At 40.9% G+C, this 123,132-nt stretch overlaps 3 protein-coding genes across 4 annotated transcripts in view; all 3 read right to left on the bottom strand.

Annotated features, from left to right (window-relative positions):
• Nucleotides 1-24,413, bottom strand: part of LOC125247070 (interferon-induced GTP-binding protein Mx-like) — a 26,450-nt gene extending 2,037 nt beyond the window's left edge. Inside the window, exons 1-9 of the mRNA XM_048158240.1 lie at nucleotides 24,211-24,413; nucleotides 22,964-23,196; nucleotides 19,071-19,151; nucleotides 18,878-18,955; nucleotides 1,313-1,467; nucleotides 1,098-1,236; nucleotides 791-989; nucleotides 411-489; nucleotides 151-273 (exon numbers count right to left, since the gene is read on the bottom strand). Of these exons, the coding sequence (XP_048014197.1) occupies nucleotides 151-273; nucleotides 411-489; nucleotides 791-989; nucleotides 1,098-1,236; nucleotides 1,313-1,467; nucleotides 18,878-18,955; nucleotides 19,071-19,151; nucleotides 22,964-23,196; nucleotides 24,211-24,272 (1,149 nt within the window). The 5' untranslated portion in view covers nucleotides 24,273-24,413. The remainder of the gene's footprint in view (nucleotides 1-150; nucleotides 274-410; nucleotides 490-790; nucleotides 990-1,097; nucleotides 1,237-1,312; nucleotides 1,468-18,877; nucleotides 18,956-19,070; nucleotides 19,152-22,963; nucleotides 23,197-24,210) is intronic.
• A 9,144-nt stretch (nucleotides 24,414-33,557) lies between these two features.
• Nucleotides 33,558-69,274, bottom strand: LOC125247585 (interferon-induced GTP-binding protein Mx-like). Of its 2 annotated transcripts, none has more exons than XM_048158964.1 (14): nucleotides 69,075-69,274; nucleotides 67,852-68,066; nucleotides 63,667-63,747; nucleotides 63,474-63,551; nucleotides 50,617-50,771; nucleotides 50,402-50,540; nucleotides 50,095-50,293; nucleotides 49,491-49,569; nucleotides 49,230-49,352; nucleotides 47,249-47,381; nucleotides 46,997-47,140; nucleotides 46,773-46,849; nucleotides 46,477-46,686; nucleotides 33,558-34,677 (listed from the first exon to the last, which is right to left on the bottom strand). In XM_048158964.1, exons 1-14 carry the CDS (start codon nucleotides 69,134-69,136, stop codon nucleotides 34,453-34,455), a joined length of 1,920 nt encoding a protein of 639 aa, XP_048014921.1. In that variant the 5' UTR covers nucleotides 69,137-69,274; the 3' UTR covers nucleotides 33,558-34,452. The 2 variants fall into 2 exon arrangements, with proteins under 2 accessions (XP_048014921.1, XP_048014920.1); XM_048158963.1 differs by lacking the exon at nucleotides 33,558-34,677 and adding an exon at nucleotides 45,924-46,388.
• A 10,869-nt stretch (nucleotides 69,275-80,143) lies between these two features.
• Nucleotides 80,144-107,357, bottom strand: LOC125247619 (interferon-induced GTP-binding protein Mx3-like). Its single transcript, XM_048159019.1, has 14 exons — nucleotides 106,434-107,357; nucleotides 105,530-105,726; nucleotides 104,391-104,513; nucleotides 104,164-104,274; nucleotides 99,119-99,273; nucleotides 97,682-97,820; nucleotides 97,365-97,563; nucleotides 85,815-85,893; nucleotides 85,587-85,709; nucleotides 82,697-82,829; nucleotides 82,436-82,579; nucleotides 82,227-82,303; nucleotides 81,908-82,117; nucleotides 80,144-81,826 (listed from the first exon to the last, which is right to left on the bottom strand). The coding sequence occupies exons 1-14, from the start codon at nucleotides 106,511-106,513 to the stop codon at nucleotides 81,596-81,598; spliced, it is 2,001 nt and encodes a 666-aa protein (XP_048014976.1). The 5' UTR covers nucleotides 106,514-107,357; the 3' UTR covers nucleotides 80,144-81,595.
• Nucleotides 107,358-123,132: the final 15,775 nt, after the last annotated feature.

Genomic DNA, 123,132 nt, shown 5'->3' with positions numbered 1-123,132 from the left:
CAATTAGAGTTCTATTTTGCCCTTATTTTGAAAAATAAAGGAGAAAATCTGAACAAACACAGTGGGGATCCTGTAGCTTGGAGCCCTAATAATTCCCAGAAACAAAAAGAATTGCAGTGATCATCATAAAATGATGATTTGAGACCTTACTTCAGTGAGGAATTGTTTGGCCCCCTTAGGGTCATTTGGTGGTCCACCCTCACACTCTTTGAGGTCATTTTTCACGTCCCACAACAGCTTTGTTGTCTGCTCATTGAGCTGTGGCAGTGATTTCTGACAAAAAAAGGGGTAAAACTCAATTTAGTTATAGTCTCGCAATCCATCCTGCCACAAATTGCAGTTCACTTTTAAACTAAATTCATACTCAGTATGAATAGACATTTTTTAGGTTGAGAAATTTAGAAACATACTTTGATATGATTAACGAGACACTTAGTCAGACTGATGGCAAGACATTTGATAGTTGCTCTATCCTCAGTCAAGAGGCATCTGTAGAAAAAGAGAAGGCACTTTTTGTAAGGTGCATTAATAATGGCATTATTTTAACATTAATAAAATTATTTTTTAGGGATGCATTAGTGGAGGAAAACTTTTGCAAATTCAATTGTCATTCAATTTAATGACAACAAATTAATATTAATAAAACCTTATACTCGAGTACTAAAGGGAGGTCCAAATTCAGCAATTTTGAAATATTAATTTAGAGATATTACCAAAGAGGACAAAGTAACAGAAAACTTAGCATTAGGGAACAAAATTCTATTCTTTTCTATTCTTTTCTATCTTTAACCTGAAATGGTCATGATTTTGGAAGAAATCTCTCTCCATTTGAGCTGCCTCCTCCAGAGGAATTTTCTCATCGATCTGCTTTTGTCCTCTACACTTCACCATGACGTAACCTTTGCGGAGAGGAATCACTTTGTTGTGGACAATGTCCAGAATGTTCTTCTCTGTTCCCTTGTCTATGAGGTCTGGCTTGGTCAAAATGGCTGTGAAAATGAAAAATTGTAATTTTGTAAAATGTGCATTTGCAGACAGAGGTGCTCAAAGATATGTGTTGATATATTAGATGTTGTGTAGACCATCTGTTTAATTACCGAGAGTTCTTCTGCCCTTAGGATCTACTTCTTGGGCCATTTTTAATGCTTCTGTTGTTGCGATGTCAGTGTTACAAGGGACCACTACCAGGTTTATAGTTTCTGGCTTCTTAATAAATTGCATGATCAGACTTTTGGTCTACAAGACATAAAGACAAAGTTTAAAACCTGGATTGATAATAGCTCAAAGTGCAAAATCAGATTATACAGCTCACCTGGTTTCCAATATCCTCTGGTTGTCCTTGTACTGGGACTCGGGCAATTCCAGGTAGATCGATCAGTGTGAGGTCACACACATCTGGTGACATGACCTCTAATGTGATGAGCTCATCACATATTCCTACCCCTTTTCCTGCCAGTTCATTCTGGGCTGTAATACACAAATACTGTATAATTAACAATGTTTAGTATTTAAAAAAAATATACTGTATATATCGCCAAAAGTGCACATGAACTGTAATGACATCCCATTCTTAATCCGTACGGTTTAATATGGAGTTGGCTCACACTTTGCAGCCATAACAGCCTCAACTCTTTCAAGGCTTTCCACAAGGTTTAGGAGTGTGTTTATTAGGGGTGAAATGGTTCTCGGTAAAAAATTGAACCGTACTGTTCTGCACACTCGGCACGCACTTGCACCGTGGTTCATCTCATATCTGATGACGCATATGCATTTAATATATGGTTTGCAGAAAATAAGTAAAACAGACAGACAGACAGGGCTGGGGAGTAACAAAATACATGTAACGACGTATTTAAAATACAAAATTTGAGTAACTGTAATTCGTTACAGTTACATTTTAAATAGATGGTAATCAAATTACAGTTACATTCAAAAAGTATAGATTACCAAAGTGATTAATTTGAATTTTAATGTCATTTATTTCATTTAACAGGCTATTAACGTAAAGCTGTCTGTTAAAAAAAACAAAATACAAAAAAAAAAAAACAATGCGCGCACAGCCTGTTCAGTTAATAGAGTACCTCAGGGATGACATGTTTTTGTAGGCCAACCCGGAAGTTAGCGGCACACAGGTTCCCTCGATCAAAATCCTATTCATTTTTCCCATAGACTTTTGGAAAATTGCAAAAAATAAGCTCTGTTTTTAACAAAGGGTTATGACACTTACACGTTTTGTCTGTCAAGATAATCTTTACAAGTTAACACAACATTTGTACATTTTGAAGCCTACATAAAGTCGTCAGATATAAAAGGCTAACAGTAGGCTATAAACGGACTACAGCACACCATAGTCGTGGATCAACGTCACCACCACCAAGCGTCCTCAAACTGTATTTAAAAAACAACTCTATTTAAAAACATGCTCGCTGATTATGATCTGCGCCGTGTATGAATACTTATCCACTTTTTCATGAGCAATACTGTCCAAATGTCCTGTTTGTCATGATGACGTCTAAAGTCCCTGCCAAAAGAAGTAGTCCATTTTAGCACCTTGTTAGCAACCGCCGTTTTTAAGACACAGTAAATGTTTAAAAAATCACAAGCGGGTTATAACTGGTGTGTTTTATGTCATAGATCAAAACGTGAAAATATTTAGAGGCTTTGTTAACCACAGACCTTATTTCAGGCGATTTAGCAAAAACCCATTCAAAAAACCCATAGACTTTACGGCGTTGGAACCGGAAGCCCTAAAATGCTAACTCGCTTCTGGGTTTTGCCTACAAAAATGCGTCATCCCTGAGGTATTCTATACAGTGGTTCTCAACCTTTTTTCCCAGTGGGCCGCACAATGGTCCAAGTGCAAGTCTCGCGGGCTGCATATAATTTACATATGACATCACCAATGCAAACCAATCAGATTTAAAGTTATTGTATTAGCAGATAATACTATCATTATACCTAGATGTTGCACACAATAAATAACAACTTAAATAACTTACTGACATTAGCTTTACAATAATAATCAGACAGTAATGCTCAATGAACATACACAAACTGTATATACAATCACTTTAAGTTGCTATTTAATTCTGTATGACTGTATGACTCTCTTCAACAGCATCGCAATAGTCACTAAACAATCACACAAACCAAACGCCTTGATTAGCAAATTTTTACTCAGCTCTTTTTATAAACAACATTGAGCGCATTGTAATTACAATCTCTGACAATATCAAGCATTCTGTCATGTCACAATCCCTCGCGCAGCGTCGGATCAGCGAGCGCATGCAGAGTTGGGCTCATTCGAGTCACAGCCGCGCTGATGCTGTTATTTATTACTGATTTAAAATACAAGTACATCAAACAAACGCATCGAATTCACAGTTCAGTCTTTTGAAATTGTAGGTTTTGCTTGTCAAGTTAGTACTTTACTACAGAGCAAACAGGAAGGCTGCCCATCTCGCTCATTAACTGATTCTTCCATTCTTCTTACCTTTACTGCTGATGCTGCGACTCTTCTTGTTTGCATGTGTTCCTTCATTGTATGTTCCACATTTAGTTTTTCTCATCTAATAACAAATTTGACCATTTTGAGCCCTAAATTTACAAAAATAATGGCTACTGTTTGAACTCTTCCAAAGTGCATGCTTGTAAAAGTGTTCGTTAACTGAGTGATTGCGTCATTACTTTGCCTGATGTCTGAAAATAATAAATGCTCACCAAAATGATTTTATATGACAAATAAAGCATTATAGCTCATTTATATTTGTTTAATTCACTTTAAATAAATTTAAAAACAAAAATAAATTGTAATGCTATAATTTATTTTTTAAATTGTGGTCGGCAAGAAAATACGAACCGACGTCACGCCTCGTTGCATGCCGGGGCGGCGCCGCCATTTTGACAGGATCGCCCTCTATTACTCGTACTGAAATTAATATGGATTCTTGCTTACCTTTTGTTTTGTTTCTGCCATTAAGTGGAACGTTAACATTTTTAATGGTTTCGTTTGCAGGCAATAGAAACTATTTTATCGCGTCACATGATCATTTTATTTATTTATTTTTTTTCACTGAAGTTTTGTAGAATTTTATTTACAATGTTGATTTGTTTACCGTGTCGCACGCTGGACGCTCACCACTGCTTCAGCCATCGTATGAATATCCAAATAAATCTATGTGATCAACACTGAGAAAAGTCGATTCATTTATTTGTTGGAAACATTTAAATGGTGCTTAAACGAGCATACTGAGTAGGCCTACAACTGTTGTCATTGTAATCCCCCTTTTCCACGATCACAGATGAGGAGAATCAGAGATTATGGGTCAAATTCAGCGGACAGACGGACACGAACACAATGTATTTTTATATTTATTTTAACAAATGACAACCACACTAAGCAATTTCATACCTTTATAAAACCGTTATGAAGAAAATGTATAAAATGCTTGCATTTTAAGTGATACTTAAAGTTTATATTTTGGTCTCATCCGTTTTTCTGCATGTGCTTTATTTGTAAATAGAGTTTAGTCTCTTTAATATCAGTCTAAGTGCATTAAGCCTTTTCTTGAGAGGACACGAGAGGAAACCGTTTTTATAAACGTGTTGCGTTCATATTTTGGGCTCATTTGCGTATCTCCACGCAGTATGCTTTAATAAATATGTACAGAATTGTTTGTTTGTCACATGAAGGGTTTTTCTTGTTAAGCATTTGAATGTCCCCGTCAAGTTCTGCTAATTCACGAGCGCAGTGAGAGTCAGACTTGCAAAGGTAATGTTAATTATTAAACCAAACGAAATCAAAACGTTCAAAAACACTTAGCAATGCCATTCTTTTATTGAGTGATAAGCAGTGGGTTTAATCAGTGCCATTAATAATAGATTTGCCATCCGGCGTCTTCTCGTCATCTCCTCGACCTGCTTCCCTTGGTGTTTTTACACGTAGAAAAGGCGAAAAAAATGTTTTTCACTGTCTTGTTTTCTCTCAGAACGATGATCTGAGTTACTATCACAATTATCGATGCAGCATTAATGACATACAATAGTGACATTTTTCACAATCATGACAGAAAACAAATTACTGCACTAAACTCAATAACGGAAAGGCTGCGCGATCCTGTCAAGATGGCGAATAAACAAAGAAGTTACCCAGAACTCAATGCGGCGTGACGTCAGATTCGTATTTCGCGGGCCGCATTTACATTGGTGACGGGCCGCGGGTTGAGAACCACTGAGTTAATAGCAATCTGCAGGGTGCAGAAAACAATCGCACGCAAAAAATGGACGGGAAAACGGCATAACTCATTTCTCTAGTGGAAATTCAAAGACAGTTTTACTTGTAAACATGAAAAAGGACGTACAGTAACATCATAGTGCAATGCAAGCTATGTCTACCTGCAACAAAACTTCTAAGGATTCAAAAAAAAAAAAGGATTCAACTTCTAATCTGAAAAAGCATCTTGAGGTAGGCCTAAGCTGTCTTGGTCTTTGAAAATGTTTATTTACTCCTTATTTTCCTATTTACTCGTACATTGAGGTTTGTATGGTTATCATTAGCCTACCGTAGACCCTACGTTTATTTTTGAGAATTTATTAGGTCTTTGAAAAATAACACAAAATCCTCATAGAAATAACATCCACTTAATCATGCGTTAAATAATGTTTTATAAAGCCAATTTCTTGGTGTACTTTACAGACAAACTTTAAATCTTAGTTCCAAATATGGCGCGTACATGAGTTCATGATCAAAATAGAGATGCACTAGTCCACTGGTCATAAACCCAAAGGTTTTTTAGTTTTATTTTGGTCTATCTTTATTCCGGGCTTGCAAATAAACTGCTTTGTAACAATTTCCCAAAGTTTCAGGAAATATTTACTAAGCCTGTAAAAAGTACGTTAACACAGGCACACGCTGAAAACGGACACAAAGAGGAGAACAGACACGCCAGTGGAGAAAATACTGCACCATGCACAAGCTCACTGCTGGCGAAAAATAGGAAGAATAATATAAATATTAAATTGGGGTTGATATGAATGTATCTCTGAAGGGAACTGTCTTCAGAAAAGTTGTGATGGTTTTTCCTCTTATCTCCATAATGCAGCGCTGCTGTGTGTGTATAGAGGTAACCATGGAAACGCTACATCAGTGCTGTTCCATTATTGCCACCTACTGTCAGAGAGTGAATTTGCATCTTCATTCAGTCCGTCTGCTGATTTTGTTTTGTGCAGGTGTCTTACGTAGCATAATTTCACAAAGCTAAAGTCAGACCATGCTGTTTTTGCTGTTAATCTTGAAATTATACAATAATTTAAATGAAAAACAACTGATCATGCTCATTTACATAACACATACATTTACATAACCCCCCCCCCCATCCCCCCTACAAATCGCACCCTGTATATATATATATCTGGCCACTGTATATTTGGCCATCTGCTAACGTCTTCTATCCACTCCACTATAGTAAACGGATCTGGTAGCCGGATACCATTTGATAAAGTCAACTTTTTAAAATAACTTTCTCTGTCTGTGTTGCTTAATCCACTCGCATAGCTTGACACCATAGTTTCGTTGCCAAAATGTGCGCGCATACGTTGCTACGTCATCATTGTGCACAAACAGTAAAAGGGTCTATTAAACAAACAAATAAATTTGCTTTAAAAAAATCAGAATCAGCCAATTTGCTTTTATTGGCCATGAAAAATCAAAATAGGTGCATTACTAATAATAATTATAAAAAAATTAAATAAAGGATTATTTTAAAAATCAAATCGTTTTTTTTTTTTTTTTTCTCGCTGTCTGTTGTTTGTATGGTTAATATTAATGCAGCTATCAGTGCACTAAGGTTAAATATTAGTATAAACATATTTATACTAGGGATAGTTCACACAAAATGATCATATTTTTTTCCAAACCTGTCAAATGTGGTGGTGGAGAGATGCAAAAAACTGTTGAGAAACCATAGGTGAGTCAGCTTTGAATATAGGCCTTCTCTCGAGATTATTATCATTTCATTTTCTTTATAAACATTGTAAATGTTACAAACAAACTTTGTTAACAAAAGAATGTAAACCACTGTGTCAATTCGATTCTATACAACTATAAAACAACTTATATTATTCACAATATTTTATTGTTGTTATTTAATATTTTGTTATCCCTCTGATGCACATCTTTACAAATATAAAAATATAAATTAGGAATGATATATCAACAGGGCTGGAGTGGGACAAAAAAATGGCCCTAGCATTTTTGCTCAGACCGGCCCACCACAATTGGTCGGACACCACCCACCAGTACACCATCCTTGCGGTCCCTGTAAATATGCATACCTACTGTTCCATTCCCCAAAGCCCCTACAAAGCTGAGTAGTAAGTGCAAGTGGACCAGTGTACTCACTCTCTCTTGACTGACTCCCTGGTGATCAAAGGTGGCAGTGGAGTAGGGCCTACACACCAATGGACAGCAAAGATCAGGAAAAAAATTCTTATTTTAAGTGTTTAACTTTGCATTATAATCTTAATTCAAGAAATCTTGTCAAGTGAAATTATCTTGCTGCATTGACAGATAATTTCACTTATTTTGAGTATCTTTTCCCTTAGATTTAGTGTTTTTATCTTGTTTTTAGACACCCCTTTTTTGCAGTGCATATTTTATACTTACTTGCATGGCCCTCTGAACACCCTCAAAAACTATGAACAATGAACCACAATACAGGGAGTGCAGAATTATTAGGCAAGTTGATTTTCTGATCATATTTTTTTCCCAAGCACATTTTACCAATTCCAATCCACATCAATCTTAATAACTACTATTAATATTGTTTTTAATCATTTATAAGTGATATATAATTGTTCATGAAGGCTGGAAATGAAAAATACCTTATATTCAGGTGTGCAGAATTATTAGGCAAGTTTTCTTTTACAGGCAAAATGAGCCAAAAAAGAGATTTAACTCAGACTGAAAAGTCAAAAATTATTAAATACTCATGAGAAGGACGCAATACTAATGCAATACTAGAAATTGCAAAGTTAAAGCATGACCAAGGGACAGCAAAATGCTCATTGGGTCAGCGGGGTCAGACAAAAACAGGTGGAAAAGAAAAGACACATGTTAACTGCAAAATAATTAAGAATTAAGGTGAAGAATTAAGTGTGAAACCATCAGGAACCCTTTAGTCTCCAGCGCCACCATTTTCCAGAACTGCAACCTACCTGGAGTCTCCAGAAGTGCAAGGTCTCAGGATCTCAGAGACTTAGGTTAGCTAAAGAATCCTAAAAAATGACCTGCACTTGATAAGAATCACAAGCTGAAGTGTTATAAAATACATGAAGACTGGGTTTTAATAGGGCTTATAGACAGACAGCTTGAGAATGACTCCTGATGGACCAGCACCACATCCTCTTGTACCACTGTTTGAAGAATTTATCCAGAATCTGGCAGTAAGGTGTTTGAGTTCACTTTTAGTCCATCTCTTATCCTGAAATGTCTGTCTTGCAGAGATGGACTAAAAATGATCTTCCAAAACTTACTGCCAGATTCTGGAAGATAAATTCTTCAAACAGTGGTACAAGAGGATGTGGTGCTGGTCCTTCAGGAGTCACTCTCAAGCTGTCTGTCCATAAGGCCTATAAAAACCCAGTCTTCATGTATTTTATAACACTTCAGCTTGTGATTCTTATCAAGTGCGGGTCATTTTTTAGGATTCTTTAGCTAACCTAAGTCTAGGGGCTTAGGATAGATAGGGGCGTGACCCGAAAAAAACGAAAATCGAGTCAAAATCTCGTTTTTCCGTTTTTTTTAACAAACGAAAAAACGGGAAACGACCGTTTTCTCGTTTCTGCGTATTTCATTTCAAATTGGAAAACAAACTATCAAAACGTACACGGACCAAAGTAGTCTACAGCCTGTTCCTCCCTGTCTCTCTCCTCCACTGCTAACTTAACCTGGCTTGACTAGACATCAGAACAGAGAGAGGAGATTACAATTAATTGGTAGAGTTATTAAAAGTACACTTCGTAAGGATCCATTTTGGTTATATAGTCCTGTATTCTTGAAGAGTAGGATTTCTAGATGGACAATGTGCTCCATGTTATAAAAGCTAGTTAACCCTTATAACGTGGATGTAGAATACTGATAATTCTATAAAGAATTTTTTTTTTCTTTTTTTTTTTCAATGAAACAGACAGCAGAAAAACTATAATTTACAATTACAAATATTCTTTGTTTTAAAGAGCACAAACCCCTCTTAAACACATTTATTAATAGTAAATTAATAATTAATAAATTAGACAACACTGCAAAATCAAGCTGTTATATTTATAAATTTATTGTCCAACATTCCCAATTTTTCTGATGCATGTCCTTAATTTAATTTCATATGTTGGTAATAATTCAGTGTTTATAAGCCTTTGAAGAATTCTAACCAAAACTGACTGGGTTTCTAGAGACCAAAGGTTTTGTGAAAAAAATGGAAGACTTAAACACAAAGTGTGTAAAATAAACCGTTAAAAGGATTTGATGATCACTAGTGATAGTATTTTATTCTGTGTTGTCATCATTCAGGTTGGATTTCAGCTCTAATGTACGTTCCCTTTCAGTCGGTCACGTTCGACGTACGTCAGTAGTGACCGACGAATTGGGATATCGCTAGAGAGCCCTATCAGCTTCGAGTGAACTAAAACAAGCCAATGGAATTGGCGTGCGATATTTGCATAATGCGCACTGCCTCCAACAGGTGTATATAAATAGGAAGCAGATGCAATCGCACTCTGTCTTTCGCTTCGGAGCCAAACATTGGTGTCCTGCTTCAGACTTCACTAAAGTGAAACTAAAAAGTCTAGATTCAGCGTCTTTTTTGTGTTGGCGTCAAGGCACTACAGCGAGGTCGCGAGCTTCCCGAGGAGCCTGAGCTTAAAGCTCTCAACTGCTGTTTTTACAGCAAAAGTGAATTTCCCATTTAAAATGCAGTTTGTTGCGATTTGGGCCGGTTCCTCTTGGTGTGTTCGGGGAGTGGTGTACCCGAACACATCGCGTCACTCCCTGTGTGCTTCAGCACGACAGAGCTGACTCTTCCCTTTCTAAAAGAGCTTCACAGACGAACCCTGACAGTATGTCATTTCGTCTGTGCGTTACTGGGTGCGGTCGTTCCCTGGTCCCAGCTGACAGGCACAATCGCTGCATCACGTGTTTGGGCGTTCAGCACGCTGAAGCAGCTTTTGTAGATAGTTCATGTTCCCACTGCAGGAATATGACTATCGCAGTGCTGAGATCGAGACTCTCCTTCCTGAAATCTCAGGGAGCGGGGGTCCCCTCCCCTATGCCCCATTCGGCCGTTTTTTCCGGCTCCGGTCGGAATGACGGTTCGGCGGTGCATAGGCAGGGTGATCTGAGGATCACGGTTAGGGCTTCCCCGCCGAGCTCCGCTCCTCTGGCCTCTGCCGCCTCATCAGCACTGCAACCCATTGTGCTGCCATCGGTTTCCGCTGGGCCCTCTACGGACTGTCCAGCCGTTTCCTTTGGTGCACCTGATGTCGATCTCAGCATCGGAAGGTGAGCAGGAGTCCTCGGGAGATGAGGATTCGGCTCCGCTGCCTCCCTCTGGGACTGTAGCGCCGCCCAAGTCTGATCCCGAGTTGACGGCTGTGCTTTCCCGGGCGGTCGAGAGCGCCGGGCTCGTGTGGAACCCTCCACCCTGTCCCGGCCCATCTCGGCTGGATGATTGGTACCTCGGAGCGGGCCGCGCTGGTCAAACCTAGCGTCCCGCTCCGATGCCTTTCTTCCCGGAATTCCACGATGAGGTGACCAGATTTTGGCGAACGGCGTATAGCGCTCGTGCCAGGTCTGGACCCTCGTCCGCCTTCACCTCCTTGGACGGCTGAGAGGCTAGGGGATACGATCGGATTCCCCCAGTCGAGCGGTCTGTTGTCCAATGGCCACCGGCTGGTGCGGTGAACCGCGTCTCCCATCCCGGGCCTGTAAATTCTCGTCAGGACTGACAGAGAAAGCTTACAGAGCCTGTGGACAAGCTGCCTCCGCCCTGCATGCCATGGCCCTTTTGCAGGTTTACCAGGCAAAAGCGCTATCGGAAATGCCCCAGGGTGGGCTTGACCAACAGTTGCTTGGGGAGCTGCGTGCTGCCACCGACCTCGCCCTCCGTGCGACGAAGGTGACAGCGCGTTCTGTTGGTCATACGATGTCTACGTTAGTAGTCCAGCAGCGCCACCTCTGGCTGACCCTGGCGGACATGAGGGAAACCGACAAACATCGGTTCCTGGACTCCCCCGTGTCCCCGGTCGGCCTTTTCGGCGATGCGGTGGAGAGCTTCGCCCAACAGTTCTCCGCCGCACAGAAGCAGGCTGAAGCCATCAAACATGTCATGCCCTGGCGGTCCGCTGCTGCCTCCACCCTGCCTCCGGCGGCTCAGCCTCAGCACGCTCGTCGCCGAGGGCGCCCGTCCGCATCGTCCTCCGCCTCTGCTAAGCCGGCAAAGCAGCGGCCTACACCAGCCAAGCAGCAGAGTGCTGGTCGCGGACGTGGTGCCCAGCCTGTCTCAACCAAGCCAGGTGGTAAGCGGTTCGAGGAAGTCTCGATCCTGAGACGGGCAACCTGGAGGGGAAGGGTCCTGCTCTTCGGGAGAGTTTCCCATCATCTCTCCCACCCCTGGAGGAGGGCCGGGGGGAATTTGTGTGTATGTCTGTCCAGCTGCCGCCGCTGGCTCTCCGGAGACCAGCGGTACCCACTTCCTCACAAAAAGAGCAGTTTCCCCAACCTCCAGGTCACAAGAGGGCACGCCTGTCAGCATGTGAGGCCCCGCCTTGCCGCTTGCAGCCCCCTCTCACTTCGCCAGCAGGTGGCAGTGTGATGGTGCAGGCCGCGCCCCGTGCGCCGTCTCCCATACGCACTGCTGCCTCGCAGAGTCTGACCACACTCCGGGCCGCTCCCATGCCGTCCGAGTCGGGTCCCCATACTCTGCCTCGCTGCCCCACCCCCCGTGCGTCTGTGGTGCCTTTGGTCCCGTTGGCTCGGTGTCTGGAAGCGTGGACTGCGCTTCCCAGCCCATCCCGCTGGCTCATTCGCACCATCAGACTCGGCTATGCAATTCAGTTCGCCCGGCGTCCCCCGGTTTTCAGGGGTGTCCACTTCACTCAGGTGTCGTTGGACAATGCACCTGTTCTCCGGGCAGAGATTGCTGTCCTCCTGGTGAAGGATGCAATCGAGCCGGTCCCTCCAGCCGAGATGAGGTCGGGGTTTTACAGCCCCTACTTCATTGTACCGAAAAAGGGCGGTGGGTACCTTCACAAGTTGCCATTCAAGATGCTCACGCAGAAGCGCATTTTCGAATGCGTCCGTCCCCAGGATTGGTTTGCAGCGATCGACCTGAAGACCCTCGCCACAGACCCTTCCTACGGTTTGCGTTCGAGAGTCGAGCATATCAGTACAAAGTCCTACCCTTCGGGCTGACCCTGTCACCCCGCGTCTTCACGAAGGTTGCGAAGGTGGCCATTGTTCCCCTCAAGGAACAAGGCGTTCGTATTCTCAACTATCTCGACAACTGGTTGATCCTGGCCAGCTCGCGAGATCAGTTGTGCGAACACAGGGACATGGTTCTAGCTCACCTCAGCCGGTTGGGTCTTCGGGTCAACTGGGACAAGAGCAAATTCACTCCCGGGCAGAGGATCTCTTATCTCCGTCTCGAGCTAGACTCGGTCGCCCGGACTGCGCGCCTCACCGAGGAGCGCGTCCAGTCGGTGTTGACCTGCCTGAGTACGCTCAAGTGCAGGACAGCGGCCCCACTGAAACTTTATCAGAGGCTCCTGGGGCATATGGAATCTGCAGCCGCGGTCACGCCGCTCGGATTGCTCCATATGAGGCCGCTTCAACACTGGCTTCGCGGCCGGGTCCCGAGATGGGCGTGGCAGCGCGGTACGCTCAGTGTCCCCGTGACACCGAGCTGCCGTCGCACCCTCATCCGGTGGGTGAGGGTGTCACACGCCAATTCCATTGGCTTGTTTTAGTTCACTCGAAGCTGATAGGGCTCTCTAGAGATATCCCAATTCGTCGGTCACTACTGACGTACGTCTCCGTTCCCTCCTTCAGGGAACGAGGGTTACATACGTAACCGAGACGTTTTGTTTTAACAAAGCAGCTGATATTGCCATAGAATCTAGTGGACTGACGACTCGCTTTCACCCCAAAATGGCGGAAACGCAGGGCTGCTGCTGAGCGCCGGTGTTGCAATGGAACGTTCTATTGACTGTCGCTTCTTGTTAGTGTATATTCTTTGACCACACCCTCCTCATTATGGACAAAGAAATGTAAAAATACATAAATGTAAAAAAAAGAAATGTAGAAATAAACAAATATAGAAATTGAATAAATGTGGAAATTAACAAATATGGAATTCATAAATAAATAAATGTGAAAATAAATAAACATTTAAATGAATAAATGTATAAATAAATAAAAGAAAAAATAAATAATTGTGGAAAAAATAAATATATACATAAGGAAATAAATGTATAAATAATTATTTTGTTTTTTGCTTTTCTATATATATATTTATATATTTCTTTTTGCTTTTTACATTTCTTTGTATATTTATTTATGTATTTATTTATTTTTAATTTCGGCAGACTTGGCATTCCATAGTATAGAGACATCGGGAGAAAAGCTATGTCATGGAAACAAGAGCTGCTCTTTCTTCTTCTTCTTCTTTTTATTATTAGGAGTGCAAAACATACAACATATGGTGAACACAAAACACAAAAACAACAATAAAACAACAATGATAGTAACAGCAATGAAAACTAAGCAGAAATGACAAATGGGTAATAGTAGAAGTATTTAAGAAGTAATAGTATGTATAATAATAATGATAATAATATTTTGTGATTACGCCAACAGTAATATCAATAATAATAATAACAGTAATAACAGTAATAATAATAACAATAGTAATACTAAAGATGGTGATGATGATGATAATAATTTGTGTTGATGGCAATAGTAATATCAATAATAATAATAATAATAACAAAAATAATAATAATAATATCAATAATGATACTAATACTAAAGATGGTGATAATATTTTGTGATGACGGCAACAGTAATATCAGTAATAATAATAAAACAAGTAATAATATCAATAGTAATACTAATGATGGTGATGATAATATTTTGTGTTGACGGGAATAGTACTATCGATAATAATATAATAACGTTAATAACAATAATAATCATAATAATAATAATAACAATAGTAATACTAAAGATGGTGATGATGATAATATTTTGTGATGAAGGCAACAGTAATATCAATAATAATAACAGTGATAATTGTAATAATAATGATGATAAAATAAAAATAGTAATAATAGTAATGTAATAATTCTTTCTTCTTCTTACAAGCAATGCTTTTGCTCGCTTCTTAGCACATACTTTGCTGCTGACCGAAAGGTGGAACGAGAATCAAATGACTAGACGTAAAGAAATCCCGCTACAAGTTTGGAAAACTCTGCCTACTGTGCTCTGACCAGCGTAGCCCAAATCGCTTTGTACCTGAAGGGCTGCACTGAATCCATCAGCAAGCGCAGCGCATACCGTGTCCTGTGTGAAAGCCCCATAAGGAAGAAGTGCAGATGATCTGTACACAGACAAGTAAGTTGGAGTTCTGCGATCTTCATTTGAGTTTTTCTAATTAAATTAAAGTGTCATTCAGTTGGTCTATATTACGCTGCTTGTTTAATGTTTAAAATTAATGTTGGTAACTGTAGCTTGACTAAAAGTAACGACTAAAACTTGACAAAAATGCAATTACTTTTCGACGTCTAAAACTAAACTATATACGTCTGATGGTAAAGACTAAGACTAATTCAAAAATGGCTGCAAAAATTAACACTGCTGAAGCATTAAGTGTTCCTTTCACTGGAACTAAGGGGCCAAGCCCAACCCCTGAAAAACAACCCCACACCATAATCCCCCTCCACCAAACATTACACTTGGCACAATGCAGTCAGGCAAGTACCGTTCTCCTGGCAACTGGACACGTCCATCGGATTGCCAGACAGAGAAGCGTGATTCGTCACTCCAGAGGACACGTCTCCACTGCTCTAGAGTCCAGTGGTGGCATGCTTTACACCACTGCATCTGACACTTTGCATTGCACTTGGTGATTTAAGGCTTGAATGCAGCTGCTCTCTACGCAGAAGTTCTCTACGCACTGTTCTTGTGTTTTTACATGACCTACCACTTTGTGGCTGAGTTGCTGTTGTTCCCAGTTGCTTCCAGTTTGTTATAATACCACTAAAGGTTGACCGTGGATTATTTAGTAGTAAGGAAATTGGTAACACTTTAGAATACTACAGCCACCCAAAGGCCATCTCCGCAGGCCATCTCCGCAGTGTCAGCTTGGGTGCTGAAGATAGTAAATGAGGTTATGTACTCCAATTTGCTCAATGGGCCCCGTTATTCAAGGCCGTGGTCCAAACCTCTGTGGAAAGCAAGGACGCGCACATCATGCATTCCGAGGTAAACACCATGCTGGCGAAAGGAGCCATAAAGGTGGTTCCCCCAGCACTAAGCGAGTCAGGTTTTTACAGCAGGTACTTCCTCGTTCCCAAAAAAGATGGATCTTTTCTGAACATCTGAACAGGGCCCTGATAAAGCGCTCATTCAGAATGATCACTTTGAAGCAGATCTTCCCGCAAGTATTCCCGGGAGACTGGTTCTTTAACCTGGATCAGAAAGACGCTTATTTTCACATCCAGATAGGCCCCCATCACAAGCAATTCTTGAGATTCGCTTTCAAAGGGGTGGCATATCAATACACGGTCCTTACATTCGGGCTATCTCTGGCTCCCCGCATTTTTACGAAGTGCATGGATACGGCTCTCTCCCTTCTGAGACAGATGGGTGTGTGCATACTGAACTACCTCAAATACCCCTTTTCCACCAAGGCTGTTTGAGTGCTGGTTCGGAGCCAGAGCCTAGTTTCAAATCAGTTCTTTGTCTTTCGACACACAAAGCACCAGCTCCGAACCAGGAAAAGTGGTTCGTAAGTAGCACCAAAACGTAGCTGGGCTATAAGTAAGAACCGCTTGCGTCAGGGGCTGGGGACGGGGTTACCGTGACCAAGAAGACAACTGTGACCGCCATTTTTGAAATAGCAGCTAATCGAGCTAATAGTAGCTCGATTGTAATCTCCGTCTTTATACAAATTACGCCGAGCCGTGTTTGGATGCCCTTGTAGGTTCGCAAAGCCATGAGCATCAACAGTAGTGAAACATCCGTGATTGTTGATAGAAGGCTTGTTCGAGATGCATCGGAGCAGCGCGGACCGATTCGGCGGGTGCTGCGGATCCGCGGGAGCGTTTGTAGAGCATACGACTCCTTGTGCTTTTGGATCGTTCTCGCGGAGCTTTGATGTCATGCGCGATCTCTATGCGAGAAGCCGATGCATCTCAAACGAGCCTGGTGTGTTTGTGTTTGGCGCTGCAGCGCTAGCTTTGCTGTGAAATATGAGACATTTGCAGTGACGTAAGACCTGGCTCTGTGCTGCTCTCTGGCCCGTGGAAAGGCAAACCGGTTCTTAGAAGGCTCGTCAGTTGAACCAACTCCGAACTGGCACTAGCACTAGCTCTGAAGTAGCACCCGGTTCGTGCTGGTGGAAAGGGGTAAAAGACTGGCTCGTTCTGGCCCAGTTGGAGGCAGAGCTAATATCTCAGAGATCCACCATCCTCAACCACTTGGAGTGCTTGGGGCTCAGGGTCAATTATCTCCCAGCTCATTATCTCCCAGCCAACATGTCTTGGGATAATTTTTGTTCCTGGGAATAATTTTAGACTCAACCCAAATGAGGGCTGTGGTCACTAAAGAGCGATCTCTGGCCATTCAGTAGCTTGTGAAAACCTTCACGCCGGGGCTTCTCTGCCGCTCAGAGCTTTTCAGAAGATGCTAGGTCTAATAAATTCGGCATAACCGGCTCTGCAGCTGGGCTTGCTTCGTATGCGCACGCTGCAGTTCTGGCTGAAACCATGGGTCCCCATTCCAAGCCTGGCAACATGGTCGTTGCTCGCTCAGGGTGAACCAGGCCTGAGTCGCAACCCTGGCCCCTTGGACGAATCCCTGCTGGTTCATTTTCAGTTGCATGGCAATTGGGATGATGGACAAGAGGAAGGTTGTCTTCACAGATGCCTCCAAGATGGGTTGGGGAGCTCTGTGCGACAACCATCCGGCCTTTGGCGCTTGGAACGGCCCAGAAAACGAGCTTCATATCAACTGTCTGGAAATTATGGCAGTATATCGAGCTCTCCCAGCATTTCTTGGTCAGGTCGGACAGCATGATGGTGGTGTCCTTCATAAATCACCAGAGTGGGCTCTCTTCACTCTAGCGAAAACCATCTTAGAGTGGGCCCAGTGCAACCTGCTCTCACTGAGTACAGGGCATACTGAACACAGGGGCAGACATGTTGTCCCGGAGCAACCTTCCCTCAGAGGAAAGGTCACTCCGCCCCCACCGCAGAGTTACACTGCGTAAATGAATAAAGGCCCGCCGCAGAGTTACACTGCGTAATTGAATAAAGGCTTCAGAAATCAGAGAAAAAAGAGTTTTTGCCATATGCATCTTGTCTTATGTATAATAAGACATACAACGCAGTACTCGTTCTGTATCTAAGGGAACCAAGGTTACGTTAGTAACCGAGTACGTTTTTGTACAGTTTTGTACAGTAATTCCTTCTGATGTATTTGTTAACACTTAATTAATAGTGGGTTACCATGATCTTTACTTTAGAATGCTGATCCAAATACACTGAACAAAATTATAAGCGCAACACTTTTGTTTTTGCCCCCATTTTTCATGAGCTGAAATTGAAAGATCTAAGACTTTTTCTATGTACACAAAAGGCCTATTTCACTCAAATATTGTTCACAAATCTGTGTTAGGGAGCACTTCTTCTTTGCCGAGATAATCCATCCACCTCACAGGTGTGGCATATCAAGATGCTGATTAGACATCATGATTATTGCACAGGTGTGCCTTATACACAGAATAGAAAAAGTCTTAGATCTTTGAGTTCAGCTCATGAAAAATGCAGGCAAAAAAGAAAGTGTTGCGTTTAGAATTTTGTTCAGTGTAATTCGTAGTTCCTTTACAATTATGTAGTAACTCTTGAGTTATTACTATCCAATACCTCAAAAGTTTACAATGACTCCAGTAGTTACTAGAGTGTTAATAATGCATTACTCATTTGTTCCTGTGTAGTTATTCATTAATGAAGGATTAGTATTCTAAAGTGAAAATGTCACGCTTGAATTCACTGAGCTCCTGAGAGCAACCCATTCTTTCACAAATGTTTGTAGAAGCATATATATATATATATATATATATATATATATATATATATATATATATATATATATATATATATATATATATATATATATACATATGTATGTGTGTGTGTGTGTGTGTGTCCTTAAATGCAGCGTGAATTATGACACAGATTTGTCTTAGAGGCTGTTGTAACTAAAAATGTATACCACTTTTTGAGCACAACCAACACTAATTTGGGATGATTAAATTAGATGTAAATTATGTAAATCAAATGAACAATGTTTCAGTACTTAAACATTTAAATATGCATTTATGTACATTTTTTGCCTTAAAAACACATATTGTACTTTAGAAACAGTAAGCTAAATGTTAGACACAAAGATGATAGACCTGTTGATTTTAATTAAAGATGTTTCATCCAATACTGAAAAATATAAATAATAATATTAATATTTATTAGTTAATAGCTATTATAAATATTGTGAACTGTGTAGATTTGTGCTTATTCATAACACTTAACAAAATGCAGTTTTACTAACCTTCTGTAACATGTTGTTCAACTTTTGAAGGATCTTCAAATTCAAATTTCCTCTCATTTGTTGAATGTTCTTTAGGACCTGCAACATGTTTTAAATTCAGTTGTAAGATTAAACCATCAAGTTAAGAAAACAAAAGAGTTTTTCTAATCTTGTGCAACTAAAGATTAATCCACAAAATCAGTTTTCTTCTTACGGTAAGTTAAAACCGCTTTCCAGCTGACTCCACTTGTTACCTTCTTCAGCCTCAGCTCTAATGGACATCTGGTGACAATTCCTACAGAAAACAGTTTAGTTAACAATCAGAAGAAAACTAACAGTGGAAAATTGTGCAGGTCTGATTAAAGAAAATGAGCAATCAGTTTGAATAGTCAAGAGGTTACGTTTTGATTAACATAATTATGACTTCATATCTCATTATAATAAACTTTCTTGTAATAATAACTTTACATTTATAACAATCTGAAAATTTGTAGTAATAATGACTTGTAACTCATTATAATAATGAGAAACTTTCTCGTAGTTATTACTGCGCAAAGCAACAGACTAGGTGGACATGATGTTGACACATCAGTGACATGCACTGGTCAAAGCTGGTCAAATGCGAAAACAGAAAACATGACACCCCTTGCGGAAAATAAGTATACTTAAAGCTAATTTTAATAAGTATACTTAAGTAAAGTTCAATTGTATTTAAGTATATATTTTTTAATATGTATACATACTAATATCAATGTACTAGAAGTATACTTGTAAGTGTACAGTTTCAATTCTACTTGGGCCTAAATTTGACCCACATTTTAGTGTATAAAAGTATACTTTAAGGGCCAGATTTACTAAACAAATGCGGTGATGGGAGTGGCAGGTTTTGTGCACAATCTACTGCTGACGCGCAAATTAAAGATCACAGACACAGTCAAATGGGTCAATGAGTCTGGGCTGAAGTGGGCTCAGGGGCTGAAGCAGAGTCTGGAGCTGGCTTAGGGCTGGAGTGGAGTCTGGAGCTGGCTCGGGGTACTGGAGAGGAGTCTGGAGCTCACTCTGGGACTGAAGCGGAGTCTAGAGCTGACTCTGGGACTGGAGCGGAGTCTGGAGCTGACTCGGGGACTGGAGCAGAGTCTGGAGCTGACTCAGGGACTGGAGCGGAGTCTGGAGCTGACTCGGGGACTGGAATGGAGTCTGAAACTGACTTGAGGACTGGAGCGCAGTCTGGAGCTAACTCGAGAACAGGAGCCATGTCTGTGCCCCAGGACATCCCTTCATACTCCACTAACAGGCCTATAGGCACAAGTGAAGTGGCCAACTTGACTGAGGGTTCAGGCGTGGCGGTGGCCATCTTGACTGAGGGTTCAGCCGTGGTGGTGGCCATCTTGCGACAAGGCTCTGGGGTGGTGCCCATCTTGCGATGAGGCTCTGGGATGGTGGCCATCTTTATCGCTTTATCGTCCAGTCAGTGTTGAACTGTCTGAGTACGCTCAAGAGCAGGACAGCAGCCCCACTGAAACTTTTTCAGAGGCTCCTGGGGCATATGGCAGTCACACCGCTCGGATTGCTTCATATGAGGCCGCTTCAACACTGGCTTCACGGCCGTGTCTCGAAATGGGTGTGGCTGCGCTGTATGTTCCGTACACACGGTATGTTTTGGCACACAGCTTGCCCCAGGGCCTACACAAATATGCATTTCCCCCAGTGAGCCTTCTCGCACAGCTCCTGTGCAAAGTCAGGGAGGACGAGGAGCAGGTCTTGCTAGTGGCTCACGACAGCACCTCCTTGGCCCATTCCTCTGAGGAAGGACCTTCTGACTCAGAGACGGGGCACCCTCTGGCACCTGCGTCCCGATCTGTGGAAACTTCATGTGTGATCCCTGGATGGGACGCGGAGGTTCTAAGTGATCTCCCCCAGTCGGTTGTAGACACTATCACTTCCGCTGGAGATCCTTCCACAAGGAACCTTTATGCGTTGAAGTGGAACCTGTTCCGCTCACCGAGAGGACCCCAAATCATGTTCGGTGAGGTCTGTGCTTTCCTTCCTGCAAGAGGGCTTAGAGCGAAGGCTGTCTCCCTCCACCCTCAAGGTGTATGTTGCCGCTATTGCCGCACATCATGATGCAGTTGAAGGTAAGTTGTTGGGGAAGCACCACCTGATCGTCAAGTTCCTGAGGGGGGCGAGAAGACTGAATCTGCCTCGCCCTTCCTCTATACCCTCTTGGGATCTCTCCCTGGTACTTACATCTCTCCGGGGTCATCCCTTAGAGCCTTTGCAGTCAGCTGAGTTAAAAGTACTGTCCCTTAAGACCGTCCTCCTGGTTGCATTGGCCTCGGTAAAGAGGATAGGGGACCTGCATGAATTTTCGGTCGACAAATCGTGCCTGGAATTCATGCCTGGACTCTCACGTTATCCTGAGACCTCGGCCTGGATATGTGCCCAAGGTTCCTACCACTCCCTTCAGAGATCAGGTAGTGAACCTGCAAGCGCTGCCTTCGGAGGAGGCAGACCCAGCCCTGGCTTTGCTCTGTCCCATCCGCGCTCTGCGCCTGTTCGTGGATAGAATGCGAAGCTTTAGGACCTCAGATCAACTCTTTGTCTGCCAGCAGAAGGGAAAGGCTGTCTCCAAGCAGAGGCCCACTGGATAGTGTGGACGCCATCGCCTTGGCTTATCAGTCCCAAGGCGTGCCTTGCCTGCTCAGGTTACTCCACTAGGGGAGTTGCCTGTAGAGCTTCGGGCTGGGCGACACCCAAAACGTTCGCTAGATTCTATAGCCTTCGTGTGGAACCAGTATCTTCCTGTGTACTCGCTTCCAGTAGCCAGTAAACGCGAAGAAACCTTTCTAGTTTCGGCTTGCAATGCCACTCCCACCCCCTGGGCCGGATACCTGCATCCATTACTCTAGTAGAGTTCCCCGCTTGGCGAACCCTGTCGAGTTCCTCTGCCTCCCCTTGTGGCTCAGACATTGCGGAGTGTCTGATGCCAGGCCAAACGTCCGTCACCGACGTTGATGTTTGGCTGGGTGCCATATGTCTTGACCCCTCCATGTGAGTGGTCCCATATGTGTACTGTCCACGGACAAACTCCCCATGGTGAGCCCGTGTCTTTCTCTTAACAGAGCCAGCTCTGCTGTCACCTGTCAGATGAGTTTTCCCCTTATATCTAGGCTGGAGCCATCCCAGGAACTCAATATTCGTACTGCCCACAGCCAGTCCATATGTGTATTTCCACGTAAATTCCTCCTCTGCAGGGTAGGTTGTGGCCTCCGCAGTGTCCCCTATGGGTTCGCTTCCCCAGTGTTGTCTAAGTCTTACTGTAGTGGATCTTGCGGAACAGCAGTAGACTGCCTCAGTTTAAGCCGCCCCCCCCAGGTGCGCCGGGTGGCTGGAGCTTACGCTAGCCGCTGGAAGGGGTCAGTAACTACGGCGTTTTATTTGGGATCTCAATTCATTGTTCACTACTGACGTACGTTGAACGTGACCGACTGAAAGGGAACGTCTCGGTTACGTATGTAACCCTTGTTCCCTGAAGGAGGGAACGGGGACGTACATCCCATCACCACATTTCCTGTGCCCTCGCTGTAGTGCAGACTTAAGGTTGTCTCCTCAGCAAAAAACAGAGTGCATCTGCTTCCCTATTTATACCACCTGGTGGGGCGCATTATGCAACAATCGCTTTAGGTAGATCTAAAGAAAAAATACATTTCAGAACCGCAGCCACAGAACGGAAGTGAGGGGCAGGGCTTAACAGTCATATTTGCGCTACCCATACATGTCATTTTCTTTTGTTAAATATTAGTTGTTTTTACGTGGATTTTGATCGGATCAATGTCTAGAAAGCTAATCCCGTCCAAATGTCTGTGATTGCTGATATTGTATTATCCCAACACTTCTTCTCATTTGTTTTTGACTAATCTCACCTACACTTGCATTTTAATATCAGTATGAAGTAAGACACATGTCTAGATTTCTCTGTTCATTTACAGTACATGGATTTATTATAACCTATTAGTTAATTCTATAACCTTGTGTGAAGTTTACTTAAATATTTTTTATAATGAATTAAAATGATATAAAAAATAAGTCATTAAAACCAGTCCTCACCGCTTCCCCTTGGTAATGCAACTCCAGAAAGTGCTTCCAACACAGAGCTTTTTCCAGAACTCTGGTCTCCGATCACTACAATAGTCGGTAATGCCAGGTCCTTCTCCACACCAACTGACCGCAGAGTGTCAATCAGATCAATGTATGGACGAATAGTCTGCTCAAAATGACTGTGAACCTCTCCCTTCATTTCCCGCTTTTCCTGCCTTTTCTGCCTTTCCTGCCTTTCCTGCCTTTAAAGATAAAAAAATTACATTTTATTTCTAAAACACTGATTACACTAACCGCAATGTAAAAACAGTAATCAAACTTCTTGGTTTCCCAAAAGCATTGTTAGCCAACTAACATCACAAGTTCTGTCATTACTAACATAGTTCAACAATTTGGTGTTTCCCGAAATTACAATACATGAATTGCACTTACTAAAAAACAGTAAAATGCTGCAAATCTTTTTTTCTTACACTTGAAAGGTGATTTATACCTTTACAAAGCTTTTTTTGTGGATGTAAATTTAATTTACACTTGCAACATTATGTACACCTTCACAAATTTTACCCTGCGCATACAAATCTTTTTGGCATAATTTGACCTTCATACAGTTTGTTATTCCACACTGTTTCAGTTTTCTTTTTTTTATTAATATTAAGGTTTTTTTTTATTAATATTAAAGAATCTAATTTAGGTAATGCGTTCATCTTATCATCTGCCTTTTGTCATATCTTATATAAGCACAAAACTTTGCTTGGACAGGAAAGTTTTATGATAAAATTAATACATAAAAGAAAGTGCACTTGTTACGAACACAAATTAAGCATGAAAAAAATATTTATCATTATATATCATAATTTTATTTATCATTGATTAAACCACAAAGCTGCCACGGTGATATGTATACTTACAATTACAATTGTTGTTATTATTAATTATTTCAAAGTAAGGTGTACAATAAAAGTATGTACTTAACAGCTCCAGCTCTCTGACACCCGATGTATGCATCAGTGTTTGAATTTGCTTATTTCCATTTTATTTGCTTCTTCCTAATAGTACACTTAACTGCACTGCATTAATAAAGTTGACTTGTCTTGTAAATAAATGTACTTTTCTATTTTTGTTAATCCAGAGCTTATAACATGACATAAGCCAGGCTTCTAAAACCATAGAAATATTTATTTCCAAATAAATTAACAACATATTGACTATTTCAATTTCAATAGTATAATAATAATATAAATAGAATTTATACCAACCTTTCATCCTGAGAACTATCGTACTGAGAACTATCACTATTTTCATCATCATAAGTGGACATTTTCTGGAAAATAAAAAGAGAAAAAAATTCTAGTTCTAAGAATATTTGATAATGTCCTTCCTTTTGGATGCCTCTTATACAATTCAGGTTTTACCCAAACAGTGTGTTTGTAGTGATACTGATGAGAAATAATAATTTAAAAAAAGTTTGTCCGACTGTATTTAAAGTGTGTCACACCCATTATGTAAATTCCAGTAGACACAGATTGAACAAGTCAGACAGGTTGGCTCTTGTTAATGGTTCCATATCAGTCTTGGTATCAGGCCTGATAACAAGCTCATGTGGGGAGACCGGGGATGGTTGTAACACTTTTTGCTTCAGCACCTATAACTTGCTGAAATTTTTTAGCTTGAGTTCTCAAACTATTATACAAAGTACCCACATTTGTTTACTACAAATGGAACCAATTCAACCCTCTACAAGAATATCCTGAATTTGTTGGATTATGCAGATTCCATGCACTCTCATGGTCTTATTCTCTTTCTTGATTTTTGCAAAGCCAACGATTGAATACAGTTTTCTTTTAAAATCACTTAAGTTGTTTCTACGTTTTATAAAGGAATAAACAGTTCTGTTGTTATTCATTTTGACACTTCTCGTAGTTTTGATGTACAGCATGGTGTTAGGCAGGGTTGCCCTATTTCTCCTTTTTTATTTTTATTAGTTACTAAGTTATCTGTGAGCATTGTTCAGAATCAAGAACTGAAAGAAATTTCTGTTTTCGGGAGGAAAATTAAAATTTCACAGTTAGACAACACCAAGTTATTCTTAAAAGATGAAACGTGTGTCAAAGGCATGTGTGTCCACAGTGAAATACCTAGGTATTTATATTACTAAAAATCTTCTGGCAAGACAACCCTTAAACTTTTCAGCTAGGATAATTAAATCTAAAAATATTCTTAATATCTGGATACAGCAGCACCTGTCGATATTTGGTAGAGTCCTACTATCAAAGGCAGAATGTCTTTCTCATTTTGTATATCCATCTTTATCCTTATTTGTTGAGAACAGAATTGCCAAAGAAGTCAAAAAGATTTTTTTATATTTCATTTGGAAAAAGAAGTCTCATAAATTAAAAAAGAGGTGCTCTCTAAAAGCAGAGCAGAAGGAGATATTGATTTTTTTTTTTTTTTTTTTTTTTTTTTTTTTTTTCTTCAGATTTTTCTGACATGATAAATATCTTTAAATGAATTGGCTTAAAAGATGTCTTGCCAATCCAAGGTCGATTTGGTATTTTATCCCCAACCAAATATTTGAAAAAATTGCTTTATTTTAAACTGTAATTATTTACCTTCTAAACTACCTATTGCCTTGTCCAAATTTAATCAGCAATGTCCCTTTCTTGGAAGCTGTGTTAAGTTCATAGTTTTTCACCTTATAAATGGATAACAGTGATATCGCTGTCAAAAATAAATCTTTATTTTTCCCCAGGTGGTTTCAAAATAATATTAACGGTATTCTGTCTTTATTTGATGACTCAGGTAATCTTTTTACTTGAGCAATTTTTATATGAGCAATTTATGACTTACCACAATTTCCTGATAACTCCAAAAGAGTTTACCACAGTGATTAAAGCAATCTCACCAAGGTTAATTCATCTTATTAAAAGCCACTCCCTATAATCTAAGCAGAACAGTCACAATACAATTTACATTGATCTTGATCTTTTGGGCAAGAAATGTACCAAAGACACGTATGCCAGATCTTTCAATTCAAGAAAAAAAATCTCCAAGAGGAAAGTTCTATTGGAGATCTTTGGTAGAAGATATAGATTGGAAAAAGGCATGGCTTTTATCAGGAAAATACTGCATATCCAATAAAGCTAAAGAAATACATTTCAAAATTTTACATAAAATATATCCTGTTAACTCTAATATTTCTAAATATCTGGACATTGACAGCTCATGTGCTTTTTGTAAACTACCAGAGGAGACATTTGCACATCTATTTTATGATTGCCCTATATCCAAGCAATTTTGGTCTGACCTTGGCTCCTATATAATAAATTCTGCCACTCATTCATTCTGTTACTCATTCTTTCAGTCTAAAACACATTATTTTTTATTATACTGATGACAAAAATAGACCCCTTGAGTACAAAATAATATTCCATCCTACCGCCATTTCAAAACTGATTGGAAAGAGATCAGAAAACTAATCCATATGAGTCAAGCTGTTTAGTCCATATGCAGAAGCTCAACCGAACCTAAATAACCACAAGAATAAACCTCTTTCAGAAGCTCAAACACAAGAACATGTGTTGTGTGACACACGAGAATGAACCTCATTTGTTATGCAGCACATGTGAGTTTCTTGTGCATTATTCAAGTTCGGTTCAGCTTCTGCTTATGTTCGCTGATCAATGTTTACATGTGAGTAAAAACCTAAGTTAAATGGTTAGCTCACCCTAAAGATTAAAATAATGTAATTAATTACTCACCATCATGTCGTTCTACACCCGTAAGACCTTCGTTCATCTTCAGAACACAAATTAAGATATTTTGGATAAAATCTGATGGCTCAATGAGGCCTTTATTGCCAGCAATGCCATTGTAAATCTCAAGATCCATAAAGGTACTAAAAACATATTTAAATCAGTTCATGTGAGTTCAGTGGTTCTACCTTAATATTATAAAGTGACGAGAATACTTTTTGTGTGCCAAAAAACAAAACGACTTTTCAACAATATCTTGTGAAGGCCGATTTCAAAACACTGGTTCAGAGCTTTACGAATTGAATCAGTGATTCGGATCTCCTATCAAACAGCTAAACTGCTGAAATCATGTGACTTTGGTGCTCCGAACCGCTGATTCGAACTGCTCCGAAGCAATGTTTTGTAATCGGCCCATCACAAGCCACTTCATGCCACTGATGAAAGAGAGAGATGTACCAATAAAAGAGGTTTCACACTCTTCTTTGTGACACCTCTGTAAGCAAAGAATCTCGGTGTGGACCATATTTTAGCCTTTCAGAATGAACTGGTTAATCAAGACAAAGACAAACATTCTGTGTCAGACTTAAAGGGTTAGTTCACTTTCAAATGAAAATTAGTCCAAGCTTTACTCACCCTCAAACCATCTTAGGTATATATGACTTTCTTGTTTCTGACGAAGACATTCTGAGAAATATTAATAAATATCCTGACGCATCTAAGCTTTATAATGACAGTATACGTTACCAAACCAGTATGAGCTGAACAAAGTGTCTCCATCCACTTCCATAATAAACATATTCCACACGGCTCTGGAAGGTTAATAACGGACTTCTTAAGCAAAATTATGCATTTGTGTAAAAACAAAAATCCATATTTAACAAGTTATGAAGTTAAATATCCCGCTTCCGCCAGACAATTACATAAAAACGGAACTGGCGTCGCGTCAGTTATAGGAAAGGCGTAGGATGTACAGCGTAAGCTTTTCTGAAGAATATGGAAGTCAGTCTGGCGGAAGCAGGATACTTAACTGGAATAACATGGAATAGGTTTATGATGGATGGATTTGGATTAAAACACTTTGTTCAGCTCATACTCATTTGATAACGCATTACTGCCATGAATCAGGAGGATATTTATTAATATTTTCTGATTGTCTTCATCAGAAACAAGAAAGTCATATATTCCTAGGATTGCTTGAGGGTGAGTAAAGCTTGTAATTTATAGTGTATGGCAAAAGTTTTGAAACAAAGCCATAAAAGATAAGAATTTAAAAAGCAGGCATGCATTAAAGACTTCAGATATTTTCATAATATTTGCTTGAATCAGTATACATTGTGTGCATATGGGTGTGCCTAGTTTCTGAAGAGTAGGATCAGAAACATTTCTTTCATGCAAAACATTTCATTTGCTGGCCATGTTGCTTCTGCCCGTGGGCAACTATTGCCAATCACACATGTGAGTCATTCTATGAAACGGGTGCCATTTCCACTTTGCATTTTTCAACATTTTCATTAAGAACAAACTTTTTTTTAAACAAACCTACAACTTGAAAGATATGTTAATCCTCCAAAAAAACATATTTTCCCACCTCAGGCACAAAATCTTTATTAATATTATCCTTTTTATTCAGGCAAGGAAGCCATTCTTGTACCACCCCGTCACGGACAATATGTATGCCATTGGAGTAGTAAAACAAGAAATAGATTTTTAAAATCTAATGTTTTCCTAATAGTAAAATGTCCCTTTTTTGGAAACCATCAATAGAAAGTCTGTAATTTAATATATTTTTTTTTTTATTCTTAGATTTTTAATCTTGAAATATGATTTTGATGTTTCAATGGCCTCATTGTTTGTACTGAAAAATGATTTCACTTAAAAATACAAATAAAGTTAAATTTATCTGATTAGTCCACACAACAAGAACATCATTCAACATTAATTTATGCAATATTTCATTTTCTTTCCATAAACTTTTAACAAAATGACCCTGTGACGGGGTGGTAAATGTGACGGGGTGGTAACTGATGTGACGGGGTGGTATGGACAAAGTGTTTCTCTATATGATCTGCTGGTTTTAAACTTTAAAAACTGGGGGAGGGGAGACATTTAAATTGGGTAAAAAAGTTGTGAGTGATATAGTGAGTGAGTGAGTGAATGAGTGAATGAATGAACCAAACAGTGTTGCCAAGTCTGCAAGCTACTCTGTTGCCGCAGGTTGTTTTTCCTGTCCACGGGTTGAAGCGAGCCCAAATAACATGATATTTAGCCCTTGGAATGCACATTTTACCAAGAGAACCCTGCCAGAAAAAAAAAGTTTTACCCCCCAGAACATAATTTTTATCAGGGGGCATTTTGGGATGAAATTTACCACCCCGTCACATACCACCCCTTCACGAAAACGTGACGGGGTGGTAAATTTCATACCAAAAAGTCAGCAAATCTCCCATGCGGTCAAGTTTTTCACCTAGCATACATGCATTCAATCTTAAATATAATTTTCTTTGTATTAATAATGTAAAAAAATTAATAAAAAACATTTTTCCCTATCTATTTTGCGTTACGGGGTGGTAAGTTTAAGCTTGACGGGCCCTGTCTAACATGAAAAAGCAACAAATAAACAACGTAAAAAAAAAATTACATAGTTGCCTGCTTTTGTTCTTGGTGGCTATAAGGCTCAAATAATGTCACTTCGGCTTTGAGATGTCATTTAAAGGAACAGTGCATTATTTATAGATAAAACAAGTTATTGTGACGGGGTGGTAAGTCAAACTGAGGGACGCGCACAAATCATAAAATATTTACAAAAAATATAAGGTTTATTGTGAATAAATATATTTTGTGTAAACAGGGACCCAAATGGCACCCGTTTCATAGAATGACTCATGTACTGTACCGCTCTTTAATGGAAAAATATTAAAGTTAATAGTAAAGTTAAGTTATTAAAGTCTCGAAATATCTCGTTCACACAGCAACTTACAGTAGCGTCTAGAACACTGTGAACATGTAATGAGAGTCAAGCCCGTAGTAACCATAACGACAGTGACCAACGTAATATCAGAGATGGCGACGTCCATAAAACTGAAAAGTCTCATCATTTTTGACATGACATGAGACCGAATGAACCGTGAGTGTATCCATTCAAACTGCATTAACCAACAGCAGCATGTAAACAACACGCGATAGCCGGAGTGTTTAACTGTTGCACTCGTGTTTCACATTCTTTGCGACGTCTTGCGCATGACACGGAATTTGAATTTGGAAAAGAAACACAAAACTGACGGGAGCCGCTCCGGTGGAGAACAGTGACTGGATCTAACACCTTAAGATGACGCACAGCTCATATATCTGTCGCTGTAAGTTACCAAAAGTAAAACCACACACAAAACAACTTAGAAGAGCGGCTCTCTCGCACTATGACGTGACAGACAACTAGTTCAGTCCTGTTCCGTTCACTCAGTGCGAACCAGGTGCGAACATTCCGAGAATGCAGGTGTGAGTCAAAAAAATTTATGGGTGTGAGTTTGGTTAATGCGGTTGTCATTCCTGTTAATAACTGTAGGCTACTGCGTGTGTGAACTAAACGGTATTAAGGATTCAAATATAGGAATGACAACCTTATTCTGCTGCTGTGTGAATGTGGCCTGTTAGTACATGTAATTGCACATACTGTAAAAAAAATGTGCAACCCAAATATTTTTGCAATAACAAGTTATAATTAATTTTTCATATTTCCTTTTGAGCTAATTTTCTGTACCTTTCCTGAACAATTTTTGCAGTATGGCAGGGCGCATTATCCTGCTGAAAGAGGTCACTACCATCAAGGAACACCATTGTCATGAAGGGGTATACCTGGTCTGCAACAATTTTAGGTAGGCGCTACCTGTGAAAGTAATATCCATGTGCTATTATTCCCAGCAGAACATTGCCCAGAGCATAAAACTGCCATTGTAATTTCATAATCAATGTTATTCACTTCACCCAGGGGCGTAGTTTGTGGGGGGGGTTGGTTGTTGAGAAACATGAAACATGAAAATCACAGTTGATCAAATGGAAAAATATGTAGAATTCATTTATTTTGTAACAATAATTTAGTTTCTAATAAAATATGAGTTTGTCATAATAAATTAGACAAAAAAATATTCCCCCTCCATTGAACTGATTGGTAACGCCCAGCCAATGAGTATCACCAAAACAACGTGGGTGGTGCTGTACTGTTTGAAAGAGTAGCACCAGAAATGAAGAGAACCGCTGCCCAGCCAGCTGGTCAAAGAATGACGTTAAAAGGAATAAACTAAAGCATGTACTGAGAAGGAGGTATGAGAAGGTTATGTAGGCTAATAGCTAAGTAACACTCCACATATATTTTAGCTAGCTAATCCATTGCAATTTAGCCATAACTATCAGTGTAACTGTAACCAGTTACCAAAACAGCCATCTGTTTTGTTAGTTCATTTTTTAATAGTGTCTGTAATTATTAATGACAAAAGTATTCACATCGGTGTTTGTAATTCACACATTTATGCCAAAAATCCTAATATTCAAAGTAGTTGCGCTGACATTGCATTATTCTTTAAGATTAATTAAATATTTAACATTGTAAAGGCAGTTATCACATTCATTCAACTATTTCAAACACTGAAATAAAAGAGCACCAACGCAAGCAATATTGCTTGTACGAAAATTAACCATAGTTACTACATGTGACTTACCATAGTAAAACCGCTTTTTTAAGGGTGTTTATCAGTAGGGGTGTAAATCGGACAGTTCATCACGATTCGATACAATATCGATTCTCATAGCCAGCGATTCGATATTTTCTGATACCTCAAAAAGTTCGGTCCCACTTTATCTTAAGTGGCCTTAACTACTATGTACTTACATCAAAAATAAGTACAATGTACTTATTGGGTTCATATTGACTTGCAAAACACATTTTCAGCTATTGAGGTGGGGTACAGGTAGGGTTAGGGAAAGCTTTGGTGGTAAGGGTAGGTTTAAGGGTAGGAGTAAGGTGTAAGGGATGGGACAACAGTGTAATTATAAATGTAATTACAGAAATTAATTACAGATGTAATTACATGCAGGTGTTTTTAAAATATAAGTACAATGTAAAAACATGTATGTACACAATAAGTGCATTGTATCAAATTATTAATTTAAATGTAAGTACATAGTAGTTAAGGCCACTTAATATAAAGTGGGTCCAAAAGTTCTGTGATACGATTATGATATGATTCGATTCGATCAATATTTCGATATTTAGAGCCTATTTTACACAACCAGTTACATTTTTATTAACTCACAACTGCAACCAAAATATATAACAAACATTTATTTCAAAATTTCACATCCTGAACCCTGATTGGGACATCCACAAATAAAAAATTCATACAGTAATCTAATGACAGCTTATGACATGACAACAGTCAAGAAAGTATTTTAGTTCTGTACTAAAATGTGTAATGTCAAAAAACTGATAAACAAGGAATACATATAGCTACACACACACATAATTAAAAGACATTTCTTTTAAATGTATAGCGCAGGTTTTTAATGAAGCAACAACATATTATAGGTAGGACAAAACAAGACAGGCTATTAAGTACTTGATCTGTGTACTTCGTCCACCACTGCTGCTGTCCACCAGGGAACCATCCTACTTAAAGACTAATGAGGCAGCACCAGCCATAGTGACAGAAAACAGAGAGATTCTGCAGTACCAGAAAGGGAAAGCAAGGTTACTTAAGCTACCAGTCTCATGGTTGCTGTTAAAGATAGTAATAGAGCAACAAAGATTAGAGTCAGTCAAAAAACAAGTAACATACCCCAGGTGTTTCCTTACTTAAACACCCCTTTTTTATAGGGAAGGTATTGAACGTCTCTACCCTCAAGCCATGTGCCACACTTATCAGAAGGCAGATCATAAAATAAAGGAAGCATGCCATTTATATCAACCTCAGGTCCTGATGTAACCACTTGTTACAACCTGACAGCTGGGGTGTTACTTTTCCTTTTCGATTCAGTCCTGTTGACCAAATCGCTTTCTTTTAATCATACCAAGCCCGCGTTCAGACATAAACACTGAAGCTCTGCAACAAAAATGGCATAGCAGTATGACAGCAGACAGACGAATTTGTTGAATAAAGTTGTTATTTTTGTTTTGTTTTTGAACACAAAAAGTATTCTCGTCACTTCATAACATTAAAGGTGCATTCACGCCATAACATAATTCCTGTAACTGAAGCTGTTTAAACTGTTTTTGCTATCATTTTACGCTTTAGTTATCACATGGCCATATAAATACATTTTATATGTCCTACAAAAGGTCTTAAAAAGGTCCTAAAAAGGGTCTTAAAAACAAACCCCCCAGATATCCGTGGTGAGACAGGCGGGAAGAGTTGTCATCATGAAGACCTTTTTTCTTATATATGTGTTTAGTCACTGGTTATTTTCAGACAGTTTATGTTTTGCTACTAATTCCTACTATACTTTATTCAAGCACCTATAAATGTATTTATTAACTGATATGGTTAATACGCTGTTAAATCAGTATATTTTATCAAAGTTTAGCTATGAAATGTAAGGGCTCAAACCTTGCAGTTGATGCGAAGCAATCATTTGTTTTAATGATCTATTGCATTTTCAATAAAAGAAATGCAACAACATATAAACTGGAAAATTTTAGTTAAGTGTACTTTTACGTTATCTGAATACTTAAAAATATAAGTTTATTCAATGGGAAGACCACATTAAGTCAACTTAAAACAAGTTTTGAAGATAAAACAAGTATTTTTAGGTACTCAATTAAACTGCAGGGATGTGTTTCCTCAAATAATTTGAGTAGAAGCAACTTATTAGGGTTTACAGTGCAGTTTAATAAACAAAACCCAAACCAAATACAAAACAAACTGAACTAAACAGTGCCATTAACAAGAGTGCTTGACTATGACTTGAACTTGACATACGTGGTTACATGAAAAAAGCAAAGCTAACAAAAGGACTATGGAAACAAAAGGGTTATATATACACATGGACTATGACAAACAAGATAGACCTGAGCATGATAAAGACAATGAACAAATGACAAAACAGAACTGATTAACATATGACAAAATCAACCAATGAAAACCTAACACATCAAACAAAGGAAACACATGACCACAATGCATGAGGAGAAGCTATTCATCTGAAATTAAGCAACAGAATAATGTGGATACAGTATTAATATACTAAAAGCAATAAAGTGGAACAGTGGGGAAAGGGGTTTACAGCTTAATTAATAAAGTAAATTAAAAAATAAGATATGTAGGTAAATCAAGAAAAAAATGTATTTACAGTAGAATAAGTTTAGGGTATTCCAATTTAAACAGCACTCCCAAAATAATAGGAAAACATCCAAATGGATTTTGTGAACAATGGCAGGTTGAGGAGACTATATCATGCAATTACTGAATGTACTAAATATGAGCAGGAAAGGAACAATATGATAGAAGAAATGAGGAAAAACAGACCTCAGGAATTAAATATTAAAGCTTTAATAAAATGGTCAAGTGAGATAAACAGTAAAGCTTTCTTTGAATTTATTAGGGAGACAGGGCTGATGAACAGAATCTAAACTCTGTTCTGGAGCAGAAGGTTTTGGTAATGCACCTATGGATGCTAGTCGTCGTTAAAGAACAAATGAGGAGATTAAGGAATCACATGACATGAAAAACCTTAAACAGATGTGACAAGTCAGTAGGTCCCTCAAATAAAATCATTAAGTGCTTTCTGAGCTGCAGTCAAACGGTCCAGACGGGCATGTAGGTCTCTGCGTCTTGTACCAACTTCAGTGGCCTCAGACAGGAGCTCGCTCACATCTGCCCCGTCCAGTAAACTCAACATGTCAGTAGACAGGAGGTGGGCAGTCTGCTTCAGCATGAAAAAAGTGATCATCATGGGCAGTTGGTCAGCCATCCGCTGCACCACAATCTGAAAGAAAATCACAGAGGTACTAAGCACTGCAGTTCATTCAGTCTCTGAACAAAGCTTCATATTTGTTACTGAAAATTAGAAAAAATCTACCTCATAATACGCCTGCAGCATTTCACTGTACTTGCTCTTTATGTCAAAGACTGGTAACTGCTTTTCTGAAAATGTCTCTTCGCTAATCTCATTCAAGATCTTCAAGTAGATGGGATCTTGAGTGAAGACCATGTTTTCCATTTCAAACTGCTCTGAGATCCTCTGTTCAGTCTTATCTTCCTGACTTGACTGAATGTTGTTGATTTTGGTCTATGGTTTCAAATGAAGAGGAAAGAGAACCCAATTAAAGAAATATTCCAGGTTTTGGGGGTTGGAATATTGGCTTACAAAGCATTGGGTTACAAACACAAAAGCACACAGCAAGTGAGGCAATTACAGTGGAAGAGCTTCTCAATTTCGGTGATACCCCCTTTTAAAAACTATTTTAAAATGTTGAATAATTTAGGGACATTTAATGATAATTTCATTAAAAATTAAAAGGAGAGTACAATGAACAGTTTTTAAACTACTGTGAAAAACTATTTTTTTCACCTTTTTTTCTGAATTATAATAATAATTAAAATGCTCTTTCAGTTTTAACTGTTTTGTTAAATGAAAAGAATATGCCATTGAAAAACCCTTTTCAGTAAGCTTACATTGTTCTGTAATGTTTTTCTTTTTTCTATGTTGCAAAAACACATAACAGAACACTGAAATTAGGCCTATTAAAATGGATTTTATCCCATAATGAATAACTGAAAAATGATTATTGTAGCAATATTTACCTCAGTGATATTTTGAAGTACAGAGTAGTTCCGAAAGCATTTATAGGACACATCTTTGAATTGCTTGAGGATGATTTCTTTAGGAGAAATACATAAATAAACTACAAGCTTCACAATTTAGATATGCTAAAACTATTAAACATTATTTCAATTGTGATCTAATCATTTAGTTTTATAATGAAGATAAGATGAGTGATGGTACCTTTGATGGCACTGAGCAATTCCATGGCTGACTTCTTAAGTGTGGCCACTTGGCGCTGCAGAACCCACTCAAACATTCTGTAGTTGCTGAAACTGAGCAATTCCCTCCCTCTGTAATTCTTGCTAAACTCTTTCAAACTGCAAACTTGTTTAGGAACAAGATGGATTTTTTATTAAATTAACTGACTTTTTGTAAGCTTATAACTCTTAGAAAATCACAACAGCAGTGAATTCAAGGTTATAGTATGTATAATGTTGAAAATATACAGACAGGTTGGCTTTGTATGGTTAAGATGATCATTCCACTTCTTGAATTCAGCCCGAAGCTGGGAAAACACATTTTCTGGATTAATCAGCTCCCCTGATGATAAGGAGTTGATTTGATCATTGAATCTTTTTAATATCTGTGATAAAGAGATAATATTTGTTACATAAGCATGTTATTGTACATTATCATTTTACAGCAAAAGTGTTTTCTCTGGGGAGGTTAAAAAACACATTTGGATGAGAAAATAATTTACAATACAACAACAACAACACAAGGAAGATGCAGCGTTTCAATCATGAACTCTATTAACCATAGCACCACCTAGTGTCAGACAGTGATGTGTATGTGTGCTTGAACAGTGGATGAGATTTGGGACCATCTGACGGCAAGATATTTTTACAGCAGATACACAAGGAAGAAGGAGAATATCACAACAAACACAAACCGTTTCCTCCAATTTGGACACTAAATGATAAATCTCAGAAACAAAAAGTTGTGATGACTTGTGTAGCATATGCACACTTATCAGGACAGTCAATAAACTTTGGAATGTTCAGAACGCTTTTAGCATGCTGGACTGTGTGTAAAGTCTCATCTCGGCTCCGACCGGTCTGCAAAAGACGAGCCCATTTGACAACTTTGTGGCCTGGCCGAAACTAAACAGAGATGCCCACTTCCAGCTCTTGGGACATCAAAGGGCCCCTGCTGTAGACTGTTCCAGATCACATTCCACACACACACCCCACACACAGACACACAAAAACACAGAAACATGCTTAGAGATTGTATGTACAGCTACTCTTAAAATATGACTGTGCCAAAGTGTACCCGTCATATTTTAAGTGCATGTATGCTTCCTAGTGTTTAGACTTAGTTTAAATTAGTGTATTTGTGCTAGTGTTCATTTTAATGATGGAATTTTGTCTGTAAACCATAACTCCTTCTACATGCTTCTCTTATATATATCAAGTTTGGATTCATTTTAAAGCTATTTCCACGTCTCATTCATCTATGTATATTACATGGCTGTCAAATGCATTGTTCGATTTGTTTAATGATATTGTGAAGAAAGTACTCCATCTCGAAATCCGATCTGATAGTCATAAAGTATGCAAATTCAGCTAGGAGACCAAACAAAGGAACTTTGCCCACCAAATAGTGCTGCGCATCTATTGGCCGTTACAATTCAGGAGGTGTGTTAGCTTGGTTTTCCATAAAAACAACCACACACAATTTTTCCTTGGTCTCCCGATTGTCTCTCAACTGCCCCTGAACTGCCTCAGGCGACAGCGCTGTCATCATGCGCTCTCCTTCCGGGACGACCATTTCCTTGGACTCTCTCTCTCTCTTCTTTCTTCTCTGTCATCTTACGCGTCAGTTAAACCTCGTTTGAAAACCCCGCCGGAGAAACCCTCTCGGAAAGGACCAACCAAGCCAGGCGCATTGAAACTCTGCTGCACACCGACTTGAACCATTTGCAAGTATTATAATTTCTCTGAAAACTGGCTTAAACTGATTTCTGTGCTGGCTCTCAAAGGGTTAACTGTCGTAATTTGCCATTCTTTGACCATCCTTCCTCTCCTGTCTCTACGTTCCCTTTTTGTATATACTTTTATATTCTGTATTTAGACGTATAACCTCTGGTGTTGTAGTTTGCATATATTAACCACATTATTCATGCTCGATTGTTCTTTTTGCTCATTTCAACAAAAACCCGGTCACTTTAACGTTTTGATCCTATATCCTTGCTTTACGTTTAGATGCTAGAATAGGAGGTCCTTCTCGTGGCCAGAGAAAAACCTTCCTTTGATAATATTCTATGAGGAGCTTAGTTTACTGGACAAACGAACAGTTTCTCTAAATAATTATTAAACCAGAACTAATCATATATATAATTGATTATAATTCGTTATAATTAATTCACCATATATGGTTAATTCCCCCTTGGGTCGGTATGTGCATAATAATTATTCATAAAGCTTTATGAATTATTATATTCATATTCCACCCATAAATTGATTAATAACTGTACAAATCGCTACACTTGAGATCCTACTTCAATGAGGAACTGTTTGGCCCCCTTAGGGTCATTTGGTGGTCCAGCCTCACATTCTTTGAGCTCATTCTTCACGTCCCACAACTGTGTTATTATCTGCTCATTGAGCTGTGGCAGTGATTTCTGGCAAAGATGGATAAAAAAAAAAACATGATTTATTATAGTCTCTCAATCCACTTCCAATTCACGCTGCCATAAATTGCAGGGTTTTTTTGTACAACTACATTCATGTTGAATGTAAGCAGGCCTTTAGAGTGAGACATTTAAAAACTTACTTTGATATGATCGACAAGATTCTGAGTCAGTTTGATGGCAAAAAATGTAATAGTTGCTTTATCCTCTTTCTAGAGGCATCTGTAGAAAATGACTGTCACGGTTCATGGGTTCACTGACTCATTCCCGCTCTGTCTGCGTGTGAGTGTGTGTTGTGTTTGGGTGCTGTCAGTGTCAGTTAGTCATTAGCGTTGCTATTGTGACTGACTGCGCTGATCAGTCACAGGTGCGTCTCGTTATCTGTCCTATATGTAGTCCTGTGTTTGCTGTGTTCTTTGTCAGATCGTTCTTGTGCTCACGTTGTGGTCTTGTTGTCTCCAGCAGTTTCTTCCTTTGTCTCCTGTGTCCTGTGAGATTGTTTTCTGTTCGAGAGTGGATTCTCACCCAGCCCTGTTTCTCTGGATTACCGTCTGCCTGTTGGATTCCAGCCTGCTGCAGTCTCGTTGCCACCGAAGCCTGACGTGTTGCATGTGTCTGACCATCTTGCCCTGTTTTGTGGATTAATAAACTGTTGTACACTTGCTATTGAATCCGGTGTTTTTTGTCCATGACATAACGATCTGACCAGACATGGATCCAGCAAGTGCTGCTGAGCTACGAGAGATTCTGTCTTATAGCAACGTCCGTTTTGATCGCCAGGAGGAACAGATCGTGACAACAGGATGTGCTGTGCAGGCTTTGGTGGTGCAGGTCTCTGAACTGACCACACAGTTGCAACAACTGCGAACCGACTCTGCCCACATTCCCACTGTACCCAGTCCAATATCCGCGGTTCCGCCTGGTGACCACTCTGCTCGACCCATGGAGCCCCGATTGCCAGCCCCCACGGTTTATTCTGGTGAGCCACAATTATGCCGTTCCTTTCTGGCTAAATGTTCCTTGTTTTTTGCTCTCCAGCCGTCATCATTTCCCACAGAGGAGTTAAGGTGGCATTTGTGATAACATTGCTATCAGGACGAGCAGCGCTGTGGGGAACGGCAGTTTGGGAGCAAGGTCATCTGTGTTGTGTATCATTTCAGTCTTTCAGTGCGGAGCTCAAGAAGGTGTTTGATCACTCGGTCTCTGGGAGAGAGACGGCGCGAGCTTTGGTGGACCTCCGTCAAATAGAAAGAACTGTTACGGATTATTCCATCGAATTCTGAACTCTGGCGGCAGAATGCAACTGGAACACGGAGGCACAGTGGGATATTTTTCTGCATGGGTTGGCCGACCGTATCCAGAATGAGATCTACGCGCTGGATTTACCGACTACATTAGACGGATTGATTGATCTGGTGATCCAGGTAGATACGTGGCTGCAGCGTCGAGATCAACGTGCTAATTACAGTCGGAAGGCTGCTGTGGAGAGAGATTGTTCCAGCGCGGCTGTGGATACGGTCGTTCCCTCATTCGATCCTGAGCCCATGCAGGGGGGCGGAGCTCGGTTGTCCCGGAAGGAGAGGGAATGACGTAGAGTACGGGGACTTTGTTTCTACTGTGGAGCTGCACGACATTTTGCTGTTAAGTGTCCAGTTAAAAGACAAGACCCGTCAGTAGGCGTGAGGCGGGTAGCATTGCCTTCAAGAAATCTTCTCTTGCTGCGACTCTCCTCCCGGTAAGACTGCAGTGGGCTGGTGGAAGTCATCAGTGTGAAGCTCTCGTGGACTCTGGAGCCGAGGAAAATTTTATGGACATTAACTTAGCTTACAAGCTCAACATTACTGTGCATTCACTTACTCATCCAATATCCGTCAATGCTCTAGATGGACAGCCGCTGTCATCTATCACTCATTCCACGGGGATGATGAGTCTCACTACATCAGGCAACCACACAGAGAGAATTAAATTCTACCTGACTGACGCAGCCTTGGTTCCAGTGGTGCTGGGGCATCCATAGCTAACACTCCATAACCCCCACATTAATTGGAGTCTGAGAATGGTCTTGGCGTGGGATGAGAAATGTCATGCGTCTTGTTTGGTTTCTGCTTATTCTCCTGTTTGTTGTTCTTTGTTGCAGGATGAGCCGGTGAACCTGTCTAACGTGCCCGAAGAGTATCTTGACCTGAAGGGAGTGTTCAGTAAGTCCTGGGCTGCTTCTCTGCCTCCGCATCGTCCCTATAACTGTGCTATAGATTTATTACCAGGTACGTCTCTGCCTAAGGGCAGGTTATACTCGCTTTCTGCTCCGGAAAGGGAGGCCATGGAGAAATATATTTCTGATTCTCTGGCAGCCAGGCTCATCCGTCCTTCCTCTTCTCCCACTGGGGCAGGGTTTTTTTTTTTTTGTGGGGAAGAAGGATAGTTCCCTGCGACCGTGTATTGATTACCGAGGGCTGAACAACATCACGGTAAAGAACACCTATCCCTTGCCGTTGATGTCTTCGAGTGGTTGCAGGGAGCGTCCATCTTCACAAGAGGGGGATGAGTGGAAAACCGCATTTAACACCCCTAGGGGGCACTTTGAATACCTTGTTATGCCCTTTGGGCTATCCAACTCCCCCGCGGTTTTCCAAGCGCTCGTTAATGACGTGCTGAGAGACATGGCCAATCAGTTCATATATGTCTACCTGGACAACATATTGATATTTTCCTCTTCTCTCCAGGAACACGTTCAGCATGTCAGGCGGGTGCTCCAGAGGCTGCTCGAGAATGGGCTTTTTGTCAAGGCGGAGAAACACAGTCGGATGCACAGTCAGTTCTGTTTTTGGGGTACATCATCTCGTCCGAGGGAACGCGCATGGATCCCGATAAGGTTAGAGCTGTGGTGGATTGGCCAACCCCAGATTCCTGCAAGGCCCTGCTGAGGTTTCTGGGGTTTGCCAATTTCTACCGGCGTTTTATTCGCAATTACAGCCAACTAGCCGCTCCTCTGACCGCCTTGACCTCCACCAAGGTAACGTTCAGGTGGTCTGGTGCAGCGGAAGCTGCATTTACTAACCTCAAGAGCCGCTTTGTTTCAGCTCCCATTCTCATTGCCCCTGATCCCACACGTCAGTTTGTGGTGGAGGTCGATGCGTCAGAGGTGGGGGTAGGCGCGGTACCTCTCCCAGCGCTCTTCCTCGGACGACAAGATGCACCCTTGCGCATTTTTTTCACACAGACTGTTGTCTGCTGAACGTAATTATGACATTGGTAACAGAGAGTTGCTGGCAATCAAGTTAGCATTGGAGGAGTGGCATCATTGGTTAGAGGGTTCAGGAGTACCCTTTGTTGTCTGGACCGACCATAAGAATCTTGAGTTCATCAGATCTGCTAAACTACTCAACTCCAGGCAGGCTCGGTGGGCACTTTTTTCGGTTGTTTTGATTTTTCCATTTCCTACCATCCGGGGTCCAAGAACATCAAACCCGATGCCTTGTCTCGTATTTTTGACCATTCCGAACAACCGTCTACTCCTGAGTGCATTATACCTGAGAGACTAGTTGTCTCCTTACTCGTATGGTAGATCAAGTCAAAGGTCCGCACGGTCTTAGAAGGGGTAAAGCCTCCGTCCGGTTGCCCACCGAGTCGTTTATTTGTTTATTGTTCCAATGTTGCGTATCATCCAGGAGTGAATCATACCAGTTTTCTAGTTAAACAGCGATTCTGGTGGTGCTCCATGGCTCGTGACATCCGAGATTTTGTTTTGGCCTGCTCAGTTTCTGCTCGGTTTAAGACTTCCAATTGCAATCCGGAGAGGTTACTTCAGCCGCTGTCTGTCCCTTCGAGACCCTGGTCCCACATTGTGCTCGATTTCGTCACAGCCCTCCCGCCATCCCAGGGCAATACAGTAATTTGACTGTAGTGGACCGGTTCTTGAAGGCGGCCCATTTTATTCCCTTGCCCAAATTACCCTCTACCAAGGAGACAGTGGTTACGGTCATTGATCACGTCTTTCACATTCATGGCCTCCCGATGGACGTGGTTTCTGACAGGGGGCCCCAATTTGTATCCAAATTTTGGAGAGAGTTTTGTCGTTTGCTGGGTGCGAGTGTCAGTCTGTCTTTTGGTTTTCATCCTCAGAACAATGGCCAAACTAAGCAGGCCAACCAGGACCTTGAGCGAGTGTTGCGATGTTTCGTGTCACAAAATCCTTCCTTCTGGAGCCAGCAACTCTCATGGGTAGAGTACGCACATAACTCGTTACCAGTGTCATCCATGGGCCTTTCTCCGTTTGAGTGTAGCTTAGGTTACCAGCCACCTGTGTTTCCTAGTCTGGAATCCGAAGTCGCGGTCCCCTATGCTCACGCCTTCGTCCAGAGGTGTCGTCTCACTTGGAGAAGAGCCCAAGAGACTCTCCTCCGAGTGGGAGCGCGCACTAAGGCCCAGGCCGATCGCCACCGGTCGAAGCCTCCTGTCTAGTGGAACTGAATGAATCAACTATATTGGATATTTAGCAACTATATTGGATATGATTTTTAGCCATGTAATGTGTATGGCACAATTGGCATTTATAGTCAGTATCTAATATTTTCCAATGTCTTGTACCTTTCACAGTGTTAACCATAGTGTCACGTGGATGGGAATATGCATGGAAATGATATGCAGATGAGGTTATGCATAGTAAAAATAGGTGTTGTAAGCTCCGTATATGGTGATTTTGGGGAGGATGCCTTGAGCATCCGGTGTGTGAGGTCTGAATGCACTCTGACAACGGAAGTGATCTCTCACGCTCATTAACGTTCTACGTGCGAGAGATCACTTCCGTCATCAGAGAGCGTTGTTGTGGAAATTCTCAATACAAATCTGACTTCACTACTGACAATTTAAACAACTCCTAGTTGTTAATATAATTCTACAGTATCTCGTGGTAATTCCCTGAATTCCTGAATACTTACAATACAATCCAATACTTCCCTGAAGTATGGTGACGGCGTCCCGTCAAGAAGCTACTATCACTACCTCAATCACACTTGGCTGTTACTTTTGTTGTCTTTTGAGTGTAGAATCTTTAGTCCTTCTATTCCTCACTACCTCAATCACACTTGGTTGTTACTTTTGTTGTCTTTTGAGCGTAGGATCTTCTATCTCTTAGCTGCGCAGCATATACCTGACACGACTTCCAAGTTGCTCTTTGTAGAAATGAAGTTTTATTTACGGCCGGGAGGTCACTTGTCACAACAACAGAGTGAGTCTCAATGAATAGAAAGATACATGCACATTTAAGTCTTACAGTTGAGTAAAAATCAATGTCTTCATCACTGTGATTTGTTCTGGTGATTGGTTTGTAATGATCTAAGCTAATCATGTGACTGGTCTTTGACCTGAGCATCCTTAGTCTGCATTTTCTGTACATTTCATGTTGACATAAAATATTTCCATCACAGCGTTTTCAGGTTTTCAGGTTAAAAATCATCATTTGTGTTCTACTGAAGAAACAGTCACCTACATCTTGGATGCCCTGGGGGTAAGCAGATTTTTCGGTGAACTATCCCTTTAATATTAATTTCACCCATTATCTCTTTATTTACTTCTCTAAATTTAACTCTGCTTTGTCAATGTCACGATCACCGTCTGTTCCTGTCACATCCCGGACTACATTTCCCATGATCCTCCATTGCTTATCACCTGCACTCACTTCACAATCACTCCACACTAATCACCACACCCAGCTGCCACACATTACCTGGACTATAAAGGACTCATACACACACCACCTCACCGAGAAGTCTTGATTACCTTGTGTGTCATTTCCGAGCGTTTATATCCTGTCTGCCTGTTGTTACTGTTCCTGTCTGTTACCCGTTCTTGACCCGTTGCTGCCTGTCCTGACCCTTGCCTGTTATACTGTTCTGTTAATGATATCCGCCTGTCCTGACCATTGCCTGTTTCCTGATTACGATTCTGCCTGTCCCTTGCTGTTCTCGTCTGATCCTGATTGACCCTGCCTGTATGACTACGACATTCTTAATAAAGCTTGCAAATGGATCTCTGCCTCAGTCCCGCTTCGTTACAGTCAAATACCCATCCTCCTGATCTGTTTATCTCATTTGTTTCCACTCTTGTACCTATTTCAACAAAAATTGGATAATGGTCACTCCCCATCGTGCTTCCTTTTTTAACTTCCTACCAACATACCCCTGCTATTGACTCAAACAAAGATGACATCCACCACTGTCTCTTTCCAATTTATAACATTCTTTCTGGTACCATCTCCATTGTTAACACATACCAGATTTTTCTTATCCATAATTTCTTCTATAACCTCTCCATTCATATCACTATGATTATCCTACAATGTATTATGGCCATTAAAATCTCCACAACAAAAGACCTTACCTTCAAAGTGCATTGCTAATTCCCATGGTTAATTTCTGGCATGGATTATAATAATTTTCTATTTTAATATTACCATCATCTGTCTATACCTCCATTATGATAAATTCCAGTTCTTTCCCTCTCACCATTACCTTGTATTGTATATTTGGCTTAATAAATTTTGCACATCCTCCACCATTACCATTGTCTCTGTTTTTCTGGATGTTATCATAACCTGTAATTATAAAATCTAATGATGGTTTTAACCAATCATTCCGGTATGCAAATTATAACTCATTAACAAAACCTTTGAATTTCTCCCCATTAGCTACTAAACTAGCTAATTATTAGCTACTAAAATAACAGTGTTTCAGCTTATTTAAATAGGGAGATTTTATTTTAATTTTATGGTTTTTGTTTGGCAGCCATTTGACCATTTTATCATTTGTTTTGTTATTGTTTTAATTACAGATTATTTTTGTAATTTTACATTTGTATGTAATTTAAAAAAACAAATATACAGTATAAAAATACAGTCATTTTTTTTGTATAAAATTTGAATTACTGTAATTTGTCATTTAATTTTTATTCCTTCTGTGCAGAGTTATAAATGGAAGGTCATATTGAATTTTACATTAACTTTTAAAATACAGCCAAACAGAGCATGGGAAAGGAAAGTGGGCTGCCTGCACAAAACCTGCATGGGCTTAAAGGTACAAAAGTTGCTCTGGGCCTGAATGGGCTGGCCCACACTGAGCCTTCATGGGATAAATGTGGGCAGTCTAGTGTGGGCTGCTCACAGAGAGCCCGCATTGAGCCCAAAGCTGTGGGCCTCGCCAAGCCTGCACTGGGCCTGTTTAGGTTCGGTGTGGGCTGGCCCTAGCCCACGGTGCCCGCAAAAAGCCAGCAGGGCCATGTTTGCAGGGAAGAATTTGCCTATTTAAATTTCTTGTGTATGTGTTCAGGAAGTTTCAGTGATGGAAACATTGACAATTTAAGTTTAAAGGGAGTATGCTGATGCATATAAATTTAACTTTTACATTTAAAATTTGCTTTAAATAAATGTTCATTTTAAAGCAACCTACTTCTGTGTAAAATGTTACCATATCATCACCATAGCATCACGTTTAACACTGAGAATAAGAATTGTAATTGAGGATCAGGTGTGGTCAGATATCTAAATCAGAGAAAATCATAGGTTTGGGTGGGTGGCGGGTGGATGATTTATTTTTAACAACTGATTCTGGTGATGTTAGAGCTGATCAGCACATCTCTAATGTGTGCTTTTCCAAGTCTTCTGAATTCATTTGATTGCTTTAGGCCGTAATTTAAAGGGGTCATGAGTCAAGAAATCAAATTTTCTTTGAGCCTTGACATATAACAGGTCATCATACTACAAGAATATCCTGTAAGTTCCAGTACTGAAAACTTCCTTGTTAGTCCAAAAACAGCTTTTATTGAAACCAAACCCAGATTAGGACTCATTGTGGAATGTGCCTCTTTATTACATCATAGATAGACAGGTGAAAGACTGCCTTTGCAGAAGAAGAGCAACACTTCCATATCCTTACCATAGCCCCACCCCCAACACATGCATGACAAGTAGTACGAAAATAACAGATGTGACAGAAGCGATAAAATGCATTATACTCTAGTCAATAAAATTGTTAAGTTCTGACTGAGCAGTACTCAAACGGTCCAGGCGAGCTCGTAGTTCAGCACGCCTTATGCTGACCTCAGAGTCCTCAGACAGGAGCTCGCTCACATTTGCCCCGTCCAGTAAACTCAAAATGTCAATAGACAGGATCTGAGCAGTCTCCTTCAGCATGAAAAGGGAGATTATCATGGGTAGATGGTCAGCCATTCGCTGCACCACAATCTGAAAGAAAACAACAAGTTACCAAGTTACTTCCACACACCAAGAGCACTGTGCTGTAAATTTGTTACTGAAAACTAAGAAGATCTACCTCATAATACGCCTCCAGCATATGACTGTACTTCATTTTTTTGTCAAAGACTGGTAACTGGTCCTCTGAAAACCTCTCATTTGTAATTTCACTTAAGATCCTCAAGTAGATGGGATCTTGAGTGTAGATCATGTTTTCCATCTCTAACAGCTCTGAGATCCTCTGCTCTGCTTTCTCTTGCTGACTTGACTGAATGTTGATGATTTTGTCCTTTGGAGTCAAATGAATAAGAAACTTCTTTAGACTGGATTAAAAAGGGGCTATCTTTATTGCCACTATGCAGGAGCAATATTTACCTTAGTGATGTTTATAAGGACAGAGTAGTTCCTAAAACACTGAATCGCCACTTCAGTCAAATGTGTGGTGATGATGTCTTAAGGAGAAATAAATCAATAAGAAAAACAGCCAACTTACTAAAATTATTTAAGTAATTTAGTTAGTTATCTAATCTTTTGGTTTTATATTGGATGTCCTCAACAATAACCAGAAAGTCTTTAAACACAAAGATGTGTGATGGTACCTTTTATGGTATGAAGTAATTCACTGGCTGGCTCCTCAAGTGTGGCCACATGTTTCTGCAGAATTGTTTCAAACACTTTGTAGTTGCTGAAGCCAAGCAGTTCCCTCCCTCTGTTTTTTTGGCTCAACTCTTTCGCATTTTTAACTTTTTTAGAAACAAAATGGATTTCTTATTTATTTTCATTAGAACTATTAGAAAACAACAGCACATTCAAACTTATAGCATTTTTCTTAAAATTGAAGTTACACTGACAAGATGTCTTTGTACGGTTAAGATGATCATTCCACTTCTTGAATTCAGCCCGAAGATGGACAAACAAATTCTCCTTAATGATCAACTCTCCTGATGATAAGGACTTGATTTGATCGCTGAATCTTTTTAAGGTCTGTGAGAAAAATAATATTTGTTTCATGAGCCTGTTATGTTATCATTAAACAGCAAAAGCATGCATAGTCCAAAGACATGCAGGTTAGCTGAATGGACCCTTCGCTAAGCCACGCCCGAAAACCGCCACAGGCCAATCGTGGTTTAGCAACCGTTATTAGGCGTGGGAGGTCTGTCAAGCTTTCGAGCCAGGGGAACGTGCCGAAGCGTTGTGCTTTATGGATTGTAACCTGATACCCGGTATCCTAAAATAATTTTTTTCCCTTCCCGAAACCTAAAACCCAAGGGGAGAAATGCCGATGTTCTGACAATTTGTGCTACCCTGTCAGATTTTGCTACCTCCCATTGAAACAGTAGGTAACATTAGCAAAATCTGAAAAATGCTAACGTTACCCATCAGATTGTGCTTCTAGCGTGATATTAACGTGGTCTGTGGCTTTATTAACATTTACACCTACCCCAACACTAAACCTACCCTTACAATAATGCATATACAGTAATTTTGTGTTATTTATCATGACAACAATGATGTAATATTGATGTATGCATATGCAGTAAGCCCAGGTAGGACAATCTGACAGGTAGGTTAGCTAGCTAGCTAACTCAGTACATCATTGCTTGGAAATAATGACGGTTCTTTGTTCATAATGCATATATTTGAACGTGAAATAAAATGATTAAAGGCAAGACGGAGTTACGTTAGCCTGGCGTGCTAAAAATATAAGCGGGAGAATGTTATCATTGCAAAGTGGTCAGGCTAACGTCTTGTGTTTATTCCACAATACTTATGGATAAGCTGTTTGATTTATAATTATTAGGTTATTTTCACAAATTTCACTTAACCTGCTGTGGATGAACAAAGCTTTTCCTCAATAAATTGTGTGTTTCCCATTTGAATGGTCAGCATATGAGGCGGCTGCTGCTCGCGCTGGGAGCTTTAGCTTCAATTTTGATCAAATTATTTTCTAATCGGTTGCATATTATGTCGTGGATATATCCCTCGAATGCATACTGCAGTCCCTTTTGTCTTGCTCTCTCAGATATTTCACCTGTTCGCCAAAAATGACTTATTATCTCCTTGAAAATGTCTGACACCGGTGCATACATACTGTAAATGACTTGCCAGACGCGAAAGCTTGACAGGCGTAGCAACAGTAACTAAGGAGGGCGGGGCTTAGCGAAGGGTCCATTGGACCATAAAAATTGCCTGTGTGTGAGAGAGAGAGAGAGAGAGAGAGAGCCCTGTGATGGACGGGCCATCTGTCCAGGGTGCTTTCCCCTGCCAAAGTACAGAAAGCTAAATTGTAATGCTGTTGAGTTATTACTGAGTTCCTATAAATAAAAGGCTTTTGATGACATGAAATTGCGATAAAAAAAAATCTGCCATAAATGCAAAAAGAAAATAGATTATTACTTCTAAAAAATTTTTTATAAAAAAACATGTTAGTGGACCTCAGATAACATTATAAAAAATGTTTTAAAATGCAGGTTATGATCAACTATAAATGACTTAATATTACAAATTCTTGGCCAATCTTAAGTTTTCTTTTGCAATACCAATAAAAGGTGTGTAAAAGGAGAAGAATGAAGCTGCCTGAACTACTAAAAAGGGGTAGAAGCTCCAGAAGTGGGCAGGACCTCATATACAAACTATCAGAGAATACATACAGTATAGGAGACCCAACCCAACCTGCTAGAGTTAGAGTTCTGTCTTGCCCTTATTTTGAAAAATAAAGAAGGAGGAAATCTGAACAAACACAGTAGGGATCCTGTAGCTTGGAGCCCTAATAATTCTCAGAAACAAAAAGACTTGCAGTGATCATCATAAAATTATGATTTGAGACCTTACTTCAGTGAGGAATTGTTTGGCCCCCTTAGGGTCATTTGGTGGTCCACCCTCACACTCTTTGAGCTCATTTTTCACGTCCCACAACAGCTTTGTTGTCTGCTCATTGAGCTGTGGCAGTGATTTCTGACAAAAAAAGGGGGGTAAAACTCAATTTAGTTATAGTCTCGCAACCCATCCTGCCACAAATTGCAGTTCATGTTTAACTAAATTCATACTCAGTATGAATAGACATTTTTTAGGTTGAGAAATTTAGAAACATACTTTGATATGATTAACGAGACGCTTAGTCAGACTGATGGCAAGACATTTGATAGTTGCTCTATCCTCATTCAAGAGGCATCTGTAGAAAAAGAGAAGGCACTTTTTGTAAGGTGCATTAATAATGGCATTATTTTAACATTAATAAAAGTATTTTTTAGGGATGCATTAGTGGAGGCAAACTTTTGCAAATTCAATTGTCATTCAATTTAATGACAACAAATATCATGTGGTGTAACCATAAATTAAAAAGCCTTCCAAATATGTGACTGTACACATCTTTATCAATAAAATAGAATATATAGATATATATAAGTTTTTTGGTGAGTCATAACACAAAAACACCTTGTCAAAGGTCAAATTATCTAATATTAAGAGAATTACTGACCCTAGATATTAATAAGAAATGAAGCTTAAGTTGTTAAATATTTTTTTCCTAAGAAATATTAATAAAACCTTATACTCGAGTACTAAAGGGAGGTCCAAATGGGTAATTCAGCAATTTTGAAATATTAATTTAGAGATATTACCAAAGAGGACAAAGTAACAGAAAACTTAGCATTAGGGAACAAAATTCTATTCTTTTCTATTCTTTTCTATCTTTAACCTGAAATGGTCATGATTTTGGAAGAAATCTCTCTCCATTTGAGCTGCCTCCTCCAGAGGAATTTTCTCATCGATCTGCTTTTGTCCTCTACACTTCACCATGACGTAACCTTTGCGGAGAGGAATCACTTTGTTGTGGACAATGTCCAGAATGTTCTTCTCTGTTCCCTTGTCTATGAGGTCTGGCTTGGTCAAAATGGCTGTGAGAATGAAAAATAGTAATTTTGTAAAATGTGCATTTGCAGACGGAGGTGCTCAAAGATATGTGTTGATATATTAGATGTTGTGTAGACCATCTGTTTAATTACCGAGAGTTCTTCTGCCCTTAGGATCTACTTCTTGTGCCATTTTTAATGCTTCCGTTGTTGCAATGTCAGTGTTACAAGGGACAACTACCAGGTTTATAGTTTCTGGCTTCTTAATAAATTGCATGATCAGACTTTTGGTCTACAAGACATAAAGACAAAGTTTAAAACCTGGATTGATACTAGTTCAAAGTGTAAAATCAGATTTAACATTTCACCTGGTTTCCAATATCCTCTGGTTGTCCTCTTACTGGGACTCTGGCAATTCCAGGTAGATCGATCAGTGTGAGGTCACACACATCTGGTGACATGACCTCTAATGTGATGAGCTCATCACATATTCCTACCCCTTTTCCTGCCAGTTCATTCTGGGCTGTAATACACAAATACTGTATAATTAACAATGTTTAGTATTTTTAAAAAAATACTGTATACATTATATTGCCAAAGGTTTTGGGGCATCTGCCTTTACGTGCACATGAACTGTAATGAAATCCCATTCTTAATCCGTAGGGTTTAATATGGAGTTGGTCCACACTTTGCAGCCATAACAGCCTCAACTCTTTCAAGGCTTTCCACAAGGTTTAGGAGTGTGTTTATTAGGGGTGAAATGGTTCTCAGTAAAAAACTGAACCATACTGTTCTGCACACTCGGTTTGGCACGCACTTGCACCGTGGTTCATTTGCAGAAAATAAATAAAACAGACAGACAGACAGACAGAGTAAGGCTAACGTATGTTTCTGACGATGGATACGCATTCTGGCTTCTCCTAAACTTTGTTCAATGCGAGTGCTGTCATCACACAGGAGCTGATAGCGCACAAGTGCAGGTGAGACCTGAATAGCACACATTGCTATCTGCATTTAAACTAAACTTATTTAAGACTTGCCAATTTAAACATTGGAGTGCAAGGCACAAAAGAGAACTTGCGTGAGCTCTGTGAGAAGATTTTTGCACTCATTCGACATGTCGCAAATCGCAATCACAAATGTTGAGGTCTCTTTCAAGTCTTGTTCTTGAACGGACAAATTCACACAAAATTATGTCAACATGCCCATCTTTGTGAGTATCCTAGCAAGCATAGTCGGTTATGTCTTAAGTGAACTTATCCACTTGAGAAAGAACGCATGTGTTCAGTATCAGTGTACTGATCTGTGTATTATGTCTTAAAGAGACAGCAGCCCTTGCATTCCTGCTGTCTCAATGTGTTTAACCCTTTAACACGTACGATCACACCGGTGTGATCAGTCTTGTCTGGCCCCAGGAGCGTACGATCACACCGGTGTGATTAGAACGTTCAGTGCATCGTGTGATCAACTGCCAAATTCAAATGTGCGTGCGCGCTTTGGCTGGCGCTAAACCAGAGACGGACACGCGCAGCGCTTTTCATATATTACATATATGCAGTGTTTTCAACCAAATAATGTTTATTGTAGATTTCAGACATTTAAATACACACGAGTACTAACAAAACAATATATTTATAGTTTGTAAAATACACAATGGTGTCTATAGAAGCGGAAATAACAACCCTTTCCATTATAATTAGACGACACGTTTTATTCATATCAGATACACATTGTGAAAGTAACTTTAAAGTTTACTCTATTCTTCCCCAGTTCACTGAGTCACTTACTTTCATGTATTTCGGGAGAAGTGGATAAATTCACGGGACAGATCCAACAGATCTGATTCTCTGTGCGGCGCAAACTAACATGGCGGCGCCCATCGCGCATATGGCTCAACTAACATGATCGTTATAAAGGTGTTTAAACTGCAAAACACATCCACTTGCACATATTTGTCAATCGGAATATTAGATATTTCATGCTATAGTCAACAAATGTGAATATTTTGAATAACAAAGGAAAAATTAAATGAAAGCAGTTAGCATTCATACAGTGGTGCGGTGTGTCACATAACAAGCAATGACGCGTCACCTTGGAAACCATAAAGTGATACGTTCTAAATAACGGTCGCTTCAAAAAACTCACGCTGGGGGGGCAGCCAGAATATTTAAAACTTACGTGCGAAAGGGTTAATGTTTATCAAACAACAAAAGACAAGGAAATCACTCATTGCTCATGACTGAATAATAACTTAATAATTAATAATGATTGATATTTAATTTATACAGTGAAGATTACATGCAATGTTGTTTTACATTTTATCAGCTACTTTATTCAAATTCTACCTGAAAACTGGATGCATGAAAAACCTGAAAAGCTTTATTTATTTGTATCTTTGCTTTACTGTATTTATTTGTGTCGTTTGATTATTTGTTGTTATTTTCTTTATTTTTATTGGACAGTAGTAATTTTTTACCTGAACATCGCACTTACCGAACCGTACCAAAACCGTGAGCCTAAAACCGTGATACAAACCAAACTGTGAGTATAATCTTAACCGTTGCACCCCTAGTGTTTTATAGGAATTTTTGACCATCCTTCTAGAAGTGCATTTGTGAGGTGAGACAGTGATGTTGATTCATCCCCGTGTTCTGTCAGGTTGAGGTCAGGACTGTGCAGGCCAGTCAAGTTCATCCTCACCAAACTCGCTCATCCATGTCTTTATGGACCTTGATTTGTCCACTGGTGCATAGTCATGTTGGAACAGGAAGGGGCTATCCCCAAACTGTTCCCACAAAGGTGGGAGCATGAAATTGTTATTGCTTGTCATGTAACACACTGCAGAGCTGTGTGACTGATGGTCCGCTTTTATTAAATTTTTCCTTTTTATTCAAAATATTCACAAATTTGTTAACTATAGCATAAAATATATGATATTCCAATTGTCAAATATGTGCAAGTGGATGTGTTTTGCTGATTAAACACCTTTATAATGATCACGTTATTTGAGCTAGTTTGCGCAGCACAGAGAATCAGATCTGTTGGATTTACAACACATGAATTCATCCACTTCTCCCAAAATACATGAAAGTAAGTGAGTCGGTGAATTGGGGAAGAATAGAGTACACTTTAAAGTTACTTATACAATGTGTAGGCCTATCCGATATGAATAAAACGTTTCCGCTTCTATAGACATCATTGTGTATTTTACAAACTCTAAATGTATTGTTTTGTTAGTACTCATATATTTAAAAGTCTGAAACCTAAAATAAACATTATGTGGTTGAAAACACTGCATATATGTGATATATGAAAAGCGCTGTGTGAGTCCGTCTCTGGTTTAGCGACAGCCAAAGTGCGCACGCACATTTGAATTTGGCAGTTGATCACGTGATGCACTGAACGTTGTAATCACACCGGTGTGAATGTACACTCCAGCAAAGAGCTTAGAACCCAAGAGGCGACACTCTGATACTTTTTGGGCAGCAACAGTCACTAGATGGCGCTCCGGTAGCGTGGCCGCCATTATGGTGTGAAAATACTAACTAGACTATAGAATCCTTCACATCTTACACACCCAAAATCGGCGAATTTTACTGCCAAATCAGAAGCGCAATAGAAGAGTTTTTAAAATTAAGTCACCAGTAAATTGTATGTTGTATTGTCTTATATATGTTTTAATTTACCAGTTGTGGAATCCAACCATTCAACCATCTGAGGTAACGTTACACATTTATTAATAGTAAATTAATAATTAATAAATTTAAGATCATCATGTTTGCAGCGAACAATATATTTCAGACCTACTAGAGTAATAGTAATAATATCTAGGTCTGAATTGAAATATATATATTGTACGTTTTAATGGATCACGCTACAAACATAATGATCTTATAAGGCATTGCTGTGTCCGTTATCGCATAATTCCCACTTTTGGACAATTTTGCTTCAACGGACATTAGACAACACTGCAAAATCAAGCTGTTATATTTATAAATTTATTGTCCAACATTCCCAATTTTTCTGATGCATGTCCTTAATTTAATTTCATATGTTGGTAATAATTCTGTGTTTATAAGCTTTTAAAGAATTTTAACCCAAACTGACTGGGTTTCTAGAGAGCAAAGGTTTTGTGAAAAAAGTGGAAGACTTAAACACAAAGTGTGTAAAATAAACTTTTTGATTTGATGATCACTAGTGATAGTATTTTATTCTGTGTTGTCATCATTGGATTTCAGCTTTAATGTATGTTTTGTTTTAACAAAGCAGCTGATATTGCCATAGAATCTAGTGGACTGACGAGTCGCTTTCACCCCAGAATGGCGGAAACGCAGGGCAGCTGCTGGGCGCCGGTGTTGCAATGGAACATTCTATTGAGTGTCGCTTCTTGTTAGTGTATATTCTTTGACCACACCCTCCTCATTATGGACAAAGAAATGTAAAAATACATAAATGTAAAAATAAAGAAATGTAGAAATAAAAAAACATAGAAATTAATAAATGTGGAAATTAACAAATACGGAATTCATAAATAAATAAAAGTAATGACTAAAACTTGACAAAAATGCAATTACTTTTCGACATCTAAAACTAAACTATATAGGTCTGAAGGTAAAGACCAAGACTAATTAAAAAATGGCTGCAAAAATGAACACTGCTGAAGCATTAAGAGTTCCTTTCACTGGAACTAAGGCGCCAAGCCCAACCCCTGAAAAACAACCCCACACCATAATCCCCCCTCCACCAAAGTTTACACTTGGCACAATGCAGTCAGGCAAGTACTGTTTTCCTGGCAACCGGCAACAGGTAATGTCCATCGGATTGCCAGACAGAGAAGCGTGATTCATCACTCCAGAGGACACGTCTCTATTGCTCTAGAGTCCAGTGGTGGCATGCTTTACACCACTGCATCCAACGCTTTGCATTGCACTTGGTGATGTAAGGCTTGGATGCAGCTGCTCGGCCATGGAAACCCATTCCATTAAGTTCTCTATGCACTCTTCTTGTGTTTTTACGTGGCCTACCACTTTGTGGCTGAGTTGCTTCCAATTTGTTATAATACCACTAACAATTGACTGTGGAATATTTAGTAGTAAGGAAATTGGTAACACTTTAGTATACTGATCCTTCATTAATGAATAACTACATCCACCCAAAGACACACCACCAACCACTCAGCCCACGCCACAGCCTAAGCATAGACGGTGCTCACTCTCTGCTAAGCACCAGCCTCATCCGAAGCAACAGGGACCTCAGCCCAAGAAAGTGCTGGACACCTGTCCTGTCATGGCCTAATGCCTCGCTCAGTTTTCCTGTCACCCCATTCATTTCCGGGTGCTCGAAAAAATCTGATTGTTGCCTGAATAGGGCCTGTTCAAATGCCCTGGCAGTGCACCGCTGTTATAGTGAATATAATAAAAACAAAATACTCAAAAAGAGAGCCAATTACCTCTTCCATCCCACATGTGCACCACGGTCCCTTACAGCAACTTAGTGCCAGAACTAATTCAGCCCCTCGCCACGAGGCCAAGGCCTAGCAGGCCATCTCCACAGTGTCAGCTTGGGTGCTGAAGATAGTAAAACAAGGTTATGTACTCCGATTTGCTCAACGGGCCCCGTTATTCAAGGCCATGGTCCAAACCTCTGTGGAAAGCAAGGACGCGCACATCATGCGTTCCGAGGTAAACACCATGCTGGCGAAAGGAGCCATAGAGGTGGTTCCCCCAGCACTGAGCGAGTCAGGTTTTTACAGCAGGTTCTTCCTTGTTTCCAAAAAAGATGGCGGTCTGAGACCCATCCTCGATCTCAGACATCTGAACAGGGCCCTGAAAAAGCGCTCATTCAGAATGATCACTATGAAGAAGATCTTCCTGCAAATATGCCCGGGAGACTGGTTCTTTACCCTGGATCTGAAAGACGCTTATTTTCACATCCAGATAGGCCCCCATCACAAGCGATTCTTGAGATTTGCTTTTGAAGGGGTGGCATATCAATACACGGTACTTACATTTGGGCTATCTCTGGCTCCCCGCATTTTTTCATTTTTTCATTTTCTAATGAATTCAGCATAATCGGCTCTGCTGCTGGGCTTGCTTCGTATGCGCCCACTGCAGTTCTTCCTGAAACCATGGGTCCCCATTCCAAGCCTGGCAACATGGTCGTTGCTTGCTCAAGGTGAACTAGGCTTGAGTTGCAACCCTGGCCCCTTGGACAAATCCCTGCTGGTTCGAGCAGGGCATGGCAATTGGGACGATGGACAAGAGGAAGGTTGTCTTCACAGATGCCTCCAAGATGGGTTGGGGAGCTCTGTGCGACAACCATCCTTTGGCGCTTGGAACGGCCCAGAAAGCGAGCTTCATATCAACTGTCTGGAAATGATGGCAGTATATTGAGCTCTCCCAGCTTTCCTACCTCTCCTGGTGGGACACCATTTCTTGGTCAGGTCAGATAGCATGATGGTGGTGTCCTTCATAATTCACCAGGGTGGGCTCTCTTCACTCTAGCGAAAACCGTCTTAGAGTGGGCCCAGTGCAACCTGCTCTCGCTGAGAGCAGCACATATACAGGGTGTACTGAACGCAGGGGCAGACATGTTGTCCCGGAGCAACCTTCCCTCAGAGGAAAGGTCACTCCACCCTCGCACAGTTCTGAATATTTGGGATGTCTTCGGGAGGACCTCTACCCCTTAGAAGACAATTATCACTGCCCAATATATTTCTCGAAAGCCAGGGGTGCGCTGGCCCACGAATGGCCCATCCTCCACCTTTATGCTTTTCACCCGATCGCGCTGATTCCCCGGATAATCAGACGAATCAGGGAGGGTGCGCACAAGGTCCTCCAGGTGGCTCCTCTGTGGAGGACCCAACCATGGTTCTCTAAGCTGTCTCGGCTATCGCCCATGGAGCCATGGCCGATTCCTCTGAGACGGGACCTCCTCTCTCAAGCAAGAGGTACGATATGGCACCCCAGACCCGAGCTGTGGGATCTTCATGTGTAGTTTCTCAGTGGGAACCTGCAAGCCTCCTAGAGAATAATTAAACACTATCTCACAAGCTAGAGCTCCGTCAGGGACACGTCTCTACTTTCTTAAGTGATCCGTCTTTGCCGTCTGGTGCACAGCCCGGGGCGAGGACCCAGAACTATATTCTGTGGCCCCTATATGCACCCTAGGCTCCACTGGTGCCTTGGTTTATGGGTTTGGGAGGATGACTACAGAGTTTCAGTTCCTGTTGTCTGGGCTATCCTGTCGTATTTAACTCCACGAACCAATGGCCGTAGAGTTACACTGTGTGATTGAATAAAGGCTTCAGAAATCAGAGAAAAAGGAGTTTTTCTCATATGCGTCTTGTCTTATGTATAATAAGACTTACGACACAGTACTTGTTCTGTGTCTAAGGGAACGAAGGTTACGTTAGTAACCGAGTACGTTTTTGTACAGTTTTGTACAGTAATTCCTTCTGATGTATTTGGTAACACTTAATTAATAGTGGGTTACCATGATACTGAAGAATACTGATCCAAATACACTGAACAAAATTATAAGCACAACACCCCATTTTTCATGAGCTGAAATTAAAAAATCTAAGACTTTTTCTATGTACAGTAGTGTTTCTCAACGGGGGCGTTCAGAGAACAATGGGGGGCGTTGGAAGCAGGATTTTTAAAAGGGGGGCGTTCAGGTGTTCTTGGGGGGCATTCACGAGTTTACACCAAAGATCCAGGCAAGATAAGATTAAACTTGTAATTACTTGCAAAAGAATTGCCTAACATTCTAAAATCTGCCAGTTTAATGCAACATGTAGCCTAAGCTATGTATCGTTTCTTTTGCAACGATTATTTTTCCAGTCATAGACCAGCGCTAAAGCGCTGACAAGAATTCACGTGCACAAAAATGTGTTTCGGCGCTGACAACAGTCCGGTGTTGGCTTGAATCCAACGCTGACTAGAACCACGCAGCAGAAGAATGGAAAGTTGACAAGCCATTAAAAAGTATTGACCTAAGAACCACTCATATTTTCAAATATTTTCAATAAATAATGTTCCCATTCATTCCGGTGACGAATTTTAAAATTAATGAAACTAAATTCTATTTATAAGGTAAAACTTTTACATGTTTAAGCATTAACTAATGCCTAATGCCAAAATGTTTTCTTTGTTCACCAAGTAATTTACTGGTCAGGCATTATTGTTAATTCGCAAGACTGTAAGCAGAAAATGACAATTTGATGGATAATTTAAATATATTCTGTAATCACATTTAGTTAATGTATTAATTCCGCCATCGCATCTGAGCACGAAACGCTGCTTGGATAGTTTCAAGATAGGCCTAGTTAAAAATAATTAATAATACAATAATTATTTAATCTGTTTATTCTTGTTAGAAGATTTTTTTTTTTTTTATTTTTTTTTTTATTTAATGATTATGAACACAAATTAATCATGACAAACCAAATAAATTTGAATTGAATTAATTATACCATTGATGAAAACAAGCTGATACCATTTAGGCCTATAATTATAACATAATTTTTCATGAAAAATCATGATTGTATTTTTTTTTCTAAAGTAAGATTAATGTAAGCAGCTTCTTGCAATACTCTCCTAAATGCGTAACAAAACATTACCGCTTAAATGATCGTATACGGTCATTTTTACTGTCTAATGACAGCCCATCTTATATATACTTTGAGTGGCATGGGAGAGAGTCAGAAGTTGATTTGTTGCCCCTATGAGTTTATAATATTAGCTTATAATATTAGCTATAATTATATTTTCAAATGGATAATAAAAAATAAAAAAAAAAACCTGTCAAATTGTTTTTATATGCTGGCTTTATTGAACTATGTTTTAAATATGTCAATAAACAGTCTCATATTGTCTATTCATTTTTTAATATGGGCCTACTATTTATTAATTTATTGTTCTGTTTTATTTAACATTTTTACATTTAACATGATGAATAATCAAACATTTAACATAAAACAAGTATTGCACAACAATTTTAAATGTCTACTCATTTGTCCATTTTAAAATTATTTATTAATTTACATTTTTATGTTTTAATTAAATTGATTTATGCTATTCCTTATTCTTTCAGTTTATAAGGTCACAACAAATCCTGCATTCCTATTCTTCCATTCATAATATAATAGCCATAATAATGTTAGATTTATCAAAAAAATTCAGTGCGCAGACGCAGATTATTTTGAGTTTTGCGTTAGTTCAAATGTGTGTTAAGGTGATGGAAACCATTTATTGGTATAGTGACCATTTGTGTTCGTAGAACACCATGGCATTATGCATTAGGCCCAACAAAGTCTGACAAACACAGCCCTATAGACATAGAATTCAGGGGCCGTATTCACAAAACATTTTATCTTACCACTAAGAGTTCTCCTAAATAGCAGTAAAAGTTCTTAGCTAAGAGTTTTCTCTTAAAACCTATTCACAAAGCTGCTGAGACAAACTTTTACTAAGGAATAGACTGAAGTCTTAAGCTAAGAGTAAGGGCGGGGTTGACCTCATTGCTATGGAGTAAACACACAGTGATTGGCTGATGGGGGAGAAGTCAGCGATTTAATCATAGAAATATTGTAGAATGAGGTGTCATGTTTCCATATTAAAATAAAGGTTTTAAAATACAAATGTTGCCATAGTCAAAATAAAATGTTGCCATATTGTTGCCATAAAGGTTTTAAAATGTAGGCTAAGTGTCACTAATTAAACTAGTATATACAGTTAACTAGTATATACAGTTAATACATATATATATATATCTATATATATTTTACTCTATTCAATCATTTGTAAGTGTGAACTCATGAAAACCACTGGCACAGGTAATCAAACAATATTTATTTATTTGTTAAAGATTTTTTTTGGCGCCTCATTGTAGATTCAAATCTATAAATCAAAATGTATTGCATTTGTGAAGAAAAGGTTCAACACCCAAGGCTCTATCACTATTGCTTCAATGGTGTTCAGTGTCTTTGGGTGGATTAGGACTGTTTGTGATTTGGTCTTAGTGACTTAGGAGTCCTCTTGACTACTCCTAACGTTTCACAGACTTAGGAGCTAGTTTTAGCACTAAAATGCTTTGTGAAATACTCTTAGAGCAAAAATTTAGGACTCCTAAAATTAGGACTGACACACCCATTATTTTTAAGAGTTTCTCCTAAATCGGCAAGTTAGGAGCTACTTTTAGCCTTAAGATGTTTTGTGAATATGGCCCCAGATGTTTAAACTCGAAGTCATTTTGTGCGCGAGCGCATTCATGTGGAGACTGCCAGTGTATGGGCATATACGTGTTTAATCATCCGTATTTCATCAGTTCTTCTGCGTCTCCTCACAGCATTCAGCTCTCTCTGAAGTCACAAGTTCGCTTCATAATGCGAAGCATGCGACTTGCACGCATAAGTTTCAGAAAACATCGTCATCGAAGTTTATATGTCTATAGTTTATATAAAACATTGAAGTTTGGTTTTCAAACCCTGTGTCACGAGACTTAAAAAATGGGTTGACAGGAATCAGTTTGTGTAAGTTTTTTTATATAAAAAAATGTTTTCATAAAAGCATAGTCTAAAATGAATAAATAAACAAAATATATTTGACTTAATTGATTAACAAAGCAAAAGAAAAAAGTAGCCTATGCTGCTGAGTTTGATTCATTTTTGTTAGGCACGGCGCTCCACAAACAAGTTCAAGGAAAGGAAACTGAGATGGCAAAAAGCGCATCCTGTTTTCTTTATTTTGCAAAAGCACAATGTTCTGTTTTTAGTGTGAGTGTATAAAAGTAAACTTCGCAGTATCGAATAATGTCTTACTCATATCTGTAAATTACGGAGTATTTAAGTTGTTTCTGCTGGTATAAGGAAACAGTTGAAGCAATTGCGCATGCGCACACAACATATTCTGCAAACTTGACATCGCAGCCTGTTCATTATCAAAATAAAATAAAGTCAGCCAAACATATAACAAATTACACTGCTCATTTTAAATATGTGCCATTCAGCGTGACCACCGCTGAAACTGGTCCTAGCACATTTTTGCTCATGTGAAGAGGATGATTTTTTTCATTGATATTGAAATGGGAGTGAAGTACAAATCCTATTTTACATAATAAATAAAAGTTCAGCATCCAAATACATCGCTAATATGGAAACACTTCAATTTGTGCCGAACGAGAGGTAGGCTGCATGAGAACACCGGTTTTTACTTTAAGTTTAGCTTCAAATTAAGTTTTATCTCTACTTTTATAAGTTTTTATTCTTGTTCTATATATGTATATTATAGATTTGAGTATTCTTATGCTTGGCTTGACTTGATTTGGTCGTGTCAATAATAAAAAAAAAGAGGTCGCTCTTTAAAAAAAAGTTTGACGGCCACTGCTTTATATGTTGCTTATGTGTCGGAAAACACAAAACACGGCATGGACCACTTTTGTTGTTATATGAGAGGGGGATCCCCCAAATGAGGTGCCGGATCCAGCTTGTTCCAGCACAAATTAAGGGCTGCCACTGTTCAGTCAAATCAAATCTGTTATTTGGCTTTCAGTGACATGCTTTTTAATTATATATGAAATCTGTAACTTTTGGAGCTCTAGCGGTAAATAAACAAAATTGCAGGTGTCTTGGTACTGTGCAGGTAGGCTACTGTACCGCAGCGGTGCCGACTCGAACCAGTCTAAAAAGGTCCCAATATAAACACTTATAGGTGATCCATAGTTATTCAGGATAAGACAAAAACACGGTTTGGAAAATGGATTCATGATGTACTCACCGATTATATAAATTTGGTACATTTTAACTACAAAAAAGTTACAGATTTAGTATTAATAATAATAATAATATGAATAATAATAGGAAAACACGGATGTGAATAATACATATTATTATTATTATTATTATTAAAACAGAATAATAATCAGCATACTTTCAATAAAGACATTTAACCCTTTTTTTGTGTGGGGGGGTGGGAGGCGGTAAGGGACCTGGATAATGGATAGGGGGCGCTGACCCAAAAAAGGTTGAGAACCACTGATGTACACAAAAGGCCTATTTCTCTCAAATATTGTTCACAAATCTGTGTTAGTGAGCACTTCTCCTTTGCTGAGATAATCCATCCACCTCACAGGTGTGGCATTTCAAGATGCTGATTAGACAGCATGATTATTGCACAGGTGTGCCTTATACACAGAATAGGAAAAAGTCTTAGATCTTTGAGTTCAGCTCATGAAAAATGCAGGCAAAAACAAAAGTGTTGCGTTTATAATTTTGTTCAGTGTAATTCATAGTTCCTTTAGAATTATGTAGTAACTCTTGAGTTATTACTATCCAATACCTCAAAAGTTTACAATGATTCCAGTAGTTATCATGTTTCTCACTTTCGAATATTGATCCAAATAATTAGTAATTCCTTCTGAAGGATTTGGTAATACTTCAGGCATTACTAGTGGGTTACCATCACCTTTACTTTAGAATTAATTATACATTTATGCATCATTCATGTTAATTATGAACCTGTATATAGTAGTTCTTAGTATTTCTCTGGGAGGTATGAAAAAAATAGTAGTTACTGATTAGCTAATAGTGAACTACCACATTCAACTGAGCACTATTACTTACTAATTTATAAATTAGAGTTTCTTGTTGGTTAATAGTAGTTACTAGAATGTTAATAATGCATTACTGTGTGTGTGTGTGTGTGTGTGTGTGTGTGTGTGTGTGTGTGTGTGTGTGTCCTTAAATGCAGCATGAATTATGACATAGATTTGTCTTAGAGCCTGAAGCTCTTCTTTTTAGCACTTTCATTGTCATAAATATCCTCTCTTAAGGCCAATTCAGAAATGCTGTCCATCAACTGCAATAACAAGCCATTGTAAAGAGGCTGTTGTAACTAAAAATGTATACCACTTTTTGAGCACAACCAACACTAATTTGGTATGATTAAATTAGATGTAAATTATGTAAATAAAATGAAAAATATTTCAGTACTTAAACATTTAAATATGCATTTATGTACATTTTTTTGGCTTAAAACACACATTGTACTTTAAAAACAGTAACCTAAATGTTAGACACAAAGATAATAGACCTGTTGAAAGATGTTTCATCCAATACTGAAAAATATAAAGAATAATATTTATTAGTTAATAGCTATTATAAATATTGTGAACTGTGTAGTTTTATGCTTATTCATAACACTTAACAAAATGCAGTTTTACTAACCTTCTGTAACATGTTGTTCAACTTTTGAAGGATCTCCAAATTCAAATTTCCTCTCATTTGTTGAATGTTCTTTAGGACCTGCAACATGTTTTAAATTCAGTTGTAAGATTAAACCTTCAAGTTAAGAAAACAAAAGAGTTTTTCTAATCTTGTGCAACTAATGATTAATCCACAAAATCAGTTTTCTTCTTACGGTAAGTTAAAACCGCTTTCCAGCTGACTCCACTTGTTACCTTCTTCAGCCTCAGCTCTAATGGACATCTGGTGACAATTCCTAAGGAAAACAGTTTAGTTAACAATCAGAAGAAAACTAACAGTGGAAAATTGTGTAGGTCTGATTAAAGAAATCATTATCTTAAAATGAGCAATCAGTTTGAATAGTCAAGAGGTTACGTTTCGATTCACATAATTATGACTTCATATCTCATTATAATAAACTTTCTTGTAATTATGACTTTACATTTATAACAATCTGAAAATTTGTAGTAATAATGACTTGTTACTCATAATAATAATGAGAAACTTTCTTGTAGTTATTACTTAGCAAAGCAACAGACTAGGTGGACATGACGTTGACACATCAGTGACATGCACTGGCAAAAGCAGTGCAAATGCGAAAACAGAAAACATGACACCCCTTACGGAAAATAAGTATACTTAAAGCTAATTTTAATAAGTATACTTAAGTAAAGTTCAATTGTATTTAAGTATATTTTTTTAGTAAGTATACATACTAATATCAATGTACTAGAAGTATACTTGTAAGTGTACAGTTTCAATTCTACTTTGGACTAAATTTGTCCCACATTTTAGTGTATAAAAGTATACTTTAAAGGCCAGATTTGCTAAACGGGGCAAATTAGCGTGAGAGCACAATTCCACAAATGCGCCGATGGGAGTGGCAAGTTTTGCGTGCGATCTACTGCTGACGTGCAAATTAAAGATCACAGACACAGTCAAATGGATCAATGAGTATTGGCTGGAGCGGGCTCGTGGGCTGGAGTGGGCTCAGAGGCTGGAGCAGAGTCTGGAGCTGGCTCTGGGCTGGAGCGGAGTCTGGAGCTGACTCTGGGACTGAAGCGGAGTCTGGAGCTGACTCTGGGACTGGAGCGGAGTCTGGAGCTGACTCAGGGACTCGAGCGGAGTCTGGAGCTGACTCGAGGACAGGAGCCATCTCTGTGCCCCAGGACATCCCCTCATACTCCACTAACAGGCCTATAGGCACAAGTGAAGTGGCCATCTTGACTGAGGGCTCATGCATGGTGGCGGCCATCTTGTGCAAGGCTCTTGGGTCGTGGCCATCTTGTGACGAGTCTCTGGGATGGCGACCATCTTGCAATGAGGCTCTGGGGTGGTGGCCATCTTGCGATGAGGCTCTGGTATGGCGGCCATCTTTATCGTTGGACTGAGGACTTGGGGAAGTGCAGGAGAATAGAAATGGGTGGATCCATTGGAGCGATATGTGGAGAGAACCGGCTTGAGGTGAGTTGATGAGGCCTTGTGTGTTTCCGATGGGGCTGGATGAGGAGGATACTTCTTAACATTAACTTCATCAACTTCAAAATTTGAGCCATTTAAATAGAGAATCAGATTAATAGACAGCCGGTTGGGTCTTCGGGTAAACTTGGACAAGAGCAAACTCACCCCCGGGCAGAGGATCTCTTATCTCGGTATGGAACTGGACTCAGTCGCCCAGACAGCGCGCCTCACTGAGGAACGGGTCCAGTCACTCTTGAACTGCCTGAGTATGCTTAAGCACAGGACAGCGGCCCCACTGAAGCTTTTTCAGAGGCTCCTGGGGCATATGGCATCTGTAGCAGCAGTCACACCTCTCAGATTGCTTCATATGAGGCCGCTTCAACACTGGCTTCACGGCCGTGTCACCGAGATGCTGGCCCCGGGGCCTACATAAATATGCATTTCCCCCAGTGAGCCTTGTCGCATAGCTCCTGTGCAAAGTCAGGGAGGACGAGGAGCAGGTCTTGCTAGTGGCTCCGTATTGGCCCACTCGGACCTGGTTTTCGGATCTGACACTCCTCGCGACAGCACCTCCTTGGCCCTTTCCTCTGAGGAAGGACCTTCTGACTCAGAGATGGGGCACCCTCTGGCACCTGTGTCCCAATCTGTGGAAACTTCATGTGTGATCCCTGGATGGGACGCGGAGGTTCTAAGTGATCTCCCCAGTCGGTTGTAGACACTATCACTTCCGCTAGAGCTCCTTCCACAAGGAACCTCTATGCGTTGAAGTGGCTCTTGTTCGTCGAATGGTGTTCCTCTCACCAAGAGGACCCCCAATCATGTTCGGTGAGGTCTGTGCTTTCCTTCCTGCAAGAGGACTTAGAGCGAAGCCTGTCTCCCTCCACCCTCAAGGTGTATGTTGTCGCTATTGCTGCACATCATGATGCAGTTGAAGGTAAGTTGTTGGGGAAGCACGAACTGATCAAGTTCCTGAGGGGGCGAGGACACTGAATCTGCTTCGCCCTTCCTCTATACCCTCTTGGGATCTCTCCCTGGTACTTACATTTCTCCGGGGTCATCCCTTCGAGCCTTTGCAGAGGATAGGGGACCTGCACGCATTTTCGGTCGACGAATCATGCCTGGAATTCAGGCCAGGTGACTCTCACTTTATCCTGAGACCTCGGCCTGGATATGTGCCCAAGGTTCCTACCACTCCCTTCAGAGATCAGGTAGTGAACCTGCAAGCTCTGCCTTCGGAGGAGGCAGACCCAGTCCTGGCTTTGCTCTGTCCCATCCGTGCTCTGCACCTGTTCATGAATAGAATGCGAAGCTTTAGGACCTCAGATCAGCTCTTTGTCTGTTACGGAGGCCAGCAGAAGGGAAAGGCTGTCTCCAAGCAGAGGATGACCCACTGGATAGTGGACGCCATTGCCTTGGCTTATCAGTCCCAAGGCGTGCCTTGCCTGCTCGGGTTAAGAGCTCACTCAACTAGGGGAGATGCCTCTTCCTGGGCGCTGGCGCATGGTGCCTCGGTGACAGATGTCTGTAGAGCTTCGGGCTGGGCAACACCCAACATGTTCGCTAGATTCTATAGCCTTCGTGTGGAACTGGTATCTTCCCGTGTACTTGCTTCCGGTAGCCGGTAAACGCGAAGAACCCGTTCTAGTGTTGGCTTGCAATGCCATTCCCGCCCCATGGCCGGATACCTGCATCCATTACTCTAGTAGAGTTCCCCGCTTGGCGAAACCTGTCGAGTTCTTCTGCCTCCCCTTGTGGCTCGGACATTGCGGAGTGTCTGATGCCAGGCCAAACGTCCGTCACCGACGTTGATGTTTGGCTGGGTGCCATATGTCTTGACCCCTCCATGTGAGTGGTCCCATATGTGTACTGTCCACGGACAAACTCCCCATGGTGAGCCCGTGTCTTTCTCTTAACAGAGCCAGCTCTGCTGTCACCTGTCAGATGAGTTTTCCCCTTATATCTAGGCTGGAGCCATCCCAGGGACTCAATACTCATACTGCCCACAGCCAGTCCATATATGTATTTCCACGTAAATTCCTCCTCTGCAGGGTAGGTTGTGGCCTCCGCAGTGTCCCCTATGGGTTCGCTTCCCCAGTGTTGTCTAAGTCTTACTGTAGTGGATCTTGCGGAACAGCAGTAGACTGCCTCAGTTTAAGCCGGCCCCCAGGTGCGCCGGGTGGCTGGAGCTTACGCTAGCTGCTGGAAGGGGTCAGTAACTACGGCGTTTTATTTGGGTTCTCAATTCATTGTTCACTACTGACGTACGTCGAACGTGACCGACTGAAAGGGAACGTCTCGGTTACGTATGTAACCCTTGTTCCCTGAAGGAGGGAACGGAGATGTACATCCCATCACCACATTTCCTGTGCCCTTGCTGTAGTGCAGACTTAAGGTTGTCTCCTCAGCGAAAAACAGAGTGCATCTGCTTCCCTATTTATACCACCTGGTGGGGCGCATAATGCAACAATCGCTTTAGGTAGATCTGAAGAAAAAATATGTTTCAGAACCGCAGCCACAGAACGGAAGTGAGGGGCGGGGCTTAACAGTCATATTTGCGCTACCCATACATGTCATTTTCTTTTGTTAAATATTAGTTGTTTTTACGTGGATTTTGATCGGATCAATGTCTAGAAAGCGAATCCCGTCCAAATGTCTGTGATTGCTGATATTGTATTATCGAAACACTTCTTCTCATTTGTTTTTGACTAATCTCACCTACACTTGCATTTTAATATCAGAATGAAGTAAGACACATGTCTAGATTTCTCTGTTCATTTACAGTACATGGATTTATTATAACCTATTAGTTAATTCTATAACCTTGTGTGAAGTTTACTTAAATATTTTTTATAATGAATTAAAATGATATAAAAAATAAGTCATTAAAACCAGTCCTCACCGCTTCCCCTTGGTAATGCAACTCCAGAAAGCGCTTCCAACACAGAGCTTTTTCCAGAACTCTGGTCTCCGATCACTACAATAGTCGGTAATGCCAGGTCCTTCTCCACACCAACTGACCGCAGAGTGTCAATCAGATCAATGTATGGACGAATAGTCTGCTCAAAATGACTGTGAACCTCTCCCTTCATTTCCCGCCTTTCCTGCCTTTCCTGCCTTTAAAGATAAAAAATTACATTTTATTTCTAAAACACTGATTACACTAACCGCAATGTAAAAACAGTAATCAAACTTCTTGGTTTCCCAAAAGCATTGTTAGCCAACTAACATCACAAGTTCTGTCATTACTAACATAGTTCAACAATTTGGTGTTTCCCGAAATTACAATACATGAATTACACTTACTAAAAAACAGTAAAATGCTGCAAATCTTTTTTTCTTACACTTGAAAGGTGATTTATACCTTTACAAAGCTTTTTTTGTGGATGTAAATTTAATTTACACTTGCAACATTATGTACACCTTCACAAATTTTACCCTGCGCATACAAATCTTTTTGGCATAATTTGACCTTCATACAGTTCGTTATTCCACACTGTTTCAGTTTTCTTTTTTTTTATTAATATTAAGTTTTTTTTTTATTAATATTAAAAAATCTAATTTAGGTAATGCGTTCATCTTATCATCTGCCTTTTGTTATATCTTATATAAGCACAAAACTTTGCTTGGACAGGAAAGTTTTATGATAAAATTAATACATAAAAGAAAGTGCACTTGTTACGAACACAAATTAAGCATGAAAAAAAATATTTATTATAGACTATTATTATATAATTGATTAAACTACAAAGCTGCCACGGTGATATGTATACTTACAATTACAATTGTTGTTATTATTAATTATTTCAAAGTAAGGTGTACAATAAAAGTATGTACTTAACAGCTCCAGCTCTCTGACACCCGATGTATGTATCAGTGTTTGAATTTGCTTATTTCCATTTTATTTGCTTCTTCCTAATAGTACACTTAACTGCACTGCATTAATAAAGTTGACTTGTCTTGTAAATAAATGTACTTTTCTATTTTTGTTAATCCAGAGCTTATAACATGACATAAGCCAGGCTTCTAAAACCATAGAAATATTTGTTTCCAAATAAATTAACAACATATTGACTATTTCAATTTCAATAGTATAATAATAATATAAATAGAATTTATACCAACCTTTCATCCTGAGAACTATCGTACTGAGAACTATCACTATCTTCATCATCATAAGTGGACATTTTCTGGAAAATAAAAAGAGAAAAAAAATTCTAGTTCTAAGAATATTTGATAATGTCCTTCCTTTTGGATGCCTCTTATATAATTCAGGTTTTACCCAAACAGTGTGTTTGTAGTGATACTGATGAGAAATAATAATAAAAAAAAGTTTGCAAGACTGTATTTAAAGTGTGTCACACCCATTATGTAAATTCCAGTAGACACAGATTGAACAAGTCAGACAGGTTGGCTCTTGTTAATGGTTCCATATCAGTATCAGGCCTGATAACAAGCTCATGTGGGGAGACCGGGGATGGTTGTAACACTTTTTGCTTCAGCACCTATAACTTGCTGAAATTTTTTAGCTTGAGTTCTCAAACTATTATAAAAAAGTACCCACATTTGTTTACTACAAATGGAACCAATTCAACCCTCTACAAGAATATCCTGAATTTGTTGGATTATGCAGATTCCATGCACTCTCATGGTCTTATTCTCTTTCTTGATTTTTACAAAGCCAACGATTGAATACAGTTTTCTTTTAAAATCACTTAAGTTGTTTCTACGTTTTATAAAGGAATAAACAGTTCTGTTGTTATTAATTTTGACACTTCTCATAGTTTTGATGTACAGCATGGTGTTAGGCAGGGTTGCCCTATTTCTCCTTTTTTATTTTTATTAGTTCCTAAGTTATCTGTGAGCATTGTTCAGAATCAAGAACTGAAAGAAATTTCTGTTTTCGGGAGGAAAATTAAAATTTCACAGTTAGACAATACCACGTTATTCTTAAAAGATGAAACGTGTGTCAAAAGCATGTGTGTCCACAGTGAAATACCTAGGTATTTATATTACTAAAAATCTTCTGGCAAGACAACACTTAAACTTTTCAGCTAGGATAATTAAATCTAAAAATATTCTTAATATCTGGATACAGCAGCACCTGTCGATATTTGGTAGAGTCCTACTATCAAAGGCAGAATGTCTTTCTCATTTTGTATATCCATCTTTATCCTTATTTGTTGAGAACAGAATTGCCAAAGAAGTCAAAAAGATTTTTTTAGATTTCATTTGGAAAAATAAGTCTCATAAATTAAAAAAGAGGTGCTCTCTAAAAGCAGAGCAGAAGGAGATATTGGTTTCCCTTTCAGTCGGTCACGTTCGACGTACGTCAGTAGTGACCGACGAATTGGGATATCGCTAGAGAGCCCTATCAGCTTCGAGTGAACTAAAACAAGCCAATGGAATTGGCGTGCGATATTTGCATAATGCGCACCGCCTCCGACAGGTGTATATAAATAGGAAGCAGATGCAATCGCACTCTGTCTTTCGCTTCGGAGCCAACAGTTGGTGTCCAGCTTCAGACTTCACAAGAGTGAAACTAAACAGCCTTGGAGATTCAGCGTCTGTTTGTGTTGGCGTTAAGGAACAACAGCGAGGTCGCGAGCTTCCCGGGGAGCCTGAGCTTAAGCTCTCAACTGCTGTTTTAACAGCAACTGAATTCCCATATAAAACGCAGTTGTATGTTGCGATTTGGGCTGGTTCCTCCCGGTGTGTTCGGGGAGTGGTGTACCTGAACACATCGCGTCACTCCCTGTGTGCTTCAGCACGAGAGAGCTGACTCTTCCCCTTCTAAAAGAGCTTCACAGACAGACACTGCGTCTTTTTCAAGACGTCATTCTGTCTGTGCGTTTCTGGAGGCGGTCGTTTCCTATCCTCACTGACGGCCACAATCACTTTCTCTCATGTCTGCTTAGCGTGCTGAGACTGTGTTTGTGGGTGGTTCATATTCTCTTATGAGAATATGCCCACGTCGGCGCATTGTTTGTCTCGCCTTTCTCGTAAGGGCTTGAGCGTTCAGCGCGCCGTGTGCCGTCGAGCTGCCGGCTGACAGCGTGCGTTGCCATGGCAACCCTGCGCGTCGTCTGGCGCTCTAGATGCATGGTCGAGACTCAAGCGCCTTTAATGAGGTGGAGTCCCCTCACTTATTCCCCGATCTAGTTTATTTTTCTGAATAAGAAAAATACTACTTTGGTTAATAAGCCTGGGTGACCAGAGGATCACAATGGGGCTATACCCGCCGAGCCATTCTCCGTGGGCCCCCCACTCCTCTAGTGCATCGCAAACATGTTATGACTATGTCCGTGGGTGGTTCATGTTTAATAAAACATGGCCACGTCGGCGCCCAGTGCGCCGTGTGTCGTCCAGTTGGACGACCACGTTCACTGTCCAACATGGCTGGTAGCTTCTGCTTGGATTGCTGGTCCTTCTCATGAGGGACCTAGCGTCTTAGTCGGAGCTCCAGCAGAGGATCAGATGTCGACTGCTACATTGGAGAGAGTATTGTTGGGCTCTGAAAATGAAGATGATGCTGAGCATCCCACAGTCGTGATGTGCTCATGCTGAATCAGATTCAGACTTGACAACCATGCTTTCCCGGGCCCCTGGGGGCGTTGTGTGACGCGCACTCGCCTTGCCCCGCCCCCTGTGTCCGGACGTGCATGGAAAAACTTGGCAGTTTTGTAGCCTCTTTGGTGTTAAATATGGAACGCCAAGGGGGCCATAATCTGCATTACAAGTTTTTTCTATCTCACTACCCTTTAGGGTGGGGTCGCAGTGCTACAGGCACACCACCTCTGCCCTGCATGGGTCTTGGCCCCCGGCAAGTCCGTTCCGTGGTAGGCCAAAGCACTCATTGCATGTGGGTAGTTCTGAGTCAGGGTTGAGCTACGCATGATGCAGGTCATAGCGCAGGCCTCTGGCCATCTCCCATTCACACTGCTACCTCGCAGAGTCTGACCACACTCCGGGCCGCTCCCATGCCGTCCGAGTCGGGTCCCCGTACTCTGCTTGCGGCTGTCAGCGTGCGAGGCCCTGCCTTGTCACGCGCAGCCCCCCTCACATCGCCAGCAGGTGGCAGTGTGATGGTGCAGGTCGCGCCCCGTGCACCGTCTCCCATACGCACTGCTGCCTCGCAGAGTCTGACCACACTCCGGGCCGCTCCCATGCCGTCCGAGTCGGGTCCCCGTACTCTGCCTCGCTGCCCCACCCCCGGTGCGTCTGTGGTGCCTTTGGTCCCGCTGGCTCGGTGTCTGGAAGCGTGGATAGCGCTCCCCAGCCTGTCCAGCTGGCTCATTCGTACCATCAGACTCGGCTATGCGATTCAGTTCGCCCCGCGTCCCCCGGTTTTCAGGGGTGTCCACTACACTCAGGTGTCACTGGACAACGCACCTGTTCTCCGGGCGGAGATTGCTGTCCTCCTGGCGAAGGATGCAATCGAGCCGGTCCCTCCAGCCGATATGAAGTCGGGGTTTTACAGCCCCCTACTTCATTGTACCAAAAAGGGCGGTGGGCTATGGCCAATCCTGGATCTGTGAACCGGTACCTTTACAAGTTGCTGTTCAAGATGCGCAGAAGCGCGTTTTCGAATGCGTCCGTCCCCGGGATTGGTTTGCAGCGATCGACCTGAAGGACGCGTACTTTCATGTCTCGATTCTGCCTCGCCACAGACCCTTTCTATGGTTTGCGTTCGAGGGTCGAGCATATCAGTACAAAGTCCTACCCTTCGGGCTGGCCCTGTCGCCCCGCGTCTTCACGAAGGTTGCGGAGGCGGCCATTGTTCCCCTCAAGGAACAAGGCGTTCGTATTCTCAACTACCTTGACGACTGGTTGATCCTGGCCAGCTCGCGAGCGCAGTTGTGCGAACACAGGGATATGGTTTTAGCTCACCTCAGCCGGTTGGGGCTTCGGGTCAACTGGGACAAGAGCAACTCTCCCCCGGGCAGAGGATCTCTTGTCTCGGTCTCGAGCTAGACTCGGTCGCCCGGACTGCGCGCCTCACCGAGGAACGCATCCAGTCGGTGTTGACCTGCCTGAGCACACTCAAGCGCAGGACAGCGGCCCCACTGAAAGTATTTCGGAGGCTCCTGGGGCATATGGCATCTGCAGCCGCGGTAACGCCGCTCGGATTGCTCCATATGAGGCTGCTTCAACACTGGCTCCGCGGCCGGGTCCCGAGATGGGCGTGGCAGCGCGGCACGCTCCGTGTCCCCGTGACACCGAGCTGCCGTCGCACCCTCATCCGGTGGTCGGATCCTTCATTCCTGCGGGCCGGAGTACCCCTCGAACAAGTGTCCAGGCATGCTGTGGTCTCCACAGACGCCTCTGCCACGGGATGGGGGCCACGTACAACGGGCATGCAGTGTCGGGTCTTTGGACGGGGCCTCAGCTGCATTGGCATATCAATTGCCTGGAGTTGCTAGCAGTACGTCTTGCACTGGGCCGCTTCAAGGAGCTGCTGTCAGACAAGCACGTACTTGTCCGCTCGGACAGCACTGCGGCCGTTGCGTACATCAACCATCAAGGTAATCCCGTCGCATGTCGCAACTCGCCCGCCATCTCTTGTTGTGGAGTCAGAAGCATCTGAGGTCCCTTCGGGCCACTCATGTCCCAGGTGTGCTCAACCATGCAGCCGACGAGCTGTCACGGCAGCCTCCACTTGCGGGCGAGTGGCGGCTCCACCCCCAGGCGGTTCAGCTGATTTGGCAGCATTTCGGCGAGGCCCAGGTAGACCTGTTTGCCTCCCCAGAAACTGCCCACTGCCAGTGGTTCTATTCCCTGACCGGCGGCACGCTCGGCACGGATGCCCTGGCACACAGCTGGCCCCAGGGTCTGCGCAAATATGCATTTCCCCCAGTGAGCCTTCTCGCACAACTCTTGTGCAAGGTCAGGGAGGACAGGGAGCAGGTCTTGTTAGTGGCGCCGTACTGGCCCACTCGGACCTGGTTCTCGGACCTCACACTCCTCGCGACAGCCCCTCCCTGGCCGATTCCTCTGAGGAAGGACCTCCTGACTCAGAGACGGGGCACCCTATGGCACGTTTTTTTTTTTTTTTTTTCAGATTTTTCTGACATGATAAATATCTTTAAAATGAATTGGCTTAAAAGATGTCTTGCCAATCCAAGGTCGATTTGGTATTTTATCCCCAACCAAATATTTGAAAAAATTGCTTTATTTTAAACTGTAATTATTTACCTTCTAAACTACCTATTACCTTGTCCAAATTTAATCAGCAATGTCCCTTTCTTGGAAGCTGTGTTATGTTCATAGTTTTTCACCTCATAAATGGAATAACAGTGATATCGCTGTCAAAAATAAATCTTTATTTTTCCCCAGGTGGTTTCAAAATAATATTAACGGTATTCTGTCTTTATTTGATGACTCAGGTAACCTTTTTACTTGAGCAATTTTTATATGAGCGATTTATGACTTACCACAATTTCCTGATAACTCAAAGAGTTTACCACAGTGATTAAAGCAATCTCACCAAGGTTAATTCATCTTATTAAAAGCCACTCCCTATAATCTAAGCAGAACAGTCACAATACAATTTACATTGATCTTGATCTTTTGGGCAAGAAATGTACCAAAGACACGTATGCCAGATCTTTCAATTCAAGAAAAAAAATCTCCAAGAGGAAAGTTCTATTGGAGATCTTTGGTAGAAGATATAGATTGGAAAAAGGCATGGCTTTTATCAGGAAAATACTGCATATCCAATAAAGCTAAAGAAATACATTTCAAAATTTTACATAAAATATATCCTGTTAACTCTAATATTTCTAAATATCTGGACATTGACAGCTCATGTGCTTTTTGTAAACTACCAGAGGAGACATTTGCACATCTATTTTATGATTGCCCTATATCCAAGCAATTTTGGTCTGACCTTGGCTCCTATATATTAAATTCTGCCACTCATTCATTCTGTTACTCATTCTTTCAGTCTAAAAGACATTATTTTTTATTATACTGATGACAAAAATAGACCCCTTGAGTACATTGTTAATTTCTTTATTTTATATGGCAAATTCTTTATTCATAAACAAAAGTTTGAAAATAATATTCCATCCTATCGCCATTTCAAAACTGATCGGAAAGAGATCAGAAAACTAATCCATATGAATCAAGCTGTTTAGTCCATATGCAGAAGCTCAACCGAACCTAAATAACCACAAGAATAAACCTCTTTCAGAAGCTCAAACACAAGAACATGTGTTGTGTGACACACGAGAATGAACCTCATTTGTTATGCAGCACATGTGAGTTTCTTGTGCATTATTCAAGTTCGGTTCAGCTTCTGCTTATGTTCGCTGATCAATGTTTACATGTGAGTAAAAACCTAAATTAAAGGGTTAGCTCACCCTAAAGATTAAAATAATGTAATTAATTACTCACCATCATGTCGTTCTACACCCGTAAGACCTTCGTTCATCTTCAGAACACAAATTAAGATATTTTGGATAAAATCCGATGGCTCAATGAGGCCTTTATTGCCAGCAATGCCATTGTAAATCTCAAGATCCATAAAGGTACTAAAAACATATTTAAAACAGTTCATGTGAGTTCAGTGGTTCTACCTTAATATTATAAAGTGACGAGAATACTTTTTGTGCACCAAAAAACAAAACGACTTTTCAACAATATCTTGTGAAAGCCGATTTCAAAACACTGGTTCAGAGCTTTACGAATCGAATCAGTGATTCGGATCTCCTATCAAACAGCTTAACTGCTGAAATCATGTGACTTTGGTGCTCCGAACCGCTGATTCGATACGTAAAGCTCCGAAGCAGTGTTTTGTAATTGGCCCATCACAAGCCACTTCATGCCACTGATGAAAGAGAGAGATGTACAAATAAAAGAGGTTTCACACTCTTCTTTGTGACACCTCTGTAAGCAAAGAATCTCGGTGTGGACCATATTTTAGCCTTTCAGAATGAACTGGTTAATGAAGACAAAGACAAACATTCTGTGTCAGACTTAAAGGGTTAGTTCACTTTCAAATGAAAATTAGTCCAAGCTTTACTCACCCTCAAACCATCTTAGGTATATATGACTTTCTTGTTTCTGACGAAGACATTCTGAGAAATATTAATAAATATCCTGACACATCTAAGCTTTATAATGACAGTATACGTTACCAAACCAGTATGAGCTGAACAAAGTGTCTCCATCCACTTCCATAATAAACATATTCCACACGGCTCTGGAAGGTTAATAACGGACTTCTTAAGCAAAATTATGCATTTGTGTAAAAACAAAAATCCATATTTAACAAGTTATGAAGTTAAATATCCCGCTTCCGCCAGACAATTACATAAAAACGGAACTGGCGTCGCGTCAGTTATAGGAAAGGCGTAGGATGTACAGCGTAAGCTTTTCTGAAGAATACGGAAATCAGTCTGGCGGAAGCAGGATACTTAACTGGAATAACATGGAATAGGTTTATGATGGATGGATTAAAACACTTTGTTCAGCTCATACTCATTTGATAACGCATTACTGCCATGAATCAGGAGGATATTTATTAATATTTTCTGATTGTCTTCGTCAGAAACAAGAAAGTCATATATTCCTAGGATTGCTTGAGGGTGAGTAAAGCTTGTAATTTATAGTGTATGGCAAAAGTTTTGAAACAAAGCCATAAAAGATAAGAATTTAAAAAGCAGGCATGCATTAAAGACTTCAGACATTTTCATAATATTTGCTTGAATCAGTATACATTGTGTGCATATGGGTGTGCCTAGTATCTGAAGGGCAGGATCAGAAACATTTCTTTCATGCAAAACATTTCATTTTTTGGCCATGTTGCTTCTGCCCGTGGGCAACTATTGCCAATCACACATGTGAGTCATTCTATGAAACGGGTGCCATTTCCACTTTGCATTTTTCAACATTTTCATTAAGAACAAACTTTTTTTTAAACAAACCTACAACTTGAAAGATATGTTAATCCTCCAAAAAACATATTTTCCCACCTCAGGCACAAAATCTTTATTAATATTATCCTTTTTATTCAGGCAAGGAAGCCATTCTTGTACCACTCCGTCACGGACAATATGTATGCCATTGGAGTAGTAAAACAAGAAATAGATTTTTAAAATCTAATGTTTTCCTAATAGTAAAATGTCCCTTTTTTGGAAACCATCAATAGAAAGTCTGTAATTTAATAATTTTTTTTAATCTTGAAATATGATTTTGATGTTTCAATGGCCTCATTGTTTGTACTGAAAAATGATTTCACTTAAAAATACAAATAAAGTTAAATTTATCTGATTAGTCCACACAACAAGAACATCATTCAATATTAATTTATGCAATATTTCATTTTCTTTCCATAAACTTTTAACAAAATGACCCTGTGACGGGGTGGTAAATGTGACGGGGTGGTAACTGATGTGACGGGGTGGTATGGACAAAGTGTTTCTCTATATGATCTACTGGTTTTAAACTTTAAAAACTGGGGGAGGGGAGACATTTAAATTGAGTAAAAAAGTTGTGAGTGATATAGTTAGTGTGTGAGTGAGTGAGTGAGTGAGTGAGTGAGTGAGTGAGTGAGTGAGTGAGTGAGTGAATGAATGAACCAAACAGTGTTGCCAAGCCAATTTACATAGTTGCCTGCTTTTGTTCTTGGTGGCTATAAGGCTCAAATAATGTCACTTCGGCTTTGAGATGTCATTTAAAGGAACAGTGCATTATTTATAGATAAAACAAGTTATTGTGACGGGGTGGTAAGTCAAACTGAGGGACGCGCACAAATCATAAAATATTTACAAAAAATATAAGGTTTATTGTGAATAAATATATTTTGTGTAAACAGGGACCCAAATGGCACCTGTTTCATAGAATGACTCATGTACTGTACCGCTCTTTAATGGAAAAATATTAAAGTTAATAGTAAAGTTAAGTTATTAAAGTCTCGAAATATCTCGTTCACACAGCAACTTACAGTAGCGTCTAGAACACTGTGAACATGTAACGAGAGTCAAGCCCGTAGTAACCATAACGACAGTGACCAACGTAATATCAGAGATGGCGACGTCCATAAAACTGAAAAGTCTCATCACTTTTGACATGACATGAGACCGAATGAACCGCGAGTGTATCCATTCAAACTTCATTAACCAACAGCAGCATGTAAACAACACGCGATAGCCGGAGTGTTTAACTGTTGCACTCGTGTTTCACATCCTTTGCGACGTCTTGCGCATGACACGGAATTTGAATTTGGAAAAGAAACACAAAACTGACGGGAGAACAGTGGAGGTGGAGAACAGTGACTGGATCTAACACCTTAAGATGACGCACAGCTCATATATCTGTCGCTGTAAGTTACCAAAAGTAAAACCACACACAAAACAACTTAGAAGAGCGGCTCTCTCGCACTATGACGTGACAGACAACTAGTTCAGTCCTGTTCCGTTCACTCAGTGCGAACCAGGTGCGAACATTCCGAGAATGCAGTTGTGAGTCAAAAAAATTTATGGGTGTGAGTTTGGTTAATGCGGTTGTCATTCCCGTTAATAACTGTAGGCTACTGTGTGTGTGAACTAAACTGTATTAAGGATTCAAATATAGGAATGACAAGGACCCACTTTATATTAAATAGCCTTAACTACTATGTACTTACATTTAAATTAATCATTTGATACAATGCACTTATTGTGTACATACATGTTTTTACATTGTACTTATATTTTAAAAACACCTGCATGTAATTACATATGTAATTAATTTCTGTAATTACATTTATAATTACACTGTTGACCCATCCCTTAACCCTTACCCCAACCCTTAAACCTACCCATACCACCAAAGCTTTCCCTAACCTTACTCGTATCCCACCTCAATAGCAGCAAAAGTGTTTTGCAATTCAATATGAACCCAATAAGTACATTGTACTTATTTTTGATGTAAGTACATAGTAGTTAAGGCCACTTAATATAAAGTGGGACCAATGACAACCTTATTCTGCTGCTGTGTGAACGTGGCCTGTTAGTACATGTAATTGCACATACTGTAAAAAAAATGTGCAACCCAAATATTTTTGCAATAACAAGTTATAATTAATTTTTCATATTTCCTTTTGAGCTAATTTTCTGTACCATTCCTGAACAATTTTTACAGTATGGCAGGGCGCATTATCCTGCTGAAAGAGGTCACTGCCATCAAGGAATACCATTGTCATGAAGGGCTATACCTGGTCTGCAACAATTTTAGGTAGGCGCTACGTGTGAAAGTAACATCCATGTGCTATGATTCCCAGCAGAAGATTGCTCAGAGCATAAAACTGCCATTGTAATTTCATAATCAATGTTATTCACTTCACCCAGGGGCGTAGTTTGTGGGGGGGTTGGTTGTTGAGAAACATGAAACATGAAAATCACAGTTGATCAAATGGAAAAATATGTAGAATATCACCAAAAAGAGTATGACCAAAACAACGCGGGTGGTGCTGTACTGTTTGAATGAGAGCACGGGTAGCACCAGAAATGAAGAGAACCGCTGCCCAGCCAGCTGGTCAAAGAATGACGTTAAAAGGAATAAACTAAAGCATGTACTGAGAAGGAGGTATGAGAAGGTTGTGTAGGCTAATAGCTAAGTAACACTCCACATATATTTTAGCTAGCTAATCCATTGCAATTTAGCCATAACTATCAGTGTAACTGTAACCAGTTACCAAAACAGCCATCTGTTTTGTTAGTTCATTTTTTAATAGTGTCTGTAATTATCAATGACAAAAGTATTCACATCAGTGTTTGTAATTCACACATTTATGCCAAAAATCCTAATATTCAAAGTAGTTGCGCTGACATTGCATTATTCTTTAAGATTAATTAAATATTTAACATTGTAAAGGCAGTTATCACATTCATTCAACTATTTCAAACACTGAAATAAAAGAGCACCAACACTCACAACTGCAACCAAAATATATAACAAACATTTATTTCAAAATTTCACATCCTGAACCCTGATTGGGACATCCACAAATAAAAAATTCATACAGTAATCTAATGACAGCTTATGACATGACAACAGTCAAGAAAGTATTTTAGTTCTGTACTAAAATGTGTAATGTCAAAAAACTGATAAACAAGGAATACATATACACACACACATAATTAAAAGACATTTCTTTTAAATGTATAGCGCAGGTTTTTAATGAAGCGGGGGGGGGGGGGGGGGGTACACCCATAGAAGTGGCTGTGTGCAAGTTATGCTCATTCACAAGTCAAGTGAGTCATACTAGCAAATGTAATGTTAATTATTAAACTAAAAATACAAAACTTTCAAAAACACTCAGCAATGTGATTATTTTATTAGGCAGTGGGTTTAATCAGTGCCATTAGATTTGCTATACGCCGTCTTCCTGTCAGCTCCTCAACCTGCCTTAGTGTTTTTACATGTAGAAAAGGCAAAAATTGTATTACACTGTCCAGTTTTTTTCCTGAACGATGTTGTGAGTTCCTTTTGCAATTCTTGATTCAGCATAAATAACCTACATGGTGACATTTTTCACAATCACGACAAAATCAAAAATACTGCCCTAAACTCACTAGCAGGAGAGATATAAACAAACCAGACTAGAACTGAACACAGCGTGACGGCAGCTTCACATCCTCTATATCTGCCCCCTCGATGGCAGGCAAGTCTTTCAATTCAGTAGAAAAATCGTTCCTCTTCATAACATAAGGATCACGTCTAACATATTTAGTGATTTTTTTTATTTATTTATTTTTTTTTGCTTATATCTATCTTTTGAAATATTGTCTAAACCGCTACAATACGGACTTTCCTCTATGTCTTCCATTCTGTTTCTTTACTTTCTGCCCTCCAACTGAATTTTCACATCATCAGAACCACATGATTCATTTTTTCCCCTCACTCATCAGTTCCCCTGATGATAAGGAGTTGATTTGGTCAGTGAATCTTTTTATGGTCTGTAAAAAAAAAAATTAAATTAGTTTCATAAGCCTGTTACACTATCATTAGACAGCAAAAGCAAATCTTCTGAGGTAAATAAGGCATTATCTGAACAGAGAACATTTTCAGGTGCTGTTCATTCAAGGCATAAGACAAAAGCAACAGAATGAACTATGCTATTCAAAAATGAACTTCTTTATAATTGATGTTAAGGTAATTGCAAAAATTATCAGTTTCTCAAAATAGCAACTATATATCTTGCGGTTCAAACGTTTATTCTCAGAAAGTTTGTAATTCTGTAACACTTACAAATTTGTGTCTCGAAATTTTTACCTTTTTTTAATCTTTTTTTTTTTTTGTAGTTTATTTACTTCCTGCCCTCCAGCTGAATTTTGCACATCAGAACCTTGTGATTGCAAATAAGCTATTGATGTTGAACATATGCAGCACTATAAAGGGTTTGAGATCACTGGTGAACTTTATGTTGTCTTGTTTTAATAAAATTTAAGTGAAAGTCATCTTATAAAACATTATAAGATTAACATGTTTTAACATAAATTTAAGTCTCGTAAAACCATGAAAGTTTGCTACTGTATTTTTTTACGGTAAATTACGGTAAATTTTTTACTCTAATTTTTTTTAGAGTATATAGAGGATATTAATGTTTTTTTTTTATTTTTTTTATACAGTGTATTATATGTATTTTCAGATAATGTCCTCTATTCAGTACAAAAAGTGCTAATTGCTTCCTGAGCAGTACTCAAACGTTTCAGGCGCGCTCGTAGGTCATTGCGCCTTATGCTGACATCAGAGTCCTCAAACAGGAGATCACGCACATCTGGCTTTTCCAGTAAACTCAACATGTCAGTATACAGGAGCTGAGCAGTCTCCTTCAGCATGAAAAAAGAGATCATCATGGGCAGTTGGTCAGCCATCCGCTGCACCACAATCTGAAAGGAAACAATGAGATACTAAGTTCCACACCACGAGCACTGCATTGTAATTTGTTAATGAAAACTAAGAAGATGTACCTCATAATATGCCTCCAGCATTTGACTGTACTTGCACTTTTTGTCAAAGATTGGTAACTGATCTTCTGAAAATGTCTCATTTGTAATCTCATTCAAGAACTTCAAGTAGATGGGATCTTGAGTGTAGATCATGCTTTCCATTTCAAACTGCTCTTTGATCCTCTTCTTTGTCTTTTCTTGCTGGTTTGACTGAATGTTGTGAATTTTGTCCTATGTGTAAAAAGGAAAAGTCAAATGATAAAGTACAGAGGAAAGGGATCTTGATTTAACTTGGAAAAAAAATGGACACGTTTTGCCACCAATTAAGAGCATTATTTACCTTAGTAAGGTTTTGAAGGACAGGGTAGTTCCGGAAACACCGACTCACCACATCAATGAACTGTGAGATGATGATTTCTTCGGAAGAAATGCATAAAGTCAAGAAGATGAAATTTGTCATTAAGTGTGATCTAAATCTTTTGTTTTTATAATGGAAGCTCTCCAAAATAACCTAAATAAGTCTTTAAACACAAAGATGTGTGATGGTACCTTTGACGGTATTGAGTAAGTCAATGGATGGCTCCTTAAGATTGGCCACATGTTTTTGCAAAATCATCTCAAACAGTCTGTAACTACTGAAGCCGACCAGTTCCCTCCCTCTGTTATTCTGACTCAACTCTTTTGTATTGCTGACTTGTTAGGAAACAAATAGATTTCCTATGAAATTAAATGACTTTTTCATTTTCATCAGAACTCTAAGGAAAAACAACAGTAAATTTAAAGTTGTAGCATGTTTGGAAATATACTGACAGGATGTCTTTGTACTGTTAAGATGATCACTCCACTTCTTGAATTCAGCCCGAAGCTTGCCATACAAATTTCCCCCACTCATGAGTTCCCCTGATGATAAGAAGTTGATTTGATCACTGAATCTTTTTATGCTCTGTAAGAAAAAATTACATTTGTTTCATGAGCCTGTTACACTATCATTAGACAGCAAAAGCAAATCTTCTGGCATTATGTGGCAGAGAATCTGGCATTAAATAAGGCATTATCTGAACAGAGAACATGTTCAGGTGCCGTTCATACAAGGCATAAGACAAAGCACAGTGATTTTAAACAGAATGAACCACGCTATTCAAAAATAAACTTCTTTTAATTGATGTTAAGGTAATTGGAAATTCCGAATTCTGACTTTTTTTCCTCAAAATAGCATATCTTGCCATTCAAGTTTTTTTTTCCAAAATAGCAAGTTTGTGATTCTGATTCTTACGCAATTTTGACTTTTTTGTCACACAGTCGCCTCTAATGATTCTAGGACAGCCACCTAAACTCTCCACTGTTTCCATGTAGTATCCTCCGATGACCTTCGGCTCACTGCTTGTTGTGTACACATTTAACCAAATGATCTTTCTTGAAAAGCCATCAATACAGCCATTTATGCAAATATTATATGGCTTCAGTTTGTCATGAGAATCAAAGTGCCATATGTAATTTGGTCCTTTTGCAAAATACGTCGATGGAGACATTGGGCTTTCCTGAATTCTACACTATCAGGATCTAGCGAGCGCAAAATTAAGCAAACGTTCTTTTCTGATATGCAGTCTGTTTTCTTTACACTTTGCATGCATCCGACCTGGCCTGACTTTTGGAGTTTATGCTAAATAAATACGATAGCGTTTTCAATACTTGAGTATTATTTTTGTCAGAACAGGCTTCTAGATCTCAGAATGCATTTTAAATGTCGCTCGCTGCTGGTATATCTGTGTTGAAATGCAAGAACGGAAACAATGTCTTTTTATTGAAGTCCAAGTTTAAAGTTTAAAATAGATCTCTATTAATTCATGCACATCCACATCCATTGTCTTGTTTTCTTGTTGTACGCAAACCGTAAATTGTAATGCACAAGCATGTGATGTGTTTCTTGTGTGTACGCAAAAGTCTATATATTTTTTATTTTTGCAAAGGTCCCTGTCAGGAGTTTGGTTTGATTCCTCTTTTCCTTTCTCTCCGAACTGCGCGTACGCTTTCGCACAGCTGTCCGCCATCTTAATCAGCAGTTGCGCTCTGCACATATCTCTCACCTATTCCTCCTTTGCCCTGATCACCTGGCTATTTAGTTCTCATGCTCTTCTCTCCTTTTTGTCGGGTTATTGTTTGTTCATTCATGTCTGCAACTTACGCCTTAACATTGTCTGCTCATCTAGTCCTGTATCGCCGTGTGTGTGTGGCAGACAGGGATTTCACCCTGTTATCTTCTGCCTACCAGTCTGCTCTTCTGCACCGCCGTGTCTGCCAAGTGAAGCGAGTGTTTGGCGTTTCCAGTGTGCACTCTCTGACAGCAGCTCCCTGCACCAGGCAACCCACCTGTTTGATGTCTGGTCCCTTTAAGTTTCCTTCTCCTGACCTGCATCCGCCTAGATGGCCAGTGATTGGCAGACAGCCTATTTTGTCCTTTTCCTGCTGTTATATAAATAACTGAAACCAGCTTTCACTTTTGGGTCCTTTCTACATTGTGACAGTCCCTTTATTGGCTCCATAGGTTTATATCTCTTTTTAGGGGCGGCAATTTTATGGACAAAAGTATCTGTCTGTATCACAAAATGGATATTAAAGGTGCCCTAGAACTTTTTTTAAAAAGATTTAATATAAGCCTAAGGTGTCCTCTGAATGTGTCTGTGAAGTTTCAGCTCAAAATACCCCATAGATTTTTTTTTATTCATTTTTTTAACTGCCCATTTTGGGGCATAATTAGAAATGAGCCGATTCAGGGTGCGTGGCCCTTTAAATCTTGTGCTCCACGCCCCAAGAGCTCGTGCTTGCCTTAAATCTGGTGCTCCACGCCCCAAGAGCTCGTGCTTGCCTTAAACAACATAAAAAAAGTTCAAACAGATAATATAACCCTCAAAATGGATCTTTACAAAGTGTGCGTCATGCAGCATGTCTAATCGCGTAAGTACAGTGTTTATTTGGAAGTTTACATTCATTCTGAATGAGTTTGAGGCTATGCTCCGTGGCTAACGGCTAATGCTACACTGTTGGAGAGATTTATAAAGAATGAAGTTGTGTTTATGCATTATACAGACTGCAAGTGTTTAAAAATGAAAATAGTGAAGGCTCTCTTGTCTCCGTGAATACAGTAAGAAACGATGGTAACTTTAACCACATTTAACAGTACATTAGCAACATGCTAACGAAACATTTAGAAAGACAATTTACAAATATCACTAAAAATATCATGTTATCATGAATCATGTCAGTTATTATTACTCCATCTGCCATTTTTCGCTATTGTCCTTGCTTGCTTACCTAGTCTGATGATTCAGCTGTGCACATCCAGACGTTAATACTGGCTGCCCTTGTGTAATGCCTTGAACATGAGCTGGCATATGCAAATATTGGGGGCGTACATATTAATGATCACGACTGTTACGTAACAGTCGGTGTTATGTTGAGATTTGCCTGTTCTTCGGAGGTCATTTAAACAAATGAGATTTATATAAGAAGGAGGAAACAATGGAGTTTGAGACTCACTGTATGTCATTTCCATGTACTGAACTCTTGTTATTTAACTATGCCGAGGTAAATTCAATTTTTGAATCTAGGGCACCTTTAATGTTAAATGGATAAGAAATGTTTTGGTTCCAGCAACTAATCTTAATTCTCCTAAGTATGAAGATGTGATGACTTGAGATCCTACTTCAATGAGGAATTGTTTGGCTCCCTTAAGATCTTCTGGCGGTCCAGCCTCATATTCCTTGAGCTCCTCACTCACGTCCCATAACCGATTTTTAATCTGCTCATTGAGCTGTGGCAGTGATTTCTGACAAAGATAGGTGAGACACAATTTGGTTATAGTTTCTCACAAACCACAAAATGCAGTACCACCAAATTCATGACTTGTAGGTTGAGACATTTACAAACTTACTTTGATATGATCAACAAGATTCTGAGTCAGCTTGACAGCAAGACATTTAATAGTCGCTTTATCCTCATTCAAGAGGCATCTGTAGAAAAAGAGAAGGCACATAGTTTAGATGGGAATTACTTTAGATCATATAGCCTTCTGTAGCTTGATAAAAAGATAATGAAAAATCATAATGGACAAAGTGAACATCACAAATTTTACATTCATAAAAAGATTTTTTTCAAATATGAATTATTCATGAATAATGTATGATTATTCATACATTAAATTTATGAATTAATAATAAATATCATTTGGTTTTCGGGGAGTTATACCACATGACATTTTACAATCTGTTGTTCCAAATATGCATGTCTTTCTTTCTTCTGTGGAATACAATATAAGATATTTTTATGTTGGTAACTAGGCCGTTGACGGTAGCCATTGACCTCCATAGTACTTTTCCTACTATGGAGGTCAATGGCAACCGTCATTGCCAGCATTCTTTAAAATATCGTCTTTTGTGTTCAACAGAAGGAAGAAACTTTGGAACAACTTGAGGGTATGTGATGATTTAATTTGGGTGAACTATCTCTTTAAGGGTCTGCAGGGATACTTTCTATAATATATTTTTTTCCTTGCATGATGGGTATGCCATATGGCCTATGATTTTGTGGACAAATATATAAAATAAGCTATATAAGTTTTGTCAAAATATTTTGTGAAAAAAACTATGTAAATAGTTCACCCCAAAATTAAAATTCTGTTATTAATTACTCACCCTCGTGTCTTTCCAAACCCGTAAGACTTTCGTTCATGGAACACAAATGAAGATATTTTTGATGAAATCTGAGAGATTTCTGTCCCTCCATAGACAGCTACGCAACTGACACTTTGACCTTCAAAAACTTTTTGTAATATAACAAAGAGTGAAAAATTTAAGGGGGTCTGAATACTTTCCGTACCCACTGTATGTAAACAAATAAATGATGTTGGCATGGTAGCACATTTTCCACAACGGCACTTATCCAAATGATGTTTTATAAACGTAGTTCAGGAGGAACAAGTCAAATAAGATACCCAATCATTTCATCATCTTAATCATTACGTCATCTCAACCAGCTGTCAACAATCTGTAATCAACGTATCTACCCAATCGGCATGAGTTCAGGCCTGTATATAATCACAGTCAAACTCACCCAAGGATCCTCGACAGTTTCCAGCATTTGGTCCCGCCCTAAGTTCCTAACATGTCTGAAGTCGCGTCCGATGAAGAATCTTTCATCCTCGAGGAATCTTTGCCACAATCCTCTGGCCTTAAGAACAATTTTTCTCCAATCCAACGGCATTATTTCGGAGGGGCGTCAGCCCAAACAAACGGGTCCCTGCATGCCAAAACGCCGAGGCCTGTCACCACGTCCGAATCATTCGCGATATCCTTCTGTGTATTTCCCTACTCTGGCCCATTCAATCATTACTGTCATAGAAAAATGACAATAAGGCAGCCGAGCACCAAGCTCGAGTCTCGGGCAATGCCGCCTCTTCCCGCGACGGAACGGGCCTTCTTCCAGCGCCAGGCCGCCGCAGCAGGCCTTCAGTAAACCCGGAGCCGCGCCGCAGCGCAGATCCAGTTCCCAGCCGGCTCACACTCTCCACTCCATCGGCTCAACCCCACAAGAAGCACAGTTTAAATCCTTCTCGTCTTCTTTCCTGAATTTTCAGTCATTCCATCTGGATCAATGTTGATCGGGGGATTGTTTCTGTGACTTGCCGTTATAAATTACTGTGCCGCTTCCTTGCGGTTAAACACGCAAACAGTGGCTCATATATCACGTTCAGTTCGCACGCTGAATCACTATGAAACTCGGAACTTATTGTCATCGCTGTTCTGCGATTTATCAACAAATCGCTTGGAAACTTAAAGTAATAGTATGCATTTCTGTAACTTCAACCCACAGCTTCACTATTGAGACGAGGCACAGACTGGTAGGACAAATTCTTAAAATCCTTCTTTTGCTGATGCATTTAAATAAATTTTACCGTTCCTATTCATCTGCATGTTCATCTATATTTAGAACTAGCAGAAATCTGTAAGTAACGTAACGAACCATAGACAAATAACCAGTGAATAAACTGTTATGTTGTATGTTCCTATGCAGTTTGATAAAGCATGGAATTTGATTTGAGCAATTTGAGTACCAGGTCTGGATAAGTATTGGGAAATAGAATTAAAAAGTAAACAAATAAATTTAATAAAAAAAAAAAAAAAAAAAAAAATTCAAGCAGCGTGTTCATGGTAAATTTAATGCTTGTTGAACACAATTGAATAAATCCAAGTTGCACATTTTTATTATGCAAAGCTCTCTTTTTACAAGCTAGTCTCTTTTGATCTTTACTAAATGAAGGTGCACGTGACTCAAACCAGCAACAGTTAAAAGAACAAACGATCATCTAAATCAGTCTGTAGCCTACTTTGCTGTTTGATGATTGTTCAACATCAATCAATTACAGTACAAACTGTAAACGACAGTATGGTATCAAACAATCGTGCCAGAGGTGAATATATGCAGGTTATAAAGCATTTTAGGCTTATTAATAAAAATTAATAATCGACTTCTCAGCCTTGCACAGTTTTGCTGAACTCAAACTGAATTTATGGGCTTTAACTTAAATACAGTTAATTTCTAGGCCTCACCACATAAGGAAAAATAGGATATTTTTTTATTTGTTTCCATCTTCATAGATGGTCCAAACTGTTCTAAACAGGAACTGCTATCTTTGCTCAGCTATCTTCATGATGCGCATAATCCCGCAGGTCGCTTTTTCATCTCCTCTCTCTAGCTTCTTCGATTCATGCACTAGAAGACAGGCGTCAGGCTGCAGTGAGCCTGGGCTGGGCCCCAGATTCCCCACTCCTCCTCCCTCCGCCTAGCCACACACCGCAGTTTCCCAGGTGCCACACCACATACAGCTCTCTTCGCCCTCTGGGCGAATGCCTTCCCTCCTAGCGTGAGGATGCCTCCGCTAGCAGAGCAAGCTCCGCTGTTTCAGCCATTTCATCCCACCGTCTCTTACCCTATCCATTGTCTGTGGCCTGTAGATGTTAGCGTGAGGATGCCTCCGCTAATAGCGCAGGCCCGGTCATCAGTCTCAAACTCTCTTTTTGTCTTTGGTCTACAGCTCAACCACGGACCTTAGCGTGAGGCTGCCTCCGCTAGCGGCGCAGGCCCAGATGCCATATTTTACTCCCCAGTTTCCCTCTTTTCTACACTTCTTGTTCCTCCCCAGGCTCCAGGGACTGACCCAAGCGTGAGGTTGCCTCCGTTAGCGGCGCAGGCCCAGAGGCCTTATTGGACTCCCAGCTTCCCTCTTTTCTACACTTCTTGTTCCTCCCCAGGCTCCAGGGACTGACCCAAGCGTGAGGTTGCCTCCGCTAGCGGCGCAGGCCCAGAGGCCTTATTGGACTCCCAGCTTCCCTTTTTTCTACACTTCTTGTTCCTCCCTAGGTTCCAGGGGCCAGCCCGAGCATGAGGCTGCCTCTGCAAGCGGCCTCGGTCCCAGCCATTCCTCCAGCCTGCCTTTCCTGATTTTCTCTTCTCAACATTACTTTATTTATATCATGTAAACAGCATTAAGAACCTCCAAGCTCCCAGCAGACCACTTTTCCCAGCAGACCACTTTTCCAGTAATTTGTTCCCCATAGGAGTAACAACCACAGCTGCTCAATAAGGCCTTTCCCAGCATCAGATTCAAACACTTGGTCACTGGTCATAAGAAGCTTTTAAGAACTACATCAAACTGTTTCCACATTAAAGAAGCCTAACAAACGCTTATCAGCTAGGTTTTCAGCTCCAGCTCATGTTCTCACACATACCCACAAGCCATATCAAACTCAACTAATACCATCATTCCAATAAAATGGGAATGATCTCATTGCCAGTGCAGCGATGTCGCCTCGGCTCCCGCAGGAGCTCAATTCTTCTGGCACTTCTCTCCACTGCAACAGCAGTGATGTCACTTCGGCTCCCACAGATCAGTTCTTCTAGCTAATTTCTCCACTGCCACAGCAGTGATGTTGCCTCGGCTCCCGCAGATCAGTTCTTCTGGCTAATTTCTCCACTGCCGCAGCAGTGATGTCACCCCCGTTCCCGCAGGAGCCCAGCTCTGCCCAAACTCCCCCTAATCCAATGTTGCAAGAAATCTCCCGGTCTTCAAACTAACCCTCTAAACAGATGATTCAAACCACCCAGTCAAATCAGTCAAACTTCAATCTGACACCATGAGTATTGAGCTCCCATAAGAACCTCAGAAACAGTATACATTTTCTATTCTCGTTCAACTATGGCTGGGCTTATCTGTCCGATCGCTGCGAGTATTGAACTCCCGTCGGACTGCGCGAAAGCCCTCCCAGTTGAAAATAGCTAAACTAGCTGAACTCCCGTCGGACGTCGCTAGAGCGCTTACCAATCTAAAATAATTAAACGTTTACTTCACTGCCAGCAGGGGCTTACCCGTCCGATTGCAGTGAGTATTGAACTCCTGTCGGACGCCATGAGAGCCACCCAATCCAAAATAACTAACGCTAACCTCACTGCCAGCGGGGGCTTACCCGTCCGATTGCTGCGAGTATTGAACTCCTGTCGGATGCCACAAGAGCCCTTACCAAACATTAACCCCTCTGCCAGCGGGGGGGCTTACCCGTCCGATCGCAGTGAGTATTGAACTCCCGTCGGACGCCGCTAGAACCCTCCCAATCTAAAATAACTAAACATTCACCCCATGCCAACCGTGGCTTACCCGTCTGATCGCAGTGAGTATCGAACTCCCGTCGGACACCACACGAGCCTCCAATCTAAAATTACTAAACGTCCACCCCACCATCAGCGGGGGGCTTACCCGTCCAATCGCAGCGAGTATTGAACTCCCGTTGGACGCTGCTAGAACCCTCCCAATCTAAAATAACTAAACATTCACCCCATGCCAACAGGGGCTTACCCGTCTGATCGCAGTGAGTATTGAACTCCCGTCGGATGCCGCAAAAGCCCCCCAATTACTAAACGTCCTCCCCACCGTCAGCTGGGGCTTTCCCGTCCGATCGCAGTGAGTATTGAACTCCCGTCAGACACCTAAAGGGGCCCCCTCAGCTGAAGCTACCCTTCTAGTCGCCGCAAGTAACGAACTCCTGTCGGATGCCATTCCTTCTCAATGTTCTGGCTGGTGGGGTTTTACCCATCCGATCGCTGCGAGTATTGAACTCCCGTCGGATGCTGCAGATGCCCCCAGCCAAAACATCTAAACCTTATCTTAGTTTGCTGGTCGAAGAGGTTCATATTCATTGGTTCGCTGTGAGTATTGAACTCCCATCAGATAGAACCCTCCCGATCCGGCAGACAGCTTTCTCCTTGCAAACATCAGCCTTATTTCTATATTTTTGGGGGGTTACAGTTCCCGGCTGCTGTCCGTAGCCAACATTTTGCATTTTTGGGGGGGTACTCTGTGTTTGGGCCGATTACCGAGCTCGGAGCCCTCTCCCCGGACAGCACGCCAAATACGTTTACCAATTAATTTACCTGACTTATTTGTAAGTGTGAACTCGTGAAATGATGTTTTATAAACGTAGTTCAGGAGGAACAAGTCAAATAAGATACCCAATCATTTCATCATCTTAATCATTACGTCATCTCAACCAGCTGTCAACAATCTGTAATCAACGTATCTACCCAATCGGCATGAGTTCAGGCCTGTATATAATCACAGTCAAACTCACCCAAGGATCCTCGACAGTTTCCAGAATCCCTCCACCACCCCGTCTCCTCACACTCTCTGGATTACTTCATGTAATCTAAAAGGGGGGGGGGGGGTACTCTGTGTTTGGGCCGATTACCGAGCTCGGAGCCCTCTCCCCGGACAGCACGCCAAATACGTTTACCAATTAATTTACCTGACTTATTTGTAAGTGTGAACTCGTGAAAAAGGTATTTGTAATAATGGCAGAGGTCTGACTAAATTAGTGGCGCTGGTTAGTGTTACAATACAGACGGCACAGAGGCAGATGTAAAAGCAAGTATGGCGGTTTTATTGATATCAGCAGAGATCAGGTGAGTAAATGGTAAATGGAGAGTTTGATGAGATGATAGGAGAATGATACTGTCCTTTGTGGTTTGCAGATGGAGTTCTTGGAAGATAATCCAGATGACTGAAGACGGGGAACACTCACACACACGGAGAAGCACACAGGAGGATGACAGGAGACACTGGAGACGTTGGAAGCAGGTAAGTAGCAGATAGGAGTCCTTGAGGTAAGTACACATTAGTCTGTGATACGTACAAGACCGGACAATGACTGTGTGTGTGAGTGTGGCAGATATAGTGCTGGTGATTGCTGTGATGATGATGTGTAGGTGGCGGTGATTAGAACTCCGGTGATTGAGTGCGTGGGTATTGCAGGGAGGTGGAACCTGACGTGTCTGTGACAGTACCCCCCCTCCCACGGCCCGCTCCTGAGGGCCGAAGACCCCGACGTCGTGGTGGCCGACCTCGAGGCCGTGGGGCAGGTCTGTCCGGGTGGCTGGTGTGGAAGGCTTGTAACAGGTTGGGGTCAAGGATGTTGTTTCTCGGGACCCACGACCGCTCCTCTGGCCCGTAGCCCTTCCAGTCGACGAGGTATTCCAGGAGACCACCACAGCGCCGGGAGTCCAGAATTTCATGAACCTTGTATGCAGCTCCATCCTCCAGAAGAAGTGGAAGGGGGGGCTCGGCGGCTGCCACGTCAGGTTCTGTGGAAGGAGAGACAGAAGGGTGGTGAGGTTTTAGCAGGGAAACATGGAAAGTAGGGTGAATTTTGTATTGTGGAGGAAGCTGAAGACGATACGTGACGGGGTTGATCTGCTTGATGATGGTGAACGGGCCAATGAAGCGGGGACTCAGCTTTCTGCATGGCAGACGCAGTCTGATGTCCCTGGTCGACAGCCAGACCTTCTGCCCTGGCTGGTAGTTGGGAGCGTTGGAGCGACGAAGGTCGGCTGTCATCCTGCGTCTGCGCAGGGCCCTCTGCAGCTGATGGTGGGCTGAGTCCCATACCTTCTCGCTCTCCCGGAACCAGTAGTCGACAGCAGGAATGTTGGAGGGTTCCCCGTCCCAGGGGAACAGTGGGGGTTGGTAACCGAGTACGCATTGAAAGGGTGTTAATCCGGTGGAAGGTTGACGGAGGGAGTTCTGGGCGTACTCGTCCCAACCCAGGTACTGGTTCCAGGAGTCCTGGTGGCCATGGCAGAAGGTACGCAGGAAGCGGCCGATCTCCTGGATCTTCCGTTCCGTCTGCCCATTCGTCTGAGGGTGGTATCCGGAAGACAGACTTACGGTCACACCCAGGAGGGACAGAAAGGCTTTCCAGACTCGGGAGATGAACTGGGGCCTCTGTCAGATACGATGTCCTCAGGGATTCCATAGTAACGAAAGATGTGGTTGAACATTAGTTCTGCAGTGGTTAGAGCGGTAGGTAGACCTTGAAGAGGAATTAGTCGGCAGGCTTTGGAGAATCGATCCACTACCACGAGGATGCAGGTGTGACCGTCTGAAGGTGGGAGATCCGTTATGAAATCCACTCCCAGGTGTGACCATGGTCACTCAGGAACGGGCAGAGGATTGAGCTTGCCGGCCGGCAGATGACGAGGGCTCTTGGAGATGGCGCACTCCCTGCAGCCCTGCACGTACCTTCTGACATCCCTGGCCAAGTTGGGCCACCAGAAGCGCTCTTTCAGTAGCGAGAGGGTCTCATTGACCCCCGGGTGACCAGTGCCAAGTGATGAGTGAGCTGCGTGGATTAGTGGAGTGCGTCGTGTTCGGGTGATGTATTGGAGACCTTGCGGGCAACCCGGCGGAGTGTGGGTGGAGGCATTGGAGGAGGGCAGAGTTTCCTCGGACCACTGGATGGGACTCACGAAGAGGGATTCTGAAAGAATGGGTTCTGGAGTTTCATTTTTCTCGTCAGGAGCATGGAGACGGGGTAAAGCATCACCCTTGAGATTCTTGGAGCCAGGACGATAGGAGATAGTGAAGTCAAATCTTGAGAAGAACATAGCCCAGCGAGCTTGACGAGGGTTCAGTCTTTTAGCAGCCTTGAGATACTCTAAGTTTTTATGGTCGGTTAGCACTTGGAAAGGGTGTTTGGCTCCTCCAACCAATGCCTCCATTCCTCCAACACGAGCTTGACGGCCAGGAGCTCACGGTCACCGATGTCGTAATTGACCTCCGCCGGGTTGAGCTTACAGGAGAAAAAGGCGCATGGATGGAGTCTACTTGGCTGCCCCTGCTGCTAGGAGAGGACTGCTCCCACTCCTGTGGTGGACGCGTCCACTTCTACGATGAAAGGGAGGTCAGGGTTAGGGTGGACGAGGAGGGGAGCAGTGGTGAAGGCGTCTTTGAGGGCTTCGAAGGCTTGTGTGGCATCTTCGGACCAGGACAGAGACTTGGGCTGATGACGAAGGAGGTTGGTTAATGGACAGACGATGGAACTGTAGCCTTTGATGAATCGGCGGTAGAAATTGGCGAAGCCTAGGAAGCGTTGGAGTTCTATTATGGTTGTAGTTGTGAGCCAGGATCTGATGGCATCTACCTTCCCCTCGTCCATCCGGATGCCACTGTGATCGATGAAGTATCCCAAGAAGTGAACTGATGACTGGTGGAAGGAGCATTTTTCCGCCTTGAGAAACAGTTGGAACTGCCATAAGCACTTGAGGACCTCCGCAACGTGGTGGCGATGTTCGGCCATGCTCCGGGAGTAAATGAGTATGTTGTCGATATAAACCAACACGAACTTGTGGAGAAACTCCCGGAGCACCTCATGAATGAAATCCTGGAATACGGAGGGGGCGTTGACCAGTCCATAGGGCATGACCAGGTATTCGTAATGGCCGGTGGGCGTGACAAAGGCGGTCTTCCACTCGCCCCCCTCGCGTATCCGGATGAGGTTATACGCGCTGCGGAGGTCCAGCTTAGTGAACACAGTGGCACCACGGAGATGTTCCAGGGCCGATGGGACGAGGGGAAGTGGATAACGGAATTTAATGGTGAATTTATTGAGAGACCGGTAATCTATACAGGGCTGCAAGCCTCCGTCCTTTTTTGCCACGAAGAAGAAGCTGGAAGCAGCAGGGGAAGTAGACGGGCGGATGTATCCTTGATGAAGGGCCTCTTCAATATATTCCTCCATGGCCTTCTCCTGTGGTGCTGAAAGGGGGTAGATCCTTCCCCGTGGCACTGGCTCACCCGGTAGCAGATCGATGGCACAGTCCCATGGCCGGTGTGGAGGTAGTTTGGAGGCTCGTTGCGGGCAGAAGACGTCGCTGAAGGGGGCGTAACAGGATGGGATGTCGATGGATCGCTTCTCGATGGGGCTTTCGATGGAGGTAGCGCAGACAGTGAATTCTTTTGGACGTGGAGGAGGAGGAACAGGAAGCCCGGAGAAGCAGTTGGAAAAACAGTGTTCGCCCCACTTCAGGATCTCGCCCGTGCACCAGGAGATGGTGGGACTGTGTTGCTCAAGCCACGGGCGCCCTAGAACCACGTCAGCGGTGGATTCCTCCAGAACCAGCAGATAAATATCCTCGACGTGTAGTATCCCTACACGGAGTTGTAGCGGTCCCACACAAAGACTGATCTTCTTGCAGCCTAGAGGCTTTCCGGTGATGGAATGGACTTGGTAGATGGACGGCGAGGGCGAGGTTTTGAGCTTGAGTTGACGGCAGAGCGCACTGGAGATGAAGTTCCCGGCTGACCCTGAATCGAGGAGCGCGACAACTGGAACAGATACATTTACAGCAGTAAGGTTTACAACAGTGGTGAGTGGTTTCATCTTTTTTATGGAGGGAATGATGGCACTCACCAGAGGTCTTGGAGGGCAGATTGGGCATGCAGAGAGCTCATGCCCAGGAGAACCACAGTAGAGGCATAGATTCAGGGTCAGTCTTCGTTTACGTTCGGTAGGGGAGAGACGAGAGTTGTCAATTTGCATGGGTTCGCTGGCTGGTTCTGGGGAGCTGACGGGTTCGGACCGACGGAGGAGGGAGTGTTGAAGTGGCTGGCCCTGGTGTTCTTCGAGACACGACTGCATACGAGTGCCTACGCAGATGGCGAGTTGGATGAAGCGTTCTAGGTCGATGTTGTTCTCGTATGCAGCGAGATGCAATCGCAACTTCGGCTCCAACCCCTGGCGGAAAGAGGTGATGAGGGCTTGTTCATTCCACCCGCTGCTGGAAGCCAGAGTACGGAACTGCAAGGCATAATCACTCACTGAGTTAGATCCTTGTTTCAAATTATAGAGTTTCTCACCGACTGATGAATCCAAGAGGGGTTTTCCAAAGACTTCGCGGAAATGAGAGACGAAGGCTGAATAGGATTTCACCACGGAGCCTTTCTGAATCCAGAGTGTGTTCGCCCAGCGGAGAGCCTTTCCTTGCAGTTGTGAGATGATGAAGGCGATCTTAGTGGTGTCAGTGGGGAAGAGTTGCGATTGCATCTCCAGGACCAGCTCACATTGCAGGAGGAATCCGCTGCAATCCTCTGCCGATCCTGAGTAGGGCGCCGGCCTGGCCATGGGACTGGCGTGCATGGTTGGAGAGTGAAGCGAAGAAGTGAACGGGGAAGCGGCAACAGGTGCTGGTGACGGTGACGAAGTTTGTGGTGGAGTGAGTGCTCAACGCAGCGCGTCTACGAGCTCCTGGAACGGGTCTGGTTGGCTCATGCTGATATCCTGTCGTTTTGTTGGGTCCGGTCTTCTGTTACAATACAGACGGCACGGAGGCAGATGTAAAAGCAAGTATGGCGGTTTTATTGATATCAGCAGAGATCAGGTGAGTAAATGGTAAATGGAGAGTTTGATGAGATGATAGGAGAATGATAATGTCCTTTGTGGTTTGCAGATGGAGATCTTGGAAGATAATCCAGATGACTGAAGACGGGGAACACTCACACACACTGAGAAGCACACAGGAGGATGACAGGAGACACTGGAGACACTGGAGACACTGGAGACGTTGGAAGCAGGTAAGTAGCAGATAGGAGTCCTTGAGGTAAGTACACATTAGTCTGTGATACGTACGAGACCGGACAATGATTGTGTGTGTGAGTGTGGCAGATATAGTGCTGGTGATTGCTGTGATGATGACGTGCAGGTGGCGGTGATTAGAACTCCGGTGATTGAGTGCATGGGTATTGCAGGGAGGTGGAACCTGACGTGTCTGTGACAGTTAGTGTCTAGATGATAATTATATATAATATATATATACACGATAGCAAATCAAAGCAACATGAAAAGCCAACAATGTAGGCTAGCATTAACTACTAAAGTACTGTATCCAAACACAATATTTTAAACTAACCATTTGGAGACGTCCTGCTGTAGTCCAAAAAGTAGCATGTCATGGGACCTTTAAGGTTTTCTTTTCATTCACTTCATTCTTTTAATAAGGACATTTGTGTCACCCTGACCCTGACCTCAAAACATATCAAAATTTGAATTCACAAATGAATACATGCTAAAAAGTTAAAATGATAATCTCCTCAGATTGTAACCTGAAATAGTCATGATTTTGGAAGAAATCTCTCTCCATTTGTTTCGCCTCCTCCAGAGAAATGTTCTCATCGATCTGCTGTTGTCCTCTACACTTCACCATGACATAACCTTTGCTGAGAGGAATCACTTTGTTGTGGATAATGTCCAGAATGTTCTTCTCTGTTCTCTTGTCTATGAGGTCTGGCTTCGTTAAAATGGCTGTGAAAATTGAAACATTTTTATTATGTAAAAAGTGCATTTGATGATTTGAAGTCCTCAAATATATTTGGGGAGATATTAGATTTTAGATTAGTTATGTGGATCATTGCTTCATTACCAACAGTTCTTTTGCCCTCAGGATCTACTTCTTGTGCCATTTTTAATGCTTCTGTTGTTGCGATGTCAGTGTTACAAGGGACCACTACCAGGTTTATTGTTTCTGGCTTCTCAACAAATTTCATAATCAGACGTTTGATCTGCAAGACATGAAGACATAATTTTAAAACTGGATGTCTATGTTACAGAATGCACTCAAAAAAATGATACGTTAGATTTACTTATTTTTTTTAATGTCAACAGGTTCCACGTAACTTCATTATGTTGTATTTAATTAACATTATTTCAGTTAACTTAAATTTATTACATAAGTTAACTCAATGCCATTTAGTTGAATCAGGTTAACATTCTTTATTTTATCCAAAACCATTAAGTTTAATTATCCTAAAATTAATATCAAATTGTTTTAAGAAATTAAAACAAGTAATCCAATTTAATTGATTAGTTTATTTAGTGAATGCATTCAAGAACAATATTCATAACTTTTACAAAATCTTCACTCTGTAAAGACTTTTATTGTTGGGTGTTAGCCAGAAGATGATTTTATTCCATTTATGGCATGCCCAAAATAGTTGTTTGTATTATTAAAACAACTTTAACTGTTGTTAGCAGGTCCTCAACCCAAGCACATGTTCTACTTCACCACAATGGTAATCAAAACTATTAACATAACAGAAACTTTTAAATAACAACATAATAGAACAGTAAACATTTAAAAAGTCTCTCCATTTTCTCATGTTGCTAAAAACTGCTTAAAATAACACTTTATTTCAACATTTACTCTCCCAGATCAGCCTGATGCATGATGGAAAGTAAAAGTGTTTTACTCGATTGAAACATGTTATTTTAATATGAAAACATCAAGTTAAAAAGTAATTGTTTCATGTGAATTTAACATAAATTTGAACCAGAAACCTAACACAATGGTGTTGAATCAAAATAAGTTGTTTAAAGGTGCCATAGAATTGAAAATTGAATTTACCTTGGCATAGTTGAATAACAAGAGTTCAGTACATGGAAATGACATACAGTGAGTCTCAAACACCATTGTTTCCTCCTTATGTAAATCTTATTTGTTTAAAAGACCTCCGAAGAACATGCGAATCTCAACATAACACCGTTTACATTGTATAATACATTGCAATGTATTATAGAGTCGCGAGCTCAGGGGCGGGGAGCACGAGCATTTAAAGGGAAAGCAAGCTGAATCGGCACATTTATAATTATGCCGTTTCAATAGGCAGATAAAAAAATGAATAAAAAAAAATCTATGGGGTATTTTGAGCTGAAACTTCACAGACACGTTCAGGGGACACCTTAGACTTATATTACTTCTTGTGAAAAAGCATTCTAGGGCACCTTTAAATAAAGTGAACAGCATCAAAAAAACTTTTTTTTTTTGAGTGTGTGGCATGTAAAATTGAATTATATTGCTCACCTGGTTTCCAATATCCTCTGGTTGTCCTTTAACTGGGACTCGGGCAATTCCAGGTAGATCGATCAGTGTGAGGTCACACACATCTGGTGACATGACCTCTAAAGTGATGAGCTCATCACATATTCCAACCCCTTTTCCTGCCAGTTCATTCTGGGCTGTAACACACACACTGCAAAATTAACTATGTTTTAAGAAAAAATATGTCCTTTAAAGCAGCGTGAATAACTACACCGATTCGTCTTAAAGTGAAGCTTCCTTTTTAGCACATTCATTGACACAAATGGGGGGCCCTCTAAAGAAGTTGGAATGATTCAGCCAGTTCAAAAAATGCTGTCAATCAACTGCCAAAACAAGCCATTGTAAAGAGGCTATAGCAGACATACTCTCATGTTAAACATGACTTTTGTCGATAAATAAAACTCAGTTGTATAAGCAGTGATCCCATCATTGCAACTCAATTTCTGCACACTAATGAATGCTTTCATCATAACTTACAGTGCAAACGCAATGTAACTAAGAGATTTGTTGAATAAAATGGGAGTTTTGGCGCAAGTCCAGAACTAAGTCACTGATAAACTCGCGATGTTTGATTGACAGCTCCAGCGATTGTAAAGGGAGTGTTCTTTGATTGCTTTCTATATATAATTTAATCACATTTTAAATAACAGATTATTTTCATCCTACTAAGAGAAACAATGTGAAGTTGACCATTTAGTCACTGGTTTGATTTACTGACACATAGACAAAGAACATCTGACTGTACATGAATCATTACATCAGATTAGGCATTAGAATTAACACAGTTAACTCAAGTCCATATCATAAAAAACAACAAAGCCTTCACCGAAATGTGATTGATTTACCAAAGAAGTCAATAAAAGCTTTTATTGGGCTATCAAGGACTTTTCAGTTCTGAAACTTACAAGATATTCTTATAGAGTGATGACCTCTTAAATATCAAAGCTCAAGGAAAAGTTGATGTTTCAAGTGTCTTGGAACATGCAGCATTATGGCTGAATCTGAAAACGCCCCCTATACCCACCTCATTTACTATTCCCAACATTAGTTCACTAATACAGTTCACTTGATGGAGTGAATGAAAACGAGTGAGTAAATCTGGACACTGATGAAGGGCTGCCAGTTTTGCATAGTTTGTCCTTGCTGTTTAATAATCATTTGAAACTTACCAAACTGTCATGAATGTCATGAAAATTTGTGATCCATTTCAGCAGAACTGAGAGACTGTAAGTTTTGACTGCTTATATCTCCTAAATGCAAATTTTGTCATTGTTTTGGAACACACCAGGTTATTCATAACCTTAAGGCTAACATATTCATACTAAAAGCTAAAAAACTTAAATTTGGATTTCAGGGGTACTGTGTATTTCCAAAGTCCCTTTAAGACAAGTCATTTCACATGGCGGCCATCTTTAAAACGCCTCTCGGGCATTCAAGTGCAGCTCCTATCTCTTTGAATGGGGAACATCAAATTCTCCAAAGCTGTTTGCCAAGCTTTCGATTAAATTTCATATTTAAAATCACTGATGAAATCTGACAACAACTGTCTCATAAATTTTGTTTCTAAACGCTCGAATCATGACAAAAAATTGTATTTTTCAGACTGGATCAAGCTAATGCTCATGCGCAATCCTATAGTGCGCGTCTCTTGTGTCTCATTTCGGAGACACAAGTCTGATTTTTTCTATAGGAACTAGAGCTTTAAAGGCCGCTGCAGTGACTCAGTGACTTTACCAATCGGCGATTGGCTCTTATTTAGAAGGCGGGACTTATTCCGCCATATTGACCATTGCAATTTCTCCCATTCATAATAATACGAGTGACACGTCTTGTTTATTCTATAGTCTTTGGTATTTCTCACTGTTAGCTTAGCATCATGCTAACGACAATATGAATCAATTTTAGCGCAATGAATCATATATGACATCAAAGACTTTAAATTACAGAAAGATGATGCACTCCGAAAGTGCAATGCACAATATGACAGAATAAGTCCCGCCTTTTAAGTAAAAGAGACAATCGCTGATTGGTAAAGTCATCGCGTCACTGCTGCTGTTGTTAGAAGCTCCGGTTGCTATAGAAACAGTCAGTGTTCAGTGACACGGGCTTAGGACTGTGCATGCGCATTAGCTTGGTCCAGCCTTAAAAATTCAATATTTTGTCATGATTCAAGCATTTAGAAACAAAATTTATAAGACAGTTCTTGTCAGATTGCATTGGTGTTTTCAAACATGACATTTAATTGTAGTTTTGGAGAATTTGATGTTTCCCCATTTAAAAGGATAGAAGCCCAAGAGGCGTTTCAAAGATGGCTGCTGAGTGAAATGACTTGTCTGTACCATTTTGACTTTGCTCGCTGTTTTGCTTTTATTCTATAACAGCACTTCTCAAAGTCCGGACTCCGGTCCGGATCCGGACCCGGAGGGAATTCAATCCGGACCCGTCTCCATTTCGTATTTCAACAGCAGTAATTGTGTGTAAGGGATTAAAAATCTGGATTTCCTACTTTGATAAAAAATCATTTGTTTAGTGTTTTATGTCTTTTTGGAGATGGTCCGAAATTAAAGCGAAGGCGAGATATTTAAAGTTTTCCTCCGTGATTCAGTTGCCATGACATCCAGTGCCATGACATCCAGTACTTTTGATGTAATTGGGCGCGAGTCGCGCGAGGCGACACTTCACGCGCAGTAAGCGTTTGAATGGGTGTGGAGCAGTGGTTTTCAATCTGCGGCCCGTCACAAATGTAAATGCGGCCCGTGATATGCCGACCACAATAATAATAATAATAAATTAGCATAAAATTTTTGTTTTAAAATTTAAATTAAAGTGAATTTAAAAAATATAAATGAGCTATAATTCTTTATTTGTCATATAAAATAATTTTGGTGAGCATTTATTATTTTCAGACATCAGGCAATGTTGGCTAATGACGCAATCACTCAGTTAACGAAACAAACACAAGTGCGCGCTTAGATAGAATTCAAACAGTAGCCATTAATTTTGTAAATTTAAGCCTCAAAATGGTCAAATTTGTTATTAAAGGAGAAAAACTAAATGTGGAAGATAAAATGAAGGAACACATGCAAACAAGAAGAGTCGCAGCATCAGCAGTAAAGGTAAGAAGAATGGAAGAATCAGTTTGCTGTTAGGCCTAATGAGCGAGATGGGCAGCCTTGTTTGCTCTGTAGTAAAGTACTTGACAAGCAAAACCTACAATTTCAAAAGACTGAACTGTGAATTCAATGTGTTGGTTTGATGTATTTTAAATCAGTAAAAATAACCGCATTAGCGCACCCGCGGCTGGAATTGTCACGGCAAAGAAGACTGGATACAATTGCAAGTTAATATCTCTTTAATAGAGCTTCACGCCAGGTAAGTAGACCACAAAACACACAGCAGCAACACAGACAGCAGGAGAGGGGTAACACAGGGACTTCGATGGGCGATGAAGTGTCCGTGATGAATGATGGTCCTGAATGGTGAGTCCGTGTGTCCGTGTGAGTATCCGTGAATGAAATCCAGAACGAGTAATCCAACGAGACAGACAGGTAACAGGAAACAGCGACGAGAATCCAGTCCAGGAACAAGAAACACGAGAAACAACGGGACAACACCAGGACTACAACAAACGATCTGACAAACATGAGACGAAAGACAAGGCGTTAAATAGGCAGGTGTAATGATCCACAGCTGCCGCTGATCAGCAATCAGCGGCGACGCCCACACAGAACAATCAAGTGACACATCCCAAAACCTACACACAGACAACAGTATGAGACAGCGGATTAGTGAACCGTGACAGGAATGAGCCCAACTCAGCGCGCGCTCGCGGATCCGATGCTGCGCGAGGGATTGCGACATGACAGAATGCTTGATGTCGTCAGAGATTGTAATTAGCCTACAGTGCGCTCAGTGTTGTTTGTAAAAAGAGCTGAGTAACATTTGCTTATTAAGACATTTATGTGATTGTTTGGTGACTATTGCGATGATGTTGAAGAGAGTCATAAAGTCATACAGAATTAAATAGCAACTTAAAGTGACATATACAGTTTGTGTGTTCATTGAGCATTACTGATACTTATTATAAAGCTAATGTCAGTAAGTTAGTTTTTATTTGTTATTTATTGTGTGCAACATCTAGATATAATAATAGTATTATCTGCTACCAATCAGATTTAATGTTATGGTATTAGCTGCTAATACCATAACATTAAATCTGATTGGTTTGCATTGGTGACGTCATATGTAAATTATATGCGGACCGTGAGACTTGCACTTGGACCATTGTGCGGCCCACTGGGAAAAAAGTTTGAGAACCACTGTTCTATAATATTCTCTTATCTTATCCACCTTATTCCTACGCCCCATGACGCTTTGAGCGAATTATGGGAGTAACTTCCGTTAAGCTGTAAACAGTCAGTGAAAGGCTCGCTCTATGAACGCAATAATATGTTTTATTTTTAAACTGGGTACAATGAGATGCCATTATTCTACTCTCCCTTCAACCAATGAACATTAAAAGGACATTTAAAGTGTAAAAGCATCAGCAAGGTACTTTCAACAGACCATGAAAAAGCGCAATTCTTTCTACATCAATAACGGACGGGTTAAATATAACTATATATATAAATATAACTATAGTGATATATATCTGTATTATGTAATATACGTTGCATAATATAGCCTACGTCAGCATTCCGTGATACTTATGGAAGTAAATGGAAGTTCCCCAAACCGGAAGTGCCACCCATAATTCGAAACGCAGTAGGCTAATCAGAAATAAGGTCAATAGCCCTCATATAACAAAATGTTGCTATGCAACAAAACTGATCCCCTCTAGTTCTGTGCAGTGATATGGTGAACTGAAATGATGAATTAAATTGATTGAATCAGCATCCAAGATTATAAGCCATCCATTTTTTTAACACAAAACAATTTTTTTATATTTATTTACTGATTGTGACTTCATCTTGAGAATTTGAATTCTATATTATGCTCCAGTAACTCTGATAAGAAAATTTACTAACCTGCTTCAACATGTTCTTCAACTAAAGAAGGATCTCCAAATTCAAATTTCTTCTCATCATAAGTTACATTTGCAACCTTTCCACTTGCCAGTTTGCTGGCTTTAATAGGACCTGCAAAATTTCATAATTTAAATCCAGTTGTAAGATTGATTATTTTGAGCCAGTTGCAAAAAACAAACATAAAAACATCAAGTTAAGAACACAGAGATTGCAAGCAGTTTATTAACCTGCAACAAATGAGGGATCCACAAATTCAATTCTCTTCTTACGGTAGGATAGAACAGCCTTCCATCTGACTCCACCTGTTACCTTCTTCAGCCTCAGCTCTAGTGGACATCTGGTGACAATTCCTACAGCAAACACAGTTCAGTTAACAACCAAGTAAATTGACAGTGGAATATTATGTGACAAGATTATAATATATACAAAAAACAAAAAACAAACAAACAAACAAACAAAAAAACAGTGTATGTGCTGACAAAAGTAATCATTCATTAATTATTAAAGGAACACTCCACTTTTTTTGAAAATAGGCTCATTTTCTAACTCTCCTAGAGTTAAACAGTTGTACCGTTTCCGAATCCATTCAGCCGATCTCCTGGTCTGGCGGTACCACTTTTAGCATAGCTTAGCATAGTTAATTGAATCTGATTAGACCGTTAGCATCTCGCTCAAAAATGACCAAAGAGTTTCGATATTTTTCCTATTTAAAAGTTGACTCTTCTAGTTGCATCGTGTCCTAAGACCGACGGAAAATGAAAAGTTGAGATTTTCTAGGAACTAGAACTATTTTAAAAAAAAAAGTGGAGTGTTCCTTTAAGGCCCATTCACACCATGGACAATAACGATAAAGGTACTGCTCTAAAAAAAATTTTATGTAAATGAATAGCAGAGTCCAAACCACAGCTATCATCTATCAACTAACACAACTATTATCAACTATCACAACGATTATGGCACAGACAGAGAATATATATCATTGGAATAAATTCAGAATGTTTTTTTTCCAGCTGACAAACTATAAAAACATTGACAGCCAATCAGAATCCATCCTGCTTTAAGAGCTTGAGCATTTAAAGTGGCAGAGACTTTATTGCAGCAAGCTTAGAATAAACGAAACAGTATCGTCCGCTGATGTGGACGCTAATATAGTTATAATTTTTATAATTTTAATTCTTTATAGTTATGGTTCATGGTGTTAACGGGCCTTTATAATCAGACTTTGGCATAACCAACTTGAATTTATTGTTCTATACCTTGTGCCAACATTTCAGGCGGGAAGTACAATAGAGCAACACTGAAGGGTGTGGGCTACCTACAAATGGTCACTGAGGGTAGTAAAAGGAGAGTAAAAACCAGTCCTCACCACTTCCTCTTGGTAATGCAACTCCAGAAAGCGCTTCCAACACAGAGCTTTTTCCAGAACTCTGGTCTCCGATCACTACAATAGTTGGTAATGCCAAGTCCTTGTGAATGCCAACTGACCGCAGAGTGTCTATCAGATCAATGTAAGGACGAATGCTCTCCTCTAAATAACTGTGAACTTCTCCCTTCATTTCTTCACTGTAAAGACAAAAAATATACATTTGTATAAAAAAAAAAAAAAATCTTAAAATTTTATTTAGGTTTTGGGCATTAATTCAGCTTAATATTACATGTTTTCTTCTTCAAAAATATCCAAAAATCACAAACTGTAGGTAAGGGAACATTGTTATATTGGAAATAATCATTGTGGTCGTCTGAGGGCACTATGCCATTTGTAATATCTGATTGCAAAATGCTGCTTGGACAAGAGAATTTCAGTACTAAAATAATAAATAAATACATAAAATATTGTACAACTTGTTTATTATTGTTTATACATTACTAATCTGTTTATTATTGTTTGGAATTTTTTAATTTGAATGATTATGAACATAAGCATAAAAAACAAATTAGTATTTATTGTGTTAATATACCATCAGTTAAACCACAAACCTGGCATGGACATATGTATAATTACAATATAAAGTTATCATAATTGTTATTATTATTAATAATATTTTTTGCTGATTTAAAGTCAGTGTAAAATAAAAGTACATAAATGTATTTCTACTTCATTATAAACTTAAGTTAAAACCCTACCCTTCTAAACTTTCATTGTATAAATGTACATCTAGATAACAAGACATTAGGCATATAAAAGCATATAAAATTATTTCTAAAAAACTCCAATGTACAGTACTAATAATTCAGCTTATTTAATAATAAGCAAAATAAAATATACTAACCTTTCGTTTTGAGAACTGTCACTATCTTTATCATCATCAGCACTTCGACTTGGAGATGAGAATAAAGAAAAAATAGACATTTTCTGGATAAACAAGGAAAAAATTTAAAAGTCCTAAGAAAAGAAGATGCCTCTTATAAATTGTATAATTTAGGTTTCAACCAAATAGAGCATTTGTGGTGATGCTGAGGAGAAATCAAAAAGAGCTCTGTATATTCTGAATTTATAGTGAAACACACCCATGATAAAAATGCAAATGCAGACACACAGGTGGAACATGTGACAGACAGATTACAACAAAATAATTAAAAGTTGAATGGTTCCATAAAGAACCTTTAACCTCCATGAAACATTACCTTTATACAAAAGGTGTCCTACTAAGTGATTAAAATTACACTTTTGCTATGTCTGACTAATTGTATCATAAGTATATGCTGTTTTTTGATCATTGGATGTTGTGTGTTTATTTTCAGAGGAATAGGGTGTGACAGTAAGAATATTTTCCCACCGTTTAATTGTCATCGGTGACACCGGTGTTGTGTAATATTTGGTTCCTGTGAAAAACTGTTCCAGTGGGTTGAGTATACGTGAATATTCATGACATTTCCCGTTTAATGGATTATTTCGAAAAGTTAAAATTAAGATTCAATGTTAAGCATTAACTGCAACAGTTTACATTTTCAAAACTATGAATATATTGTGTAATATGATAAATCGTCTGTGCTGTTTTGCCTGATTGATTACAGACATTTGGATTTAGGTAAGGGCAGAGCAAACAGTAAGTGAATAACCTATTCTAATCTGGGATGTTTATTACTTGTGACCTATTAAAATATTTATAAGCTAGCCTGTTGTGAGTCATCCTTAATTTCTTGTTTATTTTGCATATAGCCAGTTATTCTGTTAACTAGCTCCATATAGGCTACCTGAGGAAAAATGTTTTATTAATATTGCAGTCATCATAAACATTGCAATTTCTATTTTATTATATAATACAATGCATAAACCTTTAAATCATTGTTCTGATGGCCCAGTCTTTCTTATATAGACCAGCAGTTACCTCAAGAATATTATTCTATTGTTTTTCAGAAGCTTCATTTTGCTTTTGTGATGCATATCACCATCATGTAAAGTTACTGTCTGTTTCAGACTGGATGTGAGTGCTGAAGTCACTGGTAGCTCTGGCAGTGTGTGATCTGGACATACATGGAGGCTGTTTATTGAGTGCCAAGACCCTGTTTTAATAATCTCAGTCAGCAGACATTCACTTAATTTTGCTTTGTTAGAGTTGATGAAAAGAATACAACTGTAAAAACAATCCAAATAAAACACTAAAAAATATGACATATTTAATTTGTATACATGCACATCACATTAACCAACATTAAAGAACAGTGAACATGAAAGTGTTGTTGAATTATTGAAATATTAACTTTATTAATCTCAGGGGGACTTCAAGTAAATATTTTAGTTCAACAGAGTTTGGCTGAGAATGTTTGGGATTCCCTGCCCTATAATGTTGAAGATCAGAAATGGTATAATTGTATGTATAATATTTTCAAATCTTAAACACCATTAACACAACATTATGGATTATTAAATTTTGGATGATTTCACTTACCATTATAAAACACATGACATGAAAGTAGGTTGTTTTTCAGTGCAACATATGGTCAAAGAACAGACATGATGTATGCTTTATATATATATATATATATATATATATATATATGTGTGTGTGTGTGTGTGTAAGAAATATTTAGTGATATTTATAAGTAGTAGTATTTTGTCACAGACACGTCAGGTTCCACCTCACTGCAGTACCCACGCACTCAATCACCAGCCTTCTAATCACCGCCACCTGCACGTCATTAACTCTGCAATCACCAGCACCATAAAGCCACCACACTTACACACACTCACTGTCCGGTCTCGTTCGCACTACGTCATATGTATGCTTACCTTAAGGACTCCCAAACGACTTACCTACCTGCTCCAGCGATCTCCTTCATCTCCTTCGTCTCCTGGTCTCCCCGTGTGCAAACCTACCTGTGTGTGTGAGTGTCTCCATCGTCTCCCTCCATTGCATCTCTCATCCAGCATCTGCAAGTTTATAAGGACAGTATTATATCCCATTCATCTCTCATCACGCTATATCTGCTTGCTATCTCTCTGTGCTCTACAACTTGTGAATAAATACTTAACTGGATTGCTTCTACTTCAGTCTCCGTGTCTCTGTTGTAACAGAAGACCGGACCATAACAACTTCACAGTATGAGCACCAACGACCCGTTTCAAGAGCTCGTGGACACGCTGCGCCGAGCACTCACACCACAGCTATCGTCATCTTCCTCCAGCAACGCTTCCACTCCAGCACCAGCCAGCACAGCTTCCTCACCAGCATTCACCGCCAGTCCCATGGCCAAACCGGCGCCCTACTCTGGATCGGCGGAGGAATGCAGCGGATTCCTTCTCCAATGCGAACTGGTCCTGGAGATGCAGCCGCAATTCTACACCACCAACGCGGCTAAAATAGCGTTCATCATCTCGCAATTGCAAGGTAAGGCCCTGCAATGGGCAGACTCTCTGTGGACTCAAAAAGGCCCTGTGGTCAGATCATACTCGGCGTTCGTCTCTCACTTCCGGGAGGTCTTCGGGAAACCTCTGACGGATTCATCGACTGGTGAGAAACTCTACAATCTAAAACAACGTAATCTCTCTGTTAACGAATATGCCTTGCAGTTCCGAACGCTAGCCGCCACCAGCGGATGGAATGAACAAGCTCTCATCACATCATTCCGTCAGGGGTTGGAACCCAATATGCGGCTGCATCTCGCTGCATACGAGGACTCCATTGGACTTGAACGCTTTATCCAACTCGCCATTCGCGTGGGGTCCCGTATGCAGTCGTGTCTCCTAGAGCACCAGGGCCAGTCAACCATCACCAACCTCCTCCGTCGGTCCGAACCCGTCAGCCCTCCAGAACCAGCCACCGAACCCATGCAGATTGATCATTCTCGTCTCACCACAAATGAAAGACAAAGAAGGCTGACCCTGAACTTATGTTTATATTGTGGATTACCGGGGCATGTCATCTCTACATGCCCAACCCGTCCTCCTCGGCCCGTGGTGAGTGCAATTTTTCCCTCTATCCAAAAAATGAAACCACTCACTACTGTTGTAATCCTTACTGCTGCAAACACCTCTGTTCCAGTGGTGGCGCTCCTCGACTCAGGGTCAGCAGGAAATTTCATCTCTGGTGCCCTCTGCCGACAACTCAACCTCAAAGTCTCCCCGTCTCCGACTTGCTATCAAATCCACTCCATCACGGGCAAACCCCTGAGCCGTAAGAACATCCGTCATTATGTGGGACCTCTTCAACTCTGTGTCGGCATCCTGCACTCTGAGAAGGTACATCTGCTGGTTCTGGAGGAATCCACCGCTGACGTGGTTCTAGGGCGCCCGTGGCTAGAACAACACAATCCCACCATCTCCTGGCGCACGGGCGAAGTCCTGAAGTGGGGCGATCACTGCTTTCCCGACTGTTTCCCAGCGCTTCCTGTTCCAAAGTCTCCACTCTCCAAGTCTCTCTCCATGAACGCCACTTCTATCGAAAGCCCTGTCGAGAAACGCTCCGTGGATGTTCCCCCGGACTACGCCCCCTTCAGTGACGTTTTCTGCCCGCAGCGCGCCTCCAAACTTCCTCCACGCCGGCCATGGGACTGTGCCATCGATCTGCTACCGGGTGAACCAGTGCCTAGGGGACGCATCTACCCCCTATCACTACCGGAGGAGAAGGCCATGGAGGAATACATCAAGGAGGCACTCGAACAGGGATACATCCGCCCGTCTACTTCCCCTGCTGCTTCAAGCTTCTTTTTCGTGGCAAAGAAGGACGGAGGCTTGAGGCCATGCATCGACTACCGTGCCCTCAACAAAATCACCGTCAAATTCCGCTACCCACTTCCCCTCGTCCCAGCGGCCCTGGAACATCTCCGCGGTGCCACTGTGTTCACCAAGTTGGACCTCCGCAGCGCGTACAACCTCATCCGGATACGTGAGGGGGACGAGTGGAAGACCGCCTTTGTCACGCCCACCGGACACTACGAATATCTCGTCATGCCGTATGGCCTGGTCAACGCCCCCTCCGTATTCCAGGATTTCATTCATGAGGTGCTCCGGGAGTTTCTCCACAAGTTCGTTCTGGTATATATTGATGACATCCTCATCTACTCCCGGAGCTTGGCCGAACATCGCCACCACGTTGCGGAGGTCCTTCAACGCTTACGGCAGTTTCACCTCTTCCTAAAAGCTGAAAAGTGCTCCTTTCACCAGCCCTCCGTCCAGTTCCTAGGATACATCATTGACCACAGTGGCATCCGGATGGACGAGGGGAAGGTCACCGCTATCCAGTCCTGGCCCACTCCATCAACTATCAAAGAGCTCCAACGATTCCTAGGTTTCTCCAACTTCTACCGCAGATTTATCAAGAATTACAGCACCATCGTCAGTCCACTCACCAACTTACTCCGTAACCAGCCCAAGTCTCTGTCCTGGTCCCTACTTGCCACCAACGCCTTCGAGACCCTGAAAAGAGCCTTCACCACCGCTCCCCTCCTCGTCCACCCTAACCCGGACCTACCATTCATCGTGGAAGTGGACGCCTCCACCACCGGAGTGGGAGCGGTCCTTTCACAGCAGCAGGGGACGCCAAGTAGACTCCATCCATGCGCCTTCTTCTCCCGCAAGCTCAACCCGGCGGAGGTCAATTATGACATCGGTGACCGCGAACTCCTGGCCGTCAAGCTTGCCCTTGAGGAGTGGAGGCATTGGTTGGAGGGGGCTACTCATCCGTTTCAAGTTCTCACTGACCATAAAAACCTTGAATATCTGAAGGCTGCCAAAAGACTCAACCCTCGCCAAGCTCGCTGGGCCATGTTTTTCTCGAGATTCAATTTCTCCATCTCTTACCGCCCTGGTTCTAAGAACACTAAAGCTGACGCTCTGTCTCGTATCCATTCCCCTGAGGAAAAGCCCGAAGAGCCTGAAAAGATCCTGCCGGAGTCTATCTTCGTGAACCCTATCCAGTGGTCTGAAGAAACCATTCCCTCCTCCAATGCCTCCACACGCACTCCGCCGGGTTGCCCCCAAGGCTTGCAATATGTCACACGGGCACGTCGCACTCCACTCCTGCACAATACCCACTCATCACTTGGCACTGGTCACCCGGGGGTCAATGAGACCCTCTCGTTGCTCAAACAACGCTTCTGGTGGCCCAACATGGCCAACGACGTCAGGAGGTACGTGCAGGGCTGCAGGGAGTGCGCCATCTCCAAAAGTCCACGCCATCTTCCCACCGGCAAGCTACTTCCTCTGCCCGTTCCTGAGCGACCCTGGTCACACCTGGGAGTGGACTTCGTCACCGATCTCCCTGAGTCTGACGGTCACACGTGCATCCTGGTGGTGGTAGACCGCTTCTCTAAGTCCTGCCGTTTGATACCCCTGGAGGGTCTACCTACCGCTATGGCCACAGCAGAGATGCTATTCAACCATGTTTTTCGCTATTATGGAATACCTGAAGATATAGTCTCCGACAGAGGACCCCAATTCATTTCCCACGTCTGGAAGGCCTTCTTCTCCCTCCTGGGTGTGACCGTCAGCCTGTCATCTGGATACCATCCTCAGTCGAACGGGCAGACGGAAAGGAAGATCCAGGAGATTGGCCGCTTCCTGCGTACCTTCTGTCACGGCCACCAGAACTCCTGGAACCAGTACCTGGGTTGGGCCGAGTACGCACAGAACTCCCTCCGTCAAGCCACAACTGGACTAACACCCTTCCAGTGCGTACTCGGCTACCAACCCCCGCTGTTCCCCTGGGATGGGGAACCCTCCAACGTCCCTGCAGTCGACTACTGGTTCCGGGAGAGCGAGAGGGTATGGGACTCAGCTCACCACCAACTGCAGAGAGCCCTGCGCAGACGCAAGAGGACAGCCGACCTTCGGCGCTCCGACGCTCCAGTCTATCAACCGGGGCAGAAGGTCTGGCTGTCCACCAGGGACATCAGGATGCGTCTGCCCTGCAAGAAGCTGAGTCCCCGCTTCATTGGCCCGTTCACCATCCTTCGGCAGATCAACCCCGTCACTTACCGTCTCCAACTCCCTGCACAGTATAGTAGAATTCATCCTACTTTCCACGTTTCTCTACTAAAACCTCACCACCCTTCTGTTGTTCCCTCCACAGAACCTGACGTGGCAGCCGCCGAGCCCCCCCTTCCACTCATCCTGGAGGACGGCACAGCTTACGTGGTTCATGAGATCCTGGATTCCCGGCGCCGTGGTGGTCAGCTCGAATACCTCGTTGACTGGGAGGGTTATGGCCCCGAGGAACGCTCATGGGTGCCCAAGAATGATATCCTTGATCCTATTCTATTACAGAACTTCCACGCCAATCACCCGGACAGACCTGCCCCACGACCTAGAGGACGACCACCACGGCGTCGAGGTCCGCGGCCCTCAGGAGCGGGCCGTGGGAGGGGGGGTACTGTCACAGACACGTCAGGTTCCACCTCACTGCAGTACCCACGCACTCAATCACCAGCCTTCTAATCACCGCCACCTGCACGTCATTAACTCTGCAATCACCAGCACCATAAAGCCACCACACTCACACACACTCACTGTCCGGTCTCGTTCGCACTACGTCATATGTATGCTTACCTTAAGGACTCCCAAACGACTTACCTACCTGCTCCAGCGATCTCCTTCATCTCCTTCGTCTCCTGGTCTCCCCGTGTGCAAACCTACCTGTGTGTGTGAGTGTCTCCATCGTCTCCCTCCATTGCATCTCTCATCCAGCATTTGCAAGTTTATAAGGACAGTATTATATCCCATTCATCTCTCATCACGCTATATCTGCTTGCTATCACTCTGTGCTCTACAACTTGTGAATAAATACTTAACTGGATTGCTTCTACTTCAGTCTCCGTGTCTCTGTTGTAACATATTTATCTAAACTGGATTTTACTGTTAACTATACAACCAGTTTTTGTTGGTTTCGAAAACAGGATGTGCTCTTTTGAGGGTCCATGTTAAAGGGATAGTTCATTAAAAATAAAAATTCTGATGCCCTCATCTTATTTCGAGTTGTATGACTAATTTTTTCGTGAGACACATTTTGAAAAATGTATCAGTGTATTTTTAATAACAACGGAAGTCAGTGGGCACCAAAATTAGTTCTACTGGTTCCCAATGTTCTGCAGAATATCTTCTTCACAGAAGAAAAGAAAACATACTAGTTTCGAACGGGTGAGTAAAGGATGACAAAATTTTCATTTTTGGATGGACTACCTTTAATCTATTGTGGTATTGCAAAACAGAGTTCAGACTCAATGTTAGTAGAGTTGTTTGGTATGGTGAAAAGTCAGCAAAAGCAGTTAACTCCCTGAGGTCTGAAAACGCGCCTGCGCGTTTTGCAGGATTTTTTTCACATTGCAGCAAAACAGACTTAAAATACTCCGTCATTTCTTGTCATAGAGACATAAGTAATATATCAATTGAAACTATAGAATGTCTTCTTTTATTTGTGTACACTCAGAGTAAAAACAATGTTGTGCTTTTTGTAAAATAAAGAAAACTAACATGATGTGTGATCTCTCCTCTCCCTCTGAACGAAGTCCAATCTGATAGTTCTCAGAAAATGAACTGTAACTTATGAATGCTTATGACAAAAAAAATGACACTTACGTCTAAAGAAACGTTGAAATGTCAGGTTTTAAATCGTGCAAGTCAAATCGAAAACAAACATTCTGTGTTTATGTAATCTGTATGAAAAGAGAGCCATGTCAGAAGTCTGTGATTCAGCTCATTATCCGCTAATGCGGCCACGCCCACGGAGCCAGCGCTATTCAGACGCAAATTCAGAGGCAATTTATGCATTCATCGTCTCAATCGTGTATTTATTGTCTTGAAAAGTGTTTATTTGGATGTTAAAGCAATGGTTAGCGATCTCTATAAGACATGCCGTTAGTTCCTAGTTCCTTTTCTTCTTTATATGAATTTGTGGCATAAAGGTGTACAGAGAGCGCCCTCCGGCTGCAAGTATGAATTAAAAACACCATTCCTGAAATGTCCTCTTCTTCTTTAGAATAATTTGTGGACTAAAGGTGTACAGAGAGCGCCCTCTGGCTGCAAGTATGAATTGAAAAAACAGTATCCAGCACTCATAGTGATGACAATAAATATTACTTCTCAGTATAGAAAATTGACATAAATATATAAGAATCCATCAATATTTCTCCAAATGTGCATGCTTTTAAGCTAAAAGCCTATATGAAATGTCATAGAGGTAACATAATTGTTCAGACACTTTGCATCACATAAATACATTTTATTTTAAAGAATATAATAGAATACCATTATTTTAAATTGTAATAATATTTCACAGTATTGCTGTTTATGATGAGCTGAGACATTATTACAGAGGTTTCTTTTCACAGCCTACCTGACTGAAAGGCCTCATTAATATGCAAGTCATTTCAGGTCATTATTATGTGATTCTTTTGTCTTCTCAAGTGTAAATGGCCCATTATTCATGCAGATTCATGCCTCCACACATACTGTGTTTCTTGACAAAAAGTGTCTTACAAAAACTAAATCAATATATTGTTTTATATGAAGGAGTAGGCAGCATAATTTTTACATAATTCTGAAGCAAAAACTCTAGTCTACAACCTCCAATACCCAAAAGTCTTGTGAACACAGATTTAATATACTTTTTTTGGCCTTATTTCAGTGACTTAAGTTTTTTTGTTTTTTCAATAACCACGCATAAACATTATTCCTTCAAAAATACAAACATGTACATACATGTTCCTCACATATTATTGTAGCCTAGTTTGTGCTGAATACAGTGTAATGACACTTTTGTCATTTATATGTTTATGAACAACTGAAAAAAGCACAAATGTGACCAGTCACGGAAAGTAGGGACACAAGTCGGTTTTGGGGCATTTTGAGTTATTCACAGATTCTGAAAGTGCAGTCTCCAAGCTTTCCAATGATGTGTGACACATGGAAATCTGATAATATTTGGAGAAGTTGTGGCCATTTGAAGGTAGGCAATCAAGAAAGCTCAAGAGGGAGAAAAACCCCTTTAAAGTTTGTGCAGTTCTCACCTGTTCTCACCTGCTGGGAGTGACAATAGGGCTCATTTACATCTCATTTAGATAAGCCATACCCCCTGTAAAGCTGCATGGACCGCATACTATTAATAATAAAGGTTAATGTGCATTGTAAATGTCAGTAATTTTTTTTTTTTTTTACTTTTATAAAAAATGATTTAGAGGCTGAAATATGTGACTTTTTTGTCAAAACTCTATTTGAACTTGTGCATTGTAGATAACATGTTGCAAGACACTCCTTTAAAATCTGCCCATCATTTTTAATGTTATTATTTTAATGTTTATGTAAAGAAAAAGTACATATTGATGCTAATTTTATTTTTTATTTGCTGGTTTTCCACATAAAACTTGGTGAATTGACTTTTTGAACAGGATTCTGTGATAACCGTGATCATTTTGGTCACTAATCATGAAATGAAATGTTCTCACCTGAGAAGCCTGTTAAAGAAGAATAGGCAATCCAGGAAATAACTGGACTAACAGAGGCCAGAGATCGCTAACTATGGCTATTCAAAACACTTTTCAAGACAATAAATACACGATTGAGGCGATGAATGCATGTATTGACTGAATTTGCGTCTGAATAGCGCTGGCTCCGTGGGCGTGGCCGCATTAGCGGATAATGAGCTGAATCACGGACTTCTGACATGGCTCTCTTTTCATACAGATTACATAAACACAGAAGGTTTGTTTTCGATTTGACTTACACATTTTATAACTTGACATTTCAACGTTTTTTCAGACATAAGTATAATTTTTTTATGATTAGTATTCACTAAGTTACAGTTCATTTTCTGAGAACTATCAGATTGGACTTCGTTCAGAGCGAGATGAGAGATCACGCATCATGTTAGTTTTCTTTATTTTTCAAAAAGCACAACATTTTGTTTTTACTCTGAGTGTACACAAATAAAAGAAGACATTCTATAGTTTCAATTGATATATATTACTTATGTCTCTATGACAAAATATGATGGAGTATTTTAAGTCTGTTTTGCTGCAATGTGAAAAAAAACCTGCAAAACGCGCCGGCGCGTTACCCGACTCCAGAGAGGTAATGTCTTATTATGCCGCTTTCATCGTCGCTCAGATCGTCTTCAGAATCAGTGAGCGCTTGTTCATAAGCATCCGGCTTGTCGAAGAAGTACTTCAAAACATTTTCGGTGTAACGGCCACGGTTCTTCATTGAATTTTGATATCAGCTAGAGCCGGCCAGAGCGCTGCATAATAAGTAGCCACGCTTCCCAGTATGGAAATACACACAGACAATGACACGCCCCTACTGCGTGCTAGAATCTCCGAAAAACAAGCCGATTTCGACCTCAAAATGTATGCTTTTAAATATACCAATACTGCTATCTCAAACACGGAAAGGCTTCTTCATGATCTCAACTAACAGATTCTGCAAAAAAACGAAAATCACCAATTTTGAAAAAAAATGCTTCTTTCTCATTTTGCTCGAGAGTTGTGCTGCCGACTTGTGTCCCTGGATTCCGTGACGGGTCACAAATGTCAGGGCATGTCAAAACTTCTCCAAGCCCCAAATCAGCCTCAGACTCCAGAGGGTTAAGTGATTTAACTGAAAAAATGGCCAGTTTGCAAGTTAATAGGCAGCAGCAGGGAGTGTCACAAAGATTGTATTCCTTTGATCCCTCAGGACAGCTTATTTGATTTAAGTGTCAAAAAGTGGGACATATTGGGCGTTATTGTAATGAGATTGTTGTAACGTCTGGATGGATCCGTTCAGAGTCAATAAACTTTGGAGTTTTCAGAACGCTTTTAACCTGATGAACTTTGTTTGTTAATCACTAACTCGGCTCCGGACGACTGTGACTTTCGGCAGGTTTGTGGACCTGTGAGGGTAAACAGAAAACTCCCATTTCCTCACTTTGGTGACTTCAAAAGGAGCACCCACCCCCCCCCAGAGACTGACCAGATCCACATTCCAACACCCACACACACAGGCACACACAAAAACACACACACAGATACATACAGAAACACACAATCATACATTTTTGACTGTATATGTAAAATACAACTATGCTGAAATATATCCATCATGTATTTTAGGGCCTATGCATGTTTACTAGTGTTTAAATGAGTGTATTTGTGCTAGTGTGCATTTTAATAGTGGAATCTTCTCTGTAAACCATAACTTCTTTTATATGCATTTCTGATGTATCGAGTTTGATCTCTCCGTAAAGCTCCGGACTCGAGCTATTCACTGAGGTATGTCACAAACCTGACAAATGCATTTTTCTATGTGTTTAATGATAGTGTGAAGAAAGCACTCCATCTCGAAATCCGATCTGATAGTCATTAAGTATGCAAATTCAGCTAGGAGACCAAACAAAGGAACTTTGACCGCCAAATAGTGCTTCGCATCTATTGGTCGCTACAATTCAGGAGGTGTGTTAGCTTGGGTTTCCATAAAAACAACGACACACACCTTCTCCGTTCTTCTCTCTTTTTGTGTTCTCCCGATTGTCTCACGAGCACCTTGTGCACGTCTTTCCCAGACATCTCCGGTGACCACGCGCTGCCATCGTGAAACTCACTCTCAAGTCCTAAGTTCAAACCTTCCCGTGGAACGGAAGAAGCCAACAAACTGCACCAGCGCTAAACTGAAATTCGACACGCACAACCAATGCAAGTATACTGCCGTTTCTCAATCTTAGATGATGAAACTGATTTCCGCGCTGGCCTCAAGGACTGTTTTGTAAGTTTGCTACTTGCCTTCTTCTCTTTCCTTCTCTACTTCCACTCTTGTACATATGTGTGTATATTCTTGTATATATATTTAGACGTATAACCTCTGTATTCGTAGTTTGCATATATTAAACACTTAATTCATACTCGATTGTTCTGTTTGTTCTTTCAACTGAAGACCAAGTCACTTTAACGTTTTTCGATCGTTTTATGCTTTGATGCTATAATAGGAATTTATTCTCATTGGCCAGAGAATAACTCCGTTCATAATATTCTATGAGAAGCAACGGTTTGCCGGACAAACTAACAGTTTCTCTAAATAATTAGTAAACCAGAACTAAGCATATATCTAATTGATTATAATTCGTTGTAATTAATTCACAATATATGTTTAATTCCCCGTTGGGTCTATATATGAATCATAATTTATTCATAAGGCTATATGAATTATTATATTCATATTTCATCCATAAATTGATTAATAACTGTACGAACCGCTACATTGTTACATTGTGAACCCCGGTCAAGTATGGGGGCAGCAGAGAAACACTGTTGATAATGTACCCCATTTCCAAGCACAAAGCCTGGTCAGTTAAACTAACACCCCTTGCTGTGGAGAGCCACATAGTAAATGAGGGGTTACCTGGCTCTGTTGTTCAAGAAACTAATTGGTGGGTCAATGTCCAGTCACTGTGGTGAGGATGGGGGGTGTGGAAATAAATTGTTTGATTGACACTGGCTCTATGGTCTCTGTGATAACTTAGAGTTGTTTTAAACAGTATTTTGCAGGCAAGAAGGCTGATGCATTGAATGAGTGTGGTTGGCTGGTGTTAAAAGCGGCCAATGGCCTAGATATCCCATATGTGGGTTATCTAGAGCTAGATATTAAAATCATTGACCAAATACTTGAATGTAATTCAAAATTGTCATGGACTTTTGAAGCAACAGTTTTGGTCTGAGTATACAAAAAGTTCTATGATGCAGCAGTGTGAAGCCTCTTTGAAACAGGCATTGGAAATTTGTCAATTGCATGATACACAAAAACAATATTTTGTGAACTTGCTGGCCCCAAGTCCAGTTAAGTTGGCAGCAGGTACTGTTCAATTGGTTTGTGTAACGAGTGGGTATAGACTCATGCCAAAAGAATCCTTCCTTTTAGAACCTCTGGTAGAGAGTGAGGGGAGTTTACCAGCAGACCTGTTAGTGGAAGGTTCACTTTTTCCCTGGAAAAAGGACAATTGCTTGTCCCATTTATGAATGTGGGTACTAGTGATGCGTTTTTAACCCACACATTCAACTAGCATCTGTACATATGGCTGAGGTGGTAGTCAGTGAGGGGGATTTTGATATTCAGTTTACTCCTGTACAGCAAGAACAACATTGTACGGTTTTTATTGAACAAAGTAATGTGGCTCAGTCAGGGGTAACAGTCCCTCAACAATTTAGTACCCTTAATTTTTCTCGGTTAAATGTGGAACAGGAGGAAAAGGTTAGGGAGTTATTGAATAAATATGCCTCTGTGTTTGTTGAAGGAAGTGGGGATTCGGGGTATACTGATTTGATTGAACATCGGATTCCATTCTACTGTTAGAGCAAAATGTCATTAGGGAGAGCTGCAGCCCATATTCATCACTGATTGTGATTGTAAAGAAAAAGGATGGATCAATTTGGATGTGCATGGACTATAGGCAGTTGAATGCTAAAACAAGGAGAGACTCATATCCCTTGCCTAGAATTGAAGAATCTTTAGATGCTTTGAGAGGAGCATGTTGGTTTTCCACCTTGGACTTGGCAAGTGGATAATCAAGTGGCAGTGGCATAGGAAGATAAATAAAAGACTGCTTTTTGTACTCCGTTTGGCCTGTTTGAGCATAACTGTTTACCATATGGATTGTCCAATGGGCCAAGCACTTTTCAACGTCTGATGGAACGCATATTCAGTGATGAAAGTTTCCAGTCAGTGCTCTTATATTTGGTTGATGTGATTGTATTTTCGTCAACAGTGGAGCAACATCTGGAGAGATTGGAGAAAGTCTTGCAACAATTTCAGCATCACGGTCTCAAAGTTAAGCTCAGTAAATGCTGTTTTTTCCAACAAGAGGTACGTTACTTGGGTCATGTCATCTCTAGTGAGGGGGTGGCGACAGACCCTGAGAGGATTCAAGCAGTGGCAGAATGGGCGAAACCTCAGACAGCGAAAGAGCTTCGATCTTTTTTGGGATTTGCAAGCTATTACAGACGTTTTGTTCAAGGATTCGCCTGGATTGCAGCACTGCTACATCAGTTGGCCGCCGTGGGGGATAGGCTAAAGAGTAAGAAGCAAAAGAAAAGAGTATACTTAACTAATGAACAATTCAGACAGAGGTGGGATGATCAATCTGAAGAAGCTTTTCAAACATTAAAAAGAAAATTAACATCTTCTCCCGTGATAGTTTATGCTGACTTCACTAAGCCTTTCTTGCTTGAAATAGATGCCAGCCATACAGGACTCAGAGCAGTGCTTTCCGAGGATGTGGGAGGTAAGCGGAGGCCTATGCTAGTAGAGGTCTAAGGGAATTGGAACGTAACATGGAAAATTACAGTACAATAAAGCTGGAGTTCCTTGCCCTTAAGTGGGCAGTAACAGAGAAATTCCAGGATTATTTAATTGGGAATAAGTTCACCGTGTTTACTGATAATAAGACATTTGAAGACCGCTAAATTGGGGGCGGTAGAGCAACGATGGGCCTCACAGTTAGCCGTGTTCGACTTTGAAATTGTGTACCATCCGGGAAAGAGAAATGGAAATGCTGATGCCCTGTCCCAACAAAATGAGGTAGGAGGACAGGAGGAAGGGAGTGTTTTACCACAGCTGCAGTGGATGTCATTTCAGTTTTCCCTGAATTCCAGACACAAGATTTGCAGAGCTTGCAAGAACAGGACCCCTTCATCTCCCGGTTCAAGTTCTATTGGAGTAAGGGGAAAGGGCCAGGTAAGAAAGAAAGAAAAGAGGAGTTAAAAGATACACTGGCGCTGTTAAGACAGTGGGATAAAGTGGAAGAACATGAAGGCATCTTCTATAGGGTCATTGCAGATGCTAGAGGGGGTTGGGTAAAACAGCTTCTGTTACCTCAAGTCTTAAATCAGGAACTTCTGAGTCAGCTGCATGACCGTCAAGGTCATCAGGGGATTGATAGAATGTTCAAATTAGTATGGCAACGCTTTTATTGGCCCGGGATGTACCAGGATGTTCAGGAGCTCTGCAAGAATTGCCTTCAATGTATTGTGTCATCATTTAGCCTAAAGTAAGAACAGTGATGAATAGTATTCAAACATCTAAACCCTTGGAGGTTGTGGCTTTGGACTTTATCATGCTGGAACGTTCTCGGAGTGGAAAAGAAAATGTGCTTGTTATAACTGATGTATTTTTTATATTCACAGTAACCATACCTACAGCTGATCAGAGGGCCATAACAGTGGCCAAGGTGCTTGTCAAGGAGTGGATTCATTGATATGGAGTCCCAGCCTGAATTCATTCTGATCAAGGGCGGTGCTTTGAGGCCGAAGTTGTGCAGCAGTTATGTGAAATTTATGGTATACAAAAGAGTCAAACTACACCATTTCACCCCCAAGGTAATGGGCAGTGTGAGCGATTCAATAGAACTTTACATGACCGCCTCAGGACCCTTCCTCCTACAAAGAAATTGAGATGGGATGAATACTTAAAGTACTGATTGCATATAATACTACTGAAAATGGTACAACTGGATTTTCTCCATTCTTCTTGATGTTTGGCAGGAGTCCTGATCTCCCAGTTGACCATTGGTTAAGTGGTGGTGTGGCAGAAAGAAGAGAAGGTCGGGTGGAGATGTGGGTGACTGGACATCAGCATAAACTGCAACAGGCATATAAGTTGACACAGAAGTGGTTACAGAGTTTGGCGAAGCAGAGACAAAGATGACAAGGGGTGGTAAAAGATGTCAGTTGGAATCCAGGTGATCTACGAAATCAAAGAGTGAGGGGAAGAAATAAAATCCAGGACATCTGGGAGGATTTGCCTCACTGTGTGTTGGAGAGATTGGACCCGGACAAGGCAGTCCATAAGATAGTTCCAGTGCATCAATCACGTCCACCAAAGAATGTGCATTGTTTGGAGTTAAGCTGTTGTGGACCGTTACAGAAGGGCCCTGTAGAGTCAATTCAGCATCAAAGTACTGACTCAAGTTCAAGCAGAGCATCCTCTGGGTCTGAGAAAGATTGGGAGGAGCTCCGGTGGTGGTACCAGTGAGCCTGTCTTCAAGGGTTAAAAGGGGAAGGAGTGCAGAAGAGGATTGTTTCAGGGAGGAGGATCAATTAATAACCACTGGGACAGACATTTTAGTTAGTTGAGCACTGGTTAGGCGGGGTCGGGGAGGAACTATGGGAATACTTAAGGGAGACAAGCACGGAAGAATTTAAGCAATGCACCAGACACCCTGGTAAAGACGGCAAACAAATTCAGCACTGACGGAGGATAGTGTGAGTAATAGTAATTTTTAAGGGGTTCGATTTGACAAGGAAATAGTGTTGGGGCGTTTGGTTAATGATGGTATTTGTAGACCACGAGTGCTCCCGAGAACCCTGGTGACTAGCGCAACCAGAGGGTAATATGGGTGTTTTAAAAGGTATGAGGTGTGTGAGATTGGTTGGGGGTTTTGAGAAGAGTGTAAAGTTATTTTAAGTATGTATTTGTAGATTGGGAGCACCCCTGAGAATCCCAATAACCAGATCGCCTGGAGAGTAAGATTGGTGTTTTTTTGTAACAAGTATGAAATGAGTTGGAAATATTTT

Source organism: Megalobrama amblycephala, linkage group LG15 (genome assembly GCF_018812025.1).
Source record: "Megalobrama amblycephala isolate DHTTF-2021 linkage group LG15, ASM1881202v1, whole genome shotgun sequence".
Lineage (NCBI taxonomy): Eukaryota > Metazoa > Chordata > Actinopteri > Cypriniformes > Xenocyprididae > Megalobrama > Megalobrama amblycephala.
The sequence above is the reverse complement of the archived record's forward strand: the minus strand, read 5'-3'. Positions and strand labels throughout refer to the sequence as shown.

Excerpts from the sequence above, each read along its gene's own strand:
- LOC125247585 (XM_048158963.1), bottom strand. The coding sequence starts at position 69,136 with ATGTCCACTTATGATGATGAAGATAGTGATAGTTCTCAGTACGATAGT. Across the intron at positions 50,541-50,616 it reads CAGAGGATATTGGAAACCAG|ACCAAAAGTCTGATCATGCA; the intron begins GTGAAATGTTAA and ends TATGTCTTGTAG. Across the intron at positions 46,389-46,476 it reads TGCTGGAGGCGTATTATGAG|ATTGTGGTGCAGCGAATGGC; the intron begins GTAGATCTTCTT and ends GTTTTCTTTCAG.
- LOC125247619 (XM_048159019.1), bottom strand. The coding sequence starts at position 106,513 with ATGTCTATTTTTTCTTTATTCTCATCTCCAAGTCGAAGTGCTGATGAT. Across the intron at positions 104,514-105,529 it reads TGCATTACCAAGAGGAAGTG|GAATTGTCACCAGATGTCCA; the intron begins GTGAGGACTGGT and ends TGTTTGCTGTAG. Across the intron at positions 99,274-104,163 it reads TGAAGAACATGTTGAAGCAG|CCCAGAATGAACTGGCAGGA; the intron begins GTTAGTAAATTT and ends TGTGTGTTACAG.